A 143,815-nucleotide genomic window follows, 5' to 3' on the forward strand; every position below is an offset into this window, starting at 1 on the left:
CTTCATTTAAGTTATCCTCAACAGCCTGTGTGTATCCTTGAGTTCTGCCGCTTCATTCGTGCAAAGTTTAGACACAGCCTGAGGTTACGCACGGCACGAGCAGAAGCCAATTCACTAATCACCTAATTCACTGCGCAGCCATTGCGGTGTAACACCAAACCAGACAGCCTGAGTATCGCTACTCACTGCAGCGTGCAAGCAGCACAAGCACCTGGTGCACCTGAGAACGGGCAAACTGTGACACTTTTAAGTGTCAGCTACTAACCTGTGCTTCAAGGTTATGAAGACAGAACCAAGTTGACACAAAATACTATTTTCCAGGCTTGTAATATGTCATTTTCTAAAATCTTGTCTTACTCATTTCACCCTGTGCAGAAACACATCATTTAACATTAATATTTTATTCTAGGCTGATGTTCAGTTTTGTGAACTATTTCTAGCTTATTTAAGACATGAATGGTTTTGTTCTTGGCTTCATGTTACTTATTACCAACCTTTAAAACATTCAGAAATAACAAATTATTCTCAAAAATATCTCTTATCAAAACAGTTGAGTACCATCGGTTACTAACGGTGAAGTGGCACACGGAACTGCGTTAAGCTTTAAGTGGCTGACTCAAATTAGAGGCATTAATAATTAAAAAAACAAAAAATACATATCTATCTATCTATATATATAACAGTAAGTAGCCGTGACTTGAAATAGTGTTCCGAAGGAACTTTATATTTGTCTGTCAGGTCTATTATCAGAGTTAAGAACCAGGACACTCAGAACAGTTACTGCACTTACCTGGGAAGTCTTGTTTAAACCCCTTTTAGCCATTACATAAAAGTCTTAAGTAAAGGCATCAAATATTTCTAATTACACATGGAAGAGTTTGGCTTGACCTTATGACCATTTTTATTCAAGGGGATACAGGAAAAAGGTTCCAAAGCAAATTGCAGCTCAAGCTACAATTAGGTATTACACAACACCACCACTTAAGAACAACCAGGGACAGTGTGGCCAGAAAACATGCCACGAGGAAAGCAATGTAGGGAGGGAAGAGGGCTTACTCCAGGTAGTAAGCAGGACAAACCATCACTATGCTGCCTGCTCTGGAAAAATACATGATAGGAAGGCTCCTAACACCAGAATGTAGCTCCACCCTAATTCTGCCTCTCCTTAGAAGTTTCCCCATCAGATCAAACTACCAGATTTCAAGAGTGCCTGACAAATTAAATAGCTAGTAATCATGCTTACAGCTGGGATACTCACTTGAGCTGAAAAGCTTAAGCGTCTCCATTGACCCTGACAGTGTTGCAACACTCAGAAATTCCATTTTAGAGATACAGCCAGGTGAGGCAACTTTAACAAAAAGTAAACCAGACTCAAGTGTCCACCCAGCTCTTGTAGAAGTTGTTCCAGAGAAAAGACCTTGGTAACCAGCTCATGGACACCTGCTGAACGAAACGGCTTCTACAGAGGCTGCCAAAGGTCAACAACAGGCTTACTCAATATAACTGACTCTTAAACTCACCCCAGCGGCCTGCACACAAGTAACTGGTTTTTAAGGCCTCACTCAAAGTCAGAGGAGGATGCTAACACACACACATCCGTGCCTAGCAGCAGAATCAGTCTCAGACACGTGGCTTTCAGTACTTTCCCTGCATTTTGTTATCTGCAGAACACCACTAGTAGGAAATGAAATTGAAGAGTCATAGGCAAATGAAATTCCATTTATTTTTCCAGTGACATCCCATACAAAAGTAATGGAAACATCAACAACTTTCAGCAGAAAATATGTACACAATCTTATCATTTACAACAGTTTTACATTTTGAACCACCAAATTAAAAAGAACCAAGCACTTTACCTACATGTTGTTTTCTTGACTGTACTAATAAATGACTCATGACTATTTACAAATTTCAAATTCAGGCTACTGCTTCTTAAAGTGTTATTGCCTGGGCTTTACCATACTGACCTCCAGTTTTGGGAGTATATGCTTTCCAGTTGCTTCAGGAATGGTTTTGCAAATAAGAAAGTATCTGCCTTTTTTTTTTTTTATAAATAAACCTAAAGCAGTTTGATCTCATGGTAAATAACTACAGTAGATGAGTTTACACATACTACTCAGCAGAGTGGTTCAGCCACCACCTGTATTACTCAAAGTCAGATCCTTATAGTGAAGGTCAGGTAGAAAAGGGAACATACAGATGCTCAAAAATATCCCTCTGCCTCACTCTTGATCTCCAGGGATACAACTGAAATTATGGACACAATAAAGCGGGGAGGGGAATAAAAAACAATAAAAATCCATAAAATCTTGCTGAACTATTTGTAATTACTTGAGGATAGCACTGCCTTTGGATATTTTTTTTTCTATTGAAAGTTTTTATACAAAAATCTGCTATACATAAATTAGAAGTTAAAAAGTCACACAACTTAATTGTATTTTTACATAAGTTTGGTCCAGAGGATATGTAGACCAACCACAACTCCGAGAACACTCTTCAACTTTACTTAAGCTTTCCTACTATTAACAGCTTATGAATCAAGCTAACCTCTCAAATTTAAAAGAAACTTCTTCTGAAACTAAAACAGTTTGCACAAGACTATTTAACTCACTGTATCAAAATCTTTAAGTGGTTCACTCAAACACACTTCCAAGTCAAATTCACCTTCCGCTCCATAGTCAACATGTCTTACTTTGGTGGGAGTGCCGGAACATGTATCCTGGAATACAGAGTCAGTTAATTAGTTAAATACAGGTTTAGTTATGCAATAATTCATTTAACTTCCGAAATTCGTTTAGGCCACCTTGTATCAGAGGCTTACAAACACTTTGAAGACCATACAAAAACAGAAGGCTAGTCTTAAGATTGAAGAGATTTAAATAAAGGCTTCTGCCCATTCAACCACATTCTAAGATTCCTTGCAAATCTTTTATACGCACGCATCAAAACATTATACAGATTCAATATTCAGACAAACAAATCCAGCAAGAAAAACATTACTAGATCTTTACTGAAGGTTACTGCTCAGCTGCAGTAAGTGCTTTCTGGATATAAAAAGAGCCTACTTCAAAAAGTCTGAGTGCGCCAAGAAAATTACATCCTATTTTAACATTAGATATCGCAATCTAAAGTAGTACTTGCGCTGTACATCACAGTTCAGAACTGACACACTTTGAACATAAATTTTCTTTTGCAGGCTATGAAAAAATGAGATACCTGTGATTTGAGATGATCACTTAAGTTCTAACTCTCTAAACTCAGGCTACAGACATATTTACTATAGCTGGGAAAACATGTGAATTTAAAAATTGCTCGGCTTTACAAACAGTTCCTAAAAAACACAAATTATGGAATTTCTCATATATTCAGGCTACTCCGGATATAATCCTAAGTAATGGAGCACTTATTAACAAGCATTTATGCAAATGACAGATAAGCTTACATCATTATCTTGAGAGCTCGTTTGAGATTCAGTAGAATTGCTTCTGACAGATTCTGTCTCCATCTCACCAAGGTCAACAGGAACACTGTAGAAATAATTTAAAAAACACCACTTAAATTCAGGTTTTTAGTAGTAAGACGCACTTTGTAGGTGCAGTTCTGAAAGTGATGGCCAAACAAGAGCAAAGCTACCGACAGATTATAAGGCCAGTGGTGGCAAACCGCAGAGACCAAACAGAACAGCAGGTCAACTTTAAAACAGCCAAAATGGCCAAGGTCTAAATTAAAGTCTTGAGACTGAATATTGCAACTTGTGAAAGACACAAATACCCAAAACTCAGACAATTCCTCAATACAAAAGAGGACAAATGTTATGGAAGAGTAAGGGATTTTTTTTTCCAGACAAGGTTTTCATCAATTTGTTTTGCAACACAAGGTTTAGCAGGCACTATACACAAAACTAGACCTCAGCATCTGAAGACAAACCAGTATTTCAACAGCAACACGTAAAACAGGCTTCAGGTTGACATACCAACTCCCTTCAGGTCAATTACAAGTAAAATGAAGGTAAATTAAGCCTTTGCTTTCAGATGTCATTGATGCATGTTGGTTTTAAAATCATCATCACTGTTAGGGAAAAAGAGTAGTTTATTACCAAAAAACTGCTTCTTGAGGAAACAGTTAAATCTGTCTCTATTCTGTAGTAACACAGTTTTATTTTGGATGTTCTGTGATCAGTTTTATTGCTTTCTATAGAAGAAAGTCACTACTTGCATTATTCTATATCTTCTAGAGCAGAACACCACAGCAGCTTGGACTGTGAACACTTGCGGCCATGATTTTAATTTAATGGTACGTTGAAATGATTTTACAATACTTCTTTCCTCCTCTGTGCTCAAGAAAATATAATTTATAGCGCTGTTCTTAAGCTAATGAGAAGGCTATGAAGCACGTTCTTGTACATCGTATTGGTCCAAGCTCCATATTAAGGAGAATTCCCCAGCACAGCTTCTACCACAGATTAATCTGCAGACTGTTCTGAAACAATCAGCTTGCCTCAATGGTCTGATATTTTCTTTCATAAAGCACTGCAGAATGAGTTCTGATGTTGCCCAGTAGACATATGTTAAAGACACGAGGGATATATATGTATGCCACCCTAGCAAGGACACTGGGTAAATCTATGTCCAGAAAGCTATTGTGTATTTTGACCGAGAAAGAACTGAATAGCACTAATTGTGGACAAATAACTAATGAAAACATTCAGCAATCACTGACTTGTCTCAAGAGGGCTATGCTGGTTTGATTTTTTATTTGTTTGGGGTTTGTATGTTTTTACCATGAGATTTTAAATATTAATTTCTATAAAGGTATCTGGAATAATCAATACATACATCTCTTGCAGATCACAGCCTTCTTCAGTAGGTGGATCCCAGGAATGCAGTGCAACCTTCCACAGTTTAATTTGCTGGTCCCATGACCTACGGCTGTACTTCTTAAATTTATTTGGAGTTCTGGGATGAACTCCTGGTATACGGTGGGATCTATTCAGATATTAGACATGAAAACCTCATTAATCATTTTCACACAGACACATCACATAGCTTTGTTAAGACTGATTTGTGTTAAAACTGATTGCCTTCTACACAGAATTTACTGGGTTATAATGAGCCTAAGTGATCACATTATTTATGAAAAAAGACTACTGCACAATTCCAGCTCTCAAGTGACAAGCTGTCATTTCCATATGAACACTTTAGTTTTTCTGTCTTCAAGTCAAATGAAAAAACAAAAGAGGATTATCCTAGGTCCGAAAACTTCAGCATGAAATTTCTGCATATAACATATTCAAAGTGTAAGAGCAACTGTAGTCCTCTTGGTCTTTTTATTAATGAGAAAACTGACTGCAAAAAAGTTTCATTTCTCCTAGTTGACGAGCGTAAACAAAAGAACTTCCACTTTCATTTCTGCAACATCAGAAAGTTTGAAGGCGTATTGCTCATGAACCAACTAGTAAAAAAGAATCCACATCTCATTTGATTGTGTCACCTATCTGTTAAAAAATGTCTTAGAAGGCTTAATTTGCAGATGCCTTCTGTTTGAACGACTCAGATACCCAGTTTAGTATGTTAATATGCTTATAAAGAACAGGTATGACTTACAATCAAATATTTAGTTTTCCAGAAACAAAAGCAGCTCACCTAGGAACTTCTTTAATGTATCTATCATATGCAATTGTGTTTTTTCCATAGTTTATCTGTTTTTGTCTTCTCATCAAAACCACTTCATCCGTCTCAAGTTCTACTGTTACAGTGGACTCCTTTGAATCAGAACTAAAGAAAAAACATTGTAAATTTGAGAGTATTAGAAAACAAGCAACACTCAAACAAACCCATACATAGATCATTAAAAAGAAACATGCCAAAACTTTTAAAATGAATGCTCATCTGTGATGTTGCTGAACTACAGTGTTAGACCAGACTTAAATGAACTAGTTCAAACCAAGCGTTTTCAGAAGCAGCAATGGTCTATGTGAAAGCTCAGACCTATCGTCACAATTTTCCTCAGCTAAGCTAGAGATTTAACCTACCTTCCAGAGGAAGACTTCCTTTCTCTTGAAAATTCATTTATCAGAAGTTTTCTTCTATATCTGTAAGAATTCAAATCCATATTCAGAATATACACAGAATATGTAAGGCTGCACTGTCATAGCTCATGGCTGATTTTATTTCTCAGGTAAGCAGCAGTCTTGAAGAAGTCAGACTAGACATTGTAAACACCTTTCCACTATGAAACTGCTGTTATTTTTATTTTTTTTTTTTTTTAGAGGAAGACTGAAACCAAGGACTTTAAGTCTTTTCCTTAAAAATTTTTTTATAGTCATGATATGCAAAACCATTAATTAGTGAAAGGAGATTCAAAGTAATCCAATTTAAGAGATTTAGGAAAGGATTCTTCTAAAAGGGAGATATTTAGTGATACATATCAACATGTGAGTATGCTTTGTCATTCCTGCATGATTTAAACCAAAGCTGACCTAAAAGCAGCAGACACGAAGACAAAGTTGAGTCTGATTTTAATACAGTGGGCAAGTTAGAAATAAGTCGATACACATCCTGCAAGACAACTTCCATTTCCCCTCCTTTCCCCACTTCATCTTAAACACCCATGGGTACCTTGCAATTTCTTTGTTAACACTGGTCCTCATTTCATCTTCTTCCACTGCAGTTCCCCAATCTGAACACCGGGAAAGAGGTCCAGGGCCTTCCGGTGTTGTAAAACTGGAAATCAAAAACAAAACAAAACTAAAAACCCCAAACAAAACAAATAAAAAAATAATGCAGAGGCTTTTAATTTTTTTAACTGTATTTCCCACCCACCACCAGCCAGTTATTTAATATATTATTTTGCAGCACTCACAATGGCTGTGAAAATATTTTGTTGTTCTATTAAAATGTCATCATTGGAAAATTAAGCATCAGTAGAGTTCCACCTTGAGGTTGTGTGTTTGGGTGTTTTTGTTCATTTGTTTGTTTTCATTAAAAAGTTTCTGTACATACCTATAGAAACATACCACTGTAGCATGTAACCTAGCTTACACTTTCAATAACCTTAAGGTGGTGTCCTGCTTTACTCACTCACTTACTTTCATTACACTAAATGAGTTAAATATTTATTCTTCCATGATTGCAGACTTATTAGGTGTATCAGAAGCAAAAGTTAGAACACAAAATTAAATTGTACAGCTTATTAAAATTACACAATAACTCAAGAGTTTCCCCTCCATAGATCTAGTATAGAAGGCCAAGACCACAATTTTTTAGCTAGTAAACAGAGATTTGCTGTGACTTTGCAAACTGGTATTTACCACTTTGTTGTAGCCCATTAGCATCCTGAGCAGATTCAGATTGTTGCAGGGGAATGAACTTACATCCCTTCGCATCCAACAACAGATGCCTGCATTCAGATTATTAAATATGTTTTCCAGTTTCTGTCTTCCTGATGACCAGTTTTCCTAAAGTATAAACTCAAAACCATATCCTATAGACCAGAGTTTTTTCAGTAGATTTGGAAACACTCCAGGGACTGACCAGGATTCTGCGCAAAGAAGTCCCTCGAAGTCAGGGAATTAGATCCATCTGTGCTAAAACCAGTTCCAACTCCCTCCCTACTCCCAGCTCCCAAACTGGCTTTGAAGCTTTTGTTAAATTCAAACTACAAGTTCTTTTTAGATGAAATCCAGTCACCAACTCAGAAGAACTAAAAATCCATAACAACTAGTGCAGGTCCCTCTGCAAATATCTGCCCACCCTCCAAGGATTTTTAGCATTCGTTTATAACTATTAACTTTGCTGAAAACACAGGCCATATTCAATGATTGCTCTCCCACAGCAGAAAACAGCGCAATTCCAGAAATACCCAGTTAGTCCCATCACCTGAGCTTTTTCCTCAACACTGTGTTATAATTTTTTTAAGCTTATTTGATTCTGTATCTGTGCTGTGCATACAGAGAATTAGGGAGAAGTAGGAGGGTCTTTCTCTTGATTAAGTTGCTCCGTGACAGTACTGGTGCCAGACGTACAAACCTTGGCCGTCTTTACTCAGACGCTCATCCCCATGTGCCATTTCACACGTGGTGAGAAGCTCTGGTGCTGCGCTAGGACTGCAAATGGTGCTCAAACTCTGCCACAGAGGCAGGAAAACAAAGCTGTAACACCGCCTCAGACTGAACCTGCTGTACGATGCAGTCTCCACCGTGGTGCTCTTCCCCATTTTGAAGTTTTATTTTGACAATGTTGAATTGGCATAAACAAAAAGTAGCTTTAGCACAGGAAGAGAACTACTTCAATCAGAGCTGAACCCAAACTAAACCGTAAAGAACAACTCAATACTGAAGACGCACAAAAGCATTGCTTATTTAGATTGAAAAGGTCTGTAAAGTTTCATCTTTGTACTCCTACTCAAACAAGCTTCCTGAAATTAATTTAATTTACACTGCATATCACAATTTGAGCCACTGACCAATGTCTTCTCTTCTTCTTATCAGCAAAGAAAAACGGGTAGTTACAGGGCAACACCCATGTAATTCTAGATTAGAAATCTAGATTCAACCAACAGGTCTGCAGGCCACAACTCCCATCTACTGATAAAAGGGATTATGGCATGAATAGTTCAGAATGTAGACAAGGCTATAAAATAAGATATTTTCCCTAAACTGAAATTTACATGTGCTGGGAAGGGATAAGAACAGAAGCAAGCAGTAGGATGAACAGAGTGAATGAGCTCAGAAGCAGACTCTACCACACATGTGCTGACATGTTTAAACAATTTTTCAAGACGGTCTATATTGCCTTCAGTAATATGAAGATAGGCAAGTTTTAAGTCTTTAATTTTTAATTTGTCATCTCATTGAATTGTACCACAACAGTATGCACAGCCTATACCCACAAACATAATTGGCTTGTGCAGATATTCCTGTGACAAATGGCAATAAAGAAGCATGAAATTGAACAGAAAATGATGAAGTATACAATTAAAGACATCCGAATGAAAAATGTTTAGCCTTAAGAAGTGACTCCAAGATAAGAACACAGCACTAGAATCTTTTCACACCTTTAAAACAAGCTATTTATGGCCAACAAATAATTCATAAATAGGCAGGGCTTGAAAAACTGAGTACAACAGTCAACTGAAGAGCTCCTGATGAACAAAAGAGCTGTTCCAACTGCAAGCATCGCATACCTGTCCAGCCTGTTGTCAGAAGGTTTGTACTTGTTTTCATCAAAAACAGATGAATCGGGTTCATCGTGCTTCCTCCGCTTTCCATCTGCGCCGCGTTTCCTCCCTTGGGCCCAGCGCGGTGGGGGCTGCGGGCTGGCAAACGAGACAACGGGAGCTTTATTTTATCTTATTAACCTCTTTGAAACATCACCCTGCACAGACACGGCGGCTTATTTATTAATTTTACTTCAAACAAACTGAGCTTAGCGACACAAGTAGGTGCTGGCCTTAAGGGTCCCTCAGAGGCTCTTCCTCCTTCACATCTGGAATACAGCGTCCAGTTCTGGGCCCCTCAGTTCCAGAAGGACAGGGAACTGCTGGAGAGAGTCCAGCACGGCCACCAAGATGCTGAAGGGAGTGGAGCATCTCCCGTGTGAGGAAAGGCTGAGGGAGCTGGGGCTCTGGAGCTTGGAGGAGGCTGAGGGGTCACCTCATTAATGTTTATAAAAATATAAAGGGTGAGTGTCACAAGGATGGAGCCAGGCTCTTCTCCGTGACTACCAATGACAGGACAAAGGGCAATGGGTTCAAACTGGGACACAAGAGGTTCCACTTAAATTTGAGCAGAAACTTTTCCTCAGTGAGGGTGGCAGAGCCTGGACCAGGCTGCCCAGGGGGGTTGTGGAGTCTCCTTCTCTGGAAACGTTCAAACCCGCCTGCACACCTTCCTGTGGAACCTCATCTGGGTGTTCCTGCTCGGGCAGGGGGATTGCACTGGATGAGCTTTTGAGGTCCCTTCCAATCCCTGACATTCTGGGATTCCCCCCTCAGCAGACTCGGCGATCAGCAGCCCCACAACCCGCCCCTCACCGCCCGCCCGCGCACAGGGTGTGGGGAACAGCAGACCCAGGCGTTTACTCCCTTTTCCCAGCCCCGCTTCCCTCCCGGCGGCCCCGCTTTGGCCGGGGGACCCGCACCTCAGCGAGGGGCGAGCGGCTGCCCCGGCGGAGAACATGGCGGACCCCGAGCCGCGGCCGCGCAACGGCCGCGGGGGGGGGAAACCGCGCGCAGGTGCGCGCGGGCCGCGGTTCCCGTCACCCTCGGCCCAAGGAGCAGGGGCAGCCGGGGGCGGGCCAGCGCTGTCCGCCGCTCCGCCAGCGGGGAGAAGGAGAGCTCCGAATACCGGTGCTCTTCACCTCGGCCATACCTGCTCTGCGTGCCGCCGTGCGGGCTCCTCTGGCGGAAAGACATGGCGCGGGGTGTCCTTGGGAGGGCTGGAGGGAAGCGGACTGCGAGGCTGGAGCGGGCAGCGAACAGCGCAGCTCGCCTTCCCGCTCGGCCCTTTCGCAGCTCCCGCCGGCGCTGACTGACCCCGCCCTGCGCCGGCACCGCCATGGGGACAGGTACGCGGGGGGGGAGAAAGAAACAAGCCCCGCGCTAACAGCACACGTAGACCCGAGGACACTTACCATTGTCCCCCAGACTGGTGCAATGGTTTAGCCCGCTCCCGCCGGCCCCGCCCAGCCCCGCCCCGGGGCGTGTTGGCGGGAGAATCGAGCGCGGCCGCGCGCGCTTTTGGCGCGCACCGGCTGTGGGGCGGGGAAGGTAAGCGCTGCCCATGCAAACCGGCCAAAACAAAAGGAAATTATAGATTCCCGGGATTTAAAGATGACGGACTGCAGGCCTGGGCACGGCTCTTTAATCCATGAAACGTATGTGATATTTTCACAGCCAGTTCAAACTCTACAGCATAAGTTTAAATTCCATAAAATGATACTAAATAACATTTCATGTGAATATTGAATATGGTCGAGTAACACTATGAGGTTTCTGTGCTTTAGTAAGTGGAGTTTTCAGATGTTTCCACACACAGTAAGATCCTGTTCATCTGTGAGACCTGGTATAAACTGACATTTCATAACAGTAATTCAGAAACAACCTGGAGAACTCGTACAGCAGAACACAAGCAGCGTTAAACAAAAACACTTTTGCAGCCTGGGTGGACTGAAGGCTGGTGGGACATTTCACAGACATGCACACAAACTGGGCTGCGTTTTCTTCTTCTGGCCTGGGTGCTGCTTCTTGGGCACTGGATGTAGTTACCACAGTGACAAAAGCACTGGTGACAGAGTTACCTCTAGGTAAGGTGATTTATTTCCACAAGCAAGCAAAAATTAATATTTTAAAAGGCATTCAATTATTTTTGGCACACAATGTAACCGACAGATTTCTGCAGGTTTGGTATTCAAAATGGAATAGGCTATCAAAGAAAATGGGATGTTTCTCTTGTAGAACCAGATCAGAGTTTTCTTCCTTTTCTCAAGAGACATTTGCTTCGCAGACCAGCAAACACATCAACTGTTGTCAGATTAAGGTTAAAACAATCAGCAAAGAGATATAATATTCTTAATGTAGTAAAATCAATTGACATTAGTGACATTTGGATACTGCCGCCTGCAGCATATGATCAAAGTCTGTTCACTATCCATATCTTCATTGCCTCTTCTTAAACAAAAAAAACACTTGAAAGATGAGCAATGAAATGCATTTAATGGACTGCAGAAATAGCAAACAGAAGTTGGTTCAGTTGGGTTTTTTTTGTTTTTGTTTTTTTGAGCAGCTAAACAAAAGCAATTAGCAAAGCCTGGCACTGCATATTAGAGAGTCACTCTGAGTACATATTGACAGGTGTTTTGTTGGTTCTTTTTTTATGAAGTTACTTCATGCATAGCAAGGTTGAAGTACATGGTGTGAGAGAGGTTTTGCATCTCTCCTGTAGCAATGAAACATGTTTCCACAATCTACAACTTTCTCATGTGACTAGTTACAGAAATTAAAGACACCTGCTACTCTGACTTGTGTTTCGGGTTATCATTTACATAGAACTAGAGCTCTTGTTGTCTACAAGTTGAGCTTAGAAAGGACAGAATCAGCAGGTACAGTGGGTAGCAGGACACACCATTTACTAGGAATTGTCCAAATCAACATAATTCCAGTTGAAAGAAGTATGTTACCTTAGATACATATTAAGTAATTAAGAAAATCAGACGAACAGCACCTACCATATGCAATACCTATCTTAGTCTTTCTGCTGCTTCTTTACCACACACTCCCATTAATTCCAGGTGTCCAGACTCCAACCTTGAGTAGCTCCAGGAGCACATTTTTTTCTTTCTATTTGTTGATTAATATAACTTTTTTTTGACAGTTGAATAAAACGGCCTACAGGAATACCCCAGCTGAAGTCTGGTAAATAGCCTAGCAGCCCTTCTTGCCACTTTTTCAGTTTGCAGATATAAAAAGGGGCTTTCTTCAAGGCTGTGCAAGACCATACAGCACAGTATGTACAGCTGCTTTTAACTCTGGGCATAAGAGCAAGAGTAACAAGGTAGAGGTCAGACAAGGGGCCCAGATCAGCAGAGTAAAAACTGCTGATTTTTCTTCTACCAGAGATCACTGCAGTATTGTATCAGTGGTCTTGAAGGCCAAGAGGAAGCACCTGCTCAGTGAAGCTCAGGATTGCTCAGAGGTGTTGAAGTTCCTCTCCATAGTGAATTCACAAAGCTCATTGCACCTTGTCTTGTTGGAAGTGGGAGAAATTAACTTTTTTTTTTCCAAAAAGGCACAAATACTATTCTAACACTTGTCTTTTTTTGCAAAGTAATGCCACACAATGGATTGATGAATAAACACAGACAGTAACTTCCCAGCAAAAGTAACAGCTTCAGAAGCAGAAAGAAGATTCCTCCCTGCCAGTCTGCCTTGGCAACTGCACCAGGCCAGACCAAGCCTTCAGACATTAATTAGCAATGACGTTTAGAAATTAAACAGTTTGAAAGCTCAGCAGCTAGCTTGCTTTCTATTGATTTTTTTTTGCGTTATTTTCTCTCAACTTCTCAATGGTTTTACTTTTTTCCAATTTGTAAATAGACCATATTAAATTGTTTCACTTTTTCAAATTGCATCTGCATTCTCATTATATGCATCTCAAAGACTCTTGCTAAGCATGTATTTGGAAATGGCGTTTTACCTGTTTAATAATGCTTTTTGGGTGGAATGTCTACATACCTAGCACTTCTGGCTGAAATCAGTAGAAGTTTAGGAAGAGTTAAGGGAGAACTGTATTTGCTTTCCATCATGGCATGTTTTTTTCCTCTAAGGTTGTACACAGGTCCTGCACTTTTCTCCTCAGAGATTGCTGTTGTAGAATGTCTCCAAAATGCCTGCGGTGATGTCAGGCTGGATCTATGCTCAGTGAAACACTAAAATCTGAAAATAGCACAATGCAATGGATTTACCTTGAGAGTTCCTTTCCCCTTGCCTGGTCTTACCATAATTGTACAAACTCACATCTTCTGTGTGGCACCTGCACAAACATCCATGCTCCTGCAGGAAAGCTTGCTGTGCTCACACCTCTCCCACACACCACTGTGGAAAACAAGGCTGTGTTCCCTCACCAAGGACATGCTTCAAATTCTGCATAGGTTCAAAACACATACAAACAAACTCCATTTCCTCCAGCCTTGCTCTAAGATAAGATTACTTGAAGAGCATGTTTACCTGGACACATCCAAGCGAGTCAGAGTGAGGACAGTCTGGAAGCCGGGCAATACTTTTAGCATAACACTACATAAAAGTTCCGCTTGATAAACTGAATTTAACTATCTGTTGTAACACAATGAAGGGGTTACAGCTGCCTTGCATCTTTCTGTCCCTGTCAACAAGGAAAATCCTTCAGAAAAGCACTTTCCCAGCACAGTGGGAATTTCAGGAGGAAGAGGAGATAGTCTCATCACTTTGACCTCAAAGGAGCAGTTTTAGAAGCAAACCAAAGTACACACAACCAGTGGCATTTCTGAACTGCTAGTGAAGGACTGTAACTGTACAGGCACAGATAGTGTATCACCTGTAAGGAAAATCTCCCAGCAGAAGCAAAGCAATAAAGATACATGTCACTTCTTGAAAAAAATTAAATCTGGTTGGTGAAGTTCACTTTGGCTTAATTACAAACTGAGCACAGATTCCTGCAAAGTGGATTTAATTACAATAGGTAAAATTAATGGAAGGCTATCAAATATAATCTGAGTGTCAGACTTTACCTTTGCTTACCTCAGTTGTAAACTCCTATGCCAAAAAGCCTTGCATAGATAAGTGAATGGATGGATTGTATCCCAGTTTTAACTGCTCTGTTTAGACTGATGAGGGAACTAATTAGAAGACGTTACGATGGTTGTACATCCAGTGGCAGCACTGCACGAAATTACTTTAGCAGATCTCAAACCTCATTATGCTCAGTATCATTCCTTTCCTTGTGCTGGCCTAGCTTGTCTAAGCATCCAGAACCTGCCCAAAATTTAACTGCTGCAAGCAGATTGGTTATTTCTAGTCCAAGTATCTTCAATGGAGACACAAGATCTTTTAAGGACTGCTGAATTACAAGTCCAATGGATTTGTGTCCATAAACCCACTTCAGGCCTTGTCCATCATAGGCAAAAGCTTAGGGGCTCCAACAGCTGAGCCCAAGTATTTAATGACAGCCTATTTCATGATTCACCTAACAGCTCAACACTCACTGGGAAGACACCTTTCTCATGGCAGCTCTTCCCTTCTACTACATTACAATGCACTAAATGCAAATTCAAAACAAGATGTCAAAATATAAACTGAGGGGATGGACACAACCCAAATTTTACTGTACACTCACTTCAAGAGTTTGATTTAATCTCTAAAGAGTCCTCATTTTCTCCTTTTAGCAAGGCATAAAACCAACAAAAACCCAAAACATAAACACAAACCACAGCAAAAAAACCCCAACAAAACAAAACACTCTACAACAAATTCACAAAAAAAGGACTACTGAACCCATATATTCCTTTTATGATGGAACTCTGACAAATTATAACAGCAAAAGCAGAGTAACAGGGATTTTTAAAGTCTTCAACTCTTCTGCATAAAGAAAAAATGCCAGAAATGTAATGTAGTCCTTTATTTACAATCATAATAAATACATGGAAGCATGCACACTGGAACAAGGTTATAAATGTTACTTCTTAAAAAAGTGCTGTATAAAGTTCCTCATATACACACGCTGCATACTCTGCAGTGTGTGACTGAGCCACCCCTGTGCTGGGACACCACTGAACACCATATGCCTGAGCACACCTGGAAAACATGTTTTTGAAGAGACTGGGAGAAGTTTCTAGGGAAGCAGTTCACTTCCACTACAGCAGCAAAACAGGCTTTTGGCCCTTGGCTACACTGCCAGCCCCACAGCGAGGCTGTGCCGTGTCACCACAAGTGCTTCCACAGTTCTCCAGTGGCCTTATGAAGAGTCAAACCAAATTCCTGGAAAGAGACAATTCCCAGCTCCAACAGACAGTTGCATCCCAGTATATGCTACATAAAATGCCACATGGACTGTAAGAAGTTCTTTTAAATGACACATGAATCTGGTCTCCACTGTCACCACAGCCTGCCCTCTGTCCTGAGCACAGTGCTAGGAGAGCAAAATAGAGGAGAGCACACCTCAACACCATCACAAGACTTAGCCTGGACACCCCATGCCCAAGAGCTGTTCCAAAACTGCAAATACTGCTGCTCACCTCCAATTTCTGTAAGAAAAGGTGGCACTGAACTCACCCTCTTAGGCTCTCAGTAGTAGGTTGGCTCTTTGGGTCAGGCTGTAACATACAGAAAAGCAAAATCCAGCTATTCAGGCTGTGTTGCTGTTCAGCAACACAGCTGTTCACCCCCTTAAAGACAGGGAGCCAATTTTGATAAACCATCTACCCTTCTTTTCTCTTCTCTCACTAGGCTTAAGCAAATGCTAGCTTAATCCATCTCATCTCCAAGAACAGTAAATAAGCCAAATGGATGATCACCAGATCCAAAAGTTAAGAACAGTTTAACAACTGGAGAAAGGTTGGAATGATCTACATTCTTTTGAAGCAGTTCTTCAAGATGCATGTACAATTCTGGGCCAGCAGAGAAAACATGGTTTAACTCCTTGGTTTAAGGGGTGGCCATTCTTCAGTCTGAATCAATATTGGACCAATTCACCATCATAACATTAGCACACTCTAAGTAGCACGATCTTCAAAAGGCAACAGCAGGATCCATCAACTGAAGTAGCCTTTACAATATGATGCACATCATCTGTTGATGCAGGTAAAGAAGAAACACTCTCACAAAGGCTTTAGGGAACATCCATCATCATTGTTGCACAGGCTTAACGAAACTGAAGTTTTACACTTGAAGCAGAGCTTGCAGAAAATGATCTATTCTTAAAGATCTGGAGAAACCAAAACAAAAAGATAGATCATATTTATAAGATGCTGTTATCCATCTAGCAATTAACAGCAAAATGTTTACTCTCTTAAGTTGTAGTGATACAGTAGTAGTAAATGTAACAGAGCATTGCAGATGGTGAGCTTAAAGTATAGCATCAAGACAAAGCCATATTGGCCGTACTAAAGAAAGTGCTATAGATAGTATGAACACTTTGAGAACTTAACTTATTGGAAAAATAGGGTACTACATACCCTGTATTGCTAAATTATCTGTCAAAGAGAAAATGAAGTACTTGAGCTTATCTTTCCCAACCCCTCACATAACTTTCACTTATTAAAAGACATTTTTCTCTCAATTTTAATTAACAAATCCCTTCCCATATCTTAAGTGCCCTACTAAGGATTTTTCCTTTAAAAAGCAACCAGATACATTCAAACTTATAGACATTTAACTGGGCTCCAAATAGCAAGGTTTATTTTTCTGTTTAAGACAAATTTTCTTTTCGCAAAATGGTGGGTGGTGTGGGGTTCTACCATATAACTCACTATCTAGTTTTCAAGCAACGTTCGTTTTCTACAGATGAAGTTCCTGCCATTTGAGAGAGCTCATCACACCTAAAAACCACAGTTAAAGATAGCGTCTCTCCCATTTACAGATCTTTGCTTCCCAGGACACCAATGTGTCATAGAGATGCTGTTTAATTCATTTTCTACATGTTATATGTCACAAAGATAGTTTTTCGATTAGACTGAGTGATTATGAACCCACTGACTTTACAACAAAGACAACTGCAAAGCAGCTAAATATCAACTGACTTTGTAGAAGACTAGAAAGGCTCTTTTAGCTGTGATGTATAGAGACATGCTTCTTTTACCTGCACATTTCATCTTATGGTGATTGCATATATGCTGACTGTAAATCTCTTCCTCTTTCAACGCATATTTTATGTGACTGCACCAGTTTTCCAAGACTTCATCTGCTGATCTCAGACTATATCCCTATTCTTCAAATCATTTTCTGCCACAGGAGAAAGTCCGTCTTCGATCCTTCTATATACAAAGAGAGACTAGATATTTTCAAATACTGAATTAGCACTTTAGAAAAGTGAATCCATATTGTCTTATTCATGCTCAAAGAATTTAAATGAAAAACCAATACAGTCAACAGGAAAAAACTGCGATCAGCACAATTTTTTTTAAAAGCTCTGTCTTTTCCTCATATTGATATAATTCAAAACCTATGTAATGTAAAACTAATTGTATGCCATATTCTTAATTGGTTTTGTTACGCAAAATATTTCAAGATTAATGTTTCAGAGCCTGTATTAAGTGTAGATCAAAGGTAATCAAATCACACAGACTATCAGTTAAAAAAAAAAAAAAAAAAGCTATTTGACCCAAGATACTACCCATCCTATTAATGCATCACAGGAACCTACACTCCAAAAGAAAATTTTCATTGATACCATTGCAAATGCAAAGTTTTGACTTCCTCACAAAAATACGAAGAAGTAGAAAAGCTGCTACTGAAATTTTTTTTTTTAAATGGCACTTTATGTTTGGGTGATAAAATACATTATGCTTTCTGGCCAAACAGGCAAATATTTTAATTTACCAAGTCTGAAGTATTGGATGTTTTAATTAATATGCTGCATTGAATACAAGAGGATGGGATAAAACACTAATATAACAAAGGAACAAAAAGAGAAATCAATCTGCTTGAACAGAACAGCTGGACTCTGTAGAACGATACTGTGTATGGGCTACTGAAACAGAATAGGTAACATAAGTAGTCCGCATGAACTCACCTTAGTATTTAAATTTTTTTTCTCATTATTCTATCTTCAGCATTTGTACTTCCCCACCTCCTTTCAGGGTATTGTGACTGATGTCCTTCCAATAAACTGCTACAAAGTTTAAGCCTACAAATAAAACACATTAAAAACAACTAAGTAGCTTTATTACAGTAAAGTTTTTATATGAAATACAGCTACGACCTACTATTTAATATGGATTATAACATGAGAACAAGGACAGAATTTTACTACACAACATATAAATATTGACCAACACACCCCTAAGAATAGTAAAACAAACAAATCTATGTTTTATAATAAAAGTTTGGATTGAAATACAGTAATAAAGCAACTATGCTTCTAACTTAATAGGCCAAAAAAGATCCTGATTGATAAGCTGCACTTTATACCTCTCCAGCCTGAAGTCTGTATCTCTGCAAGTGTTGCTGTCAGGTAGAAAGAAGTTGTTTTTTTCCTGTTTCTGATTGTTCCATCCTGAAGAACAACTGGCTGGAATGGGGTCACTGCATAAAAACAAATAACTACTATTGTTGTCAGCTACAAAAAGTTCATCTCTCAGGAGACAGAGAGGAAACTTTCAGCTCTTAGGCTCAGGAAGTGAGAGGTTAGTAACAACCATGGGGATCAATTCTGTAAAATATCATTGTTTTCCATTCGACAAAGAGGGTGAAAGGCGCTCAGCATCTTTCAGCATTACTTAATAGCAGAAGCAGCAGAAAGCAATAGATGAATAGTCAGACTGGAAAGAGCCAAGTAAACTGAAAGAACACAAATAACAACCAAACATACCAAACACTGGAAGAAGTTCAAGGAGAGAGGAAAAAAAAGTAGTATTTAACAGTGAAGGAAAAAATATTTAAAAAGCCAAGGACACCTTCACAGCACAAGCAATAAACAGGAAAATCATCATATTCACCCTGGTATTTACCTTGTTATTTCTATCCCATGTTGTACTGTCATTACTTTGTCATTTTCACCAAAGACCTCCCACTCTGAGCACCGTGAAAAAGCATCCTGATGTCCTGAGTCAGTAAGACTAGAAAGAAAATGAAAAGGTCTGAAACCACAAACCTTTGTATCACAGTTCCTCTTAATCCTCCTGAAGGGGGCTAAGTACAGAGAAAAAAAACTCATCTGTATAAACATTTTTACTAAGGTTAGTGTGAAAAGTCAACTAAACCCCAAAAAAACTTAAATCATTATTCCAGTTTTCCTGTGGTTCTGACAAAACTTTGCACGGAGTTGAATCATGTTCCCTTCTATGCAGCCTATCATTTCTTATTAATAGAAAGACTTCTTATGTAGCAGCTGAGAAAGGGGGACAAAGGAAATATGATTAAGACCAATCACTATAGGAGCAGTTTAATTCCTAAACAACTTAGAATAAAGAAGGTGTTAGCCTGAAAAACTCTACCCTTCTGTTACTTATTTTGAAGATTAACCTCCCTATGTCCCAGTCTCAGGCTGGGTGACCAGCTCCTTGTTCCAACAAGCATTTTCTCCCAAACCAATGTTTCATGAGGCAGGGAAAAGCTTAATCAAAATATATAAAGCTTCTTTCACATACTTTCATGAACACATATTCTCTGTAATACCTGTAGCAAATGTAACATGGCAATAATTAAACAGGCAGCAAGTTTCAGTATTCACTGTCAGACTTGTGACTGCCCATTGGGCTCCATTCTTTTACTGCAACATTGACCCACTTGTACACACTCCGTATACCAAGAAGTAGAATGCAACGCACATTAAGAGGTATGGGAAATTACTATGCCTGACACTTTCAGAAATTACAACCTCTGACACAGAAACCAGATCCCATGAGAAATCAAGAACAACACATCAGTGTTGCCTAAATCTACAAACAAAAGATAACCTATTTTGTGTCTTCTGACACTTAAGTTCCTTCACATTTGCAGTGGACCACTGTAAATATTTGCTATCATACAACACAATTATTCTGGCATGATTTCCTTTCCTCATTAAATTTCACATACATTTAGATAAAATTAAAGCTATTAACAAATGGAGGGATAAATGCTAGTCATATTCCAAAAGCATCTCCATATGGAGAATCATTTCATACCTTTCCAGTGTATGGTACATATCCACATAATCGTTTTTGCTCTTTGAAACCACAGAGGAATCAGAATTGTTTCTTTTTCTGCGCTTCCATACTGGAGAAGAATCGGGAGAAGAGGAACTACAAAAATATGACAGATTTTACACACACAACATTTTTCATCTCTTTGTAAATGCTTGTAAGAATTCTGCAAAAAAATGGCACATGCTACACAGGAAAACTTTTTTTTTTGGTATGAATCTCAGTCAGAGAAACACTGAGAAAGTGGCTCAAATGCTGATAATCACTGCACTGTATTTTGGAAAGTGAACCCAGTCACAACCACAGAAGAAACTTGGAAACAGAACCATTTTCAGCTCCCACACATTCCCCAGACTGAGATCTCAGTAAACACGGAAACGTATGAGGCACTTTACTCTTAATCACTCTGCTCTTCTGCAGGCAGGGTAACACTGTTAATTAAGGATGGTCACTCTTCCTTCTGAAAAAGGTATCTTACTTTTAGCACTCACCAGTGGTTAAAGAAACCTCAGTACTCCACTGTGTAAACAGAGAAGCTAAAAAAATACTGCCTTTTCTGTTGTTGCTCATGCAATTCTATAACACTGGTAATTTTTCCACATTCATGCTTTGTATCAGTGATGTACCATTCAACAGCAAGTGGCAAACTCCAAATCCGAGCAATAACTGCCCTCCCTCATTAAACATTTCCTAATAAAACCTGACAGAATTAACACGTATTGAATTATTTCAATAAGTTAACCAAAAAAGTTTTATCTGGTACCTCTCTGGTGTGTAGTCAGTCTGTCTCCACTCATCTTCACACTCATTTCTCTTCTGCTTTTCATCAAATAGAAGGGAGCCAGAATCATCCTGGTCTTTGCAGAACCACTCCTGGGAACTGCCTGAGGGTTCTGTACTACTGAAAAAAAGGAGGAAAAAAAAAAAAAAGGATATAAACCACTACCCATCTGGCTTACTGCTCCAAGCAGAAGACAGTTAAGCTGCAGTAATAATTAACAGTCCATCTCACATGACATCCAAATCGTGCAAACAACTGCAACTTCCACCATAGGTCAATTACAACACAGTTAAAACTATTTACACAATGCAGTTCCAGAACTAACAGAAGCCCATTCACTCTTTGCCTCCTAATTTACTAGTCCAAATCTTGTAAAGTATCAGGTGGTGTCAGTTAAAAGAGCTAGCCTTGTTACAGAAATTCAAAGTTCTGAAAAGATTAAAAAACCCCCAACATCCTGAACACAGCTGCCACTCTCCTGCAGAGAGCACTGAAATGTCTCTATAATCCTCTCATATTCATCAAATCCTCTAACATACTGTTATTGCAGGAGAAAAGTGGTTCCACTGACAACAGGAAAATGAAAGATGGAAAAGTTACCAAGGTCAAGGAACAGTAATCACCAAATTTCTGCTTATGGCTGTCACTTTCTAGAAAAGTAATTTTGCCTTGTGCTGACTAGTGTAAACACACAGGGGAAGGGAATATACAATTGTAGGCAGACCAAATGCCTTCCTCCCCCCAAAGCACCTTATTGGAGATGAATTTAGACTAAATAATGATAATATCTTGAAGACTAACAGAATTCAGAAGAAAAACAAGGCATTCAAGGTGATTCCCATTTCTGATGCTCTAGAATACAGACTCCTCCTGTGAAGCAAGATTCATCTATTGAATTAATTCACTCACACACACACTGGTTGCAGATCCCAGGTTTCTTCAGGAGGATCCCAGGCATGCAGTGCTATCTTCCACAGCCTGATCTGCTGGTCCCAGGATCTACGGCTGTACTTCTTAAATTTGTTGGGAGTTCTGGGGTGAACTCCTGGTATTCGCTGATTCCTGTATACACAGTAACATTTATTATTTCAGAACATAATTTTCCTTCTTAAAAAAAACAACTCAGCACATCAGATCACACAAGCATCAGTGACCTAATAAATTAAATTTTCATATTTTTAAACACTTATCTGAAATGAGTGTATTCTAAAACATCATCAGAACCAGAAGACACCAGCAACAACTACCAATAACATGCTGAATCAGATCAGAGGTTTATCCAGTCCAGCATTCTGACAGCTGCCAAAAGCAGAACCCTACTGCCCTTGGACAAACACAAAACAGAAGCAACATAACTCTTACCACTTCGATAGTATCCTAGCCTCCAGCTACTTCTATCTCAATTTTACTGAGTCAGGTGCAGTTTATTTGTAGCTCTTACTGTACTGAGTCTGGCAGGGATGGGGTTAACTTCCTTTATAGCAGTCCCTGCTACTGCTGCATTCTGGATTTATGGCTAAAACAGTACTGATAACACAATTTTTGGCTATTGCTGCACAGTGCTTGCACAGCTTCAAGGTAATTTCGTTCTCTCACTCTGCCTCACTCCATCCCACAGCTGTTAAGATGAAGGTGAACAAGAAGCTGAGAAGGGAAACCGCTGGGACAGCTGACTCAAATTATCCAAACAGATATTCCATACCATATAAAGTCATGCTCAGAAAAAAAAAAAAAAAAAAAAAAATCAGGTAGAGAAGATGGGGAGGCATCTTCCATAGCAGTCAGAGCTCAGAGACTGCCAGGGCACCACTCTGTTGAGGGAGGTAGTGAGCATTTGCATCAGTTGCTTCCCACCCCCCTTTCTTTCCTTCACCTATAAACACCCTTATCTCAATCTATCTGTCTTCTCACTTTGCTCTTCCTATTCCTTCCCCACCCCACTGGGGAGAGGGAGTGAACAAGTAGCTAAGTGGGTACTTGGTTGCTGGGAGGGGTCGACCCATAAGTATCTTCAGTGAGCTTTTATTCCACAATTATCCATGCATTATTACAACGGGGACTGCTATAATTCTATATGACATCTGTCTTTTGGGAGTACAGAAAACAAAGCACCACCACTCTCCAGGTAAAATGTAAACAACATGCCTTTTCCACTGAATCTACACAGGGCAGACACTACAACAACACTGAGATCACCCAATGGCTGGAAGTGCTATTTCTCAGATGGTATCTCAAACCTCAGTCCTGCCCACCACAGGAGAGCTCACTCAAACTGTACCTTCAGTACAAAATAATCCCATCTAAAGTCCTATCATACTGGAGTCATCTTTAAGCCCGCACATGGTGGGGAAGCATAATGTTTTAAATCACACAGAAGTACCTTGGTCTCAAATGGTTTCCCCTACCAGCTTCACAGATCGATGTACTTAGCTGTAACACTTTTTGTAAGATAAAAAGATGCCTGCTAAGGGATAGTATTATACACTACGGTGTTAAAATGCCACCAAGAACACTTTTTGTAAGATAAAAAGATACCTGCTAAGGAAAAAAAGTGTTATTGAAGATGGAATCATGATATTGTGTGATATCACTGATCATTTTTGGTGTCTGCTGTTGATTTTTAGTCATCTAGTCTAATCTTTCAAATTTTTCAACAACAAGGCTGCAGCATCCACCACACTTGGCTGGCAATTTTCACAACAGATTCTTACAGGTAAAATCCACAGAAAGCAGGTAATTTTAAGTAGCAAGGCGTGTAGAAAAAACTCTAAAGTCAACCCTCAAAACAAAAAAACAATAACATAGATGCAAATCTAGACATTAGTACAGTATAGCTTCTGAGTCTTAAAAGCTCCACAGTAAGCACAAGGGCTGGCTAAGAAATCTTGATTTAAGTGCCACAATTTGCAGACTCTGAAGCCCAAAACAGAATGACAGAGAAAGCAAGAAATCCAGATTTTGATTTGCTGGTTACTGATGAATCACTGAGGACTTGTTTCCTTTGCCAACACTTGAATGCAAGGCTTTATTTAGTCCTCAGCCAAAGCCGTCATTTCCTCATATCAATTAACTTCACACTGGCCTAGCAACAGTCACCAGAAGTATCACAGGGTGCTGACTAGTAAGGAATTTATTTAAAGTATGTTTGGTAATAGCAACAGCAATACACAATGGGAACATTTAGCATTCAATTTTCCCTAAATTCACTTGTATGCAGAAAATACCTGGTTTCTCTAAGGAAAAAAAAACATCAATTGATTCAAGTTTTCTTCAATTACTGTTCACGTAATTTTCAGGAACAAAGAAGAATTTATTTGGAAATATGCAACTTACTTTGGAACTTCTTTAATGTATCTGTCATAAGCAAGGGTATTCTTTCCAAAATTGATCTGTTTCTGTCTTCTCCTCAGAACCACTTCATCTGTTTCCCTTTCTGTTGTATTAGTAGAATCCCTTGAAACAGAATTTAAAAATAAACATTAGAAGTACATTGAAAAGAACATTCATGGCTTTACAACAATTCATATAAACACAAACTCTAGAACTGAACGCATCCTTACTGTGATAGAGAGGAAAAATAACTCTTTCTTCAGCATTTTACAGTAGTGAAAGTTGTGCTAACCAAATTAATCATTACAACAAACAGAGTAGGTTTTGCAAGTTCACACAATTGCTTAGGTTGGTAATAAGTAAACATACACCTGAGGGTACCAGTGCTTAACCTGCCTTATTAGAAATTTATATATAGTCCTACAATAAGGAAGTGAAATGACACAAGATTATTGCATGTATGTGTAGCAACCTCCTAACATAAATACAAAAAAGCTTAAACTCAGTAAAACAAAGACGGGTAACACAAAGGAGGCTAGTTGGAATGATCTAATAGCCATTTCTCTCTATAAGCCTCAACAGCTGTTTCTGTTTGTTTCACTATCCAGTATTTTCTTTTATGGAAAGTTGTAATTAACTTGAAATTTAAGACGAAAAAGAAGAGAATCTGAAATTATCATACAAGCAGCTTTTGAGATAAAACTTCTCAATGCTACACTCTCCTTAAGGCTTGATATGAAATGGCCTGGCGGTGCTTCAAATCTTCATTAATGCATGCAAAATAGCTGCAGAACATCAGATGGCTATTGTAAAACCAACATAACAATAGCTGAAAATTATTCAATACCTACTTTGTAATTTTTTTACTTGATGTCCTCGTTGTTTTGTCTTCTTCAGTTCTACCTTCCCAGCTGGGGCAACTAGAAAGAGGCCTGGGGTATTCTGGTCTTGTAGAGCTGTAAAATAATGAAAACTCAATATGAACATTTGACATTCATAACGTGGTTAGTAAACAGGACTTTAATAGTGGACAAAAACAGCTCCACAACTGTAACACCATGCACATACCCCTAATCTATTTCAGTTCAAAGTCAAATGAATCAAAACATCGCAGCTTAAGATGCCTTCAGCAGTGATGCAAGATTATCAGTTTTACTTTGCAAGGAAACAAAACGGTCATGAAGTAAATTTCATGTCAGAACACAGACCTGACCAACTCTTAAAATTCTCCTACCTCAACCAATACAAATGCTTCTCTCTACTACTTGAGGACCTTCTCAACACTGCCATTCTGTCAAAGAGCACAATCCATGAAATTACTTGAGCTCAGAATCATCAGTTTAGTTACTGCTCTCTGTCATCAGCTACAGACTTTCTGAAGGACAGAGGAGATGCTTAAGGAACAGAAAAATGCCCATCACATCAGCAGAAGTAACATTTTGTGAGACACCATCATACCCCAACATATCATTTCAAGAATGTAAACTCTGCTGTATAAAGCCAAAAAGTGAGCCACGAAGCTCTTAATCAGCTGGATCACTCATGATCTCTGAAGAAACACTTAACAAGGTTCCTCAATAACTCACAAAAAATATAATAAATGAAAAGTGTATAATACTGTAATATTCTGAAATGCTGATAATTTCTTCTTTCGGTCTATCTACTTCTTTCAATGCTAATACCTCAACATTTAACATAAGTAATATAGAAGCAGATTTAGATTATAGTCTTACTTCCCTAAACAGTTTCACATCCACAGATGAAATTACTATCCACGCTGCCAATGTCATTTTAACACAAGACAAAGATTCCACACTAAGAAGGAATGTATCTACTCAGCAAAAGAGAAACACCAAATGCTGCCAACACATCCAGTTTGATTCAAAAATCGTAGTTACTATTTTTTTATGACAGCAAAGACACAGAAAACACTCCTGAATACAAGGTCTTTCCTAAGCTCCTCAAAAGATTAATTTATTAACTGATGTAATATTAAACATGCCATCAGAAATTACAATTGCCTTCCTATAATGTGATACTCAGAAACGTATAAACTATATTAAAAAAATTTGAGTTCCCTCAGTAAACTATTTCATCTCTTAAGTTCTACTCAGTTTTCTGCACCTATGCAAGCACTCACCACTTTTCATACTGTCAGACATTTAATATACCAATCTCAACCACTTCTTCCACCTGAGGTCTTTAGTCTACAACATTCAAAAGCAAAGCAAGACACTCCAAGAACTACCTACCTATAAAATTTGATCTCATCTCAAATTGTCTCCAGTACAAAAAAAAAAAAAAAAAAACCCAAAAGTATTTACTAAAAAATGTAGTACAGCTGAATATACCAAGTGTATTGCCAAGTGAAGAAACAAACACTCTTTGCCCACACCTACACATAAAGAAGTGTAAATAAACCATAAAAAGTAACAGCACACTGTTTCAATGGGAGCTTTATACCAATATTTCAGAGTTCAGCAATAAAGGGCTTAAATGACTGTACCAGTACGCACCATTTCTCTCTTTCGTGTGGAATACTGGCTAATATTATGTCATGTACGTCAATTAACCAAACTCAGTGGTCTACTTGTATAATGTAGGTACCATTTCCTAATTCTTATTAGAATTAGGAATCAGTATTATTAGAAAACATTTAATTTAATCACATCCAGGGTTTTGTTGGATTCCTAAAGAGTGCAAAGTGAAGATTCAAACAAACTTAACATTTATTCCTTACCTCTCCAGCCATTGGTCTAAATGTCTACATCGATATTCATCAGACACCAAGGAATCTGAATCATTCCAGCTTCTACATTCTTGCTCTTGATGCCAGCAGTGTGGATATTGCACGGAACTAGAAAATAAGAATTCTCATCAGAAATCAAGTCACTGGTAGTCAGTGAACATTGTCTATACAAAACAAATATGGACAATCTGAGCATCACCATTTATAGTTACAAAATGCTGATTTGGCAGAGATATGTGATTTGCATCAGTTTCCTCATTCAGGCAACACTAACTTAACAAAGGTGTTAGACAAAAGGTCTTTGACTAATGCAGTTAAGGCATCAGAATTTTTAAATAAACCATTGATACCTAGCTAACAAGAGTACATGCTTCTCTATTTGAAAACAAAAAGGGGGGAAAAAACAACTGAGGACTGCCACCAGTGTTCATGGCACTGCTGAAACATGCCAACATTGATAGATCCTCTGTCAGCAATGCATTATTTGACGCTTATATACCATTTTATCCAGCACTGAACTAATGAAAGAGGCAAATACAGAAACATCAACACAGGAGAACAGTATGTCTAAGGAGAAGCAGGTCAAATGTTCACGTGTAAACAAGTTTACACAGGATATTCTTCAGCAGGCACTGCTGTGGAGTCCTCACAAGTAAGCATGGGACAAGGAGCTAGAGCAGGGTGCTTGCAACATGCTGGAAAGACAGCCAGAGATTCCTTACAGGTTAAGAATTACCTGCATTTTCCTCCTCAGTTCTGGTGGCTTTGACATCTTAAATAACAGATTACCAAAGAAAACACTGTCACAGCTCTACTAACATCACACCTGGCTTCTGCGATAAAGACCACACTTGCCTGAGAGAATGACCCTACATTGGAGGCTGCACACAGTAAATATACTGTTCTGTATGTGCAAGTAAACTGTAAACAGATCACTCTGTATATGTGAGGTCTCTGCACTTGTTAAGTCAAAAAGTGACACGGAACAAAGGTTTTTGTTATTTTAATGTTGGATTAACAACCTATGTTTTCTTTCCCTTCCTCCTCCTCCCTGACTGGCTATTGGGAATCTCCTGTTCCCAGAGGGCTCAAAGCTACTAACACACAACACAAAAAGCTTACTCCAAATCATGGATCTAGGCAAAAGGACACTTTCAATACATTCTGAGGGAACTGGGGCTGTTTAGCCTGGAGAAAAGGGGGCTGAGGGGAGACCATTAATGTTCTCTAGCAGCTACCTGAAAGGAGGTTGAAGCATAGAGGGTGCTGGTCTTTTCTCCTGAGTAGCAAGTGATGGGACAAGAGGAAATGGCCTCAAGTTGTGCCAGGGGAGGTTCAGATTGGATATTTGGAAAAAAATTCTCCATGGAAAGGCTGCCCAGGGAAGTGGTGGAGTCACCATCCCTAGAGCTGTTTAAAAGGTGTATATGTGAGGCTCTTAGGGATATGGTTTAGTGCGAGTTAGGTTATAGTTGGACTCAATGATCTTACGGGTCACTTCCAACCAAAATGATTCTGTGATTCAGACTTTGCAAAGGCAGTCAATGGATAAAACCTTTAACTATCCTCAATAACAATTACTCAACTTAAAGACTTAAAGTAATAAAAATAAGGTACAATACCCAACACGCCTTAGGTACAACATTATTTGACTATCTAGGGAAACACACTAATCGTAAATCATGACATTTAGAAATAGAATCATAGAATGTCCTGAGTTGGAAGGGACCCACAAAGATCATCCAGTCCAACTCCCGTCCCTGCATGTGACAACCCCACAGTTCACACCGTGTGTCTGAGGGTGTTGTTCAGTCTCTTCTTGAACACTGTCAGGCTTGGGGCTGTGACACTTCCATGGGGAGCCTGTTCCAGTGCTCCAGAACCCTCTGGGTGAAGAACTTTTATCTAATGTCCAACCTAAACCTCGCCTGGCACATCTTCCTCCCCTGGCAAATACTCCAGCATTTCTTTACCTCCAGGGTACGCCCTCCCACCTCAGCGCCAGCCTGGTGACCGAAGCAGCCGCTGCGCGGAGCCTCCCTCAGCGAGGGCGCGCGCCCGCCCGCCCACACACCGCAGCCCCGTGCGCTCTACAGATGCCCTGAGGGAGCAATACCAGCCACGCCACAGCCGCCCGCCTCACCCGTGATAGCTCCTACCTGCGCAGCTCCCCCGGCTCCCCGCCGGTGTGGCACGGCAGCTCCCGCTGCTCGCGGGACATGGCTGAGGAGAAGCAGCTCCAGCACCGCGCAATATGGCGGCGGCCCCGCCTCCCGAGGGGAGGGAGGGAGGGGGAACAGCGCGCGTGCGCGGCGTTCCCGCCCAGCGGGGTGAGGCTGCGCATGCGCACAAGCCCGCAGGCAGAGAACCGGGCGGGGGCTGAGGGATGGGAAGGTTCGTAAATCAAGGGAAAATATGTCGTTTCTGCTAAAAAGCCGATCAGGTTGTAAGGAACGTTTAACGAAGAACTGTTGTTTTTACATAACTGAGGATCTGGCGCCTGACCCCAGCAGGGGGGAAGGACCGAGAGACATCAGACTGTGAATCCTTAATGTAAAACAGTCTATTCCCAGAATATATGCTGATAGCTGTATACGTATTGATATCTGTATTTATGAGTTAATTTAGGGGGAAGTGTAGCCAAAGTACCAGGAATCCATATCTTAAGTAGATTGATAAGGGGAAGGGTATTGTAGCCTGTAAACCCTGAAGTACCACCAATGGGGCACAGGGGGGGGGAAATTGTGGCCAGGATTTTGGGGGGATAAAAGCAGGGGCTTTTTGCCCTATTGTGTGTGCCTACCTATAGGTAGAACACTGGGTGTTGCAATATTGTTATTAAAAAAATTGCTTTGCTGAGAGATCCTATTTGCAGAATAATTGTTTCCTACAAGGTTTTACAGAGGGAAGCTGGGGGGCGTTGGGTCCTGCAGCCCCTGGCGCTGTGAGGAGGCAGAATGCAGCTTCCCCCCCGCGAAGGGCACCGTTTCCATCACGACTGCTCCCTCACCCAGCGCAGGGGACAAAAAAAAAACAGCCCTGGTATTGATGCACTATCTCCCTTATTAACCAAAGACTTGGTTTCGGCCAAGTTAGCCTTCAGCTAGATGTGGTGAGATAAACCGCCTCAGCAAAGAGGGCTGGCAATCACCACAATGTACGCTCTAGAGAAACGTGTCCCGCATTTCATACCATTAATGGAATTCACTGCATTCTTCTATTGCCTGCACTTGTTAATGTATCTAAGCAATGCCACAATAACAAAAAAAAAGTTTTATACAGGACACATCATTGCTATATACCAGTGCTCCCCTGGAAAGACAAACTTCTAGTCATGGCCCCTGCTGATTGATGACATCCAGTGTCATTCCTTCCCCCTTCTAGTTATCAAATGCGTTTGTTTGGTTTTCACATAGATTTTACACATCTTCTTTCATTTATGCAACCCTCGGCATTCAGGTTATAGTAGGAAAATTCATCAGAGAAGGAATTATCAAATACATCTTCAGGAGTATTGAAGCCCTCGTTGTATTCATGTGTTCTCAGCTAAAACATTATGTGCTGATAAGTCGGACACATTTCCACCCATATAAACTGGTAAACATATCTTTAAAATTAAAACCAGAAGCCTTACATAAAATCAATTTTTATTGAGCTCTTCAGAGAGTTGTAAGATTAACTACATGTCTTCATTAAGCCTTTTCCTTAAAGGGTATTCAAACAATACTGTCTATTTTAAAATAGGTAAGCTATCTAGGTAAAAAAACCAAACCAAACCAAACCCAACCACAAATAACAAACCCTGGGGTATATCTTTGGAAGAAAATGTCTTGTAAGAGTTTGAATATTTATATCTCAACTCCTTAAATATCACAAAGTCAACATTTCTTAAGAAATGGCACTCAGAACATCAGGCAGTTGCGTCTTATTGAGGTTTAGCCTGACTGGAATGGTACATCACTGCTGTCCACCAATTATCAACACAATAAAAATACTACTACTGAAGAGATCATTTAATAACCTAGTGTTTTGGTTTCAAGCTATGGCAAGCCTCATGGCAAACAACTGTCTTCATATAATGGATCCAAAATATATCCTGCTTGGACAAAATGCCTCTTTTGGGTCAGCAAACTATGTTAACCTAAAAAAATCAACAGATAACATTTTGCCAATATTTTCTGGAATGCTACAATTACAAAAATAAGACAACTGTGGAAATAAATAATACAGCCACAGCCTATGTTTTCATAAGCAACTGTTCAGCTGCAGCACATAGGGAAATTTTGGGCTATACACATATACATACAGATAGGGTATTTATACTGACACTGCATACCCATATATAGTTTGTCTTGTAATGATGCTACATTTGTACTTTAGATTACTAACATTGCCTGCCTAGAAGTCGGTGATGTGGAAAAGCATACACATAGCTGAAAAATATTTGTTTTGGGTTTTTTTCTTAGAAAAATGCTGTGAAAAGACTGATTCTAAACCCTATCCTTATGTTTAGGAAACCTACCAAGATTGGGTGGTAGGCAATGTATTCCTTTTAACTGCAAACAGTGAGATCTTCTAGAAACAGTCCTATACGTGTATCTGTTTTTTTGGATGATGACCTGAAGCTATCACAAATGCCTGTTTTTGTATTCTATTATTTTCATGTTCAATGATTTATTCAAGAGTGTGCAGGGAGAGGTCATGGTTTCTCCTACCGTCCCTAAGAAGAAGATATCATATCGATTTTTAACAAGTTGGTTCTCTAACACAGCTTTTAAGAACCTTACAAACTTTGGAAATGTGCCAGATCACTTTGATAATTTAAACTTGGGGAAAAATGCTTGTTTTAAGGGGTTTAAGACAGGTACTATCATTAACATAAATTATAATTTTATTTTGGGAATTATTACTAAGTTTTCTAAGAGGCACTTCTGTGGATAGAGCACTACCATTAAAAGATGCAAGAGTATTATACATTTTTGACTGTTACTTTGTTGTACTGTTGTATTGGCAAAAGAAGTAAGATGAATAAAAATGAAGTTCCACTGAAATGAAAACTTCCAATCAATTCAAACTGGATTTCTGTAAGGAACAATGCCACTGCACAGGCAATTACAAGACTAAAACTCTCATTAGATATTATTGGAAACTGACCTGTTTTCTTGTATAAAACCATCTGCAACTACATGTATCTATTATCTAAGTTTCTCAAGGCCTTTACAATGTTCACTTCACACATCTTTACAGTGAATATTTTTATTCCAAACAGGAAAAGAGCTGTAGAAATTGAATGACTGCCAGCACAAAACCACAACTCCAAAATCCTACCCTCTCTTCTGTAACTATTTCAAGAAGCACATCCCTTATATCAGTGCCACATTATGTAAACTTTCCAGAAGTTAAATGGCACAAAATGCTTATTAGCAAAGGCTGCTGTGTAGCGAGGAGGTGCATGTCAGATGGCACCGCTTGGCCTGGTAAGAATCTTCCAAAGGTTAAAAAATCCTGCAGAAACCATTTAAAACTCCCAACAAACTTTCCCACAGAACTACTGGAAAATATTTTAGATCCAGTCACTGGTCAGCTCCTTGATTTTTTATTAATTTTCAGACTTGTCAACAAAACTCAGGAACTCAATTTGTTCGTATTCAGATGAAGAGGGACATACCATTTAAGATTTCTGTGGGAAAGATAAATGAATCACCTCAGCGTCAAATTTTCACTCTATACAATCCAAAACAACAGGTAATGAAAACAGAAAAATGACCCATATGGATAGGTGGTACAGATAATTGCATAGTAAATGTTGTTTATGTAACAACTGAGATGCTCAAGCAATTCGTGTCCTTAAACCCAAACACTTTGCACTTTCATAAGTCCATGTTATTAAAAAAACCCAAACAAAAGCCCAACACCAACAATGTAACATATATATTCTCAAATGATGCTGTTTTCAACTCCTTATCCCTCTCAAAAATCTGGCTTGCGGCCACACTCATAACCATGTCCTGGCTTGGGGGCTCTAAGTGCCTTTTGTGCACTTGCCACACAACCTATAGCTAGGCTGAGACTAATGAAGTCTTTCATGGTCATGCTTCCAAGTACTTGTACTGTTTTTAATATCCTCCCACCTAGTTCTGCTCAAAGTAGTTTTGTCTGTCATCTCTGCTAGTGATTTACTGATAAGATCCTGCTGATGATAGAGGTGGGAGGTATTAGGGCTTTCACTCTCCTAGAGCAAAGCATTAAAATATTCCTTTTTATTGCTATTTGGCCCACCTGTCCGCCTGAGTTTACTACCCCTCTCACACGGACAACCCAAGCAAGCAAATACCTGTAGCTCAGCCCCTGCAGCGCGCAGGTCAGTGTAAGAAATCAAATGCGCGTTCCTTGAGGCTTTGCACCAAGCAGCGTGCCAAATAATCATTCAGTGAAGGGTGTGAGGGACAGCTAGACTGCCATTTAGGTCTTTTATTTTAATTTACAAATTATTCTGATGCAGAACAGATCAAAAAATGTCCGTCAGTACCCTATGAATATTAAAACAGTGACTACTGCTTGTGATCAGTCTTTGAATTGCAAGTCTGAAAAGCTTTTGCTAATAATGGTCATTCCTGGGGCATCTTGCATGGCAACTTACACCTCTGTGATCCTGGCATCTCTTTCAGAGGAAAGGCTACCCTCTGAAAAAGCTTATAGTCTTTGAAATAGCTGAGCATTCTTTCAGAGTATTTAGACAGTTCAGATGTTTGCTGCACTCCCTTCAAATGTATAAAATAATCCGTCACCTAAAAAGCATTGAAACCCTAAGCAATGTAGCTTCTGGAAAGTAACAGATTTAAAAAATAAGCTAGAGGCAGATTAATGGAATAAAAAGTCTCAGTGGGAGTTCTACATCTTCAGGGATTAAATTCTGTAGCCTACAGAAACTGATCCCCTTTTTAAGTAGAGGGGACCAAAAGAAGGAATGCAACTGGTATACTTGTTTGGTAAACACTTGTGGAGATTAATAACAACTTTACAAATGGATCAAATCAAAACAAAAGTACCAATGAAGTCTAATCAAAGTAATTTTCTCAGTTAGCCCTTTACTAAAGAATAAAAATCCAAGTTAAATTTAAAAATCTAAAGAATTTGACCTAGTTTAAAACTTGAAAATAGAACAGTACTGCAAATATAGAGGAATACCCTCATTCCATCTAAGATATAGGAAAGCAAGATATGGTTTAAAAAAAAAAAAATCCAGAAACTGACATCTGGTGAATAAAATACAAAGACAGGGTAAAAATGGAGAGGAACTGAAAAGGTAAACATCTGTTTTCCATACTGTCAAAGAAAACGTTGGAGTTTGCACCCCTGTAGAATGTGAAATCCCACAAAAAACCTAACAGGCCTTTGAATCAAACCCACTATGAAATACAGTCAAATTGAAAACGTTAAAACATACCCAAGTATTATTCATCGTATTATGCAAACATCTAAAATGCAAAATTTGGCTCGGCAAGTCGGACAAGGCACTTGGCTCGACAGCCAGGTCTCTGGGTGCTGCTCGTCCTGTCGGCTGGCGAACCATTTGCCCATGCAGGTGAGGCACCACATGGGCCGACAGTAGCATTGCTGGCATTCCCCTTCGTTTGGCTCCTGGCAGTTCTTGATGAGCTTGATGTTAGCAGTAGTCTGCATACACCCTATGCATGGCTCCAGCTCCTAAAGGAGGAGAAAAAGATCAAAATTACAAACTGAACAGAATGGTTTCTGGCATTGCTCTTCAAAAGCTTTTAGAAAATTATCTGCATGCAGGGATAGCGGGAACCTGAGTTGGGCAGAGCCTGAAGGCAGAACTGCCCTATCAGAAGATAGCAAATGCGTTCAACCTCCAGAGCCCTGTTTTATTAGACCACCCTCTAATGAGTGAGAACAAAGTATCTCTTTCAACAGAAAACCCAGGACTGCTGCATGAGATTGATAAAACAAAAATGACTGAAAAGAAACATTCTTTCTCTCTGTGTAGAGCCCCACCTGTTTACAGAGCACAGCAGCCAGAGCAAGGTAAGCAAGCCACCATCTTTATCATTCCAACATACTATTTTTCAAAAAACATACCAATATAGAGGAAAATAAACAAAGCAAACAATTCTTACTACTTATTACACGCAAATGGCTGTTCCTATCTTCCACCTTTGTTAGTAAGAAACATAAAAGAGGATCAGGGCTCTACTGAACTCAATGGACACTCAATTTGAAGGACCAGAAATGTACTTAATTTTGCTTGGATAAAATTGGAATAATTGATATTTCCCCACAGTTAGTTACGTGTCATGAACTTGCATATCGGGAGATAATCTTGCTATGAAATATTTTACAATTAATAAACAATAATTAGCATTTCCCATATGTCTTCCAGCCAAAGCTCTTTAAGAACTTGACAAAGTTCAAAAGACAGCAGACTGGGCAGGCATGAAGACCCGAATCCTATTCATACTGCTATCAGTGTAACAAAAAGAGCTCTGCTTTGTTGTCTCTAGTTCCCACCTCCCGTGTCTCCTCCCTTGTCCGCTCAAGTGTCTGTTCCACCACACCAGGAGCTTGACTTTGGAGCAGATCATCTTTCATTTCCTCTTTTCGCCTCCATCATTTCCCCCCACCCAGGTTCACTGCAAAGCCTTGTGTCAACATGGGGACAAGGAGTGTACAGGAAGCAGGACTGCTTCTTTCACAAGCTCTATCAGCTTTAACTTCTGAAACTAGGGCTTGTCTTAGTTTTTAGGCAGGAAAAAACTCTAACATAGAAAGTTTAACTAACTTTTTCAACTTATTCAAGGAGCTTCACAATAGGGAAAAATCCCATGTTGTATTTTTAATGTCTGTATCATAAATTCTGATGTTATTTATCACTCGATGTTAAACGAAAACTCAGTAGCTCAGCTTACACTTAGATGTGTCACAAATTAAAAGCCCTGCAAGAAAGCAACTCGTCCAAATGAATAGTACCTTCTCTTTATTTTGAAGATCTCTTTTTACTGTATCCTGGTGCTGCAATCAGAACTTGCAACCACGGCATGTCCAGATCTATCTGATCAGTTTTATTTTAGCTAGTTCATGTAACAACTGCACAGTGAAGACACCATATAAGCTCCATGATGCTACCAAAACTATCCCTTACTCACTCCATTACCTAGAACATCTGACACAGGCTCACTGCTAGGTCACCAGAACTAGTTTAATTAGTTACCTTTGGTACAATGAACAGTGTTCTAGTCACACTTCTAAGTGCTGCACAAGTGAAATAACGACCAGGTCTCTACAAATATTACTGAAGGAAGGACTGCATGGTATTATTTACAATTAAAGCAAGCCTAACTTAAAAATCATTAATTTATTTCAGCAGATCCAGCAAAACCTGGCTGTCTAGAAAAGTAAGCTGTAATGGGGTAACCTACCTAAAGAACTGTAACAACAGCTGTGATTCTAGCTCCTATACACTTTCTGAAAATGTAACCTCATCATTTCCAAATGTTTTCAAGTGAAATTTTTATGGGAATTATTATAGGGGACTTTCTTCCACTCTGCTGTTTCTCATGTCTCAAAATGTAATGTTCACAATACTGTTTGCCTCATAGAAGGAACAGAAGCAGCCAGAACTGCTTCTGCACCCATCCTGACTGAGCAAACAGCACTTTGGTACAGGTACCACTGACACGGAGTCCTGACTGGAGTCAGCCCTGCTGCGCAGACCTTGAGAAATTGTGCTAGGTCACATCTTCTCACAAAACTAAGGAACTTAGGCTAGGTCTTATCAGGAGCTAACGGTGCCAGCCTGGACTGGAACTAGACGAAACTAAAACTGCTATGGCTGCACACTTGCACATACACCAAAGGGGAGTTGGACTACGAGTCAGTCACTTTACGCTAAAAATATCTGCAGCCCCGCTGAGCCCACAGCACTCTCCTGACTGGCAGCGGGCTGTACGGCGGTTCATCGCCTCTTGGGTAGGACACTAGTTATTCCTCAAGGCTGAGAGATCCCTTACCTGGCATGTTACCTACAGCAAGATGAGTGACACTTTATATTAGATCTAAAGCATACTGTATACAAGCTTACTTAATTGCTAGAAATGCAGTAAGTAGTAGAGGTTTTGACCATAATTTAACAATAGTTTAGTTACCATTTTATTACTCCTTAATTATAATTTAATATTAACATTTAATAATTATTGTTTAATTAATTAATTCAATGATGATTTAATGATACTTTTTGGTTAACCCTACAATGATGACTTCTTTTAGTAATTCACCCGTGACAGCCCTACGTACGCAGTTATCAATTACACAGTAATCACAGGCTCACCTGCATTGAAAAGTGTAATTATTACAGTGGATAGAAAATCTCACCTGAGTGCTTGGAACAGGATATGGCTGGTTACTTTCCACCAGAGATGTAAATGTTTCTAGAAATAAATCACTAAGGCTTTGATGGATCACAACATTAGCTGCATTGATGATGGGAGCACGGAGCTTTTCTCGGAGCTCCCCATACTCTGTGGAGTTCAACCTGATGAGGAAAAGATGGGACAAAATGTTACATTGATTATACATTCAGATACCTTGACAGGACATTGCAAAGAAATTAATCCACAGAAAAACCATTAAGGTTGGTACATATTAGTCAGAATAAATACACAGTGAGCATTTTGTTTTATTCTTTTGTTTAGTTGTTGGTTTTTGACACAACTTAGACAACAGAACACACTGTCCTCCTTCATATCTTTGTCATATTGCCAACAGGATAGGCCAGAGATGAGCTAAAACATCATACAAAAATAAAGGCAGGCTTTTGAAGTAATCAGCACGAACAGCAGCAATACAGGTACAAAAATAATGCATTAACTGTAAAATACTGTATGCACAGTTTCTGTCCACCTTTCTAAGGCCTATTTACCTACACCATATCTAAATTCTGCTTTATAAACTCCTGAGGACAGAAATTAGAGTTATATCATGTGGTATGTATCACGTTGATGTAGTACAGAGAAGTATTAGGGGAATGTCAATCAGCACCAGTTTTTGTCATTTCATTATACAATTATAGATAAAACCTGAAATTTCCCAAAGGTTACAAACAGCTGCTGAATTTGACTTACTCTTTGATTTAAGGCTGCAACAGGCTGTGGTCCACACTAGGTTGCTGCTGCTGCTAAAGTCTCTCTAAGCAAGGCCCACAGACCTCAAGAGGCAGGTGAGACCTTGTGCAGATTCTGTAGTGACACATCACTGTTGTTACCCCTTTTTAATATGACAGTTCTGAAGTGTAGATTCAGAACTCCCCAGCAGCTCAATGTTTCCACTCATTACGCAGCTTTCATGAAGAATTTCAGGGAACATTGCCCTGAAATTCCTCCTCCTTCCTACCACTCACTGAGCCCAATACAATGTAATATTGGTTTAGCTTTAGCTCCCGGTGGGCTCCATTGTTTTAACTACTATAGGATAGTGTCATTTGCCAATAGATGCTATCTGTGCAAATAACAGAGACCTTTGTATCCAGAGGAGAAATTCACATTGAACATGCACGGAAATGTGGCCTGCCTGCACAAAAGCATTTTTCTTTCAGACACATCCCACTGTATCTAATTCCTGATATGTACAATGATCCTATATCCTAAATAGGGGAATTTTGTCCTATGGCACTTCTGTTAAATCCTGTATGGCTGCATTCTAGCAGAGATTTGCTATTTCTGTACTTTTAAACACTGCTGTACTGTTTAGCCAAAAAATAAGATTCTGGATTTGGATTTTTTTTCCCTATAAGGAATTGTCAAAGAAGCCATGATTTTCTCAGCTGGGGATGTAGTTTTGTCACTCTGGCACTGAAGCACTTCAAGAAGTAAATAATTAGTTGTTTTATACTTACTTGGTCACCACTCCCACAGGTCTATAAAAGTCTCCTCTTTTCTTAGGATTGTCATGCTTACCTTAACTAAGCTCTTGTTCTGTTCACCTGGATATCTAATACAATCACCTCTATGGCTTCTTCATGCTTGCCAGGACGCCTCTGCTGACCTGTAAGATCTGCCTCCTTTTACTTACCTAGTAAATAAATGTTGCTGACATACACCAAGCAGACACCCAAATGCCTTTTCAAATATATAGTTTTAAGAACACTAGCATGGCTTTGGGTACTCCTTTTAATGACACAGCGACAACAAAGACTTTAGCACCATTCTAATCAGCGTTACAGCTTTCTGCAGAACTTGCACTTTTGCTTAGCTACACAGAGAGACTGCTGAAAAAAATAGCACGAGGCTCTGGAAAACAAGCCCAAACAGTTCACAGCACGTTTGCCATGATTTACTGCTAAGAGAATACAAACATCAGGAATGGACCACAATTACTTCCTTGCTTTAAGGGCAGTCAGCTTACAGCAGCTCAACAAGAACTCTTCTGAGCAGCGACAAAATTAGGAGCCTTGAGCAGAAGGAAAAAAAAAAGTCATGGGTGAAGAACATCCACTTTTAGAGAAATAACTATTTCTCCTCCCCTAAAATTTGGAAGATCAAAGATTCTCCCTTTTATTTCTGTTCTACATCTTCCACCTAAGTTTTTCCAGTTACTTCTTTCTACATCTAGGACAATCCTCTTCAGATCAAACAGGGCAGTCCCTCAGTTTAGCCACTGTGGATTCAATGCTGCAGGTGTATGAATCTTTCCAAACAACCTTTTTTCACTGCACTGTGTGGCGGAACTGTGCATACAGCATCTCTGAACACCAGGCAGAGAGCAAAAAGGAAGGGATGAGACCCAAGGAATCTTCAGATCTGCCACCAAAGCACTATCAAATAACATATATATAACACAACAGGGTAGTTGTTTTACCGGATATCAAATGCTTTCACGTAGGGGTTAATACTGGAAACACGGATGGTGAGGAACTGCACAGGCATGTTTGAGTCTGGGGTGAGTTCATGCTGTCTGGAGTCTGTCACTGTCAAGTGAATGTCCTGCTGCTGGGCAACATGTAAACAGTAGGCGGTCACTTTAATCACCCATGAGTCCGTAACAATCACCCTCGCTCCTGGGGCTCCAGTAGCAAATTTGTCGATTCTCCTAAATTCTGTATTGATGGAAGAAGCTACTGCCCTCCAACCTGACTGCGGGAGAGCATGAACAGCGAGTGTTCGGGCTAACGGATGATTATTCCAACCTTTCCGTGACCAGTAATATGCGAGGGTACCGGTGACTGCTGGAAAGAAAACAGCAAAGAAAAAGAAAGTCTTCCATCCTTTTGAAGCCAGGTAGAAAGAGCAAAGATGTTTTTCTGGAGCAGCAAAGCACATACCAAGGTAATAACCTGCAAGGAAAAAAGACTTACTTTCAGGATGCAATTAAGTATATGCATAAACAAATCCCCCTGACTCATATAGTTATCTAACCAGTGAGCTCAGCTCCTGGAGAGCTGCTGTACTTCTGGATGACAACTCAAATTCAAGCCTCTTGTCCTAAGCAATCTGAAATAAAATCTTAGCTGTCATTTATTTTTACCAGAATTATATAGCTAAATGAAGCTGATTCAAATGTAACAGGTTAAATAAAATTACCTGTAATATACCACTTTTATCAGAATTATGTATGTAAAGGATTGGAATTTGCTGATTGAATAAAACTAGTTGTGAGATGTCAGTTTTAGCAGAATTATATGGCTAAAGGAAGACGATCTGAATTCGCTAGTTAAATAAAACGCTATTCCTTTGTAACTGCTTGTTCTCCAATGCAGCCGAGTTGTTACAAAGCTTAGGCTGTACATTACAAAGAAGCTTGAGCGATGCTAAAACACAGTATATCCAAGACGTAGAGTGTCACCTCATTCACCCACAACTGGAACACAGGCGAGGAACCCCCTGGCTCCCGCCCGGCCGGCTCCCGAGCGCAGGTTCACCCCAAGGCCGAGGGCTGTCAGGGGATCTCACCCGCCCCGGGGCCCTCCCGCCGCCGGCCGGGGCTCACCCAGGGGCAGGAGAGAGTGAACCAGCAGCGTGCCGGTGCTGCGCCGCAGGTGGTACTGCACGAAGGCCACGTCCTCACTGCCCAGCCAGGCGCCCAGCAGGCTCTGCACCGTCAGCCCAGCCGAGCGCATCTCGTCGGGCGTGAACACGAAGCAGACGGCAAACACCACGTAGGCCAGCGTGAAGGTCAGCGCCGGGCTCGCCATGCTACGGCCCGCTCCCGCCACGACCCGGCCCGGCCCGACCTGCCGCCCCGCGGCTCCCTGGGAGCGGTAATTCCCGCCGCCGCAGCCCCGGATGGGCGAAGGGGCCGGCCCAGCGTGGACGCTGCCGGGTCCGCCGGGGCGGAGCCGCGGCCCAGGGGATATCGATAGGAGACGGGTTCCTGGCGCTGGTTCTGAGGAGTTTAACCGCCACCGCGTCAGCACGGCGCCATGACAAATCACCCGCGCCTGCGCACTACATCTCCCATCAAACCACCGGTTCATCGGCCAAGTGTCGCAGCTGTCCCCGCCCCACCCTCAGAGCGCTCTTTTGATTGGCGGATACGTTTCGAATGCCGCTTCCTCATTGGCAGACCGGGGCTGCCGTTGAAATTTGAAATCCTGCGGCGGTGGTGGAGGGGGCGCTGCTCGGCTGTGGCTGCAGCTGTGGGGGAGTTTCCGCCAGCCAGGACCGGTGCATCGCCTTAGCTGAGCGTCTGCGGGCTTCAGCCGGCAGGTAGGGGTCCCTTGGGATGCACTTTTGAGTTTGGGTGTGAGAGGGATGAGGGGGGAGCTTGGGGTGGTGTGGGACTGAGTGGGGGAGCAGCCTCAGGGGCTCCCTCTGCGAGCTTGAGGGTGGTGTGGGGTTGGGGGAGCCCCTGTCGAGGAGTCTCACAGACACTTTCGTGAGCTTGGGACAAAAGACCTGTGCGGAACTTCTGTGAGTTTGGGGGTGAAGCGGCCCCGAGAGCTTTGGGGGTGATGGAAGGGCAGCTCAGGGGCTACCCTATGAGTTTGGGGGCGCGGTGGGGCTCGGGAGGGTCTTGAGAGCGTCTTTATGTGTTTTGAGAGGGATATGGGGCTGACAAGGACTTTAGGGTCTCTGAGTACGGGGTGAATGGACGAATACACGTCGGCACTTCTGAGGGTCTTGTGGGGCTATGGAGGCTCTGGCAGCTCAGGCGGCCGGGGGTTGTTGGGGGCACTCCGCTGAGTTTTGGGGTGGGTGATATGGGGCTGTCGTGACGTAGGAGCATTGGGGGGCTATGCAAGAGGAGGGTTGGGTGTATTTTTAAAAAAAAAAAAAAACAAAACCAAACAAACTTAAAGCATGGTTGGGGCAGCGATGGGCAGGGACCGTGCTTCCCTGGCCTTGCTTATTCTCCTATGCCCGGCCCGGAGGAGCCCCACACCGCTGGTCCCCGCCCCGGCTGCCTCTGACTCAGCCGGGAAGGTCAAGGCCATCTTTTGTTTCCATGCTACAAGCTATTTGGCCCCAAGCGCCTGCTCCGGGCGTTAACTAGGCCTCTGGGCTTCGATTTGCATCCTCTGTCTACGAAAGCTTGGCTTTGGCTAAAACTGCTGTGAATTCCCCTTCCTCAGACGCTCTGTTGAGAGTCGAGTGACTTCTGTAGTCAGGGGACATTCGTGATCGTGAAGGAGTCTGTTAACCAGAAGAGTGTTGATTTGTTCTGACTCGAGATATTTGCACTAAAAAAAAATATATATTTTTTATATATATATATATATATGTATAGCAGTAATCTCTGTGTCAGTTTGTATGGAAATATTTATAGTACATACTAACTTGCTCTGTGAGGAAGTACTCTGCATCTTAGCTGCTGGAGAAGTTTAAAAGTGTGATTAAGTAGAAAAATTCTATCTTTGTATGTTCAACAGCTCCGTTTGGTATTTGAGACCACGTTAGTGATTTGGATGTTATATGCCCCAGTGATCATTAAGTAGGTAGTGGCCATGAAACCCTTAATTTACAAGTTATAGCTACCCAAGCTTTAATTATCTGATGTCATTGAATTTATGTTCATTCTCAAACAGGATGACAAACTGCTGCTTGAGCCTGGATGAATATTATTCTAAAGCTAGGAGCAGTTTCATTTTTGTGAACTTGATTTGCCATACTGGGAAAACTTGCTGCCTTTCACAACACTTAATGCATTGGACACTGCTTTACAGAAAAATATGCCTTTAATAAAGCATCCCTTTCAATTGATCGCAGCTACTAGCAAATAAACTTGTGAAATAGAATTTAGATAAAATCTTGGTTGCAAATATTTTAAACAGATGCTGAAGTACTTTAGTGATTTAATTCTAGAAAGGAGTGGGGTGTGTGTTATTTTTAAGCCTCAATATCTAAAATGCTGGACAAACTTGGTGTATGTCTATGGTGTCAATTTACTGGGCATTTTAATGATCTGATTTAGCAATGGTGCACAAGTATTATAGCTCAGTGACAAACCTGAGGAATTCTCCAAATTAACCTCTCCTACTTAGGGGTTTTATTTTAAAGGTGTTGCCAACTTTTTCATGTCTTAGGCTTTGTTTCTAAAGTAATTACAGTAAACAACTATAGTCTGTAAAGATCCATTTGATCTTTTGTCTTGATTTTAGTTTGGAATGAAGGAAAGTAATGAAGTTCACTTCAAGTTCTACAAGATGTTAATATGAAAATACTTTATGTATAAAATAACTTGGGTTAAAGTATGAATATGATGAAGAATAAAGAAGGAATTAAAGAGCTAATACAGGCTTACTCTTGCTTCTGTAGCCATTGTTTGCATTCCATTGGTGATTAAAAGCACTGTTGTTGGGCTCACAGACAAAGCAGCTGAGTTCAGTGCAGAGTATAAAGCGAATTTTCCCATGAGGATTAATGTAAGAGTGGGGAAATTTGTGCAGAGACTTAAATACAGAAATTTGAATACATAAGGGCAATGAGATTAAAAATGTGACTTAAAGTTTTCAGTGGAAGTGTTCTTGTTACCTCTTTATGACAACTAAGACAATAATTTGAAATTCTCAGTTGATTTTTTCTGAATTAATCTTGACTGCATGGTGGAGGATGGAAAAACAAGCTAAGGCTTAGCTGTTTGATCAAATAAAGCATTTCAAATAATTTAGAATGGTTATCCATTGCAGAAAGCCCATGTCTCTCCTCCACTTGATGATACTGATTATCTTGCATAAGCAATATAATATAACACAAGTTATTATGAAAGAAATCCCCTTGTAAGCAGTTTGAAAGACAACTAGCTGTTTCTCAGGGGTCGTGTTGGATGGACGATGGTTATGCCTGGATCTTGTGTAATGTGCCTTCTGTGCTCTGGTCCTGTTTTGGGGTTTGTCTGTTTTAAAGAAACAGCAGTAGCATTACTGAGCAGTAATGTTAAACCTTTAATAACAGTAGAGGCTCCAGTGGGAATAAAAGGTAGACAGAGTTCAAATACCTTTACTGTACTGGCTTGCCTGGCATACTTGATGTGTTCTTTCTCTATTCCTAACTTATTTTTACCTGTAATCTTAGAGTCAAGTCCTTCACACTTGAAATACTAGTGAGATGAGATCAGCCTCCATGGTCCACTAAAGCTTACGCGTGTCCACTGTAAGAACAATATTTAAGAAATGCTTTTTTAATTCTTTTTTTTCCAATTTCTGTACCAATAATGTCTGTGCTGCGAAGGATTCTTAAGCACTATGTCTCTTACAAAAGCAGTATGTGCTCAAACAGGGCAGGAAAAAGCTGAGTAACTTTATTCAGGACTGTGATCCTAAAGACACCCTAACTAACTAACCAAATTTGTTGTTGCTGTTCAGTGAGGTGCAATGTAGCAATGAGACCACGTGAATAAAATAGAGAAATGATTGTCATCTGCCCCTTAGAAAAGCTGTAATTTTGGTTAGCTAGATGCCCTGTTAGGAGAGACATGACTCCAAGTCGATGGTGGCTTCAAGGGACTGGGAATGAAGAAATTTGCAAATGACAGAGATCCCTTTAAAGGATGGACAGCTTAATTAGTAAGGACATAATGTTAACTGTGGAAAGTGTAACAATTAACTTCTCAGGCCTTTCACAAAAGCAGAGGAGCCGTGCGGTGCTGCACTTAGATGCTTTTGGAGTCTTCTGAGATGCACGTTTTTGTATGAAGATTTTCAGTGTTAATCTTTGCTAGCCAGTGCCAGGCTTCCCACTACTTCGATTATCTGACAGTCCATCTGGCTGACCACACCCTCTCATTCATGCTGCCATGGTGTATGTGTTGATATTCTAGAATGAGTCTGCAGATTTTAAATGCAGAAAATGGAGAAAACGGAGGAAACGTCAATGATGATCTAACAGCGGAAGACTGTGGATTTTTCTTTGCACCTCCGGAACCTACAGGGAGACCTTCCATTCTACGCCTGTCCCAGAAAGAAAACTTGCCACCAAGAAGTGTGGCAAAAGCTATGAAGGTAAACTTTTGCTTTTGTATTGATTATATCATTTCTCCTTTGATCATTGCTGCATGTGCTATTTGAAGCTTGAAAATATTGTGGTGTTCATGTTCTTCCTTTTTTTCTTCCTACTTGCCCCTTTCTTAAAGGTAACTTTTCAAACTCCTCTAAGAGATCCTCAGACTCGAAAAATCTTAAGTCCTCCTATGACTGACAAACTTGATGCCACTTTCACACTTGATGATTGCGGTGATGCCTTGGTGGATGATCTTCTATCTGCATCCTTCGATGCTGAGTAAGTAACGTGTTCACTGCTAGTAGTATTAGCAATGTGGGGCATACTCAGGTTAATTTTTTTCCCCCATAAACCTGTCTAGTTAAAGTATAAGTTTGTATTTTATAACAAGATGTAAACTACATAAAAGGATCAAAATTAATGCTGACTTTGCACAAACGTTTTCAGATATAATTATTGTTACTTTTAAGAGTTTTATCTTGGTTGTAATATTGAATACTAAACTCAGTTTCTAATTCATCAGTAACTGATTTTGTAGAGATGACTTATAATATGGATAAACAGCTTAAGAGAAAAGAGATGCATTAGGCAGATAACACAAAACTTTCCTACAGTAAGGCTTTTATGTGACACTACAACTATTCTGAAGCTAAATATTAATGTCTTCTGTTGTATGTAGAGTATAGTTTTCTCTTTAGATTTTTCTCCTTAAGATATATCTTCTGAAAAGTTATCTTGAATTGACACCTTGAGTCAATGAATGTTAAGATTGAAGAAAATCTAGCAACACAAACTGCATATAACATCAATGTCAAGTACAAACAAGTTTGTGTGCGTTTATAGTCTAGCAGCCTGGGTCTCGAAGTGGCTCATGGTAGCTGTCTAGAGAAGAGCATGAAGTCTGCAGTGTCCCAGTTTGGGGTTTTGCAACTCTCCTTTACTAGAAATATTGTTACAATGGTAGAATAATATGGAATATTATAATGTTATTTAATAAGGCTCAATATGTGTTTTTCATTACTGACTCTTACATCTCTTTTTTTAAGCATATATAAACATCTGATATCTTTAATTCCCAGTGGCAAGAAATCTCAGATCTTAGCTTTGACTTCCGCAAGGAATACATCCTTTTCCTTGTTTTTAATTACCCAGTTACTTTCATTTGACCCCTATTCTTGTTTTTGGGGAAGGGGACAAGGGAGAAATATGGGAACATTTAAATGTTTGGCTGTTAACTTACATGCATACTCTAGTTTAGAAAAGTACTTCTGAGCTAGCCACTGCAATTTTTAAATGACTTAATAGCATTTATGGTTTTAGTTAGGACATAGTTATATATCAAGATATCGCTTTTACTGTACGTATTCTTTCTACTTTAAAATGTAAGGATCTGCTTGTAGCAAATAAGTGAAAGGACTGGGTGTTGCTGAGGGGTGTCACTTTTGGCTAGTCTCAATAAATTGAAGTTTCAAGCAGGTGTTTTGCTCTTGACTGGCATTTATCAGGTTAAAGACTGAAGGAGAAAGGGAGGGGCCAGAGCAGCTGAACAAGCCTGGGGCTGGGCTATTGCAGGGAAGAGGCACTCAGAGCTGGTGAGAAGAGCTTCCTGAACTTTTATCTCAGCCTTTGCTTTCGAGCTTATCAAAGTGGTGTCTTTAGTAAGTGACTTTTAATCATGTTCTGTTCTACGGCAGATATGGATGGCACATAGAAATAATAACTTCGTGAAGGGACAAAACAATGGGAGGAAATCCTGTTTCAGGAAGTAATGGCTTAACTCTCTGTAGTCTGAGGCTAAGACTTAGAAGTTGAGTAGAGTTTGGGGAAGTAACGTGGAGAGCAATAAATTGTAAAATACCTGCAGTAGTGAGTGCACAAACTTTCTTTAACCTGTTTCTTCTGCTAGAGAATCTTATTTGTCTCTTACTGGAGAAGTATTTTCTTGCATACTGCTTTGCTCTTCAGATCTGCTGTTGTACAGAGTTTAGAGTTCCTCAAGTCTAGGTTCTGTAGGCTATCATAGATTAGATTCTGTGCATTCTTTCAGGGGAAAAATATCTGCAGAGTGACCAAAGTAATCACTAGAATTGGAGAACCTGAATCATGACTCTGTTTGGTCCATAGACTTATGAGTCTGTCATGACTCACAGATGAATCTATTTGAAAATGTAGTACTAGTTGTGCTTGTTGTTAATAACTCTTCCTAAGCAATCTGAATTTCACAGTCAAGTGAAATAGAGGTGTCCATGTGCTGTAGTAAGTAAAACAGGCTCCAGTGATGACTGGTGTATAGTATCTGAGGTAATATACCTGTGTAGAACAGGTAGCTTAAGAATACTGACTAGTTTAAAGGATTGATCTCTGTGTACCAGAGTTCGTAACTTCTGACTGTTAAGGTGGCAACTGAATTCTTGCTGTATGATAATCTTTTGCTGTCAGCTGCCTTAAGTCTCAAAAAAATTGGATTACTCTGAGCATACAAAGCTACTTGTGCAAATGTATTTCTAAAGATGATTTTGAAGGATGTCTTAAAAATAGCTATAGCATGGGTGACCTTACTTTTTTTTGAATGCAGCACATGTCAACAAAAGACTGAAGCTGAAGCAAATAATACAGTGAAAAATACACAAATGCCAGAGAAGGTCAGTGCGGCTCCTTACCCAGATGATGAGATGCCAGTGAAGAGTCGAGGTTCCTACAATCTCGATTTTGATAACTTAAATGACATCAATCCCTTTCAAAGTTCAGCGCAGTTGCAGAATTCTCCTGTAAATCTAAGAAAGTCTTCTGCAAGAGCATCTAGCATCCCTGAAAAAGCTGCTGAAAAAAGTAGAGAGTCTCTTCTGGATGATACAGCTTTTGCCTCAAGCACAGCGAGTACAGAGTGCTCAGGTGAAGAGGAGACTACTATTTTCCCTGGAAAAGAACCTGTATTGAAAGAGCTGGAGTCCAACAAATCCAAGCTATCTCCTGAGCAAGCAATCGGTGGCTCTGTGCAGGATGTGAAGTCTGTTTCCACAGGTGTGAGCCAAATCGATAGTTCAGTGGGATTAACAGAAGTACCTACACCTCCTCTACAGTTATCTGGCAGCTTAGGTCCCAGTGGTTCTGATGTAACTGATTCTCATAAAACTAGCGAATCGAAGCCTGATAATGTTTCAGTAGCAGAAAAAGCCTCTGCAGAAGAGTCAAAGCCTGTGGAAGAGGCAGCTGTCTCCAAAGGGGAACCTGCAGAAAAGCCTGGTGTTACCAAGGCTGGACCAGTAAAACTGGAATTTGACTTTGATAATACCACTGCTAGAAAGCCACCTCCGAAGAGACTAGGTAAAAGACCTGGAATTAAGCCACCTTCCAAAAAAGCTCCTATTAACAAAACAAAAACAGAGAATACTGAAGTGCAAAATAAAAGTAATGTGGACGATGAAATCCCTGTTCCCAAATCATCTTATAAGTTTGACTGGGACAAATGTGATGATCCGAACTTTAATCCGTTTGGAGGAGGCTCTAAAATTTCCAGCTCACCCAAGTGTTCTAAACCTAGCCCTCAGGAAGGTCACCTGCAGGAGGAGCAGGACAGGACATCATCAAGAAGAGAGCCTCTTCCAGGGGCGCAGGATAGCATGACAAGTATCTGTGAAACTCTTGAAACTCCTGGAAGTCTGTAAGTAAATCTATATCTGAATGTAGAAGCACCTTGAACTAATGTGAGGAAAAGATAGTTAAACGATATCTCTAACTAGTTGATTCCTACCTCCTTGTCTTCCTCTGAGGTTGTCTCTGTTGTGCATTGTAACCTTTAACAACGCCTTGCAACAGCAGAAATCTCCTTGGGGAAAGCATCCTGAGATGGCTAGCTTTGGGCAAAGGGTGTTCTTAAACCTGGTGAAATGGGAGGCAACAGGCATATACGGGAAGAGCATTAGTACTTTGATCAAGTGGTTCTTTCCCAAATTCTCCAAGATTAGAGTAAAATATGGAGAATTGCGTGACTGCTGCTGCCTTAAAAATCCACCACCACAAACCAAATCAGCGCCAGGTAAGTAGGCAGCAGACTTGCACATCATGCAGCACCTGAAGGGAGTAGGCAGTTGTCTTTGCGTAGTGTCCTGGCTAAACTGAGGAGCTGTTGCTTCCTTGCATGTCTTCTGTGCCTGAATGCATCTCCAATAAAAAAGGCTTGTCACTAAAGTTGCATTTGTTTTTTGGTACCACGTAGAACTTTTTGAGAATGGGAGATGTTGTGTTGCCTTTCCTAGAAAGACTAACTATTAAAATGTCAGCATTGCTATAGATAGCTAAGTGCTTATCAGAACTAGACTGGTACAAGATGTTCATTTGACAAAACATTTGCTTTCTTGATCCCTGTGTATCATGATCAGCTGCCCTTTACCAGGGCGAAAAGTTAAGTTTGTGCTGTCAGCAGTAGCTAAAGTATTGGACTTCTCTAATGAAGTTCTGTACTTTATACCAAGAATCACTGCATTACTTTGGAAAGAGTGGCAGGCTGCTATTAATTCTGTTCTTAATTAAATGAGAAGCCAATCTTTAATTAAAATAATGGTCTTAACAAATGGAAATAAGACAACAGTGTTAAGCAAATAGGAATAAGTGATACTGCTGTGACTTTCTGCTTCCCAGATAGCACTGCTCCCGATGGAGGGAGAACTTTCTGTTGCTTAAGTTGTCAAGACTCTGAATTTATATCACCACCCTCCTTAGAGCTTTCTGTACTGTGGCAGTAGAAACTCTGAAATAAACTTACTTTGTTCAATGCTTCAATGTATCTGGTAAACAAAATTCAGGACTATCTGTGTGACTTGAATTTTTTTTATTTGCTTTAGGGAAGTCAGTAAACAGGCTGTGGTAGAAGACAAGCTGAGAACTCAAGATGACGGGCCAGAAGTTGGGGCAGAAGCTGCACCTCTAGGACAGGTAGACATGGTGAGGTATAGGAAAGATAACCAGTTCTTACCAAATTGTTCCATGAAAGAGTTCTTTCACTTAACCTGTCAAACTCCTGTTTGGTATTTTGTCTAAGAATGTGTGTTTTCATGTGTCTTCAGCATCTCTAGAATGAATATCAACTGTACAGACTTGTCTTTTGAAGGTAACATCAGAGACAGCCAAATTGGTACCTTGGTATTTAGTGTCTTTTTTGATCAGGAATCATATATAATTACAAACATAGGGGTGTGGACTCTAAAAAATGTCTCCTGTATAATATGAGCTGTTGGTAGTTTAGTTTCTGTGCCTGGGAACTCCTGGTTTATTGTGCTGACTAGCCATAATAAACTGAATGCCCAGCTAGTTTGTGACGAACCAATCGTTATTGCGATTGTTTTCATTGTATTTAAATCACTATTTGAACAGTAAAAAGTATTGTGTTTTCTCATCAGGAGAAGCAAAAGAGGCTGTCTAGAATGTCTCCAGCTAGTGTCCCCTCCCAAGATAATTTGGTTTCTGCTGACAGTGGAGAAAAGTTGGTGTCTGCAGGTGAAAATAAACCTACTTCCCACAGAACTGAAGTAACAGCAGATGAGCAGACAGCAAGCACTGAACCTGTGGAAATCTTCAGACCATCATCAGAAGGTAAGGACATTTCTTTAGAACAGTCTGAAAGTATATTGTTACAGTAACCTCTGTGTATGTACTTCTCTACTTAGATTCTGGTATGGATTCTTGTTTTTTGGCTCTTTTTTTGGTCTTCTGAAAGGACTGTAAAACCCACCCTGACTGGCAGGGGTGGGAAATGTACTTAAGCTTATTTCTAACTTTTGCTGGATTAAGTTAAATTCAAAGCTGGCTGTTGGTGTTCAGTTGCCTGGAAGGATGAAATTTAGGCTGGTACAGAATGTTTTTAGAGTTTCATTGGCAGCTTTCTGTGCTGAAAAAATGCTCCCTTAAAATCACTTCTGCTATTAAGGAAACAGTGTATTGAGAAATAGCTATTTTGTTGTTCAAATCTGAGCTGTCTGGTAATGTTAATGGCGAGATTGCCCATCTTACTCTTCTATGAACGTGCTTGCTACTTTAACCATAGAACAACAGAAGTTCCTCAACTGTGTGTTAAATTCATGTGTTTTTACAAGTATGTGAGGACAAATGGAAACTGTAAGTTCATTTAGCTTAGAAGTTTTGCCTGACTTTTTTTAATTTTACTTTTTTCATGTCAAGATAAAAATAGAATATTTTTAGCAAATGTAAAACTAGAACTCGTTATGTGGGAGCAGGGGTTTGTTTTATACAGATCTGTTTCTGTCTGTGGGTGCATCACTCTGAGATAATATGACAATATTGCATCTTCACTGTATCATTTCCTTCTTTTCCAGTTCTAGGAATGGGCATAGAAATAGACTATCTGGAACAGTTTGGGTCTTCATCAGTAAGTATGACATTGAAATGTTTTGTTTACCTCCCTGGCAGAGGGAAGAGGAAAGGAAAATGAAACTGTCAAGCCTGAAATGTTTTTGTGAAATAACTTCACTTTGAACTTGCCCCCAGAAATACAGGTTCTATTCCAAAGGAATGTGTCTACAAGGCTGGACAGAGGGTGGTGGTCGAAGGAACAGTCATAAGCAATTCTGCTAAGGATCAGAGGTCTTATGCTTTCATTTTGCAAACGTGCTATTTTTCTTTAATAGGGGTGAAACTGAGATGGATGACATTTCACCTCTCTGGTTGCCAAAACTGCAAGAACATAATGCTTTGAAAGTGCAGGATCATTGTTTTGAAAATATTTCTTTTGTTTTATGGGCAGTTGCAGGAAATCTGTCTCTAAAATGGGCATGTCATGTTCTAATCAGTTCAACTTACTTATTCTTTCTCCTACTTTGGTCCAGAGTAGGAGAGGTTCTGAATTTACAATGAATATGCTGAACTGAAATTGTTTTTTGGTCGTGCTGTTTTTGTTCTTGTTGTATGAGCAAAGACAAAGAATGACATGCACTGCTTGTTTGGCTTACAATACTATCTTTCCCTTTCAGTGTCTTCTGCTGGTTTTGAGTAGTTCATGAATATTTGCCCTTTTGGTTTTGTCTGTGAGCAGATGGAGTTCACTTGATATTACATAAGGACTTAAATGTGTGGACACAGAGTTCTCTTATGTAATTTTTCCTCCTGAGAACAATGCTCTGGCCACTGAAGAATAGGCTCACCCTCTCTCCAGAGGATTATTTGTGTGTGTGTGTGTGCGTGTGCGATGTGTGTGGTGTGCTACGAAGCAGCAGGTCTGCCAGTTTATGCCTCTTTACCCTCAGTTCAAGGAGTCTGCCTTGAGGAAACAGTCGCTGTATTTGAAGTTTGACCCTCTGTTGAGAGACAGTCCGAGAAAACTGATTTCTGGTACTACTGAAACAAACATGAATGTCATGACAGCTCCACATCAGTGTGGGTAGGTATTGACTTAGTCTAGGCTCTAGTACAAAGCTTTACAAAGAAAGGCAGTGCTTGAATGTAATGGTGTATGTTTGTTCATTTTCAGACCTGTTGCTAATGTAAATAAATTACTTGAGGAAACTGAAAAGCCTGCAGCAAGTCTTCAAAATGAAGAAAAACCAAAAGGCCTAGATCTCTTGGGAACATTTACAGCTCCTGTAAGGGCATCTGGAGTGGTATTTGGTTTCATATTGATATTTTGGGAAGGGGATTGGGCTAGGTTCTGGATTATGTGGATGTTCTAAGGATCACTTATTTAAATAATGCTTATCTAAACTGTTATCTTAAACAAGTTGGATACTCACTTATATGAAAGTTGAACTTTTTGGTGTACTTAATTTTATTAAGAATTAAAAATCTTTCTTGTGGAAACTGGTGACATTGCACATGGTCTAGGAGATTTTTTGAGCTCTTTTTAAGAATCCTTCAATCAAGAAGTCTTTCTTGCAGCTGAAGCCACAATTTTAATTGCACCGCTGGGATAAAAAGCACTTCTTTTGATTAAACTTGGTGCTCTACAGTTTAAGGGTTATAGTTTGAACAGCCTTTTATCAACAGATCTGCCCATAGCAGTTCCTCCTGAAATGGTGCTTTTTTCCTGGTGGGGAACAGTGTGGTGTCTTCTGCTTTGTTTCTGTTGGCTATAATTGGTGGATAGCAGTTTCTGTTACACCTTAAAGATAACTACATGGTTTGAGAATATATCTACAAAGTAAAAAAGTTATGGTAACGAAGTCATGGAGGTATTTTGGGTGTTAAGTAAAATATGTTGACTTAGTGTTGATTAACTTACATACAACTAATCAATGGCATGAAAATTGGAATCTATTGAATCTCCACTTTTTTTTTCCCCTCTTCACAGGACTCAGAACCCCTTATTCCAGACTCACTGACTAGTGACATTTCTCAGCTCCCTTTTGCTGCTTCCACAAACGCTGCAGTGGATGCTATTATAGATGTGCTAAAATATAGCCAAAAAGACATGGATGCAGCTGTTGAACTGGTTAAGAGAGAGGTATGGTGACCCTTCCAAAGCAGAACTTTTTGCAGCTTTGAAAGTCACTTGTGTTTAGATTATCTGGTATAGATATCTATACTTGGTAATTCTTTCTATTGTACTTGACATAAACATCTCATTCTGAAAAGCTTGCTGTGTGCTTGATAGGAGCAGTATGTATAGAACTCTTCAGAGCTAATATCTCAGGAAATGTGGTAAATTTCACTGTTAGTCAGGTTCTGCCTTAGAAGTGATCAGTATTAAAAGGCATCTGTTACCTGATGCTTTTAGGCTTAATATCAGTGATCTGAATGCTTTTTATTAGACCAGGTGGGAAATACCTCTTCTTAGCAATGGGAAAGACTTCTTACACAATTATTTCCTTAAAACAAGATAAAACTGTAATGCTAAGTCAATGCAGTGATGTCTTTGTTTTCCCTCTGGAATGGGGAGGCACAACAGTATGTCCAGCTGATAAAATAAAAGTGAGGTCTGGAGGAGAAAAACATGAGAAGCAGTTAGTGGGATTTTAAGCATATTCTGTAACTATATCACTACAGAAATGCTGTTGAACACCCACCTTTTTACTGATGGAAGAAGATTTATGTATCCACTCACTTCAAAAAGAAGAATACTTGATTTGTTATGGCTTCTGGGTTATATAACCTTACAAATACTAAATAACTTAAGAGAGGTAATTAAGCATAAGTGTCCTTACAGCTAATCATGTCACTTCAAAATTACCTTCAGGAGAACATGGAGCATTCAAAAGTCCTGACTAGCTCTGCTGCAGGCAGTGATGCTAAGGACACCAGACAAAGATGACCTGTGGTTATTTGCTTCCACTTAGAAAAACCAGTGTCTTTGTACCCTAGGAGTAACTTTTGCTTGCTGTCATTTAGGAGGACACTTTTAGCCAGCATATTGTCTAACCCAGGAAAACAAATGCAGCTTTGACAGGACAGTTCTTAGTGCATTGATCTAAAATGAAGAATTTATATAATAACAGGGGGTAACCTTGTAATATCTTAAAATTGGGGCTTGAATCTCTCATTTCAGAGATGTATTTTAAACATGACAACGTAGTTGTAGCAAGACAGGTGTGACTGGATGATTCCAGCTCTGTGTCATATAAACACATAAAAATGCTTGGAATTACTATATTAACATTAAAGGAAGACAAATTTTCAAATGACTTTTTGTTGACAGGACTCAAGAGTGAGAGGAAAGGAAAAAAACCTCATTGTTTCCCTTCTAGGCAAATGCAGCACTTCAGGGGAGCATGTATTGTTTTTTTGGGTCTACTGAACAACTTCTGAGTTTGCAAATGAAAGTTTCTAGCCACTTTCCATCTTCACCCATTTTTGGTCTTGTAACATTTATTTCTAGCCTAATAATTGTTAATTCTTTATATTTTGGTACGTTCTTTTTTTCACATCTGCCTCCCTTCCTGACATCTGAAATATTACAATACATTTAAAACTAGCTTTCTCAAAGAAATACTAAAAAAATCAGTGTATTACAGTATACTGTGCGACTTTGGGGTGGAATCACCAGTAATCACGTTGTGTTGTTAAAAATTCCAGGTGGTTTTATATATTTTGGGCTTCTTACTGAAGGCCTCACACAGTGCAGTCAAATATCAGTGTTAAGGTTCTTAACAGAAACTCCAAGACAACATTAATTTATGGAGTTTGCACAAAGCATTTAGCAAAGAGTGCTTATGCTGCTTAATGTTACCATTCAGCTGATGTGAAATAGGTGTGGTTATTCTTAAATGAACTGAAGCATCTTTACATTTGGAAACATAGGGAAGGATGAAGTGTTGAGTATAAATTATTCCAAACAGCAAATTGATCTTGACTAGAGTACACTTCTATTATTTGTACTTTCCTCTATTAAGATTAGCAGATTTTTGTGGTTTATTTTGCCTGCCTTGTAAATACACGTCACCTGAGATGATATTAGTTCTTGAGGGAACATAGCTGCCCAAGGAATTATGATCTACATATAGGATGGTTAAGAGTAGCCAAGAGGTTGACTGAGGTGGTTCCAATCTTACTCTTTAAAAAGAGATATTGGTAACACTGAGTGGGAATCATGCATATAAAAATCTGCATATCAATCCGCATCTTATTTTACTCATATTTGTAATGAAACACTTAATTTTGATTCTGTTAAGCAGTTAGAATGTAGCACTCTGTATCAAGTTATAAGTATTCCTAAGCTGCCATTCAGACTGTTCTGAGTATCAAATCTTGTATCTCTTCCCATGCAAGAAATAAAGGTTTACTTTTTCCCTCAAAGGTTCAAGAGAAACAGTTGGAGACTCAAGAATGGAAAAGGAAGTATGATGTGCTTCATATGGAATACAAGGAAATGGGGTACGAATACGTCCTGATTTTTATATCAGCTTATTTACTCAAGCAACTTTTTCTAACTTACATTCAACATTTTTTTCATGTTTTTTAGAAAAATAGTTGCTGAGTTCGAAAGTACAATAACACAAATGATGGGTAAGTTCCACATTTATACTTTGAATAGTTTGAGGCCAGTGGCGCATGCTTAACCTCGGGTTACTAACTGAAGTTAATCTTTCACTTCTGATGGCATAAATATTTCAAGTGCTTCCAGGGTGAGTGTAAGGTTTCAGACAACAGTAGTTATTACACTTTTATGCATATTCATACAGATGTGATGTCGCTTGGTGGGTAATGATGACTTCCTGAATCAGGCGTGAACACATCTTTTTCTTATTCTCCAGTGGAGTGTGAGCTGTTGGTTTATTAAAACTGGCAGATTGTTGTCTGTACCTTGTGTTTAACTGATTATCTGACCTCATTTCAGTGATAAGATGTCAATAGAAGCTCTTGCTGGACACATCTGGCCTTTACTTCAACTTCAAAGCTAGGAAGATATTAAATGCAACTCTTGTTGTATAGGTAGATTCTCCAAGTTCAAAGCTTGAATAGCCTAATCTGTGCCTTGCTTAAATTTAGTTCTTTAAGGAGACTGAATATTAGGTCAGCTTTTTTGTGCTTCTTTAAGCCTGTGGGAAGCATAGCTCAGGTGTCCTAACAAAACTGTCCTGAAAGAGTTTGCTGTGCTAGTTTGGCTTGTTATGCCAGACTTCTCTGGATCTTTCAGCTATTGTGTATATCTAATGAAAAATATTTTTTTATTCCTTTTATCACAACACTTGGGGCTTCTGTTATGGTAAACTTGGGTGTAATATTTTGACTACATAGCAGGAAAAAGAATGGTTTGGCAAGCACCTTATAACTGGTTTTTAACGGCTTTAGGGAGCATTATGCTCCTCTGAAACTCTTTGCATTATCTGAAGACTTATGCATGATGAAACCCTTTTTCTGCTTAAGAGGAAGAATTGAAGGTGTAGGAGTTATCTGTCCATACTATGGAACTAGTTTTCTGCTAATGTAATAACTATCATGAGTGTAACCCTGTGAACTCCACTTTCTTTAGAGGATGCTCAGAAGCAGAAGGAATTTTCAAAGAAAGAAATGCAGAGGATGGTGGAAGAGAAGCAACAAGTCATTTCAGATCTCAACTCTATGGAGAAATCTTTCTCTGAACTCTTCAAACGATTTGAAAAACAGAAAGAAGTGCTAGAGGGTTACCGCAAAGTAAGATGTTATAACACAAATAATATCCTTCCAAGATAGATGAAACTTGGTGGAGAGGTAATGATGGATTACTAGAGCAGCCATTAATTAACTAGTATAGGCACTACCTGTAAAACCAGGTGCTAAGTTGTTTATTTAAAGCTTTAAAAAAATTACTGGTTTGTTGTGTTTAGTTGCTGGCTTAAAGTATGATAATGATCTCTCTGTTAGAAGCCAAAGTTTCTTCAAACAGAAGAATAAGCTGTTTCTTGCTGCAGGCATATCACTTTTCTGTTAATCATAGAGACAGACTCTCATGTTGTGACTGCTGTGTAAGGGCAACTTGTTTCCACTACATCATGTGGAATGGAGGCTAAAGAGGATTTGCTAATGCAAGTCAAAATGCTAATAGTTTATTTGGTGTTCTGTAGCTAAAAACAAACACACACACACCACACCACCAAAAAAAACCCCACAAACAAAAACGGAACAAAAATCCCCCAATCTTGGTAACATCAGGCCTTCATTCTGTAGTGTCCCTCAGAGACTAGAGGAATGAAGCTAAAGAGCAGCATAAGCTATAGTTTCTTATTGCATGAAATGCATAAAACTTGATTCAGTAGTGTTTGAAAAAAATGCCTTCAGACTTTTCCCTTTGGTTATCCTTTAATGTCCTTTATTTACTCAAGCTTAGAACTAACCTGTTACAAGTTTTGTGGTAGTCTAGGTTTGAGAAACAGGCATAATGTCTGTGTTACGAGTTAAGTTTTTGCCTTCCTACCACATGTCAGCCTTCCTACATCTTGTGTCCCTTCCTTCTCTCCACCTGAAATTCAGGAACCCTTTCCTTAGCACAGAGTTGCTCAACTCAAGAGCTGGAGTTAGCAGAGTTTTAGCACTTACTTCAAACAGTTCCGACTTGTTAATAGCTAATAAAATAAAGTGTCATAGTGTCTGTACTGAGGTAACTTTCTTGCTGTTAACATTGGGTTCATTTATGTCAGGGTCCAAAGCCTGTTTGCTACTAAGTAAACAGTGTATTGGGAGGGACATAAGGTGAATAAATCTGTTTGCAAAGCTAGGAATTGTAAGGGGGGACCTTTAGTCCTTGTGTAGGTCTGTGGGGCTTCACAGTTATTCTTGTTACTCTTATGAGCAAATATTACTGTTTCAGTGTAGTCAAACATCCCATTTGTGGAGTGGAGAGATTCTTCCATCTACTAGCATATAAAAAACTAACCAAGTTTCTTGGTTCTGAGACAGAATGAAGAAGCTCTGAAAAAATGTGCTGAAGAATACCTGGCTAGAATTAAAAAAGAGGAGCAGAGATATCAGGCATTAAAGGCACATGCTGAAGAAAAGCTGCATCAGTAAGTACCATGTCAAGAAGCCAGGTGCTGGGAGTGAAATATATATCACAGTTACTGCAAGATGTTATTAACTTTTAGCAAAACTTGGCTGAAAATGTTGTTATCTTGGGGCTTCATCCAAAGTACAAGCATCTAGTGTGATTCTGTGAGCAATTTTGCTGTGCTGTCTGAAGGGAATGTAAACACCATCTTGCTTCCATTTCAGAGCAAATGAGGAAATTGCCCAGGTACGAAGCAAAGCAAAAGCAGAGACTGCAGCGCTGCAAGCCAGTCTCCGCAAAGAGCAAATGAGGATCCAGTCTTTAGAGACGAGCCTTGAACAAAAGGTTAGTCAAAATGCCATGGGTGGGTGTCTTCAAGCTGTTGCCTTAGATTAGGTCAAGAATTACTTTGTACCAGTGCCATAGAAATGGCCATGCTAAGTGTGCTTGTTTTATTGGTTTCTATCCTGGCAGGCTTTGAGAAATAGGCATTGAAACTTAAGGCACAACTCTGTCGACTTATCTGTATGTTTAGATTTTTTTTTTGGAGCAAAAGGTTTGTTCCCGTAGGTGGGTCACAGAAGTGATCAATCCAGGCTCCTGTGTCAGGATGTTGTCTGAGCTGCTGTAGGAGATGGTGATCTGAAACTTAAACATGCCCCAGAGCAGAATCTGGGGATGAATCTTGAATAACTGTCTGGTTCAGCATGTTCATAACCTCGATTTGTAAGCTATTAGCACTAATACAGACTTCGTATTGACTGAACTCTTTCAATATCATTTAGGGCATTAGTCCTTGTATTTGATATTTTATATAACAACAGTCTTAGAGTGTCTTGTAAAAGCATATCAGTCTCCTTTTTTAGAAACCTTCAAAGAAAAGCTTTTGGAGAGTTAAGAGTCATATTGCTGGAAATGCATGCTAGGGGTTCTACTGCATCATGGTTGTATCCTTGCCAGTGTTGAGGATTCAGAAATAGATAATACAGACGTTCGTGTTAGGGAAAAGTCCAGTATTTGTATTTGTGTTAGTCTTCAGCTTATGGTTAAGGTTTGTATAGCTGAGGAAAAAGTGGCCTGTAACTGGAGAGATGAGACAAGTCATTTAATGCAGAACTAGTTTTGTTACTGTTACAGGTACTGTAATAGTTATGTTAAACACTTTTATTAAAATGGTTTGACCATATAAGGAATTATAACAAACTGGAAGTTATTGCCACATGTCAGTAAAAGCATCAAAGCAGCATGCTGCACAATTGAATGTCTCAAAGATGGAAATCTAAACTGTTACTGTCTTGAATTTCAGTGCATCAAACAGGCTTTGAGTCCAAATAGTGTTATTTCCCTAGATCAATTGGTCTTCACATCATGGGAAAATCTGTGGAAGAAGTAGAAACTGTATAGTGGACTATGACTCATTTCCTAAGGCATCTGAGGCTGTCGGGTGACCTTTACGAAGTATCGTGTCCTTTAGAGTAAAAGTGCAGGAGTCATTAGCATGTAAATGGACTTTCTGTCCCACATGTTGGAAGACATGAGTTGTGACTCAGCTGACTACACGGATGTAGCATAGCTTACGCATACCTCAGACTCACTGCTTTTTTTTTCTCCTGTCTCAACAGACTAAAGAAAACGATGAACTAACGAAGATCTGTGATGATTTGATCTCGAAGCTGGCTAAAAATTGATAGCTTAACTGTCTTGTAAATATGTCTAGTTTCTCTTCCTGTCTTGTGTGTTCACTCACTTTTTAAATTGTTTATGTGGGAAAGAAATAAAACTCTTGATTTGCACTGGTCTTGTGTGTTATTTGCTCTATCTTTTGCAGGAAACGTTGAATTTAGGTTCAGTTGCTGCTTCCAGTAGGTGGCAATGTCGTGCATAATGTTTTCACATGTTGCTCAAAGGAAGAACTTCTAACAGTCTCACCCTGGGCATTTTCCCTGTTGAAGAACACCAGGGTTATGTGCTTTGCTGGTGAGGGTCAGCATGGGCTATGTCACTTATTTTGTACTTCCTGCTGTCTCGCTTGAAACATTCCAGAAGTACAAGATTATAACAAGATTTGACCTGTCACAAATGCTATAAAGTATTTAGTGATGGGAAAAAAAAAAAGCAACTTTGTTTTTTGAGAGGAGCTGGCATGATTCCTTTTCTGCAGGCAAGCTGAGCAGAGCGCTGAATAGCAGGGCAGATCACTTGCTACTCTGTCTCCAGGATTTTTTTCATATCCTTAGTCTGTCTGATGCTCTTGACTTTCCAGTCACCACTTGAAAATTCCCTTCTGCTTCCCTGCAGTGGAAAGCCTTGAGAGATGTAGGCTGCAGGTCACAAGTTAAGTCAGCTTTAATTAGGGCTATAGCAGACATCTTGGATAAGCTGTTATTACCTTACAGATGTTAACAGGATTGTCTCATTACAAGCTACAGCTTTTTATTTCTGATATTACTGTAAAGGGGCCCTTTTCATATAAGGGTAGTTTGCCAGGGCAGATGGAAATATGAGTAGCAGTGCTTAGGAGTTGAGGGATTACTCTGTGTTTGGGTATTAGTGCTCAGTGTTCTGTGTATTGGCAACTGTGTAGCAGGAATACCCCATAGTGCAGAACAGGTCTACAGTTGATTAACACGCTTCAAGTTGTTGGTATGTGGGGTTTTATTTGTGGTTTCTGCACCAACCTGAGCGTGTCAGTATGACAATATTGAATGCCTGGCTCCAGAAGTTGTGCTGCTGTATGTTTTATTTAACTTGTACCTTAGGAAAGTACCAGATAGTAACAGAGGAAAAAAATCAGTCATGTAACAGAGTGCATGAAAGCAAAGTTTGCTCCCTGCCTGAATTCCAAAGAGCAGGAATTACTCCAGACAATCTTGGGATGTTCCTTTGATTATAGACTAAACAATAAATGGGAGATACCTTGTATTTGGTAAGATTTTTGAACTGTCTTGCTCACCTGTGTCTTAATCATGGCAAGTGATCTCTATTGAAGTCCTCAAGGAGTACTGAGGCTGCAGATTGTTAGCGTACATGACATAAGGTTCAGCATACAGCCAAAGGCTGGACCTGCTTGTTCCTCTGTGGTGTTGGATCATCTCAGTGGTGTGATGAGCCAGACAAGCTGCTCTAAGGGAAAGGGTGTTGACTGGACAAAACTGCTGTTTTGCAGTGAGTCAGTGTGGTGGGCAGGTTTACTTTGTACATCTTTGTCCTGGTTTTGTTAAAAAACCAAGTTTCTCCTTTAGTGAATTTGCCTGTCAGCTAAAGCTTTCATATTAGCTGCATTTTCCTGGAGACCCAGATAAATGTTTTGGTAAACAGCAATGGGATGTGAAGTTATTGATAAGCATGGATGGACATCTTGTGAGAGGGGCAACGAGAAACAGGTGATCAAGAAACTGACCAACTGTGTATAACATTCAATTCATGGGAATACTTCGTTTAAAAGTGGGAGATCATGAGGATCTTGTTTCGTTTTTCCTTTTGTTTATGGCTGACATTGGGAGAGGACCTTGCGAGAGGTCCCTGCGAACTGAGGCCCAGTGACAGACTGAATCCAGCTCCGGTTGGCTGCAGAGTCCAGTCCAGGACTTTGGGTGCTGGCTCTGCAGTTGCTGAGACTTTCAAGATTGGTTTTGTGTATTATTTTCTCTATTCTTATTAGTAGCATTAGTAAAACATTGTTAATTTTTCTAACTCTTTTCTCTGTCCTTTTCCTCCTGATTGCCTGTCCTTAGTGGGAAGGAGGGGAGGAGAGGAGGTTAACAATACATCTGCCAGGGTTTGATTGTCACCCCGCAATCAAAACCCTCGACAATCTTGCACAGAAAGAGGGGTAGAAAAGGGCAGAACATTTCAGCAGAATCCCTAACTAGATTAATGCAAAACTGAATTTGCTTTCCTGACTTCATAAACCTGCATTATTAGGGATAAACCTGCAATGCTAAAACTTTCCACAAGATGTAGCTGCTGCTCTTTGAAATATTGGCTGCACTAGACTGGGCTGTGATTCAGCCCATTGCAGTGCTGGACATCGTCCCTCTCTGGTTGTGCTTCATGCTAATAAGACTAATTGTTTTGATGGATTCCTGTTGGAAAGGATAAAGAGCTATGAAGTTATGTATGCCAACAATTGCAGGTAATTAGGAACAATGCTATCTGGAGTTCTCATGCTGCAGGTGCCGAAGTATTATAGCGCTGTGTGTGTCTTTAGGCAACTTCTGTGTGAGGGAGCACTGGGATCTTCCTTACCCCTATTCCTTCAGGGTAAAATGTCTTTCTCCTATTTATGCAGAATATCTCTGGTCCAGTAGCTTGCTGGGTGAAGGGAGAAGAGCTGCTAGGTGGAAAAAGGAAGGGAGACTTTGAACTTATTTTGTTGTGTTGCTAAAATATAGTGACACTACAGACATCATGTGCGGACACAGAAGTAGTCCAGTAGAAACCAGCATACCAAATACAGGTGCTGTGTTAGTGTTGTTGCCTGACAGCTTTTTTTTTGGTCTTATATCACATGTTGTCAATAACTATACCTTGTGTGGCCAGTTATTGCCTACTGATATTAGATAACAGAAAGTGCACTTCAGTGTGATGTGGAAAGATAACACGCTGCGTGTCTGTCATCTGTGGTCGCAGGCTGTGCAATCTGCCTGAGGCTCTGCTGTTCCCTGGTTGTCTCAGTACTTAACACTGATGGTATGTGAAAACCAAGGCTTAAATGGAGATTGCTGTAGGTGCCTGGACTCTGAAGAGGATGAGTGAGCAGTTTTTGAACATGTGAGTTCACCCCAGGCTTGAGCTTCTAAGCATTACCTGGCTTTTGGCTTGAATAACTTTTTGCTTGCCAGAAGTGGGAGCACTCTACATTTTTAAGCTGCTCAGAAGGGACAGCTTATTTTTCTCTGCAGATGGAGCACTTGCCTCCAATTGAACCTCCACCCGTAAGAATTTAGTATTTTGTAGTTCCTAGCTGAAAAGTATTTTATAAATGTTACATTGCTCATCTTAAAGAACTGTAATCTTTACTATCCTAATGCTGGACAGTCCCCTTCAGAAGAATTCATACAATGTAGATGACCAGTTGCACGTTAACGAGCTTGTGTGAGCTGCTGCGTGTAAAATGTGTGTGTTTCGGTAGAATTACTATACGTTTATGGAGATAACAAACCAGACAGCTTGGTTCTTACCTTGTTGCCATTTACTTACTGAGCCTCATCTGATGAGAACTGGCCTCTCTGCAGACAGGTATCACAGTATCACAGTATGTTTGGGATTGGAAGGGACCTCAAAAGATCATCCAGTCCAATCCCCCTGCTGGAGCAGGAACGCCTAGGTGAGGTCGCACAGGAATGTGTCCAGGTGGGTTTGAATGTCTCCAGGGAAGGAGACTCCACAACCTCCCTGGGTAGCCTGTTCCAGTGCTCTGTTACCTTCACTGAGAAGAAGTTCTTTCTCAAATTTAAGGTAATAGGAGGGAAAATGATACTGCCTGCTGCCTCTGCTCATTTAATTGTATTTATTATTTATGTGAACAATTACTAGGTGCTGTACAAACAGAGGATGACAGTTCTTGCTCCAGACAGCCTGTTCCTGGTCCAAGTATGTGGGAGGATGTATTTTATTTTAGAATTGATCAGAGTGGATCAAAGGTACTGCTTGCATGTTCTAAAAGCATTGGTGTGTTTATATTAAGGGCTTCCAGAAATCCCTTTTTAACACCTTTTCATGGCATTTCTTGCATTCTCTAGGAAGCCTTTGGACTCTTCTTGAATATTCTGTATGTAGGTAATATGTGCCATATACCTACAGTGATGCTGTTCAATCTCTCTTTTAATAGGACTTTTTCTCCTCTTAGGTTTCTAAAGCAAACATAACTGTGTAGACTTGTGGTCCAAAGTCACCTTCTTTTCAACCATTTCCACTCCTGTTTCATCAAACCCAGTTTTCAGGAGAACACTTATCTTGGTCTCAGCATGGATTTTAGTATCTTGTGTAGTTAAAGTTTTTGGTTCAGAAGCTATGGCTGAAACTCTGCTGGATTCAGAGAATGTCTTCAGATTGGTCCTAGTGGGTTGAATTCTGACCAACTTTCTAGTCCTTTTGTGCTGCTCTGACAGAAGAGAATAATTAAAGAAATGCCATACTTGACATGAGGGAATTTCAAGAGTCATCTCAGTGTAAAACTGGAACCAGGCAAGGCTGTGAATCAAACTCTGACTTCAACTGAGCATTTAAACATACAGCTTCACTTCTAAGGTTGCAATTTATACCTCTGAAGCAGATGTAACTCATCTTTTTTCCCCCTCCCTGTTATAAAAAATTGTGCAGAAGAAAATCAGACAAATAATGCACCATCTCCTATTTTTCCACAGTAGGGAGGAAGGATTTATTATCCGAACCAGTAAACAACAGAATATTTTAAAGTAGAAATGGGAAATTAACACTATTTTGGCATTAGGAAACAAGCTTAAAAAACATTTAACTTCAGCATGCTGTATGAGGAGCTCTTTGCCTTTTTGGAAGTCATTAGATCATGACATGACTAATCTTCTTAGAGTTTTCAAAGACCAGCATGGCTTTGACTTTGTCAAATGGATCTGTCACAGCACCTGCTTTCTTATGGATTTCTTTTCCTTTCCAGTAATACCTAGTGCAGGCAAACTAAATGTTCCACAGGAGGGAAGTGAAGGAAGTTCCTCATAAGTTTCATCCTATTTTTTATTATACTGCCAGTAAAATTAATTGCATTTTACATCAGCTATTTGCTTTTCAGTGCTTACTGCCAGGTTTTTGCCAACGATGCCTTGCTGTTTGAAAGTCTCTCTAGTAGTTTGCACACTCAGAACCTGTGTCAGACCCTGATTTTTTTCTCTGTTGGCAGAGAGCTTCCCACAGATAAAATTCTGCTGTCCTTAAGAGAGTTATGGTGTAGCTTTATTCATCTCTATGGAGTTTCTCCTGGCTTTTGGTATGTGAGAGGACCGTCCCTTGGCCACTGTCACTTATCAGGAGTGGATGGAGCTGGCGACCAGCTTGTCTGACTATGTGTGATAGGTCTCTGTGGCCCAGAAGCAGCTGTGACTTTAATGGGGTTGATGCACATCATGGGTTGCAGCAGGGGACCAAGTGAGCTCACTTGTGTCCTGTGACTTGTTTGGCCTGAGGGAAGAGCCACTGGGGACAAAAACATGGTGAATCTTCTCTCTTTTTCTCTCTAAATCCACTTAGACTTGCAGTGCAAGACTGGAGGGAAGATCTTCAGACCTTTCCAATACTCACTTCCATATTGCCTTAGTCCCCGACTTGGTACCTAGCCCTTTTGTGCAAAGCCAGGGCCGACTTCAGAGTATTCTGGAGGAAAATGGTGCAGGATAGCATGAAGCTGTCTAATGGGTCATTTAAACTTTATTTTTGTATTCCAAGCTTGCTGCGTGATATTGCATCCTGGAGCCCAGTTAACTGTTTTACTTTTTCCTTTTTCATTTCTTTTAATGTCCTAAAAATCAGATTGCTTTCTATTGTCTAATTTAACTTGATCCTCAAAGAAACAGGTTCCCTGCAGTGCCATGTCTTTTCTTATTTTTTCCAAATCAAGAGCCTATATCACTCTCTCCCAACGCAAGCTGTGATTTTCAAATTCAATCAACCCATTTCCTTTTGCACAAGTTCTTCAAGGCAGTTCGCCACTATTCCATCTGGGAAATACAGCAGCAAAAAGAGAAAAAAGCTAACAGAAAGGTGATGCTGGCTTTGGGGGACTGAGCGGCATATGAATTGGTGTGAATGGGCTGTGCATGCTGGATGGCACCAGTCAGGTCCAAGTGGTGAGAGAATCCAAATGTTTTCCACTAATTTCTTTTCTGGGATTTGTCCCCAATTTAAGTAGACAGGTAACACTAAGGAAAAAACACTACCATTAGATGGTAGACCCAGAAAAAATAAGGGTTTTTTTTGAAGTCACTTATGCAATGTTCCATCATGTGGGAAGTTCTACCACTTGTCAGTCTTTTGGCACCTGAAACAACATCCTCTGCATTTCTTTCCATTAGCAAACTCCACTGGACTGTGTTTGGGAGCAAGCGACAAGTGTTACCCTGGTTTGCACTGAGTCGTCGTGCGGGAGCCTGTGCCCAGCAGCTGATAATTTTATTTATAATCGTGGCGCCACGATTCCCCGTTCCATTTAAAAACATCGTTGGTGTTACTGAGGGAGAGCTATGTTTGGGTTGGAAGAGAGGTAAGTGCTAGTCTAAAAATAGCTCCTCAGCCTAGCTCCTAAACTGTGCTCAGTAAAGTTGGGGAGACAGAGATCATAGGATCATAGAATAGTTTGTATTGGAAGGGACCTTCAAAGGTCATTTAGTCCAACTCCTGAATGCAACGGCTGCTTTGTTTTCCCAATCATGGTATTTTTCTGCTGCTACCCTGATTTTATTGCTGCTACTCACCATGGCTGCCAGAACCTAAATGCAAAATGTTGTGGGCTATAATCCATAATATTAATCAATAATGTCGTTTATTGGATTTTGCAGCGAAGGTAGGATTCGGTCCTTTGCTGGATATGATGGTCTAGTTGATGGCAGCTGAGTTTGTGTGTTGGGATCCAAGTACCTGCCCTTGTGACCAGGAAGGCCAATGGTACCTGGGGTGGATTAGAAGGGGGGTGGTCAGTAGGTCAGAGAGGTTCTCCTGCCCCTCTACTCCGCCCTGGTGAGACCCCATCTGGAATATTGTGTCCAGTTCTGGACCCCTCGGTTCCAGAAGGACAGGGAACTGCTGGAGAGAGTCCAGCATAGGGCAACAAAGATGATGGAGTGGAGCATCTCCCGTGTGAGGAAAGGCTGAGGGAGCTGGGTCTCTTTAGTTTGGAGAAGAGGAGACTGAGGGGTGACCTTATTAATGTTTATAAATATATAAAGGGTGAGTACCATGAGGATGGAGCCAGGCTCTTCTCAGTGGCAAACAATGATAGGACAAGGGGTAATGGGATCAAGCTGGAACACAAAAGGTTCCACTTAAATTTGAGAAGAAACTTCTTCTCAGTGAGGGTGCCAGAGCCTGGCCCAGGCTGCCCAGGGAGGTTGTGGAGTCTCCTTCTCTGCAGACATTCAAACCCACCTGGACACCTTCCTGTGTAACCTCATCTGGGTGTTCCTGCTCCAGCAGGGGGATTGCACTGGATGAGCTTTTGAGGTCACTTCCAATCCCAAATATATCGTGATACTGTGAGTAGTAACATGCTGTTGGAGAAACCACTTTGGTGGTGGTTTCTCTGTGTCTCTGTTTCCACGGTGGTGACTAGAGATTAACAATGTCTGCTGCTTTTACACAATGCACTTGGAGGTTTTCAGTTCCAAAAGCTGAGTGTGTTACTAATATTTTCCATCTGATGGGCAGCCCAGCGCTAGCGCTTCAAATTCTGGCTGCTTAGATCTCATGATAGAAAAGCCGTTGTTCCGATAAATGAACTAATTAACAATGAAGCATCACATCTGGTTGAAAAACCTCTGCTGTAGTTTCTATGGAGACTTCTGTAAATAAATAAAATCATTTCCAAAACAATGTTTTGATCAGCAGTTGTTTCCAAACAATGGAAAAACTGGGTCCCAAAATCTGAAGTCTCCAGCTGAGGTCTGGTCCCACTGGAATCCAGGATATCAGGGCTGGCACATTTGCTCTGGATTTAACTCTTTAATGTAGGTGGTGTACAAGAACCACCCACCTCCCAAATAGAAACATGATTAAAACTGACCTGGAGCTTTTTGCGTTACCTGTGACAAGTGATGCAGGAACTGTCTCTGTTCGTAGCACCACGGTACCTCTAGACTAGACAGGGCAGTAAACATCACCCCTTTATAATGAGAAAAATGTGCTACTTCTAAATAAAACTGGAAACAACCCCATATTTTCTGCAAGATGAGGGTTTATAAGGACTCTGTGAGTGGTGGTTGCTGTTAGAACCTCGAGCAGTCAGTGCTGGGAGCCAAGCAGACGCGCCTCATGAGCATCCAGGAGGACTGGGCATCCCAGAGCCCTCAGCAGCCGGTACCTCACCACACATCATTTATCTGGCAGCGACAAATCCATTGCTCAAACTCATGGTGTTTCAATACTTGCAGTGATTCAACACGGGTACTGACTGTAATTAACCTCTTTCTGGTGCCTGAGGGCCTTCCAGTGACAATTATGTGAAGGGGAGCCTGGAGTCAGTTTGTCAGCTGGGGATCTGTAATTCACTCCTCCGAGCGCTGTTCTCATCTTTTCTCATAAATCTCATCTGAGGAGCCCCGGAAAAGGGTCTGTGCTGTCAGCTTAGACAACTCCGGAGTGCAGAGGCCAAAGGAGGATAGTGGTGGTGACACCAGCTGGTGATGCAGGACAAGGTGACTGAGGAATGTGTGTAACTGATCAATAGCTGGATAAGGTGTGAATGTACCATGAAACGTCATTGGCATGGACTGAGAATGTTACGTCCATTCAGACTGCACGAGGAAATGTTGGGAAGTATCTGTGTATATTTGAGAGTAAACATGGGTTATGTTTGGCTGGGTCTGGAAAGGGTGAGAGTCATGTCTGGAAGGAAACGTGTCTCCCTGTGCCATAATCTTAATTTCCAGGATTAGGTCTGATCTGAAAATCCATGCTAACCTGGGCAGGAAAAGAACTGCAGCTGGAAATGTTGGCAGGATAAATGCCTTTTTCTCTTTATGGACATATATTAATACATACAAATACACATTGTGTCTGTGTGTATATATGCATCTCTGTGTGATTCCTTGATTTCTGATCAAAGCTGCCTAGGACATCAGCAGCAATGTAGATGATGCATGCATAAGTCTACTAGGAGACGCATCTAAAGGTTACTTTTAATAACCATCTATTCATTTTTATCCCAGCACTTGCTGGGCAAGCTGCTGCCTGTTGTGGAGCTGGTGCTCCCTGGTATCCTTGTTCTACAGGGGATCCATGAGGATGAGGCTGGCTGCAGATTATTGACTGTTTACCCTTGTACAAGAAGCTTAACTTGCTCAAAAGAGAGATCTTTAAAACCATATGTGAGAAATAGGCATTTGACTTTTATTGCTTGATTATTAGAATCAGAGTCTGTCTTCTGAGCTTATACAGGTGACCCAACTTCCTTACCAAGCCCAAAATATTTGTGTGCTGAAAGCCACCAGTCTTGAGCCGTGTGCCATGGAGAAGAGAACAGTTTACAGGTGGGTGATGAGAACTTCTTCTCAGAGGTCCCATTGCAAAACAGGAGTGGTCCTGTCACACAACCTGGTCTCAGCCACTAATGCTCTGCACTACTGGGATGTGAAATGCCCCTCGCAGCCCCCTGGGGCTTGTCGGCTAGGAGAAGTCGTGCTGCAGCTAAACAAGAGGCTCAATGCACCGATAGGAAAGCACTTTGCATGTCTGCCAGGTGTTTTTCAGCTGATTTGCATGGATGGACAGGGAACAAAGCAGTTTGATTGCTGTAGACAATTAAACTACCTGTACAGCCAGTCCAGATGTGAAACTACTGTGCACTTTCATTACTTGATTTGCTCACAGTGATATTCCATTTCTTGGCATTGTAAGGAATATTATTAGCAGGAACTTTATCCTCCTGGCAACCAACAAAGTAATTACTTCAGACTTCATCCTTCAGTTGGATTTTGCTGTGATTTGTGGCTGCAAAATCCAGAGAATGTTAAAGAAATGGATAAAAGGGATTTACATTTACATTCTTGCAAATAAAATTAACTGCAGCTTGGGTTTTAGTTTGATTAACAATGAGTAAAATGTAAAGGAAAGGGCTGTAACCCAAATACTGCAGAAAAAATCAACTGGATAGACCAATTTGAGTTCCAGGTGTTCTGATATGGCTCAGGCTAGGTTGTGGGTCCCTGTGTGAACAGTGAGCCTGTCTCTAGGTCTATACAAGTGTGCTGAGAGGGACTTGAGACATGAATTCATGGCAGATGATGGTGACAGACCCCAAAGCTCAGGGAAGGCTGCTGGCAGCATGCTGTCTGATGGACACAAGGCAGAATGAGCCAGAGTGACCTTCAGCCTGTGGTTTGCAAAAGGCTGGGGCTCCATGAGAGGTAAGTACATGCTGTAAGTGGGATTGGATGCTCCAGTTACTAGTTCACGCCTGCTTTGGTGTGCTGGTGGAGGTCTGCAGATAAGAAGAGGAGAAACTGAAGTTGCTTCTTCCTTATCCCTTGGAATGTTCAAGACAGACCAAACTGCAAGGCAGTGTATCCTCACCATCTGCAGCAAGGCATGGGAAGGAGTTAGTTTTTTGCCTTGACTGTAAAACTGTGTGCTCTGAACTTGCTTTACTCCTACTGCAAAACTTCAAGGACTTGGTTAGCACCAACAGAAACCAGCATCATCTCAGTAGTAGTGATAAATAGATCTAGGGTTCGTTTCAGTATGACTCTCATGGATGGGAAGATAAAATTATCCTGGTACAATAAGGCCAGATCCTCAAAAGGGTTTAGATATGTCATTCTTATGGATTTCAATGGGAATGAGGCACCTACCCATGATGAAGAACTGAGCACTCTTCCTCCTCTACATGCTGGAGATCATAGAATGTCCTGAGTTGGAAGGGACCCACAAGGATCATTGAGTCCAACTCCTGTCCCTGCATGTGACAACCCCACAGTTCACACCATGTGTCTGAGGACGTTGTTCAGTCTCTTCTTGAACACTGCCAGGCTTGGGGCTGTGACACCTCCCTGGGGAGCCTGTTCCAGTGTCCAGCACCCTCGGGATGAAGAACCTTTTCCTAGTGTCCAACCTAAATCTCCCCTGGCACATCTTCCTGCCATTCACTTGGGTAATCTCCCAGATGGCAAAGTTGAGGGAATCTCTGCCACTAAGATGCACTCTGCTGCAATTTCCTTTTGCTGCAATACTTTTAACTTATGATTCTAAAGGTATCTTTAAAAAATATATGGCCGAAGCAATCTGGTGTTGCTGCAGTGGAATCAATAATTTCTCTGGCCGAGAGCTAACCTGCCTCCCAGCTGGTTCCCCAGTACAAAATGCACTCCAGAGTGGGAAGCTGGTGTCACAGCAAATTGCCTTTCCTTTTCGTCTCTCTCTTCACAGCTCTGCAGATGGATCAATAAATGATTTCCAACTCTCAGCTTTCTTTTTAGGCCAGTGGAGAGATGATTCCTCCTTTACAAAGAGAACTAGTGAGGAGGCACAAGAAATCCCCCTGGATTAGAAGTGCTGATGGGTCACAGAAGAAAGCAGAGAATGAATTGAAGGAAGGAACTGGTAAATTTTAAGGACTGTGACTTCCGAAGATTGGCAGGTTGGGGCCATGTTAAAGGTCTCCTTTACACACCCAGGTCTTTTCACTCCAAACAGTCTACCCGACTGAGGGTCTGACAAGAGCTGTGAGCACCTTGGGGTCAAGTTCCAATTCTTTTCCTCCATCCTATTTCAAGTCACATCTACCCTGATAAAAGCAGTAAAGAGCCAATATCTTCTCACACAAAAATAAATGGAGTTGAGAAACCTACCGTGTTAACATAATCATCTTCATGAGCCCCAGGACAGCTCCGTGGAACCATGTGTGTTCTAGCGCATGTCCCTTACACAGACACCATGGGTGCTGGGTTAAGTTTGTCTCCAAGAGTGGAGGAAGCCAAATTCCAGAGGTAAGTGTCTGAGGCACTGTGGTCTCCAGCCCATGTCCCCATGTCCCTGTGGCTGCCCAAAGCACATGGTGTGTCCATGGGCAAGGGCTGTTTTTGGCAGGTGGCTCCTGGCCTGGGCAGGGTGGCCGTGTTTGCTGTCCTGATGCAGCTGGACTCTGGATGTGCTGAAGGTGGGAAAAGTGTTCTAGCAAGGCAGGCATGTATCTCAGCTCCTGCTTTCTCTTACAGGTGGGAATCCAGACATTTCCCAAGCCCAAAAAATTATTGCAATTGATCTGAATTTTCCTTAGACTTCGAATTTTCAGTCTTCTTAAATGAGTTTTGAGAGGCACTCTATTGCTGGGTGAGATGGAGAAGCAAAGCAGGGATTTTATTTCCTCCCAAATCTCCTTTTTGTAGGCACTGGTAAGGAAACAAGAAGTTTTTTAGCTCTTTTTTGCTGTCAGACTTTTCTGCTGAGATACTTTTCTGCTTATGCTCATTGTCACTTGGGACTGTGCACACCAGCAAGTGACTGGCTCTGCATAATAAATTAGAGGCGGTCTGAAAAAAAGCAAATAAGCTGCAGTTTTTTGGGAGTTCAAAAAGCATGTACTCCAAAACCTGCTTGTCTGTATATTGACTGTTATTTCCAATTGCCAAGGAACTGCGTGTACGCTTTTGCTTTTTCAAAAGCCCATTGTGTGTGTTGTTGACAGGAGGCACTTTGGCTCCAAAGTGCTGCCAAATAGCCTTGTCCAACAGGGAGAGATTTTCCTCTTGATTTCTTTTCTCCTTCTCTCCTCTTCCTCTGTCCCTCTCCCCCCTTTTCCCTCTCTCCTCTCCACACCTCTCTCCCTATGACATGGGATATGGGGCCAAAGGCTGCTCTGTGCAAAGGCATGAATTTCAGACTGTGCATTCAGGGCTGTCATTTGTCTTTCTGACTCTTTAACCATTGAAGGGTCCAGCGCTATGGCAGTGACCTTAACAAGGTGACAAGACCCTCAGTGTCACACATGAGCAATGGTTGCCTGTACAATGTCGTGAGAAGGTGACAGCTTTGATGCGGAAGCACCAAAGGTCAAGAAATCAATGCATGCACATAAAGGCAGGTATTGTTGTCAAGGGCTTTAATCTTTAATTAATATAAAATCCTTAATTAATATAAAATCCTTAATTAATATAATTGTGCTTAAATAATTTAAGTACAAAGTTGTTTTGAGTCATGATTTGCAGCAACAAATGTTACTGGGAAAGGCAAGGAGCTAAAGTTGTTATTTTTGCTGAGGAAGTGTAATATGAAAGACAAAGGTAGAAAGTCTTTTTCCCTTGGATTTTGTGCCTCTGGTTGTAACGTTCTTGTTCAGGAATGTCAGTTAATATTAAATAATACACTTCGGTGACTTTTGTAGGTGGAAACCAGAACAGATTTCAAAGGAATCCAAAGGAGATCCTTCCTAAAGGAAACAAATAATTGTGCTTTGTTTTTTATTTTGCTATGTTTTTACCTTATTTGCGACCAAGAAACTTTAAATAGGCTTTCTTGGTTTGTCCACACTGAAGCAATATAACCAGGGGATTTGGCAGAGTACCAGATCCCGGCAGCAGCTGCAATAAAAGCTCACTGAGCAAGTACAAAAAATAAAATCACACAGTATCATTTTTAACTTCGACTAAGTTGTGCTGAATCACTCCAAGGGAGGTAACGACGAGCTCTGAGGGGTTTGGACCAGCACGGGATGTGAAGGATGTTTATCTTGCAAGCGTTTGCTTTGTGCTGTATATGTAGTTCCCACTGCTGGGGAAACACTTTGTCAAAAGCCCACTATTAAAAGACTTTGGGGAATAAACATTGCAACAACAGGAACAAATAAAACCCTTTATACCATAATGTGCATAGCAAGCCACTCTCAAATCACAAAGATGAATGTGATTTAAAGTGTTCCCTGCCATCCAAGGATGGGGCTGTCTTAGATTTGCCAGCAAGTGGCTGAGCAATGCTGGGGACCATCATCCTCAGTCAGATGATGTGTCAGGAGGAGTAAATGGGTGCAGGGCACGGTCATACTCTTCTTTTAAGATGACCACAATAATGCTACTACTCCTCTGTGGTGGGATGCTGGGGAAATTGGCACCTGCTATTTTGGCCTTGTGTGCTGTGAAATGGGGTTTGGGAGGCATCCTGGAAACAGGCATATCCAAGAAGGGAAGGGGGCAGCCAGCTGAGTGATAGGAACCACCACCAGCTCCTTAGGTGGTTAGCTGTGGGTACCTGAGGACATTTGGCTGTTTGTGTCAGCCAGGCATGATGGGGGGTTAACATGGGTCCGTGTTCAGAATGTCAGTAAATGGGACACGTTCATGGGGATGTTCCCATCCTTGGCTGAGGCCCTGGGGGTTTCTGGCTGTGTACTGAGCTGTTCTTATCCCTCTTTTCCACTCTGTTCCTTAGTTGTTCTGCACTGGTGCAATAGTTTAGGGATGGGCTCTTGCTTAGGATGGTTTTTGCTGGTTTCTGACTGTCTCTGTGACACCTCTTGACCTCATTAATGTTTATAAATATATAAAGGGTGAGTGTCATGAGGATGGAGCCAGGCTCTTCTCGGTGACAACCAGTGGTAGGGCAAGGGGTAATGGGTTCAAACTGGAACACAAGAGGTTCTGCTTAAATTTGAGAAGAAACTTCTCAGTGAGGGTGACAGAGCCTGGCCCAGGCTGCCCAGGGGGGTTGTGGAGTCTCCTTCTCTGCAGACATTCAAACCCGCCTGGACACCTTCCTGTGGAACCTCATCTGGGTGTTCCTGCTCCGGCAGGGGGATTGCACTGGATGAGCTTTCAAAGTCCCTTCCAATCCCTAATGTTCTGTGATCCTTTGTGAGTTACCTCTGAATATATGTTCAGAGAGCTCTCAGCCTTCAGATGCTTCACATTTACATTTTTTTTAGGGTGCAGACCCTTCTCTCAGTGCCAGGGATGTTGAGGAATGCCAGGCACATCAGGGCACCAGGGTCAGTCTGTCCTGGTCTGCTCACTCCCATGGGAGAGGTGACAGAGCTTTGGGACCACAGTTGAGGACTGTTTCTCCCTTGACTTATCCTTTTCCTGGAGTAAAAACATCTTTACATGGTGGGGAGAGGACTGGAGGGGAAAATTCTCTAATCCAGTCTAATTCCAGCTAGATTTGAGACTTGCTCAGACACCTGTCATTACACTGGAGAGCCCCAAGGCCTCAGTCACCTGAACTGCTTTTTTCTTGCCTGATTTCTGACAAAGGAGGACTAAGCAGGGACACAAAGTAAGCTTTGTTGCCCTTGTGCTATTGTCCAAAATTTAAGTACTTTTTCCTTTCTGCATCACTGAACTCCCCTGTGACAGGTGTTTTCCCCTTTCACCTCTCTGTCCTGGTTCCCAGCCTTCCTTGTCTCGAAGCTCTGTACTCTCTCAGCCCAAGTGGTTGCCAATCACATCCTCTCCCTGAACATTTCTGCTGGCTGTGTTGTTTGGAGGTTGAGCTCTGCTGCCCTCAGTAATTCCTTATGGAAGTCTTGGGTTTCACGAAGAACTCTGTCTCAAGCCAGGAGAGGCTTATACTTCCTGGTTCATATGCAGATGCCAAAGTTCTCAGCTGTGGAGCAGAAGTTTCTACTCTGTCCTCCATTCCTTAGGTTCAAGTGAAAAGCAAAACAAAGCCCCCACAAAAACCCAAACCAAAACCCAAACCAATTTTATTTCTTCTAATTCTTCCAGTTGCTGGAGTCCCAGTTGCTCATGAAATGACTCCTCAGCCTTTGCATTCCTTTGGACATCATTCTCCAATGCCCTGCTTGATTTATAGGCTTCTCAACACAGTGAGACAGTAAAACCGGTTGCGTTTTTGTTTCCTTCACTTCATCCCATCATCAGCCTGTTATATACACTGCACTTGCTTCCACATTGGTCTGAAGGTTTTTTCTCTAGAAATCCATCACTCCTGTGAGTCCTGGCACTGGTTTGCTTTGTTTCCACATGGTTTGCCTGTTAACATGCTGCTCCAGACCATCTCTGGCCCAACCTCTGTCATCATGTCTCACAGACACACAGACTGATGTAACTTATGTGCCTTACAGTGCAGATTTTTAACTGAACACAAGAGAGCAAAACCTGTGGTGAAGACACAGATTTTTAACTGGGGTTATGTTTTACCTTTCTGCGTGTGTCCCAGGCACAGCAGGATGACTCCATGTGGGGCTGCAGATCAGTCCTCGCACCAGGAGCTTCCCTGAGGGTGGTGAACTCCCTGACAGCAAGGAGGACCAAATGTGGACATATTGTGCCTGTGAGACAAACTGGGATGCCAACAAGGTCCTGAGCAACCTGCCTCGGCTGACCCACCTTGAGCAGGGGGTTGGAGGAGAAGGTTTCCAGAGGTCCCTTCCCACCACAGCTGCACTGTGACTCTATGATGAGGACTCTCCATGGGGTGCTAGGAGGTTAGGGCTAAGCCTTTCCAAGCTGCAAGGGTCCAGCTGAGGGGAGACAGGGTCCCAGTGCAGTGGAAAGATCTGGGCATGGACAGGGAGTTGATGGGAAGGACGTGGCTCAGGGCAGAGCCCACCCACATCAGCTCATCACTCATATTAACCTGTGTTATTGCAAATAAGGAATGCCTGTACTTATCCCTCTGTTTCTGGGCAGGCTTCCCTCTGTTTTACCTTACTTTTATATTTGAGGCTACCTGAACTGACCTCACCCTGTTTTGTGGTCTTTTCTAGCTGTGGAGGTAGAAAGCTTATTTCTTTTCCCTCTGCCTATACCCATTTCCTTGACACTTTGTCCTTTGTCATCTCTTTTTGATCTAACTTAAAAAGTAGGTCTATAAAATTTTGTCACCATTGTTATATCTTGGTAGCAGCCTCTGCATTCATTTTCTCCTTATTCACTATATTAGGAGCAATATTTTCACTCTGTTGGTGCAGCATTTGGTCTCATTGTTTTCAGGACAGAAAAGGAAGGAGCTTTCTGTGGTGACACCACATTCCTCAGGTTTGGGGTGGTTTATCACCCAGAGGTGGCATGGAACAGAGCTGGGTGGCCAGCTCCGACACGCCCCTGTGTCTGAGTGGGTTGGTTTCAGATCTCCACAATGATGAAGCCAGCCTGTGGCTGTAGGCAACAACATCAAAGGATGTAGAGCTGTGAAAAATGCTGCCGGATCATTATAAGGAGAATTAATCACCAAATTGCTGGTTGTAGCTACAACTCGAGGTGTAGACACGTTGAATTCCTGCTCCTTTCTTAGAGCATTTCCCTTTGGAAACCTGTGCTCCTCCTGTCGCTCCTGGGCAGATGGCTGCCATTTGCAGGATCTGGCCATTCGTTTGCTACTCAAGGCTGCTTCAGTAGTCATTCAGTGACAGCTTTTTACTTTTCCAGTAACATCCCAGTTCTGCCAGATCATCTTTCCTGGTCATCTGCAGAACCCACCGCTTGCAGGGCTGGGAGGGGGCTGTTTCAGGGTAAGACCCCTTCTCACAGACGTGTTGCAACAGGGTCACATCTGCATGCTTCTCCCTCTCATTTACCTACAACATCGCCACAGCAGAAAGGAAGCTGTTCCCACACTGGTGACCTCTAACTTTGGTCTGTCTTCGCAGCAGTGAGGGTATAGTTTCCAAGTCCCAGAATGGGCTGTGCCCAGCTGGACACTGAACAGCTCTCCTTGTCCTTCCTTCTCCACCAGTCACTGAGTTTTGCTCCCAGCCTTCAAATTTGTCATGTTGATGTGTGGAGTTGTTCCTCTTCCCTGCCACGTCGATGGTAAAGCACCTAGTCAGGCAGCCCACAGGACCAGACTCTATTCAGGTGTGGTTTTGTGTTAATTATGGTATAACTAAGCCACCAAAAAGCACAGAGGCAGATCTTCACCTCTCATAGCTAATGGGATTTCTCTGAAGATGCAGAGGTGTCTCTGTTGCTCTAAGCCCACCCTGTGAATGCAGATTTGGTTAGAAATTTGTTATGTGTCTGGGTACCCAGAGAATGAGAGGACCCAGCCAAGATAAAGCACTCAGTGACCGCACATATTGAGTGAGAGCCATCAGCAATGTGATCAGTGGTTACAGAGGTCCAGGATAACCCTTTTGGACTTTGGGATAGGAAAGAGTCATTGCAGAGCTCCAGCATAGGACCTTTTGTCCATTGAACCTATCTAGGAGAGCAGAGGACCTGGGGTTAGTAGTTTATGGCTCAGCAGACATCCATTATTCCTGTGCTTCAGCAGCAGCTTCTTTAAGCCTTCACCTAGGGCTTGTTTAGACAAGACAGAGCACAAATATCTGGCCAGCCTGGTGTCTCTGTGGGCAGCCTGGCTGGAGATCCGCCAGCCAAAGGGAGAAGGAGGCACCTGATGTGAAAAATTTATCACAAGGCTGTGGATGCAAAGTTCTTCTCATGTGAGGACACCAAGGAGAGGAGAGATGTTTGGTCCCGTTGGTTTTCTTTATGAAAACCCACATGTTTTCATTGGCTGCTTCTGTAGCACATTGGGAAACAGAAGAAACCATTTCTTAGGGAACAGCCAATGTTGGACAGCATGCCGTTCAACTTCCAATGCATTTCCATTGACTTACATGTATTTGTGTCACATTTCTGTTGGCCTGTACTATAATTTAGGCACTTTCTTCTATACCTCTTCAGTAAAGGTTTAAACAGTATTAAAACCCCATGGTGCTTTGCTGTGTAGACTTGGGCCTGGCTAAACTTTTTAGGATCTTTAGCTCTGCTGACTTTTTGTGTGTGCTGTATAGTACCACTGGGTAAAAACTCTGCTTTTGCAGTAAATGGAAGCCTGTTTGTATTTATTGTTTTTCCTCTTGCAGAAATGTCCGTAGTCATGAGAAAATCTTTACCAGCAAGGATTTGTGTGGCTGGTAGTTTTTTATACTGGTATTTCTGCTTTCAGGAGCAGGGGATTGGATGTGTGTGTTCACACACATCTGCTGTATTCAGACATCATCACTGCTGTACCCTGTCCACTGTATCTGTAATAAAATGACAGCAGTGTGGAAATCTCAGAGGGAAGCCCTGGTTGGTATCGCAGGTTGATCAGAGATCATTGTCACAGTGGACAGACACACAAGCAGATAGGAATTAAACTGATTTTTATTTAAAGATCTGTAGTATCCTCAGGTATGATACATTACCTTTGAGTATGTTGATAAACATTACAAAGATCACCTGGTCAGATCTTTGGCTTTGAGGAAAATGCCAAATCTGTGAATATTTTAAACTGCAATCTATGGAAAAAGTGCCCTCCGTGTATGCATGCATTTGTCATCAATGAAGCCAGCCTGCAAGCAGCAACCATCACACACACCTTGGTCCCTCTCTCAGCCTCTCTCCAAAGGGAGTGCTGGGTACACAGGTGCAGGTATTGTTCCCGATTGCCTGCTTGTTTAAACCTGTATCCTGGCTCAAGGAATTTCTGAATGCATTTAAAAACTCCTAGAGTCTAAATAAATTATCAGTTTGGGGTTCTTACCGTTTTTGTTTTTTTTTTTTTTTCTTTTTTAGCTTTTTTGTCCCACCGCAGTATCTTTTGCTGTTCATCATGAGCTGAGCATCTCACCTGAGTCCTTGACTGCAGGGGCTTCATCTTGAGGAGCAGAGGTCATGTTAAACTGGTGAGAGATGGAATTAGTGAGTGGCCCTGAACTGAACATATATCTGCAAGTCTGAAAAGCTGATGCATTAGCCCACCTTGCCACCCCCTTTTATAACAGTGACTGACAAAGCTTGGAAGGGCATTTATACAGGAGCCAGCTCTCATTATATGAATTGAACTTCTGCTCCCCTTTCCTCTTGAATCTGACATCAAAACACTTCAGCAGAATAAATATAGCATGTTTTATATAATTGTTATTTACTTTTGACCCACTTATTTGCTACTTTACAGCATGCTTGCCCTGTTAAATCACCAGCCATTTGCTCAGGGAGCTCAGCTGATACTTTGCTGGCAGAGTGCTCAGGATACATTCACGATGTGACCAGATCCTGGGCTGGTGGGACTGGGTGAACTGGTGGGCTGTGTGGGGGGGGACCTTGTTCTCTAGCCCTACCTGGCACAGGGTGAGCTCTTGAAGGTTGGAAGTGAAAAGTGATTCTAGAGGGGGAGTCATCCTACTCAGCATCCTTGGGACGGGATGAATCACAGCCCCAGCAAGGCTGGGTGGAATCTCAAAGGTGGTTTTTGCAATCTCATGCTCCAAGACACAGCTGACTCCCATAATCACCTGAAATATCCCCCTGAGCCATTCTTGGAGGAGGTTAGACTTGTGGTGGGGAATCCACAGCCATCTCAGCACTACTCTTGCCCTCTAACCTTTGTCTTTTCAAGTGCCCATGGGGCTGTACCCCCATGTACTGGTGTCACTGAGGACCAATGTCCCAGGGTCCCTGGTGACTCTCTGGTCACACCTGGATGTTTCAGCCAGTTATAAGGTTTCTGCCAAAGAAATGAAGCCAGACTCTGCATATACCTGCACATCATGAAACTGAAGAGCAAGTTTTTCTATATTTACTGTGCAAGTTTTTGCATATCTATTATGTCAGAAAATATGTATTTTCAGACACTGCCACCAGCTCTGCTATGACTTCCCACCCTAAATCTGCAGGGGAGATGGCCTGGAGAGATGCCACTTGACTGATTCAAGTGCAAAAACCTGTTCATACTCCTGTGTTATTTCATCTCTGCCTTAAAGAAGAGGATCAGCACTCCATTTAACAGCTCTCTGTATGACAACACACCATAAATTAAATTCCATATAGAAGGAAGTATGTGAATATCTGGACTTAGTCCCTGAGTCTTTCTATTAGGAGTAGAGTAATAACCCAAATCAAGATATTATAAGCGCTCTGGGCTCTGCCACAATTAAAACATCTTCAGAGTTGAGGTGTGACCCAAGTCAGAAGGCCCTGGACCTTTCCACTCTCAAAACAAAGCCCCATAAAGACGTGACAACAGGCTACAATGGGGAAACTTGCCAAACTACTTATTTTCCAGGTAAATCTTTTTGGGGTGGATACATGTGGGAAGTGTCCAGGTTGAATACAGAAAGCCATGAAGAAAAGACCACATGTGAATGAGGGAAGGAAAGCTTTGGAGCGGCCTCTTGCTGGTGGTGTTCTGGAGAAATCACAGGGAGAAGCTTTGGATATTGTTCCTGTACCAGTGAGGCCAGTGTCTGGCCTTGGGGCTGAGACCTCAGGCAACCAAAGGCTGAAGAAGACCTGAGCAAGGTGCTTTCGGGATCTACAGAGGGTTTAATGGAACGACATTAGAAAAAGAGGAGACTATGTGATTAATTCAAATTATTTCCTAAGGGCTATTGCAGCTTCTCTGTAATTGGAAATATCTCCAACTCATGAAATACTTGATGCAAACTCTGAAATTCTGCATTGACAGATGAGACTTGGGTCTTATCTTATGATGATCATTACCAATAAACGGGGAGAAAAAAGCTACTGGCAGGACGATGGACTAACAAGAGATGGCAGACTGGACACTTAGACTACCCTATATAACCAAAACCTGGGGATATTTTACACGAAGTAGTGGGCTGAGTGAGGAGTGCTGGTATGATTTGTGGAACTCATTATGCAAGACAGCTTGAGGTCTGGAAGCTCAGCCTGAAGAATCAAATGAGCAGAGCTTGCAAGAAGGTAGGGAAGATCCAGAACCTGGTTTCTCATCTCTCATCTTGCCCTCGGAAGAGTCCTGTAAGAGACGTTAACTTTCAGTGGTAGTGGATGCAGGACAAGGCTCTGGGCCACGTATAACACTATGGGTGTGAGAGAACATTAAAGTTCTTTTAGGTTTCCTTCACTAAGCTGCCTAAAAAGAAGAGAAAAAACTAAAGGTGCTTAAACCCCATTGTGAAGTCTTCCTGGGCTGGGGAAATTTGAATGGGAAAACTTGTAACCCCCTGACTGCTCTGCACAGGGATGAGTGGTACCAAAGCAGCACACATACATACATACATGTACATATTATGTCTCTCTCACACACACAAGTATGTGTGCGTGTGTGTATATATACAAACACACCAATATCTAGGGTTCACAGGCACTTTGAAGGTCTGTGCTCACTCAAGAGTGTGGTCACTGCACACAGGCATTGAAAGGCCAATTACTTATCCCTGCAGCATTGCTCAGCCAAGGAAAAATGGAACACAAGTGTTATTTCTGCCTCTTATTAAAAGGGCACTTTTTCTTCACCATGAGGGTGGGGAGGCACTGGAACAGCTGCCCAGAGGAGCTGTGGATGCCCCATCCCTGGAAGTGTTCAAGACCAGGCTGGATGGGCTTTGGGCAACCGGGGCTAGTGGAAGGTGTCCCTGCCCATGGCCGAGGGGGTGGAATTAGATGATCTGTAAGGTCCCTTCCAACAGAAAACCATTCAGTGATTCTATGACTCTATGAAATACAGGGCCCTGTCCTGACCTCAGGTACTCTGATTGTCTCCTTCACTGTAAGGGACGTAGTCTGGGTTATGCTGTCCCACAGAGATAGGGATCTGTCCTGTTATCTGCTTCTATGTTTCAATCTAATTATCAAAGTCATTGAAAGGATGGTTGATCTCTAAAATAATAGTTGCTCTCATGAATTGTTCCAATGTGTTTCAAATTGGGCTGTAGAATTCGTAATTAAAAGGAATGTGTATTTTTTAGTTCATCCCAGATTCAGCTGCAATTAACATCTCCATTAATATGCTGATTTATTCTCATACAGTCCCTTGTTACTCAGAGTGAGAGAGACAGAGTAGAACAAGATCAAAGTCATGTAGTCCTGGCACTTCAGCATCTTCTGGGAAATTTCTGCTCCCTCCTGGCAGGAACATTTGCTTTGCAATTGTGTCTCTGGGACCTGGTTGTTACTACTCCTGGGTACCCAAGACTGTGGTGTCCAACTGCGTATAGTGGCTTTCCCTCCAAATTGTTCAAAACAATTCCTCCAATGCGTGGTCGAGGGTTTTATCCAAACTACCTGTTGAGAAAGCACTTCCTGGCCCATGTTGCTTTGTTGTGTTCCAGCATCATGTGGGAGGCATGGACAACCATGGGACTGTGTTTTGGTCCCATCTGGATCACTAGGGTGGATGTAGCCACAAGGTACAATCTGTGCTATTGGAATCTAACTCAGCTGTTGCCACAACAGCAAATCCTGTGTTCCGTGGAGTAGAGGAATGAAGAGGAGACGAGAGAGAAATCTATCATTTCCCTTGGGTTTGCTGGTCCGTGACTCCTGTAACAGCAAAGCAAAGCACAGATTTGTGGTGAAACCAGACAGGATAAATTAGGACATTTAGTTCCATTTTTTTTTTTTTTTCTGAGCATCCAGCTCTTTCTCCCGCCTTTCTGTGTGTATTATGATGCAGATGTGCACAGCTGCTCTGATGTCCTTGATGGTGGCATGTAGCACCAGGGCCACGCAGGGCTGTCATTTCTTGTACAAACCTCCCTGCTTTAGCTAACCCATTTTTCAGGATATGATATTTCCAGGTCATTATGGGGAAGGCAGCACGCTACCCCACACTCACTTCTAGGGTACCAGCTCCTCCATCCAGCTGAGTGCTTCAGAGGCCAGCTTGATGAGTTTAAAGTGATGGGGCATGAGGAAGGGTTTTCCCCTAGACCAGAAGACAGAGAGATACAGTTTTTCACTTTTACTTTCCTATGTGAACCTGAGGCACACTCCACTTACTGGGATTATCTCGGAGCCTTATCTTCCTGTTGCAGACAGCTGGAAGAGGCTATGCCCAGGGTTTCTCCTGCTCTCTTCTAGTGGCATGTTATAGTGATTTCGTATGGTTTTCTGCTTGAAGTCAGAAGTTTACCCCATATGTGTCTGTGGAAAACACGGCACAGCACCAGCGCATGGCGAGGTATGTGGAGGGACTGTGCAATGGACTCTTTGTCCGAACTGGGTGGAGGTTTTTAGGACACCGAAGGCAATGACCCTCCTTGTTTGCCATTGGAAAAACAGCAACAACACTGCTGTTGGCTGGGAAATGATAAGCAGTGGCCACAGGGTCTGGACCTGGCTGTTTTTATAACTCTGCCCAAGTTCTTTCCTCTCTTTTACATCAAGAAAACACTGTACACGGTTTGCATACCCCCTGGGTGAAGAGCTTTCTCCTCCAAACACACGCAGTGCCACCTGAGAACAAGATATAACATTTAGCTTCAAATCACATCATTCTTGCCTCTAACTGTACAAAGCCTACCACTCTTCTTTTGGTACAACACACCAGCTGTATACGACTGTGTATTAGCTTTTCTAGCCCCAGAGGTGTTGTTCGGTCCAACAGCTTCTCTTTCCCACTTTAACACATGTAAATTATTTTTGCCTTTCTTATTTTACTATTTTTCCTCAGCTGCTGGTGGGAGCAGCAAACTGCAGATGTCAGAGCGGGCTGTAGATGGTGCTGCTGGCCCAGGAAAGCGAAGCTGTGCTCTATTCTCTGATCTCAACAAAAGTTCTGATAAAAAGCGTGTTAACTGAGCAAGTCAGAGGGACTGAGAAAACCAGGGTGGCTCGCAGCTGCGGAGCACCTTGACGGGTAAATCCTGAGCTCCGGTGACAAATACTGAGGAGTTAAAAATGGGATGCAGAGAGACAGTGTCAAGTGATGGGCGACCACTGTGGGATTCATGGGGACGAGGCGTTCTCCTTCAGCTGTCCTCTTCAGAACCAGGCTTGCCTACACTGAGGGAGGACAGTGCTTTTTCTAGGCCAGTACTTCTTGGGCAAAGGCTCTGGCAGGAGATGTAAACATCCCCAAGAGATTAGGAATAACTGAACCTCAGGGAAATTTCTTCCTAATCCTCATTTAAACCCTGAGGTTTTTTATTTCTTTCAAAATTCTTTTTTTTTTTGGTTGTTTGTTTAATATTGGCTCTTACAACCAGCTAATCGTGTAAGCCATAAATGCGAGCAATTCTGTTTTGGATTCCTGATAGATTAGTTGGTTATGGGAAGAAAATCACAAGCAACTGAATTGTCATGGCTGAAAGAATTACTGCTTCTCCACTGAGCTGTGGCCACTGGCCATTTGTGAGCTTTTAGTCCTTTACAATTGCTCAGTGGAGCTCAGCAGTAGTTTTAACTGAGATTTAACCAGCATTTACGGAAGGGTAGGATCTCCCCCAGCACCAGACACTCTTTCAACATCATCCAAATTGGTAAGGAACTTGATATGATCTGCTTATACGCAGAGTCTTGGTGATGCCTTGTTGCAGTGAGTTTCACAGGCCAATTGGACAGTATCTAAAGTATTTCCTACTGCTAGTAACATGTCTACAGCTGGCCAGGTGCCTCCAGCTTTCCTGTAACCTTCTAGCCCATACGAGAGAGAGCCAAGATGACCACATGGAGGTTTGGACTTGACTGCTGTGACTTGCTGGGAGGTTTTCTGCCCCCAAACACTTGCCTAGAAATGCACACCCTCACCCCTTTCTGTGTGGAGATATTTATGGAACAACTTTCTGAGCCCTTCATCTCTCCTGTGCACAGCACTGGTATTTGTGCCACTACAGCAACAGTTTGGGATGGTTCATACTGGCATTTTTTTGTCACATGGCTCAAGGAATGCTCAGTAATGCTGAAAGTTCGGAGCTGAGTCTTCATTTAAGGGCTGGCAGGACTTCACAAATCCTGAATAAACACCTTCATCAGTCACTTCAAGTAAATCAAGAAAGCCAGCCCTCCTCGACTCTGTTTCAGGCTTGCAAAGACTTTTTCTTTCCTTCACTCCCTCAGAGGAAGTTTGTATCAGAATACTGCTGAAATTCAAGATCCCTCATCTGCCTCTCTCCCAAAAATCAGAGGCACAAAAGGGGCATTAAAGACACCGAACATGCAAATAATCAAATGTTTTCACATGCAGAAGAACGGTTGCTTTTAGTAACTCATCCTAGAACACGACGGCATTAGAGGTTTTGGAATGAGGGCCTCCCGACAGCATCAATAAAGGGAAAAGGTCCAAAAAGTAAGCTAAACAGTGCTGCTGCCTGAATATAGCCTTTCATTCAGCTGTCCACACACCATTTCAGGCTCATTTTGGAGTTTTTTTGATAAATGATGGAATTTGTATTTTTTGGCTTCCTTTCAAGAGTTTATATTTTCATTCTATAATTTCCTTAAACATTTAATTTCCTACATTAGTCGACGGTCTTTTGCATCTGCCGGAAAATTAGTTCTGGTGCTTCTGTGCTTGAACTGGAAATTTTAGTTTTTTTTTTTTTAATTTTCATTTTTGAAGCTGCAGAGAGAGTGAACCCACCTGTGAGCAAATGCTGTGTTGGTGTACAGACTCGCAGCTTTGCGGATGATATAGGAAGACTTGACAGACGTCCTGGTTTTGTTAAAAAACAAGTTTCTCTTTTAGAGAATTTTGCCTGTCAGCTAAAGCCTTCATGTTAGCTGCATTTTCCTGGAGAACCAGATACCTGTTTTGGTAAACATAGCAATGGAATGCGAAGTTATTGATAAGCATGGACGGACATCTTGTGAGAGGGGCAATGAGAAACAGGTGACCAAGAAACTGACCAACTGTGTATAACATCCCATTCACGTGAATACTTCGTATAAAAGTGGGAGATCACGAGGATCTCGTCCCTTCCCTTTTCCTTTGTCCCTTTTGCTTATGGCCGACATTGGGAGAGGACCTTGTGAGTCCTCTCTGCAAACTGAGGCCCAGTGACAGACTGAATCCAGCTCCAGTTGGCTGCAGAGTCCAGTCCAGGACTTTGGGTGCCGGCTCTGCAGTTGCTGAGACTTTCGAGATTGGTTTTGTATATTTTGTATTATTTTCTCTATTCTTATTAGTAGCATTAGTAAAACATTATTAATTTTTCCAGTTCTCTTCTCTCTGTCCTTCTTTCCCTCCCGATCGCCTGTCCGCAGTGGGAAGGGGGGAGAGGGAGGGGCAAAAGGGGGCAGTGGGGGGAGAGGAGGTTAACAATACATCTGCCAGGGTTTGATTGTCACCCCGCAATCTTAACCCTCGACAACAGACAAAAAAGATACCTGAGTCAAAGGGCTCCATTTTTAGAGTTATAGGTGGATGTTCTGTTTAGCTGCAATACCATGGCCATCCCCAACACATCTGAACTCAGAGATGACAAATACACGGGAAACTGAGTTTCCTTACAAATGCTGCCACCGACCTGTGGAAATTGCTGCTGCTGCAAGGTATCAATGCCATCTTCAACCATTGTGTGGCATTTCTGCGAGGTCTCCTTATTCCTCCTCCATCTATGCTGCTCTTGTTTTCTGTCTCTGCAAATGAGCTGTTCCTCATTTCAGGCCAACCCTCTGTACAATGGTTGAGCCAACACATCTGAGAAGAGGCAATCCTTCCAAAATATATGAGGAAATTTTTTTTCTAGTGTCATTTAGGACTCCAGGGAAAGAATTCATTTAGCATGGAGCATCAAAGAAGGGACGCGGCATCATTGGAGACAGGCTATGGTAAGGTCTAGAAGCAGAAGTAGGAAACAACTGTGCAGATAACAAATCAGGGAGAGAGGTAAAATTAAGCTGGAAAAGTGGAGTTACGGGTCAGATAATGAGAATGATTTTACTTGATTTGTCATCCACCATAGTACCCATCTCTGCATGGCTGGGTCCAGTCACCAGGCAGGATTGCTCAGGCTGCTGTTGTCCCTGTCTATAACTGTGTTTTGACATATTTTCCTGGTGTTTGTGAGGTGACTTTGCATCTGGAAATCCTGATTTCTACACTCCTGAAGAGTCACTTACTTTGAGAAGCATCATTTGACTCCCTGGCATCTTCACTCCCCGGTTCTCAAGCAAACTGAAACAAGAATTTTTTGGAACCAGAACCCCTGAACCCAGTGCCACAAATATATATTTTTGTGCTCCTGCAGGATTGGGAAGTAATCAGTTCTATTGCCCTGACACCAGCAAATTACTCCCCACATGGAGTGACTCCTCATCAGTTCCTACTGTGCAGCTGTAGGATGAATTTGCAGTGATGCAAAATGTCAGAATCTGTCTCAACTTATCTAAGTTGCGCATTATTTAAAGGTTACTGAAAGGTTGAGAATTTGTGATTTCCTTGATGCTTTTGCTGGAAGGAAAGCCACGTGCTTCAGCCTTTTGCAGCACGGAGGACTGAGTGTTCTTGGCACTCCAGCAAGGAAAAAGAGGTGAAGTCCTGGCCTGACGTGGGATCGGACCTCAACGCAGTGGGACCAGTTGAACCTACCCTGTTAACAAGGCAGGTGCTTTCTGGCCAGGTTACAGCATTTCTAGAATTTAGGTCTGGTCAGGTGAGTCTGCTCTTAAGAACAGTCCTGGTTCTTTTAACAATCTGACCCTGTCACCATGGTGTCCAAGCAAATCCCATCTGGTTTTAATTAGCATAACATTACAGGAGATAAAGGCTCCCTTGCAATTAATATCCGCTGATATTTGCTACAACAGACATCTTTCCCAGTCTTTTCTTGAGTAAAATCTTCCACCGATTGGACCTGAGAATGTGTCATATCTTGGTGGAAAGTATCTGATGGAAAGTATGACAAATTCTCTCTGTTTGTTGAGCCCTCGACATGCACAGTGTGTTTGTGGCCATGGAGACTGTGTATCAAAAATCTTCTTACACCCTGAAAATACAGGGAAGGGCAAGACTTGTTTGTAAGTGAAGTGCTTGCTGCAAGAGCTGCATGGAGGGCTGTGGGCTCCAGGAAGAAGTTGCATTTGCGGGCAACAACTTTTGCTGGGTGAAGACCTGCCTTTGGAACACAACAATCCCCTTCTGCAAGAAATCTGTCCAATGCATCATTTCAAGCCCTTGGCCAGATACATCCTCGCAGCCTGTGACCTTTTGACTTACAAGTTACGGTGGAAATCAAACTTTCCATTTGATCAGAAGGTAAGTCCACAGTAAACGAACCATTGTGATCCTAACTCAGCAGGGTGTGATTGCTCAACCTGCCAGTAATCCTACAGGAATGCAACACATTTATTTCTAGCAAAGCCCCTGGGGCAGCCCCCTACCTCACCAGGAGCTCTGCAAGGGGCTTGGACCAGCCTTGGTGCTGAGCTGGCTGTGAGAAGCCCACCTTTGTCCCTGGCTGCCCAGAAGACTTTGGCCCATGGAGGGACCTGCAAGGGGTCTGGAAGGAAACAATGGGCACACCAAACCTGCACGATATCCCCAAAATGGGACCTATGGTTGGATGGAACTCTCATGCACAGCTCTGGGATGCAGAACATGGGCCTTATTCTGCCAAAAGCTCCACTCATTTTCATAGGTTTCATGGGTAAGAGCTTCATGGTCCTTTCCTGTTGATGGCTGGATTTCACCTCCTTGCTCTCTGCACAGTATGCTGGTTGTCTCCTCCATCTCCCTCTCGTTCTTCAGGTTGGGATATTAGAAGATCTGTGTGTGGTCCTGGCCTGCTCCTGATCCATGCTTGCTCCAGGAGAAATTGAGGTTTCAAAGGTAAAAATGCTGTGTGTGTGTGGAGTGGGGCTTATTTTTCTTGATACCAAAAATATCTGGAAGAATGAAGTTTGGTGAGGAAATTCCCGCATAAGCCACAGGTCACCTGAATTCCCGGAAAGGCAATGATTGGAGAGTGCAAAACAATATGTGAGAAAGCATTAAATGTGGAAAATGTACAATAGCAGTTTTTAGGCCAGACGTTTGCAAAATGAAAACTCGCAATCAGTTCTACCATCCTTTTCTACCGGATGATGTGAAATCTGATGCTGAGACTGGCTCACAGAAAAAAGAACAATGGCCCTTGTACCACTGGGATTTTTTTTTTTTTGTTACAGCCCTGTGTTGAGAATGATTTTTGTCTTCTTTTCTCCAAAGGTGACTTTCTTTCTGTTGGCCCCACTCACTGCTCTGCTCCCTCACCCTGATCTCCTCTGGAAAACTCCATAAGGTAAGACTGGGACAAATGATCACAAAATGAAGACAGATTTAGTGAGAGAGCTTAAGCAACAAGCTTAAGGTAGAAGCGTGATCTCTTGAAGATGGTGATGGAGAGAAGAAATGGACAGATCTAGCCCTCAAAACAGATCCAGGACAAGAACACACTAGTACGGACAGGCTTTCCAGTGTTGACAACCACAGCCCCTCTCTCCTGCCCATCTGCATCATGGAGAAGACAGCAGGGGTGCAGTTCTGCTCTGTAGTTTGAGGTGGGGATGACTCTGGAGTGCTGACAGACCAATACAGTGTTACAGCTGGCTGAGAATTGTCCATCATTTATGCTAAATAACAAACAAAGCCAACAATACTGAAATGAAACATTTGGGCTCAGCTGTGTTCAACATTTCTGTGTGCTCAGCTCACACAGGATGGAGATCTGCTGGCCCATTCTCTTAGACAGACCGAGTCATTAGGACTCGGACTACACAACCCACAATGAACAAGTGCCTTCTGCCTTGTTGCATTTCTGTGTTGTGCTGTGGGACCTGGTGATGTATTTTTGGGGTGGGAAGCCTTGGATGTGCTGAGGCTGGTCTATAAAGGAGCCTGGGACCACAAGGCACTTGTATGGCAGCCTCTCAGCATCTCAGACAGGTGCAAGTTCAAGTCTGAAACAGATCAAAATGACGTACAAAATGTTGCTTCCCAGAACACTTCACTCTATGAAAATTTTTTAATATTTCAACATTTGTCCCAAGTCATAATGGAAACAAATATGGATCTACTGGAAATTCCTGTGGAATGAATTTCATGTGAAGTTCATTTTTGCACTTGGTGAAAGTAAATACAGAATTGCCCTGTGGGTGGTTTTTTGGTTTTGCTTGCTTAATTAAAATTTCCGGATTTTTCCACAGTGTCAGGGATGGTTTAAAGAGCTTACTCCCTTCAAGAGCCATTGCAACAAATGGACCTTGAGATTTCCCCATGTTGAGGAGGGACATGTGCATGGAAATCCAGATTTTTAGTGAGGGTAGTCCAAAGGTAGGGAATAAAACCTCCTCCTTGCTTGGTTATGGGCAACTCTTTGCAGAGTGCTGATTGTTGCTCTAGTTTGTTAACTGCTTTGCATCAATGGCTTACTGTCAGGAAGAAACAAAGATATGCATTTTTAATTCATTTTATTCCTGGCATATATAAAATGTGCTGCTTTGTTGGAAACCTTTTCAGTTTATTTTTAATAGCAGTGTGGGACGTCAGGAAACATTCAGATTTCATGCCTCGCACAGTGGCAGAATTCACATCTCGATGAGGCTGGAGGGAAGGCTTCCTTTGGCCAGCAAGGTGCTCGCCAACCCTAGCATTTGTCTATGAGCCTTTTCCTTCACCTCCCCAAGCCCCAGCTCAAGTGACGATGGCTGGTAGGTTTATTGCCACTGTGTTTGGCAGGAGTTTAACACCAGACTGGGGCTTTACAAAGCAACTGACATATTTGGCAGGCTTAGCCTGTTTGCTTCCTGAGGTCCCTAATTTGAGGTCTAAAAATTAATTTTTGCTCTGTTTCAGTGTTCACAAATATATGTGATATCAACTCTTTCTCCAAAATCTGCCTTTACCGTCAGCCAAGGCCCCTTAACCTCTCTAGCACTAAGCAGCAAGATCGTTACCCGCTTTACTCGTACAGCAAAGAGCAAAGCATGTAATAGGGACATGTCATGGCCATGTTGTAACTGGCAGTGTGTGGCTTTTTCTGCCCAGCCCTTTTTTTACATACATAGAATAGTTTGGGTTGGAAGGGACCTTCATAGCTCACCTAGTCCAAACCCGTGCAATGAGCATGAACATCTTCACCCAGCTCAGGTTGCTCAGCATCCAGCCTGGCCAGGGGTGGGGCATCCACCACCTCTCTGTGCAACTTTGGCCAGCATAAGATGCTCTGAGGAGTTGGACTTGATGATCCTTGTGGGTCCCTTCCAACTCGGGACGTTCTATGATGATTCTATGATCTACTGATTACATCTTTACTGAATGGCCATGTGAGCAGGAAGGATGTCTGACATCGCAGCTCCAGCACTCAATATCCTGCTCAAAGCTCTGCACATTTGTTGTGTTTGGAGTTTGCAAACACAATGCGGTAAGTTTGGAGATGTCTGTGCTATCAAGGTGGATCGATTCCACATGGATCCCCTGCTTTTTCTAGACTTTCAGCATTAGAGCTCCAGCACTGATGAGCATTTCCCAGCCTGGAGCTGGGGGAGCAGTTTAGGGTGGTCAGCAGTCAACACAAGCACAGACTATTCCCAGCATTACCAGCATGTTAGGAACCTGCTTATTATGTTTGCCCTTGGAAAGGAAAATATTATGTATAAGAACAAAGGCCGAGGTTCATAATAGCTGCAGGGTATAAGCACAATATCTACAACGTGGTGGGCATGGGGAGACACAAAGGGAAATGAACTTAAGGCTCTTTGTACTTTTGGTGGGGCCGTGGCCTTGAACCAGCACTGGTCCAGAGAGGTGACACCCCCAAGTGACCTTGAATCCACTCACAGACACAGATTTTCTTGAAAATTGCTGTGTTTCCTGTGTATCTAATTTGGGATTAGTGGGTCAATACTGCGGTAATTTGAGCAAGTGGTTTTGGGCATATGACCCTCTCAAGGAACTGGGGTGTCTCCAGAAGGCACAGCTGCTTTTGAGCCCTTCTCTGCAGACTGATAGAGGACTGCTGCTCCTCAGATGGCCGTCACTGCAGACAAACTGACCTTTGCAGAGACAAGTTATTTGGGGGAAAAGCTGGGAAAGTAAAGTGTCCAAGCCAGAGAGACAAGCTTGGAGTGTCACTTTCACAGGGACAATTCCTGTTGCAAGCCAGAGACTCTGCTGACAACTCAGCTTGCAGGGATGGATGGCTCATGGTGATACCTGTAGCATTCTCCCTTCCCAGCACATCACAGTCTGTTTCCCTGGACCACTCAGAGCAGTGTCCCCTCGGGACCATCGCATCAGCAGGTGACAAAGCCATTTCATTGCAGACAAACCATTTGTCTTGTCTTTGCAAAACAGCAAGCAAACACAGTTTTCGTTAGTGCTGTTGTGCGCAGGGGAGGTGCTGATTTGGGAAGCTCATATCACACAGGACTGTCGCTGAAGGACCAGTTTGATAACAGCTGACACAATGCCTCAGCACTTTTGTTAGCCAGAGCAGCAGATTCAGTGCAAATGCCCCCTCCCCATTGCCACTTCAGCTTCCTACAATAATCCTTCCCGTCTGCAGCAGCAATGACTTTATACTCGCTTAGTTCAAACCCATGTGTTCTCAGGAAAAGTTATCTTCAGGAAATGTCAGGCAGTAAATAATACTTAGTCATGTGGGATTATTGAACTGCATGGCAAAATGACTTGAGTCACAGACTTACCAAACTGTTAAGACTTTTTTTACCCTTGATCCCCATTAAAATGCAACATGTGGTGTTATTTTAATATAACGCGCTACTAGCCCACAGTAGTAACGCTCTATGTTACAGTACAAAAAATATCTTAATGCTAGATTAAACACAAAATAATGAAAACTTTTCCACAAGTTAATTAAACTTCTCTGAAATCCCATGTGTGTGAGGATATTTCAGCCCCAGCTCAGGGGTGGTAGGATCAGGAGGGCAGATCTGACAAGCGAGTGATCCTGGGCAAGCTTGTGTTCGCTGATACCCACCCGGAGCTCATTGCTGCCATGGTCCGGCCAGTGACAGAAGAGGACATGCCAAGTCTTGTTCTAGTAATTTCCCTTTTTTTCCATGTTTTTTTTTTCAATGTCCAAGAACTAGTTGCCCTTCTGTGCAAAAGCAGTGTCTAACATGATAGGACCCTAATCTTGATCGACTTCTCGAGAGTTAATGCTAACAGCAATAATGTTGATGCTAAATAATGGTTCAGAGAAGGGACACATTACCAAGGAAATGGCTGAAGATTAACAGAAATTGCATAGATATACTATTGAAAAAGTTTGTTTTTGTGATTTTTCTTGAGGCTGCTAGAATTCAGGTTTCAATATGCTTGCCAGGCAGAAAACCAGTAAATAGTTTAAGCATCAGAGCAATATGCACATTACAAGAGTAAGAAGAATGGAGACATGGTTGTTAAGTTTGATGGAAGTTGAGAAGTACTGGTATGCTGAGCATGAAAAACTTGTCGGGAAATTCAAAGAGTCCAGGGGTGGAGGACGGCTGATGTGGCCAACATAGCCTTGGGAACATGCTTCAAGAGGTGAATACGTGGGACGCTGCCAGGCACGGTGAGAGTAAACAAGTAGTAGCAAGTGACTGTCTGCAAGATTTTCCTAGGGGGACCAGATGGTTGGCAGGTGAACGGTAAGGACAGGAGGACTGTGCAGGAGGGTTATGTACCAGCTCGATGGGCTCTCGCCCTGGGAACTGTGAGCAGATTGGGGTTCTGACCTTGGAATCATCAGTTGCCCCTCTGCTCCCTACTCTCACAGGCACGAGATGTGTGTGTCAGGATGTCGTGATCAAATGTATGGAGACTCCCTGGAAGGGAATTTTCCTTTCTTCTGTACAGACATGCCCAGATGAATGGTGTTTGCAGCTATATAAACTGATTAAAATAAAGAGGAGAAAGCAAAGATGACAAAAAAAGTATTTTAACATGTCTGTTCCTCCCTTAGGTATTGAGGACTTTGCTCCCTGCTCCCTGCTTAGCTTTCCTGCTGTGCTTTGGTGCATGATTCAGAGCAGACCTGTCCTACCATGTAAGCTTCACCCTTCTCCAACCTGATGGACTGAGCAGTCCACAGGGTGATGGAAACAACTCTAGGAGAGACTATCCCACCTGAGGAGCTGTTCCTGCTGGGATGGAAAGCCCTGCATCATTCCCAATGTTAGATTTGGCTTTGAGAAGCCACCCACTGCCTCTTAAAGGCTGCACTGGCTAAGCATGTGTGTCCTCCAGCTGGAGACACCTCCCAGGTTCACAGGTCCCCATCTGAGAAACCTCCATGTAAATTCATTACCTGGACCTCACCTGCCTGTGCAGTCAGCATGTGTCCCTGCTTCTGCCTCACCTTCTTCTGCCGGTGGCCTTTGAGCCATTGGTACCCAGTCTTTGGGAGCTGGAGTGAAGCTGGTATTTTGTCATGGTGCAAGGAGCTGTGCAAATGCAGAAGACACAGGAAAATGTGCAGAGGTCAGCTGGCACTGGACTGGGTGTATCAGTAACCTCGCACACTTTTCTTCATGGTTTGTGCTTCTTTATATCACAGAGAAGGTGTTTTTTGTTCCCGAGGAAGCAGGAGACTGTCTATAGTACTGCTGGTATTTGCTTAACTGCCTTCCTCCGAGTGTAAATCTTCCTTCTTTATTTCTTTCTCTCTATGGGGGTAAAACATTCAGTAAATCCCCTCTTTCAAATCAGGGATCAGGTATGTCAGCAGGCACAAAATGAATTTTGCATTGAGTTTGGATCTCCTTCTCTGCAGGGGGCTCCAGGTCTGCTAAACTTTCACACTTGATAGCCAAAATCTGCTTGCGATTAAAGGAGAAAATGAAAAGCAGACGGCTGAGGTGAAAGGTGCAGATTGCTCTGTTTTACTACCCTGGATGCAAAGGGGTTGAGTGCACAGGCCACTATAGAGATGATCAAAAATTCATTTTAGATTTCAGAGACTGAAGTGAGCATCACACCTTCCAGAAAGTGTTGATGATGGGACATATTTGCACTGTCTAGCTACAGAATGTGGCTTTAGCATCATAGTAGCTTCTCTGTATACAGAGCTGGGGCAGGAAAGCTGAGAAATAAGTGGCCTAATTGTTTGTCATGCTCTGAATTTTGGCCACCATGATAGTCAAGCATCTATTGGGCATTGTGGGCTACACCAAACCTGTTCAAACTGCTTCCAAAGGTGAAGGTGTCAAAAGAAGAGTGAAATAGAATAAATTAATAAATTAGTGAGTGATGCCAGCCCAGGGTCTTGTCACTGCTTCTGAAGGAGGTACCTGGGACCCTGGCATGACATCTTGCTGAAGATCAACAGTCCTGCCAGGAACTGAGAGGCCAAAATTGGCTGATGTAATTTTTGAACAGTTCCCAGGTGATGGAGTGGGAGCAGCAGACACCGGAGAGGCACTTTGGTACCCAATGAATCGACTGAAGTGGCAACATCTGTAAACAGATGTGGAGAGCTCATTCCAGCCTCCACTTACTCCTTTAAAAACCCTTTCTGCATTCACTTGGCCGTGCGCTGGGATCAAGTCGGGACTTGTGCTCTGCCTGGGCTCTGCCTGCTCCATGTTGCAGACTTCAAACCAAGAGTCAAGCAAACCCAACCCATCCAACCAGCACAGCCTCACAGCCTGGGGGCCACCATCTCTGTTCCAAGTCTTATTGCATTCCTGAAGAAGCGTCTCTGGCTTGGGGGATGAGGCAGAGACCAAAATACAAGGGGGAAGGTGAGAAATTTGGACTGGATGAGATAAGTGAACCTTTACCTTGACTTTTGTTCTAGGAATCTGTCGCCAAAATATATGAATAATGTTTTTGCTTGTGTTAGAAATCTTTACCAAACCTTCCTGGACAGGCACGGATGAGCACCCATGTGGCACAATCACCACTCTTGTCTCAAACAAAATAGATGGGTTCCTGTGGTGACGTGGGATGTCTCTCCTGCTCTCTTTTCAGCTGGGAGGGATTTAAGCACATTAAGTCTCTGTGTTTTTGCAGGCTGTCTGAAGTGCGTAGCCTGAGAGATCCTACTATGAGGATCAGACAGACGCTCTGTTCGCGTCAGTAGATGAAGTGGTGAGAAATTATTAAGAGGATTAGCTGCTGGTCCGAACCAATGTCTGCTGGAGCAGCCAAAATACCGCTGTTGGTTCATAAGCTTCCTTTTGTTTTGTCTGAGATTTCATAATTTGGGGATTCAGAGTTCATAGGGGAGTGAAACCAGTGAAGCAGCAGAAGGGCGGATTTCTGTAACAGACCCTTGAAAGAAAATAGAATAAGGGATGTTATCAAAGTGTCGCTTGCTGTCACTATGCAGGGAGCCAAATTCTGGTATGGACTGAGAAGGTTGAGGCCAGGACCCTGCCGGAGAGTTGCAGCTGAGCAGAGCAACATCCTCTCTTGCCTGCCTCGTGCTTCAGCCATGGTTATGGAGACCCAAACTGAAATGATCCAACATCTTCTGAGGCCCTGAAATATTTACAGAAAGGGTATTTTTGGCTGGCTTGGGAAAATCCTATGCCTCACAGAAGAGGCTTCAGCTGCCCTTTTGCCCACCTCTTATCCCTCCTACCAGCAATCCCCCTCTTCAGGTCCTGGGATATATTTGCCTCCTAGCCCAGTAATATTCCTCTGAAGCCTTTTATTTCTGATCCAGTTTGTATTTCTTCTTCTTTCATGTAATATAAAATCAAGGGTCCAGTTTATTTAAGTTTCCACAGTGCTTCCTGCCAGAATAAAGAGCAGTAAGAGTTGCCTGCTTTCTACGAGCCTGAGACCTCAGATCTGCATTCCCTTAAGGGCAAGTGGAGACACTTAGAACCCATGCAGATCTAGGCTGGCTGATACTCCAGAATTCAGGATTATGAAGACCTAAAAGCTTGTTTTCTTAATTACGTATTACCTACATGTGAGGCTAAGACAGGAAGCAATGAACATAAATGACAGGAGAAAATCAATTTGGACATTAGGAATAGCAGAAAGGCAGTGAAGCACTGACAGTGTTAGCTGTGGGAGCTGCTATGGGGATCTGTGGGAATGGATTTAGATCTTGCCTTGGGGCAGCAGAAAGTGGTACCTGATTTCTGGTATACTTTCCAGCCCTTTTCTATGATTCTGTACCAAGTTTTTCCCCTCGTTTCAGCTTGGTGCAAAATTTTTCTCTATTTCTGGTCCCAGCAATTCTGTTATTCTCTTTTGACATAAGGTAGGCTGAGACAACCTATTTTCTGAGGCAGGTGAAAATATCTCCATATATTAACCTGTAATCCTGGATTCTTTTAGGAATAATAATTATATAACTATAATTATCCTCTGTGCCTAACACATAGATGTCCCACTGTACTCTTTGTTTGGAGTTCATTCATGCAATTGCTTGCTCCTAACAAACTTGTTGATTTTGGATTTGGATTCACAACTTTCAAGGAGGTCTGCTGCCTTTGCAGTCTTGTGCAATTTTCTTCCTTGGCCCTTTGACTCCCTTTGGATTTATTTTATGGGTATAAATAAAGCTTATTCTGCAGTTCTTTTAAGTGTGCTAAATATAAGTGGGGAGAAAGAGAAACAGACATGGAAGTATATAGAGTGAAAGGAAAAACCTCTTGTTGAATTGTCAGGACTCCCATGTGTTTTTATACCAAAGCTTTGCTTGTCTGAACTTATGACCAGTACCCAGATCATGATGGGAAGAGAGACCACATTTTCCATGTTCATCAGAATTAATGAACATCTGCCACAAAGAGATGGACAATATTTCTTAGTCTTAACCTGACTGGTGCAAAGTTGTTTTCCACCCTGTGAGGGGTTTTTATGAGTCTGCAATTTGATGTCTGTCAGAATTGTTTGTAGTATCATTACTAATGGTAGCTATTTTAACTATTTGCTGGGATAACACAATATTTTTGAAGGATGAGATCATACAGCTATGGAAAGCTGGAGGAGAAAACTCATAGCTCTCAGGAAAAAGCAGTAGGATTAGTCCCAATCCTAATGAAGTCCACTTATTACAGATTTCAGATCATCTGATGTTCATGCAGGCTTTCCTTCAGGTCCACGGAACCTTCCTACAAATCTACATTTGTTCTACAAATGGGTCTACAAACATTCATTAGCAAGTACTGAGCTATATTAAATCCTTGGGTGTTCAGGAGCAGGCTTTGCAAGCCAATAGTTGCTTTAAAATTCCCAAGTAATGGCATTTGGAATTTCCTCTTTATCCTGAAAAATAAACTGTTTAATTAATAGGAAGAGTGGAATTAAAATGATAAAGATGAAAGGACTCTTCAGTAGGTCATGTGGGCTCTAATTTGTTGCTTGGCTCAGTCTGGTTCAATGAACTTTCCTGCACTCAGTGGCTCAATTAGCTCTGAGTATCTAGAGCAGTTTTGCAGCATTTCCTAGCTAGTGTAGTTGAAAAGTTTTAAAAGAGTAACTAGAAATAGAAATATCTGAGGCTTTCTTTTTTGCTTTTCCTACTCAGACTCAGGGAGTGGGTATAAGGAAAAGACAAACTCGGGCACTTTGATTTCTCTCTTGGAGTGACACTGTTTAAAAATTTGCTTAATCTTATCAGACCAACCGGAGCATCTGCTCTCTGTTTGTGTTCCCTTGCACAATTAGAGGAAACAGCCGGAGTTGTGGAAATTCTGAGGTAATCCTACCAGAAATGGTCACTGGAGATGGCTGTCAAAGACCACTCTACAGTGCCCCTCCGCCTGGCTTCTGGTTTTCACCTCCAAGTGCTGGTGGGATTTGAAGGTGTTCCTTATTCTTTAAAGGCCCACAGGGGGGAAGATTTTGGCTTTCTCCAACTTCAACCCACGACCTCTCTATCCATTGGCAGGAGCATCACCTTGGTGCTCCCCTCACATCCAGGACCCTCTTACAAAATGTGACAACTCGGTGTTCCCCTGAATTGTATCTGCATCAAAGCATGAGGGTGACTATGAAAAGCAAAGAAAAGTTAAATCCTCAGATATTTCTAGACTCACGCCAGTGTTTTTCTAACTGGAGGAAGACCTGACAGCAGGGGTTGGAAACCATATCGGCATCCAGCAGAGTGCCTCAGTAGCTTTTATGGCCCAAAATCACAGTCCCTATGTACCTGAAAGGTTGAGAGGTGACTGTTCAATTGTTAAAACAAGAGAAAAATTTGTAGAGTGAAGAGAAGATTTTTTTTATTAGATTACTTTATCTAAATAGAAATATACCAACAACTAGTTGGACACACAGGTTCCTCTTCAGGGCAGATCTGCAGAAGGACTGAAATTCCCCCAAAAATATGTAAGGTCAGTACAAGAGAGGCTGTTTGCCCTGCAAGCTGACATTTAATTCCAGCTTTGCTAGTTATTATGTTTATGAATTTTGCTCATCACTGGATGTGGCAATGAACATGTTGTCTTGATCAGTGTGAAGGTGCGTGTTCTCGCAGCCCCCATCAGACAGCGATGAATTCCAGCAAGCAGAGACCTCAGCTAAAGCACACTATGGGACACAAAGAATAACAGTATTCATTGCTTTGAGGAAACCTGGCAGGATGGGCAGTTCCCCTCGTATTTTGGCACTCCTGCTTCTGATCTGAGGTCGCTGAAGAACTAAGGGGAAAATAAAGAAGAGGAGAGGAAAAGAAACAACAAATCCAAACCCTTATTATTCAGACTTTCTAAAACCTCCATCAAAAGGCTGGTTTGCGTTTTGGACATGTCTCAATGTAGGTTGTCGTTAGTGACTGACTAGCTATATTTGAATAGATGCAAGTGACAACTCGGAGCCTTTTCCCAGCCTTTTTTTTTTCCCTCCAGTAAGTAGGAAAAAAAAGGTCCATTGCAGTCTAAAATACATCTGCAGATGGTGTTCACTCCTTGGCTCCAGTTAGGGCTCAAAGCGAAACACCACAAAATGCCTATTGTTACTAACGCTTTCTGTCCTGCTATGGTACGAACCACCGTTTACTCTCAGCAGCTTTGGGGCCCAGCTCCTGCCCCTAAAGTTTTCATATGAACTTTTTTTGGATGGCACGCCAAACTTTCTGAGGTTTGCCAGTTTCTGATTATAGGCTGGTCCTTGGGAATGAGAAAAAGGCCATAGTACCAATTCTCATCCTGCCCCAAATGTGGGCTGCATCCCAGGACCCCTGAGGTCAGCAAATCAGTAGCAGTGGATGTTAGAGGGACTATGAAACCACAACAACTCTGCTGAAGGTCTTGGAAGGTGGGTAAAGTTCATTGCTGTTATACTTCCAGTAAGCTGGATATTTGGATCTCAATCCACAGAGGCATTTACATCCCTGATTCTCCGCGGTTTCTTAACTCTGGTGCAGGTTAGGAGCTGAGTCCCTAAATAACTGGTGTCTGTGAGGCCAGTACCTTAGTGTGTTCAGATCTATCTAACATTAGTTGTGTTATTGCTGTGTACTGAGATCCTGGCTGGAATCTGGGCTGCTTGAAATAGAGACAGAGACATATAGGATGGGATATATCTGGCCAAGGCTTGAATTTTACAGTGTGGGTGAATAAAGTGGTGCTATAGGCAATGGAAACAGTATAGATAATATAGTCAATGGAGAGTGGGACATCATGAAATAGTCACCTAAAACTGATCTCCTGAGAAAACCTCTTTCTCTTCGCCGGCCTCGAAGGGAGCTGGAGTGACATTTGTGTTACCAATGATTAAATTTAAGTAGGAGTTGTCCTATCCAGAATGGGAGGCAATTCCTTCTTTTGACAGGTCGTGCTGTATAGTCAAGACAGCTTGGGCTGGGAAGTGAAAAGCAGAGGCAGTGAATTTTAAGGTAAGACCTTCCAGCAGAGCCAGGAGTTGATACCAACCGTGTTGACTCTCAGGTTTGCTATCCACTCCCCTACTGCTGCTCCCAGTGGTGAAACTTTACTGGTTCACATCTGGGATGATCTGGTCTGCTTTAAGCTGAGGTCTTTAGAAATGAGACATCCAGAGTCATTACCCACCCCTGAACTCCTGGCCTATCTGATTTTCTCTCTGATCTTCTTCCCCTCTCTCACTCTCTGGCTCTGTTGTTTTGATTACATGAAGTGCAAATTTTTCTTCTTGCCCAAAACTCGAACAGGACACTTTTTCCTAACTTACATCATCTTTGGAGCAGATCAACAAGTTTCAGAAACCTGATTCTCCAATGGTAGTAAATAGGCACATTTCACTTGAGCTCAATAATATTTTAGACCACCTGAGGTTGCAGACTCTTACCTTTTGTGATGTGCTTTGAATAAAGATGGAAAAACACGGAAATATTTGCTGGATTTTATTTTATGGTTCATAGGAGGTCTTTCATTCATTTCTGAATTGTTTGTGGGGGGAAAAAAACCAAACCATCACCAAACCATCAATCTTTGTATATTTGGTTCAGACGCTACCAGAGCAGATTGTGAGAGAGTATTTTCACTTCATTCTCTCCATGTGCACTCGTGCAGTTCAGTATGATAGACCTTGATCCCAGTCCGGGCCTGTGGCCATTCCTGCAGTACACATGCTAGAATACAGCACATTTTATTTTCTCATGTCAAATGCTGGGTGTGTTTCCAACCCTTAGATAAACTTTATAATGTTTCTATTTCCCTTTCCCCCATGGTACTGATTATCCCAGAAATAGATAGGAGCTGGAAAGCTCTGTTCTGGATCTAAAATATTCCTGTTCTGCATCTGGCATTGTGACTGGATACATTTTGGGACTGTGATAATTTTGCCTTTGCCCTTGTGCCAACTCTTCTGTCTTTAAGTCTGGTTATTTCTTTTCCCCCTACATGAACTGGATTGATTTTTTTGTCAATTCAAGTCCTTGCTTGAAGCCTCTCCTCTCCTCTCCTCTCCTCTCCTCTCCTCTCCTCTCCTCTCCTCTCCTCTCCTCTCCTCTCCTCTCCTCTCCTCTCCTCTCCTCTCCTCTCCTCTCCTCTCCTCTCCTCTCCTCTCCTCTCCTCTCCTCTCCTCTCCTCTCCTCTCCTCTCCTCTCCTCTCCTCTCCTCTCCTCTCCTCTCCTCTCCTCTCCTCTCCTCTCCTCTCCTCTCCTCTCCTCTCCTCTCCTCTCCTCTCCTCTCCTGGTTTCATGGGTAAGGCAGAAGCTGAAAGGTAGGGCTGAAAGGTTTCTTAGTGATGTTTGGACATATGGAAGTGGAGGAATGATAGCACAAAAGGGGAAGCCACTGAGAAAACAGAACAAAACAAAACAAAAAAGAGAGAAAGTATCTAGGTCAGGTCTTTGCACCTTTATGTTCATGCCTTTGAGGTCAGCTAATGCTTGTGGAGATGGTGGCATATATGTTTCACCTTTTTTTTTTTTGTTTCAAGGAAGACACACCTGTGGTTAGTACAGAGCCAGAAATCAGACAAGACACATCCAAAGTGAATGCCCAGTAGCCAGAATGGGCTGGAAATGGAGTCACCACAAATCACCAGCACAGCCCAAAATGACAGCAGAATCCTGGACTTTAGGAATTTACTGTCCCATCCCTGCCTCACTCGTCAGCATTCAGCCTGACAGTTCTGTAGAATTCTTTTGGCATTGTTATCCCAAGTTGGGAACTTTCTGGGCAAAAGCATAATGTTCCAGGATGCAAAATGATGTGTCATGGAACATGGGAAGGGGAGCTGGTCTGCTTGCTCCTCTCTGATTGCTGCACTAAGGGAAGAAAGAGTCTGAGGTATGGAGACTGACCCCTCTGAACAGTGAATACCAGCACAAATGCATGACCTGCAGCCCTTGAAACTGGACAGGCTGCTCCAGCCTTTCCTTTTGAATGTTTTCCTCCTCTAGTACATAAGACAAAAAAAGGAAAGCAACCCTTTGCCATATTCCCAAATGACCTCCTGGAGTTCAGGAGACTGGATCAAAAGGTGAACAGAGCTGAGCTGTGTCTGCCTCTGCTTTATCAGAGTAAAGCTCCTAGGGTCATGGCTGCAGGTGTGTGGTGTGGGACAGGGAAAACACATGGGACTGTAGGGCAAAGACACTAACAAGGGTTAAGAAGTAATGGGCTGCTTCCTTGTGAAGGTAGTCTTTTCTAGAGTATCTTGCTATCTCTGAGCTAATACTGACTTTTCTGTGGATGATTTTAGACATGTGAGATTTTCCAGTTGCCTCTTAGAGACCTGGAGAGCAATGTCTCTCCTCCTGCTCCCCGCCATGGGAAGGTACTTCAGCCTGCAAGGAGACTGCTACTTTGGAGGCTCCATTAGCATGAACTTGGGGCATCTTCTGCCAAGGGAGACAGGATCTTGTCCATGATTTGCAAAACTCTTTCAGATCCTTGAGACACAATTAATAATTCAGCTCTATTGTGAAATCTCGAGGGTCGTGACTCAAGAAATAATTGGCTGTATGAAAATAAGGATGAGTTATTTCAGTAGATGACAGGACTATCCAGCATCACAATCATAACACTTTAAAGACTAGATAAACAAGAGTTATGGGAAGACACAAACTCTTATGTTTCAGGGCATAACTATTGTGAATCAGGAAGTAATTCTCCTTTCAGGCCATTTATTCTGTAACTGGTGGCTGCAACTGGAGCCGGACACTGACAGAATCAATAACCCATGGCAGAGGCACCTCTGATTGTTTGTTATTTCCAAGTCTTGCAAGGAGTTCATTGAAATAAACAAAGTTTTGTTTTCCTCTTGCAAATTCGACCACCTCCCCACTTCTTGTATTCCCATACTTTATATTCTTCTTGGCACTGATTGCGTGCTTTCAGTCAGCGTGTTTCTGCTTTCCAAGACCTTAAGCCATGACTTCGGGGCACAGTCACATTTACATCCCTTTGCAGATGGCCTGTTTCTAGCACTGTCAGTCCTTGGGTTTTATTTTTTGCTGTCTTTATGCCGAGGGACAGACACTGCTCAGTGGGTCTTTGTGATTCTAATCTTTTTCATACAGTTTGAGGAGCAATGAACTTGAAAAACAAGATCCCTTTCTCCAGGGAGGGAAGGCACCTGAATTTAGACCCGTCTTTACCACCCACTAAGGATGTGCGTGACAGTTTAGAGAGGGCTGAGAGCAGTGTATTTGTCGTCGCTGTAATGCCCTTTGTTGTTTCCATATAGCTCCCATTTCTGTAGGCACCATCTGTTTGTTGGGAATTTTTTCTGTGCCCCGTCATTGCAGGCTTCAGGAAATGCCGTCTTGCCAGGTGGCATCTCTGTTTGCTGCAGCAGCTCTAGAAGCAGGTGCAGTTTCTGGCATAATGTAGCTTTGTGCCAGCCCCTTATAAGCCATGGCCCATTCAGGGACTTGGATGGGGTTATTGCTTTAGCTCAGCTCCATTCGGGACGTGGGCATTGCCTCTGAAGTGCCACTGGCAGCTGACTTCTCACTTTGATTTATGCTAACCTCAGGGCTGACGGTAATTACATGCATGTTCTTGTATTCAGGATGTTTATGCAGTCGCCAAGGAGCAGGGACTTCTTCATGCAACACTGGGAGGATGAATTGTTCGTTTTGATGAGCATCTCAGACACTTTGGGGCGTATGAAAAGGCCTGCCTGTGTGTCCCTTCTTGTGATGGCAAAAGGGTTGGTGGAAGGCGAATTGATAATAATACTGTAGCTCTGCTTTCCAAGAGTTTCTGAACTAATTTGCTGGTATTTCATCAAACAAAATGTGTGCAGGGTAATGGGTTTGCATAGTGTGAGGCTGTGACTCATTAACAGAGTTGGATGACCCACTGGGATTTGTTGTCTTCTTGGCATCCCTGACAAGTAGAGCAAAGGGAAGAGTGGTCAATACACAGTTTTTCTATGGCACTTTACCTACATTCTTCAACTGAAACCAAAGACCTACATCAGAGAAACGGTCAAAAATTCTTCTTGTAGTGGTGCCTCCTCTGTGAGTGCCCCAAAGACATCATTTAACTGTTGTCTTACATGGGAATATCTCTTCTGGCCTGGGCGGTAACCACTAACTTTTCTAAGCTACCAGGCATTTCATTTTTTAAATATTTCTTCATACAAGTTCATAAACTCTCATTAACTTTTTCATTTTCATGCACTGCTGCAAAAGACCTGATGCAGCCAGGTGACTAAAGAAGAGGTTTTGCTTGTCTTAGCACAGGGTGATGTTGCATTATAAGTCCTTGGGTAGCAATATCCTCTTTTCTGCTGCTGATCAAAACAAATTTGTAAGGAAATATGAAGAATTTAGGTCAAATTCAGAGATGAGGTGGGAAGAAGTTTCCTTTTGAATCACCTACAGGTGCTCAGGTGAAGAGCATAGGAAGAGCTTTTTATCTGGTGAAACCTGAATATCAAGAAATCATAAGCAAGAAAATCCTTGCTTTCTCTCTAATTCAGGGCATCTTACACCTGCTTTGCTCCTACCACCCTTCTGCAAACATCAACAATGTCAAGGTGGGTCCCCACCTCGAAGCTAATCTGAGATTTTCTCTGACATTCCCTCAGCCCATCAGCACTCATTTGTTGTGTCCAGTGTAGCATTTCCATATGCAAATGAACACCAAATTGTTGGCTCTTTTGCCCTGCCCCAAGTCACCAAATGAATGTGTAGAGCAGAATCCTGGAGCTTGCTTGTGTTACATGTGTCAGATTAATCCCCTGCAATGAACACCTGGGCTGGACTCCTTAAAACCATTAAACTTGGAAGGCAATACAGTAATTTTCCTCAGAAATCATCTGCCACTGCCAAGAACATCCTTCCAGTCCCTTGCTAGTGCCAGTAAAGCTGTAAACATGGAATCTGTTACAGTCCTTTAACATTTTTGTTTGTAGTTGCTCTAAATGCATTCACCTCAGCACCTTCCCCACATTGCGCCAGTACACAACTGCTCACTTTAATGCAACTCATCATGCTAATAGAGATAATTTGCTGGAATTTTCTTAGAAGTTGCACGGAGTGGTTGTATCCAAGAAACAAGGATGAGCCTGGAAACACTGTCTTTGTAGAAAACATAGTTTGGTTTTTATTTTTATTGTTTTGTTACTTTGAAATAAATTCCAAATTAGAGATACCTGCAAAGTCTTATTCCTCTTTCTGGGCCTAATCTAAAGCTTCACAGAGGTATAAGAAGAATTGCCCTTGGCCTAAGAGTCTTTGGATTAGGTCTTGTATTAATTTTCATTTCCCCTCTGTATTTAGGTACATGTTAATACACAGACATGCTATGAAACAGGCTGTAAGCAGAGCTGGTAATGCCACTAATAAAGGTCCACTAATGATTTTAACCTATGTGAAAAGAAGGATTATGTGATCATTGTCTCTGCCCACCTGTCCTCATTTTTTTTTTCACTTGGCTAATTGCAAACCAGTTTTGAGAGAAAGGGGAAGATCTCCAATACAATAAAGTTCCTGTGAAACTTGGTGGCTGAGTAGAGGGTAGGGATGCACTTAAGTGTCCTGAAAATAGGGAGATGTCAAACTTCATCATGTTTAGTCTGCCTGTAAGCACAAGGCTCAGGACAAACCATGGCGTATTTTGTAGCTTCTCTGGTGGGACAGAGCAGAAAACAATAGGCAAATGTGGGGGGATTGCAGGGGGTTCATGTTAGCAGCCAAAGGCTGCACGTTGAGGTCAAACCACATTTCCTCAGTCTTGCTGTTCAAGGAACAGCTTACATAACCTGGGCAAAATAATGTATTTTTCCCTTGCCTAGCGCACAAAATCTCCTGAAAGGTTTTGTTTCAAATTGACTTAAAACATTTAGCCTGCAGCAGATATCTGGAGCATAACATTTCAGCCCACACAGCCAAAGTCTGGCAAAATGGGGTGTGATTAAAAGTTGTGTCTATTCAAGAACCATTCAGGAGGAGAGCAAGAGCTGAAGGGGACAATTTCTGCTACTTGTTTTACCCATGCCTGACCACTTCTGCAAAATATCATTGAATTGCTGGCCATTATGGCCATCCACCACTCCAGACAGATAGGTCTAAGTTCAAGTAATAGCATCTGTTTTCCCAAAACAGAACTTGTACCAAGGCTCTTCAGAAACCCAGCTGTATTGCTTGAGGTGTTCCACTGGCAGCAGAAGGAAAACATGGGGTCAGGGTATTGTTTTGGTTGAATTTTGTGTGTGTAAAAGCAAATGTGCCAGAAACACCAGAAGAGTGAGGAGATGGCAGCACAAATCCCAGAGCTGCCAGAAATCGTCTGTGCGTGTAATCCCAGCTGACCGCAACAAGGGTGTTTTGAGCATAGAGTTGACCAGAAAAAGAGACCAAGAAGACCGAGAGAAGCTCTTGTTTACTCTTTGATTCCCACTACGCCCAGAGGAAAATGAGAACATTAACTTCTGCAGATAAACAGGACCGCGTCAAAAACACTCAAATTAATTACCATCTTTCATAAAGGAAACATTCCTCATGATCCCAAGTATCAGCTCTGTCTTGTGGCCAAATGATACTCCACTATATATACATACATATGAAAGATATATATATATGTATTTAAAATAAAAGAAAACCACTCTGGACTAAGCATCACTTCACAGGTTTTTGAGAGAATTCTCTTTAAATTGGAGTTTATTCCCATTTGTCATGTTGGGTGGGGTACATGTGATCAAAAGTAGATGCATGGAGTGTAGGTATTTCCCTCTGAGCTGGACTCTGCATCTGCCTTTTCTATTTTTTTTTACATCCAGGGTATAATTCTGCTTATCTTAAAATAGACCTCTAAAGTAGGTCAGACGAGTGTCTCCTTAAAAATCACCTATTGAAGAGCACTAGGGTGGCCAGCTCTGCCTTGCAGGCATCTGAAATTAGGTGAAATTAATTCCTCCCCTTCTTGTCACCAGGTACGAGGCACCGAATGCCTGCACTGGAGTGGGTGGTCTGATCTATCAGGTCCTGGGCTGGATGACAGGGCTGTTTGCAAGTGGTTTCCACCAGCTGTCTGTGCAGTTTTCTTTGCAGCCAGATTTTAGCTTTTTATGCCTTAGATGGTGGTGGGATGCTTCAGCCCTCACCATATGTTGGTCTTTCTGCAGGAGATGTGTCTGATGTGTCTGACTTCTGCATTTTAGCAATCCAGCCGCCAACCCTGAGCACCCTTCTGCTCTCTGTGGGTTGACTGGTGCCACTGAGTTTGAAGTGTTGTCCACTAACCCAGCTCTAGCAGGCTTGCAAAGGAATGAGGGTGGTGTGGTGAAAGCACCCCACGGGGTGGCAGGAGATCTGAGCTCAACTCTTCACTCCACCACAAAAAAATATCACTGTTGATCTTGGGTGCATTTCTTACACTCTTTGCTCCACCACAGTTTCCCCGTCTGTAAAATGTGAATGATTTTTACCTACCTGGCTGAAAACTGAGGACCTCGTAACTGGAACTCAAGGAACCTGGAGGGAAACTCTGGTCTGGATTTGCTCATGACAAAGCATTTACTAACATACTTTCAGCCAGTGCCTGGCAGAGCAGAAATGTTCAAATTTCTGTTTAAATAAGCTCTTTCATCAGATGAAAGAACATACCAGGAACCGGTCAGCAATACGCTCTGTGGAGTGGCCCCTGGAAGGGGAGTGCAAACCAGGGAGTTAGTAGCTTCCAGGTAGTGAGGAGGGTACAGAGCTGTGCCGAAATCAAGTTGGTAACAGAGGACTGACCCAGGGACCTCCTGTTATCAGCTGCTGGTCACCTCTGTAGTGGGAAGTCAAGGGGAACAAGGCCATTGTGCTTCACTCCGCCGGCGGATATTAAACAATAACCAGCATTGTAAAGCTTTTGACTTCAACTGGCATGAATTAAAGCCTTTGGTCAGGTTGGCTTTGGAATTGTTTAGGATGAAATTGATTCCTTTCAGCCTTCGAGAGGATCCAATTTAAGCTGTTTAGCTGAGCAGCGTGGAAAATACGGCAGTTTAGCTATTATGTGGTCAAACTGAAGAGCAGACGACATTTACCGATATTGCTGGATTCATAACCTCACATCCTCTTGGAAACACCTACTTATTACACGTTCTATCGTGTGTCTTTATGGCCACCAGCTATGAAAATCCAGCCTGTTTTATCCATCATGTTTCTTGGCTTCCATGTTGCTTATATGTCTTTTATGTCCCTCAGTGCCTGTGCTGCAGGACAACTCATGTTCAATGCAGGGTTTCCATTCCGGGCAGAAATGTATGTGTTTTGAGACAGAAGGGCAGGAAATGCTTTTGGTAGATGTCAACAGCCTTATAGTTTGTAAGGATAAATGTAGCCACAAGGACTCTTACAAAAAGAAAAAAAAAGAAGAACAAAACCAACATTTCTGAGAGACTGATTGCTTGTCCTTTTAACCCTAGAGTTTTTTTAGGCTGGCTACAATAGCATCTGTTTTTACCTTAGATGTCTAGAGATTGTATCAAACATATACAGTGCCCAGTTTCCTGCATTGGACAGTCTCCTTGGCTGTCCTACCTGAGAAATGGTTTCTGCTAGCTGCATTGAAAGTGGCTGGTCTGTGCAGCCAGGACAATCCAGAACCAGAGGCTTATTTCTTTGCTGAGGCCCATTTTACATCTCTTCTCAGCTGCAACGAAGCAATAGAGAGTATGAATTTGTGAGCTTTGTGTTGGCTGAGAATCTGACCTAAATTGTGGACAATCAGTAATATAGACAAAGGAAAATGTTAATTTTGGCTGCTTTCTGGAAGGAAAAGAGCATTTTTCTCTTTACAGCTTCCCTCAGGAGCTGTGAAGGTACATGGAGGAGCAACAAGAAAGAATTTGGAAAGGGAATTTTAGGGCAACTGCTAGTAAAGTGAGGTGTTAATCTTTCCCCATGAGGACATGATGAGCATTTCTGAGCAACATGCAGACAGAATAGAAAATAGGTGGAAATGGTGAAGGAATAGAGAAGACAGCTTGGTTCAATGGGTACTGTCTTCACTTGGGTATAACATGAAGACAAATAAACAAATAAAACATGGGTCCCTTTCCAGAAGAGATTGACCTTGCGAGGGGTCTCTGGGGCTGGACTGTTGATGCTATTTACTGCCCCAAAGTCATAAAACCTCCTGCTTTGAGCAGTTGCTCTCCTTGACAGGATGAGGACTTCTGCTGCCCCATCAAAATGAGAGCGCAGGTTCCTTGGTAAGGAATTTTATACCAGGACTGGAAAGAACAGAGAAGGGGCTTAATCCTATCCTGGCAGGCAATGAGCCTGGGTGATCTTAGAGGCATTTTCCATTCCTGTTTTCTGCATTTTGCATCGGAGTAATTACGCCTCAAAAAAGTCAGTATTTATTCAAACACTTCTGTTCTGAAAAACTGGGCTTCTTCTGAGTTTTTCTACCCTCTCTTGTGCTGCTGGTTGGAAATGCTGAGAGGCCAGCATTGTGTGTAATGTCTCCTTCCTCCCACTTTTGGCCCAGATCTTAGGAAATGCAAAAGTATGCAAACAAGCAAAAATAAAAGCCATTGTAGCAAGACACTTCAGGCGAAGTCAGTCTGAGAGTGTGCAGGATGGTCTACTTGAAGCTCTTTGTCCTTGGCATTGAAGCTAGACCCTGTCCCTGCTATGGATGTTGCTAGTACAGTGTCCCAACTGTTTCCTCTGGAGGAGACCATGCCCCTGACTAAATATGATTGACATTCAGGGAATTTGCCTTTTCCTTGCCTTCTGCCCCTGCTGATGGAGGTGGGCTTTCCTCCATACCCCAATAAACTGGCCCAAAGGTCACAAGTGCCACTGGCATGATGATGCAGTGACAGCACTGTCCTTCCCTGCACTGTTCTTGGAGGATCTCATCTCTACAGCTGGTTTGAAGTTTTCCAACCAGCTCTTCTTTCACTGTGTTTCTTTAAGTCTTCCTTTTCTTTAGGTTTGGTGAGAGCTGGTTTGTCAGAACTGTGTTTCTTTTTAGGAAGGTTTTTGTGGTCCAAGATGGCCTGTCATATCTTTTTCTTCCTGTGAGTGGGACAAACTCAGAAAGTTTGGTCTTTGTTCAGTTGTAGAACAAAAACAAATATTAGAAAATCTCACAAAAGATGGTCTAGTTTACTGATATAATCACAGCACAGCCCCTATGGCAGGACCCAAACCAGTTTCTATCCCATTGATGTTAGCATGGCTATTATGAAGAACAGAGTTCAAGATTAAGTGTGACAAGACACACAAATGAATGCTGAAGTTTCCAACCAATCACTTAATATGGACATTCCGTTCTTTAATCTCCTGAAAATAAATATGAGCTTTCCCATTTAGACTGCTGGAGATACTGGAAAAAAGTATGTTTGACTGTTAATAAGTGTGGACGGAGTTGTAAATTAGCAGCCTCTCCTGTAATAAAAACCATGTTATAATTTTCATGGAGCTTGAGAAAGCAGTCCAATCACTTGTGTCTGTCTTTATTTAGTACAGGTTTTGGAGACATTGGCTTAATCTCTGGCTCTGTCAAAGCAGGTCTCCACTGGAGAATGATACTGCTACAATTAGCAGTGCTTTGAACTGAGTGTGCCTATACCAGTGTTGTCTCCAACTTGGCAAATGGAACCTCTCTGCCCCAATCACAAATAGCACTTTTTCCAAGAACTATGGTTTGGTGTCATGGGGAATTATCTCCCTGTTCCCAGAAATGATGACTTGTGTGAGCAGCAGTTGCTCATCCACAGCTAAGGATGTGCTACACATAAAGCTGATCATGCGTCAGCTCTGTTAGAAGAGTTTTCACTTCATGAAAAGTTGTTGATTTTTTTTTTTTTTTGTTTTTAATAGAAAAGTAATTTTAGGTGGTGTTTAAAACAACTAAGCCTCCATCTTGCTTGGAACAACTGATCTCAGTGGAGCATCATGACAATAGCAATGTTCCCAGAGGGGACAAAGCTAACAAGTGATGGCCGCATTGGTTGGGAAGATGCCAAGAAAAAGCCGAAGGGGATGATGTACCATAGCAAAAGAGCAAGAGCAGTCTAAAAATGTGTATTTGTTTGTGAAAAAAGAAATCTATGGAGTGAGAAAGTGGGTCTTATTGATAAAACATTGGCCTGGGACAAAGAGCTGGGTTAAATACCATTGCTGGCACAGACTTTGGGTGTGCGTCCAAGAATAAGTCATGGGACCTTCTGCCCTGGTTCTCAGCCCATAAAATGGAGATGTGAGGGAGGATAATAAAAGCCCCTTTCCTTTATCCAGGCTTTGTATGTGTCAGCCCAACAATCTTGGGGGAAGGGGCAGCACCAAAAAACAATAGAGGCTTGTTCGCTTTTCGGGCCCGCAAGCATTACTGTACAGCAGACACAGGTTGTGCTATCTGAAGGCCTCTTTCAAGGTTATTTCGTTGAGACCAGCATTTAATTCCAGGGTTTAGAAACAGAAAATGAAAAGACCCAACTGTTCCAAAGGTCAAATTGTCCACCTGTCTCAGGCAGGCTGATTTTGTAGAGTGTACTGTAATGTTTTACTTCGCCTGGAGTTTGAGATGGGAGTTCAATGGCAGTTCAGAGAGCAAAGCAGTAGCTTGATTGGCAGATCTCTGAAAGAGAAAATTTGGGCTCAGCAAAATCTAACCTCCCTTCTGAGACAGCGTATTTTGGTTTATTTGTTTTGGTTTCTCTTTGTTTGTGTTTGTTTGTTTGTTTGTTTTTCAGGCTAAGTCATTTTTGTCCAGGACTTGCTTTCATCAGAAATTCTCTCACATTTGGGAAGATAACTTATACCTGGTGACATAATGGAAATTGAGGGGATGATTTCTAATTCTTGGCTTTACATTTCACTTTGGTTTTGTCTTTTATTTTTTTTCTTGTTAGAGCGAGAACAATAAGGTAGAGACAAAAAGTGAGTTCACTCTTTTTCCCCCCATGCTTTTTCAGCAGGAAAAATGTTTGTTTTCTTTAGTCCTCAAATTAAAGCAGCTCAAACCCTGAGAAAGGACATTGTTTTTAAATTTTGAAATGGAAAAGTTTCTTTTTTCCCTTCCCCTTAAAGAATATAACATTTTTGATATAAAGTCATTCTTGGGTAGAAACTTTTTAGGGAACATATTTTCAGATGATTGTTGAAATAGATTTTTTTTTCCTACATTTGTGGGTCAGTATATTGCATGGACTACAAAACCATAAAGAGCATGAGCTACTCCAAGTCACTTCTGTGGTATGGCCATGCTAGTGTTTGGAAAAAATCCTGAAAATATGAATTATTTAACTGCTGGTTATTTTAGAAATAAGAAAGGTATGTGTTACTGAGGAGAGCTACATGCTTACACTCTATCATCAGTCTGTTCACAACCTGAAGGTAACCTCTCTGAAAACTTGTAAGAGGATAGTAAAGAAGATGATTGTATAGAAGAGAAAACAAAAAAAAAAAAGAGAGAGAAGCTTATTTTCAGTTACCCAAGATCAATATACAAAGTCTAAAAAAGCCACTGCATGTGACTGATAAATGTTAATGTTGTTTTGTTTCCATTTTAAAATATCATGGAGTTGTGCTAAGCAGAATTCCTGAGGCTGAATGAAAACTCAGGTACTCCAAACAAATACTGTTTGAAGTGAATGTTTTTTGGCAAGGTGTTTCACAGTATGTATTAAATAATTCCATGCAAGATATTTTGATATCTTGTTTTAGGAAAAGAAAATGCTGAGGATTCAAAGTGAAATAAGACTGCGGGGGAAAGAAAATTAATCTGTTTTCTTGGAACATCCTTCAGAATTTTAGAAATCCTGCAGAGATTTATGAGTAGCCAGAAGCATCAACCAAAGCCTTCGCCATTCACCAACCTGTTAGCAAAAACATTAGAGAATATTTGTATTTCATATTGGTTTGTAGGATAATTTTATGTTTTAGAGAGGTCAAGTTCAGAGCAGCTCCTTAGGAATCATAGAATAGTTCAGGTTGGAAGGGACCTTCAAAGCTCACCTAGTCCAACCCTCCTGCCATGAGCAGGGACATCTTCAGCCAGATCAGGTTGCTCAGAGCCCCGTCCAGTCTGGCCTTGAATGTTTCCAGTGATGAGACACCTACACTTTCCTTGACCTTCAATGCCAGTCTCCAAACTCCCTTGAAAATCCTCAGCATCAGGTGGTACTTTGTGTTTTGAAAGGTCTGCTCATCAGTCGCTACCTTGCAATATTAACTTATCCTTGCAACACCCTTCTCAGATGTGGAAAGTTAAGGCAAGAAGAAGTTAAATTCCAAATCATGAAGGAATCCCTAGCTGGCTTTCAAGATAACATTACAGAAATCATATACACTTCTAAACAATAGGCAAAGCTTGAACTGATATTTGGACACATACCAGTGAAACCAGGAGATGATGAGGAGGTGTTTCTACTTCTGCCAGTCAGCATTTTGAGCATTTTCTCTTTTCTGTACCACAGAGATGATTTATGTGTTTATGGTAGATATTACAGAACTATAGGAAACACAGAAGCCCATTAAACATTTTGAAATGAGCACACTGAAAGTTGTCTCACACATTATCTGGGATTAAAGTTGAGTACTTCTAGCCAAACCCTCCACTACTGAAAGTTAATTGGTGAAACCTGATTATATTGGCTAGCAAAGTGCCTCTGTACCTCAGGTCAGGCGTACTACTTGCTCGCTAGGCAGGGGCAGAAGCGTGTGAGAATTTCAGGGCAGCTTTCATCCTTCATTGAGGATTTCAAGCTCTGATTGATCTTTAGAGGTTGGGAAAAATGCTGAGAAAAATCACATTATTTCTTCCAAATCGTTCTTTCAGAGGAGTTTGTGGAAAGAGCTGTAGTAGAAGCCCTGGATGATCCAAAGAACTGACGTGGTCAGGAGACTCTTCCTCCAGACTTGGGCTGGATGCAGCCATGGGATGGATGCAAGGTTTGGCTGTAGACACAAGAGAGGTGCACAGTCATGTCTGTGTGCTTCTAGGATGTGTTAAATTTTATTTTGAAAATAAACTCAAATTAATTCAGATGAATTGTTCCCAAAGGTGCCTATTTTGCTCCACTAGCTGGGACAGAGGCTAAAGACTGACCTGAGTTCAATGGGATGAAACCCAGCCCAGCTGCTTTGGCAGGTTCAGCTTTGGAGATTTGTTCCTTTGTGAGTTATTGAACCTTTAATCAGCTTCGATGGTCTAGCCTTTGGGTGACTTTGCATGAATCAGTGGCAAAAGCAGAAATCAGTGATGCTCTAAGGTTTATTTCCCAGATGCAGACAACTTCCTCCGCACCTTGTCCACAAACAGGATGCGATGGCTCATAAGGCTCCTATCTGGGGTCTTGTGAGACTACTTGGTGTTTGGGATTGCTGTCGGCATGGTGCCACTCCATGTCTGCAGAGGTGGCATCTAACCTGACATGCTGTAACCACAGCAGAGGTGTTTCTTGCCCAGGCACCAGGTCCACAGAAGTCCTCCTGTCTCTGTGTCACACCGGGACCAGGAGAAGGTCTTGAAAAATTAGGCTGCCAGCACAAAGGCAGCAGGGGGGAGCTTCTGAAGGCCTTTCTGGAAAGCTGAAAACAGGAAATGTTTAATCAATCTCTGAGAGAGAAAAAACAAAACAAAACAAAAACCCCAAACTTAAAAAAAAAGAAAAAGAAGACAGTCTATTTCTGAGCAGCCAGGATGTTTGTGAAATCCCTGCTCCGTTTATTATGATGCTGAGTTTCAGCTGGCTGCTTTATTAAAGACAGCTGGGACACATTACTTGTGCATTAACACTGAGCCAGCTTTCATTTTAAAACTTACCCGTTGCTGGGAGCTTTCCTTAATGCGTTCCTGCTGCTGCCAGCTCCATAATCCACACCAGCAGCCGCGGGGGAAGATCACCTCTCTTTGCCATACTTCTTATTTCTGGAGAAAGGCCTCATAAAAATCAGCCTGGCTGATCAGGAGCAAGATAGTCCCTCTCCTTGCTGTGGCTCTGAGGTGGAGCAAAGCTTGCGGGAGCGAGAGGTCGGCGGTACATCCGCCAAGAGGACATCTGCTCGTGGAGCAAAACCCGTAACGCTCATATGCAACTCGCTCTTAATTGCTTTCCAGGGACATATTAGAGTTTTTGCAATGTAAACTATGTTTCAGTACATCACAAATCACTGAGTGATGGTTCCAGCGTAGATCGTAGTGGAGGCTGGTGAGCCCTGTTGTGAAAGCAGTGGAGAAACAAGTTGAAAGGTTCTGGTGTGTGTGAAGGTTTGTCTGTGCAGCAGGAAAAGAGGGGCTGCTTGGAGAGTGCCGGTGCCCACCTGGGGCCGGGGGTTTGGCAGCCGTGATCTGTGTCCTCCAGAACATGTTCTTCAAACATATGGGGCCAAAATATTCTCCTTGGGGAGCTGGGACACAACAGCAATCTCTCACCCCGACACTGCTCTTTATATAAAGAAATACCCAGGTGTGGATGGAGTGAGATGAGCATGTCTCTTGTGCCCCCATCCCCATGGTTCAAAACATCAGAAGCCATCTGATGGACCCTGCCTGCCATCCTGGTCACAGTCCTGAGCACGGCTATGGATGCCCCCCAGGAACACAGGTATAAAATGCTGGTGTGAATTCAGGTCCCAATTTTGGGAAGAGGTCAAAGAGATAATGTTCGCATGTACACGCTTCTTTTCAGCCTGGTGTCATAACAGAATGAGACTTGTGCCATCGCACAGTATGTATGTGTGCATGTATACATTTACGTAGCAGGTGTGTTTCCTAACTGGTTCTGAACTCACAAGCCAATTCCAACTAAATGTAACAGAAAGGAAGGAGATTTCAAGCATATTGAGTTCTTATAAAGATAAGCCATTGGATGCAGAAGAGAGGCTCTGTTAATGCCCTTACTGATAGGCTGCACCGGGACCTCAGGCTTTGTTAGACACATAGGAATCCACACAAGCATGCTCCATTAAGTGTTTTAATTGCAGCGGACATTTCCATTCCTGTTTGTACCTTATTAGAGGGATCAAACTTCTCCCATGTACACAAAAAGGCATTTTTCTTCTACATGAGACTAGACAGCCACTTACAGAAGAAACTGCCCTGAGGATAACTAATAATTTCTTCCTGATATATCTTATCTGATACTTAGTTAATACCATTTCCTTTCTGAGCAGCACCATGGATGCTCCATTGCTCAGTAAAAATGTCAGAATCCTTTTTTTCCCCTCAATTCTGTTAGTGTCTTAACTCAGTGAAATCACACAACAGTAAGTTCCTCAGATTAATAATGCCCATATATAAAAAGATGTTTTTTTCTCCTTTAGTAGTGTTTGTTTTCCTTTGGCTTACTGTCATGCATTTGCACTTCGAGACGGGCTAAGTGTGTGTAACCTATTGACCTTCTCTGTACCATTCATTATTTTGTACCATATCTCTTTGTGCTTTGTCTCCACACAAAAAGGGAATCCATATCAGCTCTGGCAGTACTGTCCGTGCTGCAGAGTTGCTGTCTTTCTCCTCCCAGTGGGGAGGTGGCTCTGGTACTCAGCCTTTTGTAGCTGTCTCTGAAACGCCTCCTTAAAACTCAGTTTTGCAACAGTTCTTCCAAAGAAGATGAGTACCAGCACACTGAGATTCCTTTCTAGTGCACCACTTCATAATGTCTCGTGTTTCCCCCTCTGTCTGCATCTCCCTGTTGCCTCTTTCTTTAGACTTAGAACATACTTGAATTAGAAACTGTCTGCAGTAGGTGTTGTCATATTTTTTTATACAGCAATTAGCACAAGGTCTAAATCCAAATTTAGGGTGCATGCATGGCAACACTACAGTTTTGAAGACCTCCTGCCCCTTGGCAAGTGTTTCCGTTAGTGAAACTGGTGCAAATCAGTATGTGAAAGTCCTTCGTTGGTTTTGATGCGGAGTTAGCATGGTTAGTTCAGCTCACTTTGAATGGATATTTAAACTGTTACAGACAAAGCAGATGAGCAGTGTCCATGTGGTCTGTTTTGCTAGATCTGGTGTTGATGAGATCTTCATAAAAGAAGTGGTAGGGAGCAGCTCATAAACAGATAATTTCCTCCCTCAGCAAGCACACATCTCTGCCTCGAAGCACCTTTATACCAACGTAATCGTTCCTGAACTGCATCTTGTGCTGATGGATCAATAACATTCTCACTCACTCCCAACTACCTGAGCATGGAAGATTCTTTTTAGCCAAACTCCATGCATTTCCCATCTTAGATACACACTGACAATCTTTTCACTCTTGTTAAGAGCATGTCTTTGTTTTTGCAGTAGTTTATGCAGGTCTGAAGCCCTCTCATTCCTGTATATCCGTTCTTACTGTCATCCCCAGCAAACAGTTCTCAGTAAGCAAAGGCTTCCCAGAGATCTCCAAGCTGGTGGCATGGAAGAAATGGGCTACTTTAAGAAGAGACATTAAACTGAAATACTGTGCAAAACCTACTGTACAAAGGGAATAAAACAGAATTAAGAACAACAGTATCCATTCTGCTACGTGGCCCTGTGAAACAATTGGTGTAATTCTTGAAAGTCAGTCTGTGCTGAGGGAGTCTCAAGTTCCGGTTGGTACCTTGACAACTCATCGAACTCCTCTCCCATGATCCAAATTGGTGTGAAGCCAGTGCCATGTCCCAATGTCAAGGTGGTTACCCAAAGTGTGCCTCAGCTCCAGTGCTGTTCTAATATCACAGCAAAAAAAGGAAACTGTTCCTGAGGATTGAATTCAACAGTGCTGTGGTTGCACATTATTATGTAAGTTTAATGTACCAGCACTGTACAGAGGGGCTAGTTGCCTGGGGAAGCTAGACGTACCTATCAGAGCCCTCCACCAGTTACGCTTGGAAGAGAAATCACTGAATTGTTGGAAAGTATTTATCAGGTTCATTAACTATTAGGCTTAATTTTATTGGAGTATGAGCCAAAACGGGTCTGATATATAATACAGAGATCCAGAAGGATAGATGAGTGTATGTAGCTACCTAATATTTCCAAAACCTTTCCCTCCTTGGTCAAAAAGAATGGATTGGAAATTCTCATGAATCATTTTGGTTTCCCTGAATTTGCACTTGTCAAAGGGAAACTAACTCTCCGGAAAACTCCTGAGGGTCTCCAACAACCTTGACACGTAGCAAGGCAGAAGAGGTGGGAGGTGTGCTCACTGTCCTCCCAGGGAAGCAGCTCAGTAAGTGCACATTCCCCCTCAGAGGCCAACCGGGAGTTGACCCAACCCTCAGTGAAATGTTTCACTAGCTCTTGGTGATGCACAGAATTGAGTGAGCTATCCTGTAGTGTTTCTTTTCAGGTGCAATTTTCCCTTTGCATCCTGCTCAAGCAAAGGGCTGGGTTGTGGTATGAACATCAGCCTTCGTACAGAGTGGCCTCCTTTGCAACACCCCTTCAATTCCACTGCATTGAGATCCCTGGTCTTCTTTAGCTCCTTCATCACTATGCCATAATACTAATCTGAAAAAACATGAACACGTTCTTTTATACCATGTCCCCTGCCTTAACAGGGAGTTAATTACTGGAGTTATGTATAGGAAGGAGCTCTGCAGTTCATTCACAGCAGTTTGCTTTAATGAGTTCAAGAACTGTTGGGGCTCAAGTAAATCTATGTAGCAGCACTAGACTGGGTGATGATCTGCCCCATTATTTTTCTTACAGTGCTGCAATTTGCCTGGGACACTTGGTTTAACATTTACATCCTGAGTCTTGAAAAAAATGCCAGGGGAAATTTATAACCACAAGTTAATTAACCATGAATCAGTTAATATTTGGGCATGTGAAGTGCTATATGCATGCAAGGGATTAAGCTGTCAGAGGGAACTTCAGTTTTAAATCTCCCAGAAAAGTTGTCATTTCTAGCAGTGTTCTGTTCTCCAAGTTGATGCTGTGCAGGGCGACTGCAGGAGCATGGATTTGGAGAGAAGGTTCCTCTTGCTATTTTCTACAGTTTCTGGGGTTTACTCCATGGGATTCCCATCCAAATAACGTTCCCCCTTTTGCCTTGGGAACCTAATAAGAAGCAAGATTACCCTTTGTGTAGGGGGCTAATTGATGCACAGTTTGTTGGGTGAGATATCAATACTTACAGCTGTGCTGTCCAGATGACAGTGTGTCCTGCTGGCTCTGGAGGACAGACACCTGTAAAGTCTTGCACAGACCCTGCTGTCTGCAGAAATGTTGGCAGCAATCAAGAGAAGAGCTCTGCATAGCAGCAGGGATTCAGTGGTGAATTTAGGGGCCCATCTGCTATTGCCCCTCTTCCTGGCCAGTTCTGCTGGACAATTTATACCCTAATCAATCCCACGTTGCCTCTTTTCCTGAGCAGTGCTGTAAAGAGTTAGTACTGTGACCACCTGACATTGCCTCTGCCCCTGGCTGATGTGCTTTGCCCTGGCTCAGATGATACCCCATAGATGCAGACAGAGATGAGCATCTGTACAGTAAAGCCAGTTCATCACACCACTTTGCTGCTTGGACCTTTGTACTTCTATCAGAGTTTTAAAACTGCTGCTGGACCAATCAGTCAGCTGGGTGGCTTGAGAGGGAGAGAGATGTTAGTTTTTCTTCCAGCTGACAAACCTTACTTATATTGGGAAGGACCTATTTATTAGGACGCTATTGTGATGGTATGTTTAGTCATCAGGGCAAGGAAACCTAAGGTTAGGAATAAAGTAGTGTGTTTTTTAAAATCCTTTTCTGGTGATGGAGGCTGTTTGCAGAGCTCCGACTATGGTCACTGAGCAAGAGAGAGACATGCCAGAACCGGGGTGGGCTGGTAATCACAGAATCACAGAATGTGAGGGATTGGAAGGGACCTCAAAAGATCATCCAGTCCAACTCCTCTGCCGGAGCAGGAACACCCAGATGAGGTTACACAGGAAGGTGTCCAGGCGGGTTTGAATGTCTGCAGAGAAGGAGACTCCACAACCTCCCTGGGCAGCCTGGGCCAGCATCTGTCACCCTCACTGAGAAGAAGTTTCTTCTCATATGTAAGTGGAACCTCTTGTGTTCCAGTTTGAACCCATTACCCCTTGTCTTACTATTGGTTGTCACCGAGAAGAGCCTGGCTCCATCCTCGTGACACTCACCCCTTATATATTTGTAAGCATTAATGAGGTCACCCCTCAGTCTCCTCCTCTCCAAGCTAAAGAGACATAGCTCCCTCAGCCTTTCCTCGCATGGGAGATGCTCAAAGTGAACCTCTGCAGTTGTGTATTTCCCATCTTTCCATGTCGGTTTAACTCAAGGGAAGTCTGCCCAGTGAAATGTCTCTGTCACCATGAGACATTTCAGTTCCTCGTTGAGGCAGGGTCAGGTCCTCTGGCCCAGGGGCTGCAGGTGACCTGGTGGGGCCAGGAAGGGATTAGGAGCTGCGGACAGCAGTGCTGATGGCTCTGCACCACGGTGGACCTGGAGGGTATGACGTTACCTTGCTGTGGCCAGGAGCAACACTCGTGTGGCAGGACCTCAGCAAGCAGCCGGCCACGGTGCTTTGGCAGCCTCTGCTGCACTTTAGGATGTTGATGTGGCTGCACTGAGCTCCCTGAGGTGGCAACAACCTCATTTCACAGAGCTTCAAAGAGGCAGGTTTGATATAACAAACTTGTTTTTTTTCTGCCTGCTTGAACCCGATGAATTCCCGTGTCTGCAGCAGTTGCTGACTAATAGTGGCAGTTTGCATGAAGAAAATGAGCATGAATGGAACGGCTCTGCTAGACCCGTTTAAAGCAGGCACTTTCCCAGAGCTAAGAGCTGACTTTAAGTCGCTGGAGTTGTGTAACTAAAGGAAAGAATGGAGCTGAACTTTCCTTCATACGATTTCCATCTCTAAGATACTTGGAGAAAAATGTCTTTATAATGACATGTATCATAATTTTGGGACTCTTGCTATCAGTTTTCTCTGCTCCACAGGTCAGGTTCACAAGCCTTATAATGTTTTTCTGGTCAGAGAAGCAGAATAATTTCAATAATTATTTTTCTTGCTAGGGGAAGGTTTTACAGTTGTACATAAGTAGACAAATACCTTCGATAATGTCATGACACCCACCATCTCCATTCACTAGCAGAACTATAACCATATCTCCAGTGTTATTGAGTCTCTTTGGGTTCAGTTTGGCCAGCTTTACCACAAGGAACAGGAATTTATGTTTACTCCCTGGCCAAAGAGAATAGACTCATCCACCTTTCTCCTCCAGGTAACTACGTGAATTATTACCATTGCAGAGACTCTTTCAGAATGAGCAAGTGTAATTTATAACATGGCCATTTTAACAGAAACTGCAGAATTACTTGTGCTGTAGGAGGCTGATTTCTCAGTATTCGGGCTGTTTGCATGCTTGGGCAAAGCAAAAAAAAAAACACCCAAACTTGTAAAACATAAGGCCAGATGTCACTCTCTTACTCTGCATGAATAATACCATTGAAATCTGAGGACAGCTTCCAGAGCAAAATGCTGCTGCAAGAGCAGGGGTGGAAGAGCCCAGCTCTTCACATGGGATTCATGAAAGAAACACACAGGCAGCAACTTTCTGCATCTTCTTTACGGAGTCACAGTGCGTGTCTGCAAATTCAGACAAAAACCCTTGTGGGGAGAACAGGCTGCCATTTCTTATTTTCCTCAAAATAATTACTCTAACACCTACCAGACCATCTTATCACGCTCTAGACAACATTAGACAGAAATGTACGTGCTGAGCTCTTGACATGACCACAGCATGAAAGCTTTCACGTGAGCAGGAGAACAGTGCACGGTGAGGGAGATGGATATCCACTTGGTTTCCCACAAAACAGAAAAGTTATGAATGACTCTGCAAGTTCCCCTCAACACCAATTTCCTGTTTAATTTAATAGGTGGAGAATGTCAGTGTTTTGTGGACTTAAGGGCTCATTTTTTGTCCTGGATTCCAAGTCCCTCACGGACCAGACCCCTACAAGGTCTATGTGATCGGATACAACCCAGGATGTTTACTTCTTGTTCCAACACGTGGTTTCTAACTTTTTGCCTCCCTTGATTATAAATCTCTCAGCTGCCAAGAACCTGGAATTTCACCCAGCCCACGCAGGAGTTGGTTCTGCATTCCCTTACCCCACATCCATCAGGAGCAGCCTTACTGGAGCAAAGAAAGTTGATCCGACAGGAGATTAAGATCAGATCAGCTCAAGGCAATTTCCTCTGAGACAAAACAAAACAAACAAACAAGAGAAACAAACTGTTAATGAGCTGGCTGTAGGATGAACATAACACTTGATTGGCAAAAGTTGCTGTCTACAGAGGAGTTTGGGATACAGTACCATCAGCACTTTGATGAAATTGCAGAGAATTCCCATATAGAGGCACGAGGACAAATAGGTCACCACATTTTTCTTAAGCCCATTAGCTCACACCATTGTGGAGCTTAAATTTTTATTCTTCAACTTGTACATTCATTTCACAGGGAGTGATTTCACAGGAGCACCTTCTGATTTAGCCCACCGTAATCCTAAAATCAGACTGTGGTCTCCTGAGAGGATGCTATAATTTCTATTACAGTCTATCCCCTGCTGCTTGGTCTCTTGGCAGCTCAGACCATGCACATGTATGTTTCTTACGAGATCTCTGATGACCACGAGGAAAAGGCCCTGGGGAGATGCTGGAATTGTATGTATTATATGGAAACTATAACTTACCCAGGTGCACAGCTCTTGAGAAGTCTGAGCCTCTAAGCAGCTGAAAAACCTTATTTCCTGTGTGGGAGGAGAAGGTTTTCAAGTGGGAACAGAAATGCCCAAAACGTAGACAAGAAAAAGGTAAAATTTGCCTAGCATTCATTTGGATGTTGGGTTTTATAGGGGTGTTCACATAAAAATCAATCCAATTGCATCTCCCACAATGAAAATGAAAGTGGTGTGTATGGGGCAATTAAAAAAAGAAAACCTAACAAAACCCACAAACAACCCACAACCACAAGAAGCTATCTATGGTAGGAAATTTGCTTTATTATTGCAACAGTGCCTGGCTATGCCAGATAAATTTTAGCCTGCACTGTGCTGGGCACTGCAGAGAGATACTGTGACAGCCAAAACCCATCACAAAGAACATGCAGCCTCAATAGTCAGGGCACCATATGATACACTGTTAGACTCATATTCTCACATGAAAACTGTGACCACCAAAGGCTAAGAAACTCAGTGACACAAAACCAAAGAGCTGTGTTAAATTCAGGGATTAAATACCCCTGTGCTGAATCCTGGTCCAGCACCCACTGCACCAGCCATTTCACCCCAGTGAGGGTGTGCAGCCACCCAAGCACATCATGGTGATCAGCAGCTCCCGTAGATTTGTCACCAGATAAAAACACAACCCTGCACATAGGCCTCCCCACTTCATAGAATCATTTTGGTTGGACAAGTCCCTCAGGATCGACTCCAACCATAACCTAACTCTATCACTAAAGCATGTTCCTAAGAACCTCGTCTAAATGCCTTTTAAACACCTCCAGGGATGGTGACTCCACCACATCCCTGGGCAGACTGTTCCAACGCCTGACAACCCTTTCCATGAAGAATTTTTTCCTAATATCCAATCTGAACCTCCCCTGGTGCAACTTGAGGCCATTTCCTCTCATCTTATCACTTGTTGCTTGGGAGAAGAGACCAGCACACTCCATGCTACGACATCCTTTCAGGCAGTTGTAAACAGCGATAAGGTCTCCCCTCAGCCTCCTTTTCTCCAGGCCTGTGCTGTGATAACTCCTCCATGATATCATACCTCTGCTGGTTGTTTGGTTGGTTTGTTCATTTTTTGCAAGCAGAACCTGCTCCATCCTCTCCCCATACACACACCCACCTTCACACAGCCTTTCTGAATGCAAATCGGCTTGTGTCTAAACTCTGCTCAGATGCACTCTACTTGTTAGCAACATCAGCTCACCCCTTTGCTGCTCGCATCATCTGGCTCATTGCCTCCAGAGCAGCAGCAGCTGTTTTCTCTGCAGATATGAAAGTCTTTACATTATCCAAGAACTGCTAAATACCTCTAATTACCAGTAGCACTATAATAATTGCAGGGTGAAGGACACTATCTGGGTAATCCTTGTCTGTAGGTATAAACTCTCAGCCTCACATTTGGGAAGCATGGGGTTGCTTCTGGTGAAAAAAACACTGTTATTTGTTGGAAGAAAGGGTCAGAGAGAGCATCCACCCAGAACCTTAATGATTTGGGAAGAGCATATGAATATGGCAGGTGTGATGCTGCTTCTTGAGAATTTTTTCTTTCCTATCAGTGATTTTTAGGGTAAACTACAGGTGATATTTCATGTATTTAACAGCTCCGTGTTGTTTCCTCTTCCATGAATTTGCCTAGAGGCTATATGAATCCAGGTAATTGTCTGATATCCAGGACATCCACCATCAAGGAGTATCACAATTTATCAAATAAGACTGTTATTATGTTTGAACCTGCTATTTTTGTGTGGTGTTTAATTGCTCTTTTATCAGGAAGGAAAGTGAGCACCTACTTATTGCTGACCCTCCATATACCACTCCTGAACTCAGAAGCTTCCAGCACCACCCAGCATGTCTCTTATAATTTGATTGCTGCAGAGACCAGCAGCTGATTAATTCAGCTGGCTCACTTCTCTGAGCTGCAGGTTTGAGTCATTACTATTTGTCTCGTTTTCTTTTCCTAAAAGGATTTTTTTAAATGATTAATACAGCTGATACTCAATTAAATGCTTCAAAATGTAGATAAGCTGCCATGTTATGACTTTGCTAATCCTTTGCTATCTTTTTCCCCATCTTCCAGCCTCCTTAGGATCTTGATCTCCAGCTCGAGAAACTGCTTTACTGCACAGAGATGAAGACAGTAGGAAGTATCTTTAAATTGCCTTTTATGTGATGTAAACATTTTTTTATGATCAATCTGTTTGTGGTTTGAAATGTACATCCAGCAGCTATTTCACAGCTAATGGATCAGCATATTGACATTGATGGGCTGAAGTTCATGAACTCTTATGAGGTCAGTGAGCATTAGACATGCTTCAAATGTTGCCATCTCACTGAAATAATGAAGTTTCTATTGTGGAAAGAGCCAGGGAAAGCTCTGTAAAGTATTTTTCCCTTTTTCTGGTCTTGATCTAACACATATCCTAGTTTTAGAGATTTGGAAACTGAGGTACAGAGATGTGAGACTGCATCAGACAACAAACTCTGAGCAGAAACTGGGCTGAGTTCTGCTTCCCCTCTTTTTATGCTTTAAAACAAAGCTCAGACCTTACTGAAAGTTTGGAAGCAGTTTGCAAATCATTAACTGATTAATATTTCATTTCACAGAGGCACTGGAAGTAAGGTTGTTTCTATGCATGATTTAACAAGGATGTAAAGGGCAAAGGAAACTACATACTCTCCATCTCAGATCCTAAAAATCTTAACTTAGGTGCTAATGATAGCAGATGAATCTTGCAGCACCACAGGCCATGTTAGGATTTCTGTTATAGCTCATAGCCTGGCATTTCATTTCAGGAGCAATGACATATCTAATACACAGCAGAAATAATTAGTCAGGTAATATAGCTTTCAAGTAGAACAAACAACAGATACAGTGTTGGATGCTTTGAATAGTAAAATATACCGAGCAATGCCAAAGAAAACACGCTTCTTCCGCAGAACGTTTTACTGCTGTTTATTCGGCATAGGCTCCAAATAAATAATAAACAGTAGAAAGCTACATGGGATTAAAGTTTGGTAATGACAGACATCACAGATAGGATGTACAGGCTTGACTCCTTTCTTAGTCACATAAAGCAGAAGTAATTAGAGCTGGCTGGACAAATGCCAATACAGCGTTGTCATTGGGAAATATAATCCTGTTGAAATGTAAGTACTTCACTAAGTCATGCAGGTATTTTTTAAAATCCTGTGCTGGAGGAAAGATAAATTCTCATATTATCAAAATGAACCTCAACAAAACATGATTTTTGATGTTCATAAAAAATAATTTGTTTGGGGTTTTAAAAATTACATAATTGCAAATAAAACCCCCCAAACCAACTGACACTGTGTAATCCATCCTGAATGCTATTTCTCCCCTCAAAGATTTCTCCATTTACCGAGTGGTGGAAAAGGAGGAAATATTTTAATGCAGCATGAAGACAGACGTCAGCCTCTCAAAAAAAGATTAATCTCTACTGTCAGTGGTACTCAGGCCAGGGAGCAATGTCTGGCTCCAGAGAAATTCAGTGCAGGCTCCCTTGTGTCCATAACATTCATGGCAACCTCTGGAGTGAAATGTCTGAGTCCAGGCACAGAAACCTATGTCCTTGTTCATATTGTGGACAAGTCCTGCGAAGGGCGATGCCTTTGGTTTTTCAGGCTGCTCTGCCTGTGTGCAGTGAAGGGAACATGGGTTGATCTCTATCCACCTGACAGTACTGGATATGACCAGTGCCCCCTGACCATCCATGATCAACTGCTTCACTTCAAGACTCACAGCAAACTTTAAGTCTCTCTTTAGCTGGCAGATCTCCTTGTGTGGGATATATATCCTGCGAATTTTCCAGTTGCATCATTTCTGCTCAGACTTGAAACTATTACTTCTCAACAAATTGTTTAGAGACGCATTGCACAATCCAAAACCACCTTGAGTTGGTCAAAATACTTCTGGCCTATTTCTTGCAAGTCAAGGTGTCTGGAAAAGACACCCTAATGTCAGGTTTGTCTGTCAACTGAAACACAGCTCATAATCTATTTACATCAAAGCCGTCTTACCTGGTACTGTTTAAGTGTATGGAAGGTAGTACAGAACCAATAGCCATGGAAAGAGAGGGGCTGTGTGATGAAATGATTTTTCTATTCTGCAGACAGACAACAATGTTGATATTTCATTCAAGTGGTCCGAATGAACTTTTCATTTTGCTTTCAGAAGACAATACAAAAAAGCAGTAGCTCTGGCTTGCACCTAGTATTATGGTTCAGGTTTTAAAATGTCTTTAGGATTCTATAATATAACTACAGAGTGAAGATAATTGCTTCTAACTTAATTTGTTAAAAGTTAGAGATGCTCTCTTTGCAGTCCATTTAAATAGGCAGCTCCAAAGGACAAAACACCCCATCTGTTGTAAAGCATTGAAAACAAAAACTGTCTAAAAGTATCTTTTGAAAACATCAAAATAAAGTATTTTTATGTCTAATTCAGATTTTTAATAGCTTTGTGAATGCAACACATTAAGAAAACATTTCCAAATCATCCAGTTGATTGGAATCAGCATTTTCAGCTAAAAACATTGCAATGGAAAACACTTCCTCGGCGGCAGTTAAGAGCTGAAAAGCAGCTGAAAAGGTGAAGGTGATGTGGACACTGAAATCCTGGGTGGTGTGCGAGTGTACATGCAGTTGCAGCCTTGCACGCTGCCCAAATGGGGCTTTTTCCCGTGACCGCAGCAGTACTGTCCTCTCAGGCACGCAGAGCCCATGGGCTGCCTCTCCTACCCCAATGAGATGGGTGCAGAAAATATGTCACTCTGAAAAAAACTTATTTTTCTGCTTGTGTTCCTTTTTTGGGCCCTGAAGAGGTCTGTTCAGGTCATGTTTGCCAGCTTTGATCTGCAAGACTGAAAGCCAGAGACGTGAGTCTTTAGTGAAAGCCGAGATCCTCGCTTAATCAGCTGAGTCAAAGAGCTGATGTTTAGGAAGAGTGCCAGTTGTGACAAAACATAATGAAATGATGAGAATTGGCACTACTACAGTGTAGTGTGCTGCTTATTCTTGACAGCAGTTCTGAAAGTCATTTATACATGGAAAGTACACAAAAAAGCCACAATTAGACCATATGGCTGAGCAGTTCTTCTGGTGTCACTCAGCAGACCTGTACCGACATTTCTCCCACAGCAGCCGAGTGAGTGGAAGGGTTGAATTCAACCTGCAGATTTCCACTTTGTAATTTTTCTTGTAGAATTATCTTTTCCATCACTATAGAAACATCCTATTATGGGCTTTCTGGGGGAAAATACATCTGTATCTTTGATCTCAACTGCAGCCCACATGGGCTATAAAACTTGGAAAGCTGGAGCAGTGGCACAGCTGCCCTTATCTCTGAACAGAGCAGCCATTCTTAATGTATATGTATTTTCAATGTTCTTGTCTTGGGCAAGACACAAGGCAGCAATGACCCAAAGGCAACTGTGGACGCAGAGGAAAATATTGTTTATCCATATATATTTGCTTAACAGACTCTGAACAAAACTATAAATAAGGAGCTAAATGAAGTGGAAACCTCATGTGTGATGGGAGGGGCTTAGAGTCACTGCCTAAAACATGTACTGTGTTACTGCTCAGAGAAAGACAAGAGCTGCAAAAAGTATAATCACAGCTGTTTGTTTCAACTAAAATTTGGTCTGTTTTCAGTTCTCTCTGCTGCGATTGCAATTCCGAGCACCATCTCTGAAGTCAGCAGGGTTGTATCAGCAGAGATGTGGTGGAGGTGAAGAGGAGAACTGACCCTTTGAATTTGAGTTCTCTTTTGTAGACCACTGGCCCAGCCCTTGCTAAACTGGGTCAAAAAAAATGACAAGACACTCTGTTTCCCATGGAAAAAACATGTTCTCATGGCCATCTTGATTATGTCAACATCAACATCCAGCCCTAAGAAATTATTGTGTCTTTCTTTTGCAAGACCTAATCATTTTACAATCAATAAATTATTTTATTCACATAGTAGTTCTGTAAGGAAAGGGAGCACAAAATGTGTTTCTAAAGGCTACAAGGGATGGAGTCCCTGCTAAACAGATAATGGAGTCCTTGAGTTGCTCAGTAAACCTTCAGCACAGTTGGGCATTGCACCAGACCTGTTGGTGCCCATTTCAATGCCTGAATCACAAGAATCACCTTTATTTACCCATTTTTTTATTCCCTGACCTTTATTTACCTGCCCTTATTTCATTAATTCTTCGTTTACTCACTCTTCTCACCGGTATACACGAAAAAAATGTTTCATTTTCAGGTAAAGAAAAGTCTTTTGGTGTGGCAGCTGATTGAAATATTTCCGATTTCCCAATATTGATAAAATTTACCCCTAGAATTTTGAATTTCCTTCTGCGAAACCCCAGGAACTTGGGTTTTTTTTCATGGAATTTGTCTTCGTATTTCATCAGCCTTGTATAGGATGTGTTTGGGGTAGAAGACTGAGACGTCAGCTCCATTTAAAGAGAAATCACAGGATCACAAACTGGTTAGAGTTGGAAGGGACCTCTGGAGATTATCTGGTCCAACCCACCTGCTAAAGCAGGTTCACCAGAGCAGATCACACAGGAAGGTGTCCAGGGTGATTTGAATGTCTGCAGAGAGGGAGACTCCACAACCTCTCTGGGCAGCCTGGTCCAGGCTCTGGCACCTCAAAGGAAAGAAGTTTCTCCTCATATTCAGATGGAACCTCCTGTGCTTCAGTCTGTGCCCATTGCCCCTCATCCTATCGTTGGACACCACTGAAAGGAGTCTGGTCCATCCTCTTGACACCCATGCTTGAGATATTTATAAACATTGATGAGAACCCCTCTCAGCCTTCTAGTTGACATCAGGTAACAAAGGGCAGGCAGATGGTGCCTAATACTTGTGCAAAAATGAAGCTTCAAATGTATTCAGCCTCTTTTTTCTTGTGTTGTAGATCAAGTCTGAAAAAATCTGTGATGAGCATAGGCCACTTCATGCCTTCAAGCTTTTGGACTATCCAGAGACAGTTGCGTCTTGGATGTCCTGGTGGGAATGTCACATTGACATCTTTCATTCCTTTCAGCATTTTGCAGAACAAGCCATTGATTTTTTGAGCAGTGAGCAAGCGTAGTTTGTCCCTAAGGCTGCCTGAGCACCACAAAAAAGTGAGTGTCAGTCTGGGAAGGTTACAGAGATGACAGAAAGTCCCCATGTTTATTAATGTGGCTGGTGTCTTTCTTTTGATACTCCATATGTTTTTGTGCTGGTAGGTGGGGAGAGTGTCTCTTCTACCTTGTGGGAAGTTCATCCAAAGAGAGGGAAAAAAAGGAGCGTGATAGTTGCAGGATGCTCAAACAGCCCTCACTCCACTCACAAACAGCAGAAGAGGTGCCAGGTTTATTAAATTATAGCTGGGTACATCACTTCAAAGGGATCCTTGTGGCACGTCACAGCAATATCATGATCAGTCATGATTTATGAATGTCTTTGCAGCTCCTCTTGCCAGATGTGCCTGCCCTTTGTTTTCCGCAGGAGCTGGAAGCCTTCCACCCCGAAACCGTCCCACGTGGAGGGAGTGTGCAGAAGAGGCGAGTTCTTGGAAAGGGAAATCAGGCATTTTGGAAATGGCAGAGCCCCTGGGCACTGCTTAGATGTCTCACCTGCCTTTATGGAGCTGCATCTGCTCTTTACAAGCTGTAGGTTTCACTGATGCGTAGACAGAAGTTGTGAAAGGTATTTGTGGCTGGGATTTGCAGGGGCTTGCAAATGGTAGTAAAAACTTCGGAGAGCTGACAGCGAGAGATATTCCAGTTCAAAATCATAGAGAAATATTATTTTTATGGGACTATAAAACACTCAAGATCTGCTGGACCTGATGGAAAGATTCCCGTCGATATCTGGGGGACAGAAATAAAATGGTAATTTGTGATTCCTGATAATATTTGTTGGCTGGGAGGATCCACATGTATAATTAATTCCGCATTCATTTGAAATGCTGGTGGGGGAATGCAGTCCACCTACCTTAGGCATATTAGGGACTAATCCTTCTAAACTGGGTGAAAATGTGTCTCCATAGTCAATGACGACAGTTACTTCTCTTAGCTGGACAGACCCTTACATTGTAGACTTCAAGACCACCTTCTTCTCTCTCCCCATAGGAGATGCACAGGCACCTTAGGAAGCCTGGGTCACTTGGCACCTAAAATATACAGCTGCTAAGGTAAGCAGAATCCGTTCCCCCCAGGTTTGCCCCATTCCTCCCGATCTGGAGCTACGTGAATTCCAGTGACTTCAGCTTGTGTTTGACAACACAACATACAAGAGACTGCTGAAGCAGACTCTAGAGTGGTGCTGTACGAGTTAAAAATCAGAGATAAGAAAGCCATAGTGAAAACATCATAGGAAGCAATCTGACCCTGGAAGGAGGCTTACATACGTGACTTTCTAGACTTCTGGATCTCTTGTTTCTGTGAATTTGTAATGGTTTGCTGAAAAGGTAGTGTAAATAAAAGAAAAATGTAGATGGGAGTGTATGCTGGAAAAGTCATAGCCTGTGAAGCATGTAGTGCAGGAGGGGACATGTTTTTGATGGGTATTTAATACTCTTCAGTGGAAATCAGCAAGAAGGGGAGAAGAAACTTCCCTCCGCTTCATGTTCCCAGGTTGTTCACCAATGAGATCTTGAAATCACAGATCACACCCTTGCTAAGGCCGATGCCACCTCCAGGCACAAAACCCAAGAGATTTAGAGTCCCCAGCCACTGCGGGAGAGGCAATGCAGATCTGACGGCATGTATATTTGGGTTTTTTGAAAGGGCTCAGTCTAAAGGCATGAAAAATAACTGGTTTTAGACAAGAGTGAACACTACCATACCGTGTGATGAACTAGTTGGAAATAAATTTGTTTGGAGGCAGCCCAATTCCTATCAGCGGCTGGCTGTTTATTCCTTTCTATTTTCTGTTTTTTTTCTATTGTATTTACAATTTCTTGGACAGCTAGGCCACAGAGGATTGTTGTCTGGGACTTCCCACCTTCATGTGCCTGGCTTTCCTTCATACAGAGGGAAGAAATCTGGAGAGAAAATGATAACTGGAAATATAATCTTCCAGGAATAGCAAGCTCACACTCAAGTCTCTTTAGATGTAGTCAGTACCAGTTTCTAGAAATTTGTCATCAACATAGGTGACAATATCCACAAGCCTATCAAGATTTGTCATTGCTAAAGGGTGAAGAATTTGCAAGATATGCAAGGGAAAGGGTTTGCTACTTGGATGCTGTTGACTTGGGTCATTTTCTTTGGCCAGAAAGAACTCACCTAGCAAGGCTGTGTGTTTTTTATTACATTTAAAGTATTTTAGATACAGTCAAATCAGTGTGTTAAAGAGCTTTTGGTAAGACTAGCTCTACTGTCCTCAGTCCTCATGACTATTCAATGTTGGATTTTTCTTCTGGGGACTCATAACTCTACTTAAATTCTGGCAAAATCAATAGAAATTTTCTCCTTTCCTTTAAGTATTTGAGGGCCAAACTCTGACACGTACTAAGTGCATGTGGAAGTCATGGGAAATTTTGGGCACCAAATTGGTGCTTTGCAGTTCCCAGGCCTTGGCTCCATGTGGTAGCCACCAAATAACATACTCTGCCCGACCGCTGGCTGCCCTAAGGAGTGGGATGGCCCATTGACAAGAATATGTTGTGCCCTCCCATTACATGAGCGGAGGACGTGGTGGAAATGCTAGCTAGGGACTGTGTGAATGAAGATTTGGGGACACAGGTCAGGCCTTTGGGATAAAATGCAGAGAATTCAGAAAATGAGAAATATTTGCAGAAAATCCGAGCTCTGAAATCCCTAGTTCTAACTCGGTAGCTTGCTCCCAGAGGCCAGTTCCAGACCTTTTGTTCCTTGGATCAAGCCTTAGAAACAGAGTGATGAAAGTCAAAGACTTAAAAAGTGTATTTTTAACATGATTCCCTGTCTTGATTTATGAAAGGCTATTGCTGGGTACCAAGAGGCCAGACTGGTGTCACACATTAAGATGGATCTGTGCTCATGTCCCCAGACACCTGACATCCTGAGCAAGGATAACATGGATCTGGAGAGACAGAAAGAAGGAGAATTTCTTATTTGGTCCTGGAGCAGTATGAAAGAGTGTGTCAGGTCTGGGCCGATGGTGATTGACCCATTCAAAACAGGGTATAAGCATCAGCATGCAAAATGTAGAAGATAGTGCCTGATAATGATGAGAGGCCCAAAGGACTCTTCTGTTTTTCGTAGAATCATGGAATACTTCAGGTTGGAAGGGACCTTCAAAGCTCATCCAGTGCCACCCCTGCCATGAGCAGGGACATCTTCACCCAGATAAGGTTGCTCAGAGCCCCGTCCAGCCTGGCCTGGGATGGGGCATCCATCACCTCTCTGGGCAACCTGGGCCAGTGTTTCACCATCCTCAGTGTAAAAAATTCCTTCATCATGTCTAGCCTGGATCTGCTCTCTTTCAGTCTGAAACCATTATTCTTTGTCCTTGCTTTTGGAGAGAATTTTATTCTTCTAACCCATCTGATAGATCCTTCACTCAGTATCTGTGTGTGCATGTGTATCTATAGGTAGTTTTTGGTCCGAAGTGAGAACAAATGCAGCTGACCTGCCTTAGCAGGTGGGTTGGACTAGATGATCTCCTGCGGTCCCTTCTAACACAAACCATTCTGTGATTCTGTAATGCTAAAATATAAATGTGTGCACACATGCACAGAGGGGAAGCCTGCTGATCTCAGCACTGACTCTTGGTCTTGGTGATCGCTTCGGTGTCCGAATCACCGTCAGCAATGTCAGGGGCTTGAAAAGGAGCCAGGAGCCCTTCACTGCAAGAAGTGACATGTTTTGCTGGCCGTGTCAGCGCAGCGGCAGAGGTCCTCGCCAGCATCAGCAGCTGCCGCCAGTCCCTTGCCTTCGTACCTTCACCCTTCCCAGCGAGCGGGAAGGAAAACACCATGCAGACCCTGCAGATTTAATGCTAAATGACTCTTTTTCCCAGACCAAGAGCCGCCAGGAGGGACTCAGGGGCTGATGGGCTGCGTGAAAGGTGCTCCTGTCCGCTCAGCACAAAACCACTTATCAGGGCCAGGAGGTGGGAAGGGGGAAAGTTACTGTACAAACAGTCATTCAAGATTAATTGCTTTTCATCTCTCGAGCAGGAATTGGCCTTTCAGCCCTGGGATACAATAAGGGCCTGTTCTGATTGTATCTTTCAGGGTCTCTGTTCAGCTAGGGGTGTTTGGCAGGGGCAGGCTGAAGTTTTTGGGAGAAATTAATTGCTCCAGTCCTCCTGGGGCCTGAAACTGTTATGATGCTAATGGCAGTGATTACTATGTGTTTACAACCACAAACGGAGTGTTTGTGTCATATCACTTCTCCCGGGATTTTATGTTGAGTCTGTTTTCACTGCCGGCTCCTGCTTGTCATAGTCTGTGGCTGCTTGTTGTGCCCTGATCTTACCGATAAATTCCATATAACTGATAAGGCAACTAATGTGTCTGAAGTTCTGGTCTTGCCAGCTCTGGTGCCTTTCTTCTGAATCATGCAACATTCAGTGTTTCTTTTAAAACTTCAGCAAAGAGGGGCAAACAATTACATCAAAATCTCAACATTCATTAAAAAAGTGCCCAGGCTGCCTGAGAAAAGTCTTGAAAAAATAACCAAAAAGTGTCTGAAGACATAAACCAAAAGAGCTGATATTAGAAATCCCAACTTTGATTCTATTTATCTACTGTCATGGAGTTTTGAGTTTGATTCTACCACTATGGAGCAACTGATGGTAGCGATCTCAAGAGCTCCCTCTGATCCAGACTGTGCTGTAAGATCACTGAAACACAGGTCCTGGCTTGTATGGTAGTGATGATGACTCTGGACCACAGGATTAAGAGGTCTACAGGGATCAGCAGGCCCAGAACTGTGTCATGGCCCACTTCACATCAATGCTCTTCCCACCAGTGATAAAATGTAAGACCTTTTGTTCAAATTCCAGCTGCCTCATTCAGTGTAGCCTGCTCTGCCTCCACTGGGATGGGCTGTGTTCCCTCAGCGTTGATGCAAAAATGCCAACCACAGAGCAGTCAGGTCCTTACCTGCACCTCTACTCCACCTCTCTGCAGCGGAAAGGGACAACCCTTGAACCTGATAGTGCCCCCACCCCGCCACTATGTGTAATGCCAATAACTGATGCCAAGAAATAGGGAATATCTTCCTTTATTGGGCTGACTTATGATTGCACCTTCCCAAAATAGTGTCTCTGCCTGCAAAAGTGTTGACAGTGAAGTGATTTCAGTCTCTAACTTCATTGTTCTGATTTACCCACACCTCACTTCGAATTTGCATTGCAGGGAAAACAAACAAACAAACCAACCAACCAACCAAACAACCAACCAACCTGCTTCAGTAGTTAATTCAAAGCATATTATAGTGAGTTGCCAGCATAAACCCATACTGACTTGTGGTTGAGGTCAGTGCTCATCCATATTGACCCAGGAGGCAAATATAGACCAAATAAAAAAATCAAGATAAATATTCTCTTTATGGGACAATATATCTTTATATTGGCTAGAAATCTCAAGTCAGTTCTTCTTATACCCTCAGAAGAGAAAAACTGGAAAACAAGGAAGAGAAACATGCACATTTTTAAAGAAGGGAAAGATACACTTTTTAAGGCAACATAGTAATTTTTCTGATTTCAAAATCACTTGCCTCATTGATTTTTGATCCAAACCACATAAACTCCACATAAAAATACAGCCTGTCCCTGTAGGGCATTTAAAAATATACACTCCTTAGCTCTTTTCCTTTGTCAATACAGCATGTGTCACTGTGGAAAAAAAAACAAACAGAGATAATGAAAATGATAAGAAGAGATTATCTGTATGAGTCCAGGAGATCCTGTGGGATTCCACAGCTGGTGATGGACCGTGGTCTCAGGCAGATGACAGAGAAGTCAATGGGATCTTTGTCCCTGGTTTCAGTGAGGCTTTAATTTGCTCTGCTCCTGCTGAGGGCCACCATATGAAGCGTGTCGCTAAAATTAAGCTAATATACAAATGTCTCCTAGCTTGTAGGCTGCAGCATGTTAGTAAGGCCAGAACCACTGAAGTTCAGGATGGGAAAGATGAGGCATGCTGTAACTGGCATTTTTTTTGTCGTACTGATCTCAGTCTCATGCAGTTTGACTTCCCCTGTTAACCTAAGCTCAGGACACCTTGTGTAGGGCTTTACCCAAATCTAGCTGAGATCAGCAGCAGAATTTTTCAGCACTGAGCTTTAAATCAGGGCCATGAAAAATTTTGTGTCTCCTCATTTCAGCTGATGACACTGTGTCACTGTGAATTCCTGAATAATTTCACCATTCCAATAGTAACATTTCAATGTCTTTTAGTATTTGTCATCTCATTTCTTACTTACCTCACTTGATCTTTCCACCGTGACCTGGGGCCATTGGTGGTGTTCCTCTCTGTCTCCCATGTTGCTGGATGCAAAACTGAGCACAATCTGGATGCATATGGGTTGAATGAGCAATGGGAGTGTGGCAGCGTTCTCTTTGTACAAAGCTTTGTTTTTGCACATGCAACCAGGAACACTTTGGGGTCTGGAGTGTTATCTTCTATTAAAGCAGTTTTACCAGAGGAAAAAAGAGTTCTTTGTGACTGAACATTTGCAAAGTGTTTTAAGAGGTTTCTTCTCTGTGGTCCTTACGGGACAGTGCAGGGGAGTCAGACCCTGTCCTGGAGAAGGCAGATGGGCCAGCTGACCCCCCCAGGTCTTTTGGAGTCCTGTTTCATATGGATGCTAGAGTTCGTCAGCCTCAGGGTCAGCTTTGATCTTCAGCTTGCTTTTGTTTTCAATTTTCTTTACATCATAAAACTTTGCAGCACCCAATAGGCTGCTGACCTTGCTGTTTTGGGAGCACACCGAGTCATTTGTTTTGGCCATACAGTTATACCAGATGGCTATATTTAAAATTCATTTATCACGATAATTTTGAGTGGATTGAAACTGCAAGTATGTGGCAACTTCTTGGGAAACATGATGATTTTCAATATTCCCATCCCTGATATTCCTGTGTTGAAATTTCTCTGAGTTAACTTCACAGAATTAGGTAATTGTCACTGATAATTCTGTGCTGTAAGTGTATTCTCATGCATATTATAGGATAATGGCTTTGCTTTCTCTTACACCTTGCTGACTCCATATAGAGGTGCACAGGACATGCAGGTATTCCTCCTGCATCGGCTAAAGGAATTCATGTGTCCAGTTTCACTCTACCTTTGAAAAAATCTGCCTTTGAATTGCTAGAAGCTGAAAACATGCCACATCTAATAATTTTATTGTATGTTCCTAAAATACAAATCCAAAATGGGTTTTGGATTAAATGTTTTCCCTGGGGCACTCTTAAATCATGTTAAAAATAAAGCTAGGGGGAGGAGAGTGCTTTATAATTGACATTATTTATTTTCTTTTCCTTGTGATAGAACCTTGATCCAAAACTCATTACAGACAATAAGAAAACACTCCTACGCATTCAGCGGGTTAGAGTCCAACATATCGTGTCCAGAGGCCCTATGTGGAGTTGTACCTTTCTGCTGACTCACTTGGGCTTATTCCTTACACTTTGGTGAAATGCCCGAAGATCCTTATCAGCTCCACCAAACCCTTCTGGCTGTAGTAGGGCTGTCAATCAAGCGGGCAACTGTTGGGGTACATCCAGAAGAAGTGTTTATGAGGGAGCACACCTGGCACTGAGTAGGTGTGTTTGTTCAAACAGTACCGGGAAAGCTCATCTCCTGACCTGAAGCAAAACACCTCCCAGCTCAACGTGCCAACATGCCGCAGCACCGAGACCTTTGCTTTCGGCTCAGCTCCTGCCGCAGGGGATGCAGTTTGTCTTCAGAGGCTGCCAGCACCATGAGATGTGCTTATTGCTCTTTTCCTCTGAGGCTGAGCTCCCTTGGCACTTTGCAAACATGAGATTGTCTCGTCAAGAGCAGAGAGAAGGAGAAATGTGGGAATTAGGGAGGAAGTTGCGGCAAGGAGTACTGGCTTGAATTTTCATGCTGTCAACAACAAGAGGTTTCCTCACCTTTCTCTGCTCCTCCACCATGGCCTTGGCATACTGCGACAGTATCTTTGGATGAAAATGAGAGATGAAGGTGGTGGGAAGACCATTGACCTCCTGACTTTCTTTTCAGAACATGCTTTTCCCCTGGGTAAATGTTTTTTAGTGACTAAGTCGTTAAAATCTTCTGATTCACGATGCTTTCTTTCAGGGTCACCATCCCATTCTGCTCCACCTAAAAGCCTTGTCTGCAAAGGATGGAGTAGAGGAGTAGATCTTCTATGGGATACAGCCCTGAAGGGACATCAATAGACCAGTAGTGACTGAAAGTGGAGTACCTTATCTGTTGTGCAAAGGGCTTTTATCTGGCAATTCAGAAGCCTTGGTTGAGGTGCAATATGACCAGGCACATGTAGGTGCAAGCTTCCCTAGAGAGCAAGGGTGGCTCAACAGCCCTCTGGTGGGGCAAGATTTCAGAACTGCTCCAGACTCTTTCAGGTCATTTCATGGTACCTTATTTAGGCGGTAGGTCTCCTCCTTCTCCTGGTAACCCAGAAGAGCTGGTGACCTGAACAACTCAGGTCATCCAAACTTATTCTTGAGCTTACATGACAACTGTTTAAGGAAGGGTGCTGACCACACGTTGCTCAACAACAATAGGAGGTGACTTTGGGGGCACACATCCCACTTTTAGGCTGAGATTGTATATGAACAGTAGGAAATTATTGCCCAATGAGCTCTGAGTTCATATGTTTGTCAGACATTCGGTCACTGCAAACAATGCATTTAAAATTGCTTAAGTTTTCGTGGAACTGTTTACTTTGGGAGGGGAAATGACAAGTAAACAACGAAAAGAATTTAAAGGGAGGAAATATTTGGAGCTGTAGGATGGTCTCGGTCTGCTTGTGCAGGTTGCAGACACAGATGGGAACAGAAAGTGTTAAATCTTCCTTCAGTATTTGGAAAAAGACAAAACTAGAAGTAGTCATTATTGTTATACGTTTTGTACAGAATCTGGGTGAGAGGTCTGGGAAAAAGTTTTTAGCTTATAAACTGGCTTATCGAATTATGTGAAATTAGGGAAACTGACCTGATTTGCAGAATTAAGTGTTAGTAGTGAAAAAATCCTTGGAATAGCTCCATTGTAACTGCCTCCAGAAAATTAATAAGGAGCTTGAAGGAAAGATGCAACATTTTAATCCCCAACTGGAGAAGTCTAAGTGTCAAATCCCAGGACTGACACTGCAAATGGCTTGGAAAACAGCAGTCACTCAGGTCAAGGAGAACAAATAACCACGTCTGGAAATTGTCTCGGTGCCACTCATCTCAGTAGGAAATGCCACAAAAGTGATGATGAAACAGAGCAGATTGCAACTTCTCCCTGGGAGGTGGAGAGCCCATGGGAATGGGCTTAGACAACTTCACTAAAAACAACCAGACAACTTGTTTTTATTATATAGAATAATATATTACCTTTAAATTAACCTGCCTGTTCATATCGGCCAGGTGTCTTACTGTAAAACTGAGATGGCATGGAATTACAATGGGAAAAAAAAATCCACCTATAAACATAGGCATACGTCTTGGATAACTGATGGATTGTATCATGAAACATTCAGCAGCTTTCTTGACAGCTTGTAGGTTTTCCTCAGCAGACACCATAGTGGTTTCATAGTTGTCTGTCTGATCCCTCTTCAGCATTATCACATCGAGTCCTCGCCAAGTCGCACGACGTTTCCTGTTTACAAAAACAGGAAATCACTGGAGTAGAAAGGGCAGGTTGCAACAACTCATTTATTACTGTTGGGTTTTTCTCCACCCTTGCTAACTACCCTGAAACCAAAAGAAATGTTGGCAAGAGCTCGCTTCATATCCATGCAATGCAGAAAAGGATGTGGTTCATTGCCTTGCATGTTGGCATTAGGCTACACTGTCATTTATCCATGCAGAGGCACATTTTGGCTTTACTTAGTGCCTTTACTGCTTGTATAAGCAAATACATCTCCTATAGTATTTCTAATCAATGTGGAACTTCATGCAATCCATGTATTGATCGCTTCTCAGTCTGATTGGTGCCTCCATCTTCCTAAAATTACAGCAGATCCATTAATTTGGCTACCTGATTGTGTAAATGAGCACAACATCATTTTCTGCTCTTCATAAAACAATTCAGAGGCCTGAATACATTTTCTTGCCAGCTGGATCTTGTGAAGTGCCCCCCTGTTTTGGCAGACGGAGGCTCTTTGGCCTCCAGCCTGCAAGGCTGTGGATGTTTTAAATCCAAGCATGATGGAGCTGGGACGGTTTAAGGAGCTTAGTCTGAACCTGCGCATCTTGCGTTGCTTTACTTGGTCACATAGGTTTGGGAAGAGTCTTGTCCCAACAGGTGCCACAACTGGGGACTCGAAGCAGGGATAGAACACACCGGTTTTGGTTGCCGTTACTGAATTAGTCACTTATGTGTTGATTGAGCCTGAAAAAGAAAAAATGAGTTATTAGTGTTAGAAGAAAGGGAACAGAACAGACAAACCTTGAAAACAAGATCATTTTATAGCAGGATAGTGTGAGTTGCCCTTCTCCTAATTCAGCTGCTCCAGTAACAAAGCTGTCAAGCATCAGGCTGCCAGTGATATCGGTATAAATGCGTGTTGTAATTAGGCAGGGGAAGGTGTTGAATGCAGGAGACAGTTTCTGTAGGTTTTATCCTAGCAGATCCTGCTGTTAAGTACACGGGTGGTAAGGGACATCCTCTCAGCCTGAAGTTGGAGATGTTTAAAGAGGAAGACTGAACCCTCTGGGTAGGTTCTGATGCATCCCCCATGCTTGTGCTGTCCTGAGGGCTGGTCCTCGCCCGTGGACCCGCCATGGTCTGTGGTGGTCCTTCCAGCAGCCCACTGGCACCCATGGGCTGAGCTCCTGGCTCTCCCAGGCTGTCAGGAGAGTCTATCATGAGAAAGGGTCTTTTTCTCAGTGTTTTAAGGGATTTCAATAGAAGAGCTTAAAAGGGAAAACCGACAAGGGCTGCTTCCAAAGCAGGCTTGGCAGCGCCGTCCTCGCAGCCCATGCCACCCCATTGGCTTTGAGACACGGCCTTGGACAAGGTTGCCTCAGCTCTGGGGCAGTGGTGAGCTGTGAATATTTTCCATGAGATTAAAGAAAAACAAAAACAAAAACAAAAAAAAGAAGAAATCTCTAATTCCAGAGACGGTCATCTCCTCTGGGAGGCTGTCCCATCTGGGGTGGGGTCTGCAGCCCCAAGCCCAGGAGCAGATGGCATGCAGGGCTGGTGCACGCAGGGCTGGGGAGCTCGTGTGATGCAAACACTGGTGGTTTGTCACTCGGAATTTTCTCTGAGGATTTTGCGGGCCTTGTGTACCTGGAACTACTTGGTCCTGGGAAACTTATTCAAAATCAAAAGCTCTTTGTGTTTGAATCATTGCTGTCCTAGGGTGCCCCAGCCACTGTCCACATGCTGGAGCTCCCATTATTTCAAGGACTTTTTGTCCACAGTCCAGGACTCCCATTATTCCCCATTATTTCCACAACTTCCTGGTGAGTGCAATGGAGCTCAAACTGACACTCAGAGAACACAAGGATAGGAGAGATCCCCTCACTCTTTCCTGCCCCAGACCCTCTAGGACATTGCATCGCCTGTTTTTTTGGGGGGGAGAGAGCATTTTTCCTTAAGCATCAGTCTGTGTTGCTGTTGGCAGAAGTATCAAGTCATCTTCATGTAGCTGCGCCGGCAGACTGAAACCAGCCCCTTCTGCTCTACCCTCCCCCGGCTGGCACGCAGGGACACACAGGGACA

General features: G+C 42.2%; 4 protein-coding genes across 9 annotated transcripts; 1 reads left to right on the plus strand and 3 right to left on the minus strand.

The window, feature by feature from the left end:
* Positions 1 to 1,690: 1,690 nt before the first annotated feature.
* SLBP (stem-loop histone mRNA binding protein) lies at positions 1,691 to 10,618 on the minus strand. Its single transcript, XM_065836959.2, has 8 exons — positions 10,370 to 10,618; positions 9,184 to 9,315; positions 6,618 to 6,722; positions 6,032 to 6,091; positions 5,643 to 5,774; positions 4,836 to 4,985; positions 3,443 to 3,527; positions 1,691 to 2,719 (listed from the first exon to the last, which is right to left on the minus strand). Exons 1-8 carry the CDS (start codon positions 10,555 to 10,557, stop codon positions 2,603 to 2,605), a joined length of 969 nt encoding a protein of 322 aa, XP_065693031.1. The 5' UTR covers positions 10,558 to 10,618; the 3' UTR covers positions 1,691 to 2,602.
* A 4,515-nt stretch (positions 10,619 to 15,133) lies between these two features.
* LOC136101110 (uncharacterized) lies at positions 15,134 to 29,504 on the minus strand. 4 transcript variants are annotated; one of them, XM_065836938.2, is made up of 12 exons: positions 29,392 to 29,504; positions 27,224 to 27,340; positions 25,335 to 25,439; positions 24,487 to 24,606; positions 22,063 to 22,215; positions 21,136 to 21,270; positions 20,355 to 20,471; positions 19,197 to 19,304; positions 18,658 to 18,771; positions 18,260 to 18,373; positions 17,327 to 17,518; positions 15,134 to 16,453 (listed from the first exon to the last, which is right to left on the minus strand). In XM_065836938.2, exons 1-10 carry the CDS (start codon positions 29,451 to 29,453, stop codon positions 18,268 to 18,270), a joined length of 1,137 nt encoding a protein of 378 aa, XP_065693010.1. In that variant the 5' UTR covers positions 29,454 to 29,504; the 3' UTR covers positions 15,134 to 16,453; positions 17,327 to 17,518; positions 18,260 to 18,267. The 4 variants fall into 4 exon arrangements, with proteins under 4 accessions (XP_065693010.1, XP_065693009.1, XP_065693007.1 ...); XM_065836937.2 differs by having other exon boundaries at positions 17,327 to 17,501; positions 21,136 to 21,273; XM_065836935.2 differs by having other exon boundaries at positions 21,136 to 21,273.
* Positions 29,505 to 30,862: 1,358 nt separating this feature from the next.
* Positions 30,863 to 41,692, minus strand: TMEM129 (transmembrane protein 129, E3 ubiquitin ligase). The gene is made up of 4 exons (XM_065837627.2): positions 41,234 to 41,692; positions 40,106 to 40,580; positions 37,625 to 37,784; positions 30,863 to 34,939 (listed from the first exon to the last, which is right to left on the minus strand). The coding sequence occupies exons 1-4, from the start codon at positions 41,436 to 41,438 to the stop codon at positions 34,691 to 34,693; spliced, it is 1,089 nt and encodes a 362-aa protein (XP_065693699.1). The 5' UTR covers positions 41,439 to 41,692; the 3' UTR covers positions 30,863 to 34,690.
* A 136-nt stretch (positions 41,693 to 41,828) lies between these two features.
* TACC3 (transforming acidic coiled-coil containing protein 3) lies at positions 41,829 to 60,879 on the plus strand. 3 transcript variants are annotated; one of them, XM_065837110.2, is made up of 16 exons: positions 41,829 to 41,952; positions 45,503 to 45,683; positions 45,815 to 45,960; positions 48,257 to 49,342; positions 50,523 to 50,622; positions 51,078 to 51,270; positions 52,011 to 52,063; positions 52,938 to 53,071; positions 53,162 to 53,273; positions 53,978 to 54,130; positions 56,420 to 56,496; positions 56,585 to 56,628; positions 57,596 to 57,756; positions 58,999 to 59,105; positions 59,311 to 59,431; positions 60,709 to 60,879. In XM_065837110.2, exons 2-16 carry the CDS (start codon positions 45,504 to 45,506, stop codon positions 60,772 to 60,774), a joined length of 2,733 nt encoding a protein of 910 aa, XP_065693182.1. In that variant the 5' UTR covers positions 41,829 to 41,952; position 45,503; the 3' UTR covers positions 60,775 to 60,879. The 3 variants fall into 3 exon arrangements, with proteins under 3 accessions (XP_065693182.1, XP_065693183.1, XP_065693184.1); XM_065837111.2 differs by having other exon boundaries at positions 50,523 to 50,613; XM_065837112.2 differs by lacking the exons at positions 41,829 to 41,952; positions 45,503 to 45,683; positions 45,815 to 45,960 and adding an exon at positions 47,229 to 47,339.
* Positions 60,880 to 143,815: the final 82,936 nt, after the last annotated feature.

This window comes from Patagioenas fasciata, chromosome 4 (genome assembly GCF_037038585.1).
Source record: "Patagioenas fasciata isolate bPatFas1 chromosome 4, bPatFas1.hap1, whole genome shotgun sequence".
Taxonomy (NCBI): Eukaryota; Metazoa; Chordata; class Aves; order Columbiformes; family Columbidae; genus Patagioenas; species Patagioenas fasciata.

Excerpts from the sequence above, each read along its gene's own strand:
- SLBP (XM_065836959.2), bottom strand. The coding sequence starts at position 10,557 with ATGGCGGTGCCGGCGCAGGGCGGGGTCAGTCAGCGCCGGCGGGAGCTG. Across the intron at positions 5,775-6,031 it reads AGGAAGTCTTCCTCTGGAAG|TTCTGATTCAAAGGAGTCCA; the intron begins GTAGGTTAAATC and ends TTTTTTCTTTAG. Across the intron at positions 4,986-5,642 it reads TACATTAAAGAAGTTCCTAG|ATCCCACCGTATACCAGGAG; the intron begins GTGAGCTGCTTT and ends ATATCTGAATAG.
- TMEM129 (XM_065837627.2), bottom strand. The coding sequence starts at position 41,438 with ATGGCGAGCCCGGCGCTGACCTTCACGCTGGCCTACGTGGTGTTTGCC. Across the intron at positions 37,785-40,105 it reads GTGAAAGCATTTGATATCCG|GTTGAACTCCACAGAGTATG; the intron begins GTAAAACAACTA and ends TTTCCTCATCAG. Across the intron at positions 34,940-37,624 it reads ATCCTGTTCCAAGCACTCAG|GAGCTGGAGCCATGCATAGG; the intron begins GTGAGATTTTCT and ends CTCCTCCTTTAG.
- TACC3 (XM_065837110.2), top strand. The coding sequence starts at position 45,504 with ATGAGTCTGCAGATTTTAAATGCAGAAAATGGAGAAAACGGAGGAAAC. Across the intron at positions 52,064-52,937 it reads AACAGTTTGGGTCTTCATCA|TTCAAGGAGTCTGCCTTGAG; the intron begins GTAAGTATGACA and ends CTTTACCCTCAG. Across the intron at positions 56,629-57,595 it reads TACAATAACACAAATGATGG|AGGATGCTCAGAAGCAGAAG; the intron begins GTAAGTTCCACA and ends CACTTTCTTTAG.
- LOC136101110 (XM_065836937.2), bottom strand. The coding sequence starts at position 29,453 with ATGTCCCGCGAGCAGCGGGAGCTGCCGTGCCACACCGGCGGGGAGCCG. Across the intron at positions 25,440-27,223 it reads TTAGACCAATGGCTGGAGAG|CTCTACAAGACCAGAATACC; the intron begins GTAAGGAATAAA and ends ATTATTTTACAG. Across the intron at positions 18,374-18,657 it reads ACAGACTTCAGGCTGGAGAG|GCTTAAACTTTGTAGCAGTT; the intron begins GTATAAAGTGCA and ends TTTTATTTGTAG.